The sequence below is a fragment of the Lepidochelys kempii genome, chromosome 4, assembly GCF_965140285.1.
Source record: "Lepidochelys kempii isolate rLepKem1 chromosome 4, rLepKem1.hap1, whole genome shotgun sequence".
Lineage (NCBI taxonomy): Eukaryota > Metazoa > Chordata > Testudines > Cheloniidae > Lepidochelys > Lepidochelys kempii.
In genome coordinates, this window is record NC_136383.1 from 28,782,845 (window position 1) to 28,927,023 (window position 144,179).

Genomic DNA, 144,179 nt, shown 5'->3' on the forward strand with positions numbered 1-144,179 from the left:
TAACAAATCAAATAGCTGTAAAAGAAAACAGGCATGGGTGCTAAAATTTGTGAAAATGCTGCTTGAGAAACAGATTTAAGCAGAGACTGAGTGCAGGTCTTCAGATATACATGCTTTGCAATCACATGCATAGCTGGAGATGCGCGTGTGGCAATAAACACAGCCCAGCACATTCAGACAGCACACTCTGCATCTTGAAAGCCAGGGCTCCTACCTAACTGTTTAAAAAAATATATATTGGGACCTCAGCCAAAGACCATTGAAGTCCAGGGGACTCTGGATCTGGCACTTAACGGCCAAATTAGCCCAGAGAGGTGTGTCAGCCTCCTTACATAATGAGCTCTGCCCTCCCCCAGAGCATTCAGTTAGAGCACCTTATCCTCTTACAACTTTCCATGTTGAAGCTGACAATTAAGATAATGAAATCAAACCAAGGAGAAGAATCCTGCCTTAGTAGAACTGTCACATGTCTTTCATTTGAAAAAAAGACTAATTCAATAAAAGAATGGAAACATGTCTCAGGGCTCGGGTGAGATGGCTGCACAGTAGTTATTTCAATAGAAGGAATATGGAAATTGCTAAAATAATCTAGATGATACTTTAGAGAGAAGAAATTTATTTCAAATTAAAATGACTAATTTAACAAGTGTACTCCACCAGAATATTAATATCCATTCTCCTAAACTCTGTCATTTCTGGACTTCCAACATTTGCTGAAATTCCAATTACTTTGAGAGAAATTCAATGAAACCTGTATTTTTAGCATTGCATGCCTGGCATAAGATTGAGGTTGGGAAAATTATTATATTCTTTATCCCCATTTACTGGGTCCACATTTCTATAACCATCAAGTAAGGGATTTTGTTGATTCTTCTGGATAATAGGAGGAGATCTGATCATAATAGGATAATAGGAGGAGATTCTAATTCTGGATAATAGGAGGAGATCTAGATCATCTCTCTGCCAATATATAATTGCTTCTTATTGGTATGTATGATTTCTATTGGTTTGCATTTCCTCTTTCAACCATCTCCCTCTCTTAATTACTTATGCTTTTTATCACTATTTTACTTTCTTTGTTTCCATTTGACCTCATTGAGTTTGTGTGCTATTCTTCTCAGTGGTGGATTAGCCACTGGGCCAATGGGGCCTGTGCCCAGGGGCCCCGGCCAATTGGGGGGCCCCCGGAAAAATGGGTGCCCCTGCACCCTGATCCGTTCTGCCTGACTGGTGCTCCTGCTGGGAAGCAGGGCCGGGGCATGGGGGCTTGCCCTGCTCCATCTGCCCTCCCTGCACTCCTTCTGGGGAGTGGGCTCAGGGGCTTGCCCTGTTCTGACCCCCCTGCCCAGCACTCCTGCCGGGAAGCAGGGGAAGCCCCGACCCCACTCTCTGGCAGGAGCGCCGGGAGGCAGGGGAGTGGAGGGGACTGGAGGTGGAATGGTGAGGAGGGGCCCCCACTTGCTCCGGCCCAGGGCCCCACAAGCTCCTAGTCGGCCTCTGATTCTCCTCATAAAAGAATGAAGAGCTATAAAGCAAGCTTGATCAAATCTATTGACCAGCACACTGGAGATTTCTGGAGACAAGGAAAAGGCATCTCAGCATCGTGTCACATGTGATAGCCCAAATACATTCACTTCCACTGAATTAAATATAATACAAATAAATAATTCTGCCAATGCCTCTCAGCCACTTTCATGACAAAATTCATGATTTAATAGCCAAAGCTCAAGCATGATCATAAAAAGAGTTAAAATCAACAGGAAAGAAAAGAGAAAGTATGTTCGGAACAATCATTTCTACTAAATTATGCCTCACACAAAGTACTCTAGCCATTTGCTCTGTTTATCCATGCTGGTATTATCAGACAGCTGTTCTTGGTGTGGTGGGAATAAAGATTGGCAAAAGACTGCTCTTTATTCTACGTTATAAACATTTCTTGTGATATCAGTTGGTTTATCAATACTGTCAATATGTTTGGACAGTATCCTCTTCCTTTTCTGATGGGTCATATACTTCCATTAGACCAGGGCTAAGAAATTCTTCAACACTGGGAAAGCCAATATGAATTGTTTCTTTACTGGATTTGTGAAATAGAAAGGTTACAAATTTAAAATGTCTATTCTATTTTTTGTGGATTAGTCAACATTTAATCTTTTTTTTTTTAGATTTTTAGGGTGAAATAGAGTAGTGATTTTCTGCTAGATAAATGACACAAATGCAGATTGTTCCCATTTAAAAACTGTGAATGATGAAGTACATTTTGGATTTGTTTAGACAATTTAAAAATAGCTAGGGTGAATTTTGCTCAGCTTTCCTTCAAACTACATATTAAAGAGCTTCTCATCATCATTATACTTTGCAAAAGGATATATTCTCTTGAAAATTTGCACTCAATTTAGCTGAGTATATAATAGGGGCTACAGAGTTTGAGTCTTTTCCTTAAAAGATGAAAATCTGTATAATTTAAACTGCATTTTTGCAATAACTAGACAGATGTATTATTTGACCTTGGAACATTGCTGTCTATTTTTATGCACAAACAGAATAGCATTTCTATGGGACTGATCCGAATCTCTGGAAATAAATAGAAAACATTGACTCTGGCTTTGGACCAGGACTTGAGAGGTGGATACAAAATTAAATAGACACCATATTTTTCTACTAGATGAAATAGTATCTGATCTGAGTTAGTAATAATTAGATTTTGCTTCATATAAACTGTGGGTCTTAGCTGACATTCTGTAGCCTTTATATATATTGACCTTCATTTTTCACCTTCCATTTGAAAACCTCTTGTTTGTTAATAAAGCTCTGTTGGATAAATCCCTCCAGCATTTATGTAGTCTGTGAATATCTCAGAGTTTTAGACTCTCCTCTCAGGATTCACATTTGTTTTCTAATACAAATAGTTTTAATGATTTTTAAAGAGGGGTAAGATGGCAGAAAGAGAATCCCAATGGGATTTAGTGCCAGCTTTCAGAGTACAGATCACATTCAGTGTAAGCAACTGAGCACAAAACCATGAATCATTATATCCTTGAAGAGCAGATGCAGGCCAAGTTAAGAGAAGAAAGATTATTGCATTGTATAATCTTACCCTTTGGTACTGAGTCTGACTGTAGACTTCCTGGGATTCTTGGTATGGCCCAAAATGTCAACACAATGTAACAGGTCCTCAGCTGGTGTAGATCAGTATAGCTCCTTTCAGGTCATACATTTTTATACTAAATTATACTTGCTGAGGATCTGCTCTGTTGTCTTCTATAAGACTACTTACATGATTTTGGTTCAATAGTTAGACATATCAACCAGAAATTTAGTCAATACTTCTTGTTCTTTCTAGCATATACTCTCAGTGCAATCTTCTACTATATTTACTCAAAGCATTAGACATATTTTGGAAGGTATAAAACTAACTAGGCAGTCTGAAAATTTATCTCCATATTTACTACCATAGAGCCATATTCATTTTTAAGAGTATTTTTCTTGTCTCACAATTCATACCAGTCAAAGCAAAGAAAACCAGAACCATCCAGTGATAAATACAGAAAGAAGACATTATACCTCTCTTATTTTCTAATGAGGTCAGTGTACTTCCTAAATAGGCTGCTCTCTTTTAAAGTGCATGTAAGCTAGTGTGCTGACCACCTGTACCAACTCCTTGTGTCAGGGTGCAGTGCTGCAAGGGGTCCTTATCTCCAGCACCTCCCTCTGGCCATCTGCCTCTCACCATGTCTTCCATGCATGGCTCAGCCCTCTGGCCAAGCCATGACTACTTCCAGGGTAACAAAATGTCCAACTAAAAGTCCAAATCAAATGCCCAGACGAGCAGTTCTTTTGCCCTTCTCAGGCTTCACTAAAGTCCTCTACTCCTTGGCCACTTCTCCTGGCCCCTGCAGAGTTTTTCTTATTCTGCCTGTTCCTCAGCAGGATTTCCCCTACTGTCTCCCTTTGCCGCAAACTCTGGCAACTTGCCTTAGGGATCTCCCTGATCTTTGTGGGCCCCATCTCAGGACTACCCTTCCCCTGCTACACTGTCAAGCTCCCACAGGAACAAGTAACCTTCCCCTAGCTACCATCTGGGCTGGAACAAAGACTATACAAAGAGAAAGGATTGGGCCCAGACTAGAAAGGAGTCTAGTCTGTGAAAGAAGCTTATTGGAACATCTCTGAGGAGGAACTGCCCGTACTGAGGCCCAGAACAGAAAAGGAAGAGAACCTAGTGAAAAGGAAAAGTTCAAAGAAGCAATTAATTCCTGGAAGAAGCTTTCTTAATTTTCAACAAGGGAGGAAGCATGTTCTGTGCCTAAAGCATAAGAAAACTAATGCTATTCCTCACTCAGCCACAGACTCCCTAAGTGACCTTGAGGGAGTTACTCAAGGATTATGTGCCTCAGTTTCCCCATATATAAAAGCAATGATAATATATGCCTACATCTTAGGACACAAATTGGATATCAGGAATGGCAATATACAAAAACCTGTAGGAGAACACTTCAACATCCCTGGACACACAATAGCAGATTTAAAGGTAGCCATCCTGCAGGAAAAAAACTTCAGGACCCGACTTCAAAGAGAAACTGCGAACTTCAGTTCATTTGCAAATTCGACACCATCAGCTCAGGATTAAACAAAGACTGTGAATGGCTAGCCAATGACAAAAGCAGTTTCTCCTCCCTTGGTGTTCACAGCTCAGCTGATAGGAAGAGGGCCTCATCCGCCCTGATTGAACTAACCTCGTTACCCCTAGCCTGATTCTTGCTTGCATATTTATACCCGTCTCTGGACATTTCCATTACATGCATCCGACAAAGTGGGTATTCACCCATGAAAGCTTATGCTCCAACATGTCTGTTAGTCTATAAGGTGCCACAGGACTCTTTGCCATTTTTACAGACCCAGACTAACACAGCTACCCCTCTGATACTGGATTCCTTTTAAAGTGAGTTTAAGGGAATCAAAAGTGCTGGACTATCTACTTTAATGTTCTCTATTTATGTATGGGGTAGCTGGTCCTTTGCCTCCCTCACCATCAGCCTCAGAGAAAGGCTACGCCACCTCTCTATGTGGTGCCTATAAGCACATTGATTAACCAGGGAATTAGCAGTCTTTGATAAGCACTCAGCCGTTCATTGCTCTGGCCTTGGGGATGGGACAGAGCAAGAAGCAGTCTTTTGCCTGGCCTCCTGGCTCAGGCAGACAGCCTGCAAACAGTCTGTAAAGGGGCTCTGACGACTTGGGTGGGGCAGCGGAATCAATAATCTTTCACCTGGCCTCCAGCAGACAATATGCAAACACAGGTCTCTTGGACTATGGTGTGTAGGCAGCCACCCCAGTGGTGGGGTTGGTTGGAGGGGATAGGGGGACCCAGGCAGACCCTACTCCACTGTGTCCCAGCCCAGGGCCCTAACAGTGCGGGAGGGTTCTGCCACTGTGTCAGCGGGGATCCCAGTGAAACTCACTGACTCACTCTCTGGCCACACAACCAAACTAATGTCTGGTTTCCCTAGGCTACTTCCTACTACCCTTCTAAGTGTACCTCTGTCTCCTGGGGTTCCTTGGTCTTCCCAGAATACACGGCCAGCAGCACTCCCAGCAACTCCTCCGGGTACTTGTCAGTCAACAGTCCCGGCAGCTCCTTGGGGTCCTTGGTGCTGTAGAGCTGTGTCAGGTGCAAAGCTCGGCAGTGGGTGAGAGACGTTTACTCCTTTCCTCTGCTCTCCCCCAACTGAGCTGTAGGGCCTTCCATTTAAGCTTCCTCTCCTGCCCCTATGCTTCCGATGCGGGAGGGGACTGTGGCTGGTTTGGCTCCACCCACAGGGAGTGCGGTGTAGAACTTCCCTGAAACAGTTCCTAAGGCATATCTTTTAGAAAAACATCCAATTTGTATTAAAAATGGTCAGTAATAGAGAATCCACCACCACTCTTGATAAACTGTTCCAATGGTAGGGCTGTCAAGCAATTAAAAAATTAATCACGATTAATTGCATGATTAATTGCAATGTTAATAATAGAATACCATTTATGTAAATATTTTGGGTATTTTCTACATTTTCAAATATATTGATTTCAATTACAACACAGACTATGAAGTGTATAATGCTCACTTTATATTTATTTTTGATTACAAGTATTTGCACTGTAAAAAACATAAGTATTTTTCAATTCACCTCATACAAGTACTGTAGTGAAATCTCTTTATCATGAAAGTTGAACTTACGAATGTAGAATTATGTAAAAAAAAGCTGCATTCAAAAATAAAACAATGTAAAATTTTAGAGCCTGCAAGTCCAGTTAGCCCTACTTCTTGGCTGGCCAATTGCTCAGACAAACAAGTCTGTTTACATTTGCAGGAGATAATGCTGCCCGCTTCTTGCTTACAGTGTCACCTGAAAGAGAGAACACATATTCGCTGGCAGTGTTGTAGCTGGCGTCTCAAGATTTTTATGTGCCAGATGTGCTAAAGGTTCATATGTCTGTTCATGCTTCAACTACCATTCCAGGGGCCATGCATCCATGCTAATGACAGGTTCTGCTCGATAACAATCCAAAGCAGTGTGGACTGACCCATGTTTATTTTCATTATCTGAGTCAGATGCCACCAGCAGATGTTGATTTTCTTTTTTGGTGGTTAAGGTTCTGCAGTTTATGCATCGGAGTGTTGTTCTTTTAAGACTTCTGAAAGCATGCTCGACACCTCTTCCCTCTCAGATTTTGGAAGACACTTCAGATTCTTAAACCTTGGGTCAAGTGCTGTAGCTATCTTTAAAAATCTCACATTCTCACCTTCTTTGCGTTTTGTGAAATCTGCAGTGAAAGTGTTCTTAAAATGAACATAAGCTGGGTCATCATCTGAAACTGCTATAACATGAAATATATGGCAGAATGTGGGTAAAACAGAGCACAGGACATGTAATTCTCTGCCAAGGAGTTCAGTCACAAATTTAATTAACACATAATTTTTTTTTAACGAGCGTCATCAGCATGGAAGCATGTCCTCTGGAATGGTGGCCAAAGCATGAAAGGGCATACGAATGTTTAGTATATCTGGCATGTAAATACCTTGCAATGCCAGCTACAAAAGTGCCAGGCAAATGCCTGTTTTCACTTTCTGGTGACATTGTAAATAAGAAGTGGGCAGCATTATCTCCTGTAAATGTAAACAAACTTGTTTGTCTTAGCGATTTGCTGAACAAGAAGTAGGACTGAGTGGACGTGTAGATTCTGAAGTTTTACATTGTTTTGTTTTTGAGTGCAGTTATGTAACAAAAATAATCTACATTTGTAAGTTGTGCTTTCACAACAAAGAGATTGCACTACAGTACTGATATGAGGTGAACTGAAAAAAACTATTTCTTTTATCATTTTTACCGCGCAAATATTTGTAATAAAAATTATATACCCTTTGATTTCAATTACAACACAGAATACAATATATATGAAAATGTAAAAAAAATCCAAAATATTTAATAAATTTCAATTGGTATTCTATTGTTTAACAGTGCAATTAAAACTGCGATTAATCACAATTAATTTTTTAAATCACAATTAATTTTTTGAGTTAATTGCATGAGTTAACTGTGATTAATCGACAGCCCTATCCAATGGTTATTACTCTCATTGTTAAAAATTTACACCTTTATTTCTAGTTTGAATTTGTCTTACTTCAATTTCCAGCCTTTGGATTGTGTTATACCATTTTCTGCAAGATTGAAGAGCACATTATTAAATATTTCTTCCCCGTGTAGGTACTTATAGACTGTAATCAAGTCACCTCTTAACTTTCTCTTTGTTAACATAAATAGATTGAGCTCCTTGAGTCTGTCACTAGAAGACATGTTTTCTAATCCTTTAATCATTCTTGAGGATCTTGCTTTTGCACCAAAGAACAACAATACAGAGGAAAGAAAAGAACTATTCACAAAGCGCACCAGTTAGGACAAAGGCCACAACCTCAGCTGATGTAAAGCTACATTGCTCCATTAAAGTCAATGGAATTTTGCCAGTTTACACCACCCAAGAATCTGTCCCAAGAAGTGTAATGGGTGCAAGTAGAAAAAAGCATACAATTAGCCAGGATATAAGGAAAACATATGGAAGTCAAATCAAAGAGACAGCTTCGTACTTTATTCTGGGTGTTTCAAACCAGAGGGTTAGATCACTAAGCCATCCCCTGTGGTCAAACAATATGTTTTCTTTCACTTTAGCACTAAATTATTTTGTCAGAGCCATTCAAAGAAAATGTCAAAACCAGTTCTTGGTGTGAATTCTTCCTTTGGCTACTATTGTACTGTCTATAATCACAGGGTCATCAGTGTAATGTATGATTTGAAATGCTCATAACTCACAAGCATGGGCATTATTGATGTTTTCTTACAACCCACATGGTACACTGTTTCACTTCACACAATGTCCCTGATCCTAAGAGTGCATCTGCAATTACATAGATAGGGCTCAAATGATTTACGTTAAGTTTCATTATCTCATCATAATGACACATTCATACACAGACTTGTTACATGTTGGTTGTTATTTGTGCCAGTTCAAGTATCCTATAGTCTCTGTCTCCAGAGATTAGTGAGACTTTCAGTGGCTGCAAGTCATGTTAAATTGGCAGCACATGGATATTTAGAAATAAAAGTTTTCCAGAGATGGCAATCAATGAACAGCAGCAATGGTTCTGAAGTTCAATAGGATGCTGATTTTCGGATGATAATATTTTAGCAGGTTTCAGAGTAGCAGCCGTGTTAGTCTGTATTCGCAGAAAGAAAAGGAGGACTTGTGGCACCTTGGAGACTAACACATTTATTGAGCATAAGCTTTCGTGAGCTACAGCTCACTTCATCGGATGCATTCAGTGGACGAAAGCTTATGCTCATAAATATTTCTTAGTCTCTAAGGTGCCACAAGTACTCCTTTTCTTTTTGCGAATATTTTAGCAGCTGTCAATGACAGCTTGAAATATGCCGTGTTAACCATAAAACACATCCCACCAGCTAAACCACTCCCAAATGAATTAACATGTGGTTCAGCTTTTGCAAACTAAGAACTGCTTGAATACTGATCTAGTTAGTTGTGACATGAATGAGTATGAAGAATAGCCATCAGGCTCACAGATAGCCTGCTCTTCACATTCACATATGTAAAGTCCTTGACTTGCTAGAAAATAATAAATTATATGGTGTAACACACTGATAATATTCTGTAATGTCCTGAACAAACCGTATGGAATTAAGATAAACTTTATTGAATTAAATGTAACCGGATTGAATTAGTTTTAGTACCTTTGGGGTACTTTGTATTTAAAATGCAATTGTGTATGTGTGTTATTGTGTCATTGTATGCGCCTTCTTTAGGAGGAAGGTTATGTCCACACTGCTTTTGGGAGAAAGCCTCCCAGCATGGGTCCACAGAGTTGTGCTCGCAGGGCTCACTATAGCGCTCTGAAAGTGGCTGTGGAGATGATGATTTGGTGTCAGAGCCTGAGCTCCAGCCCAAGCTGCAATGTCCACACAGCTCTTTTTAGAGTATTAGAATGAATCCCGCCAGTGCAAGACTGTGAACCGGGGCTGGGAGGCTTGTTCCCAGATGCAGTGTAGACATATCCTCAACATTCAGATGTGAAGACTGTTGACAAAAATATCCCAGTTGATCTCTGCTGTTTGGGCAGATCATAAGGAGATAGCCAGGACCCATATATATTTTTAGTCCTCATTTTAAACTTGACATATTATGTGGGGCCAGATTTAGAGAGGGTATTATATCTGCTCTCCCATTTTGAACCAGTAATTTTGTAGGTGACAATGTTTCTGCTTAAAAGTAATTTTAGTAGTTTGTAAATTACATACAAGGGCCTACAGTTTTATGAGCTTACTCCACAGAGCAGACCAATGCCTCTGTATAGCTTATGGAGGAATCAGAATGACAGAGTACTTTCTGTTTAGAGAAGTCACTGAGACAAAGATTCAGTCATTGTGCAGTCTGTGACAAGAATTCCTAAGGTCTGTCTGCATGTACTCCATACCTGATCATATTGTGAGATATTGCTACGTGCCGTCCCACACATTTTCAAGAAACAGTTATGGGCACTGTGCAATGGAAGCAGATCATGTCCCAAAATGCCTTAAAGCAGCGCACAGAGTTTTTTCTGCATTCTGTTTTCTTTTCTTTCTTTCTTTTTTTTTTTAACTCCCATTGGAATTTGGTAAAATTTAACAAAATTATATAAATGGCAGCAAAAGGACCTACGGAGAATAAGAAGGACTTCTACAAATATATCAGGAGAAAAGGTAAACCAGAGAAAAATTTACAGGCTCATTAATAAATGGGAAGGGGATTGAAATTAATAATGACTCAAAAATGGTGGAGATACTGAATTTCTTTTTTAAAGTCCATCGGTAACAAGAAAAATAAAGAAAATAAGGCCCTGATCCTGTAAAACACTGCACATGTTGATAGAATCTATATAGACAGGAGTTTGCAAAGTAATATGGCAGCAAATAATGCCACTGAAGTTTTGTGCTGCATACAGAGATATAATATCACAGAAAAAGGAGACAACAATCCTTGTTTACACAGCTCCTGTGAAGCAGTACCTGGAATACGGTGTTGCATTCAACTCTGGCCAGCTTATTGCTAGAATGATAGAGATATAGTCTAGGGAGCTCAGAGAAAAATAAAAAAAAATGTTGGTTGGCATGGCGGGACTGTTTTATTAAGGAAGATTAAAACAGCTAAATACATACAGGTTAAACTATGATTAAGGGGAAATGACAGTATACACTTATACAAAGGCTGCAAACACCAAGGACTGAGAGGGTTTATTTAAGTGGAGCAAAGGGGTATAACTAAGATTAATTGGATGAAATTAGAAAAGGGAAATTTAGGTTCACTAACAGGAAAAGTCCTTATAACAGTGAGATCTGTTGTGCATTGTGGAAAGTCTCTCAAGGGAAGTGATGGAAATACTATTGGCTGGGACTTTTAAAGTGATTCTAGAGAAAGTACTGGACATATGACCAGGGAAGAGTATAAAAATATTTATAAAATATTAATAAATAAAAATAAAATAATAATAAAATAAAAATATTGCTCGGGCATGTAGGAATGATATCAGGAGGGCCAAATCGCACCTGGAGCTGCAGCTAGCCAGAGATGTCAAGAGTAACAAGAAGGGTTTCTTCAGGTATGTTGGCAACAAGAAGAAAGCCAAGGAATGTGTGGGCCCCTTACTGAATGAGGGAGGCAACCTAGTGACAGAGGATGTGGAAAAAGCTAATGTACTCAATGCTTTTTTTGCCTCTGTTTTCACTAACAAGGTCAGCTCCCAGACTGCTGCGCTGGGCATCACAAAATGGGGAAGAGATGGCCAGCCCTCTGTGGAGATAGAGGTGGTTAGGGACTATTTAGAAAAGCTGGACGTGCACAAGTCCATGGGGCCGGACGAGTTGCATCCGAGAGTGCTGAAGGAATTGGCGGCTGTGATTGCAGAGCCATTGGCCATTATCTTGGAAAACTCGTGGCGAACCGGGGAAGTCCCGGATGACTGGAAAAAGGCTAATGTAGTGCCAATCTTTAAAAAAGGGAAGAAGGAGGATCCTGGGAACTACAGGCCAGTCAGCCTCACCTCAGTCCCTGGAAAAATCATGGAGCAGGTCCTCAAAGAATCAATCCTGAAGCACTTGCATGAGAGGAAAGTGATCAGGAACAGTCAGCATGGATTCACCAAGGGAAGGTCATGCCTGACTAATCTAATCGCCTTTTATGATGAGATTACTGGTTCTGTGGATGAAGGGAAAGCAGTGGATGTATTGTTTCTTGACTTTAGCAAAGCTTTTGACACGGTCTCCCACAGTCAGCAAGTTAAAGAAGTATGGGCTGGATGAATGCACTATAAGGTGGGTAGAAAGTTGGCTAGATTGTCGGGCTCAACGGGTAGTGATCAATGGCTCCATGTCTAGTTGGCAGCCGGTATCAAGTGGAGTGCCCCAAGGGTCGGTCCTTGGGCCGGTTTTGTTCAATATCTTCATAAATGATCTGGAGGATGGTGTGGATTGCACTCTCAGCAAATTTGCGGATGATACTAAACTGGGAGGAGTGGTAGATAACGCTGGAGGGGAAGGATAGGATACAGAAGGACCTAGACAAATTGGAGGATTGGGCCAAAAGAAATCTGATGAGGTTCAATAAGGATAAGTGCAGGGTCCTGCACTTAGGACGGAAGAACCCAATGCACAGCTACAGACTAGGGACCGAAAGGCTAGGCAGCAGTTCTGCGGAAAAGGACCTAGGGGTGACAGTGGACGAGAAGCTGGATATGAGTCAGCAGTGTGCCCTTGTTGCCAAGAAGGCCAATGGCATTTTGGGATGTATAAGTAGGGGCATAGCGAGCAGATCGAGGGACGTGATCGTTCCCCTCTATTCGACATTGGTGAGGCCTCATCTGGAGTACTGTGTCCAGTTTTGGGCCCCACACTTCAAGAAGGATGTGGATAAATTGGAGAGAGTCCAGCGAAGGGCAACAAAAATGATTAGGGGACTGGAACACATGAGTTATGAGGAGAGGCTGAGGGAGCTGGGATTGTTTAGCCTGCAGAAGAGAAGAATGAGGGGGGATTTGATAGCTGCTTTCAACTACCTGAAAGGGCGTTCCAAAGAGGATGGCTCTAGACTGTTCTCAATGGTAGCAGATGACAGAACGAGGAGTAATGGTCTCAAGTTGCAGTGGGGGAGGTTTAGATTGGATATTAGGAAAAACTTTTTCACTAAGAGGGTGGTGAAACACTGGAATGCGTTACCTAGGGAGGTGGTAGAATCTCCTTCCTTAGAGGTTTTTAAGGTCAGGCTTGACAAAGCCCTGGCTGGGATGATTTAACTGGGAATTGGTCCTGCTTTGAGCAGGGAGTTGGACTAGATGACCTACTGGGGTCCCTTCCAACCCTGATATTCTATGATTCTATGATTCTATACTGCAAAATATACTGTAAGGAATATTTTTGTATTAGCAGAGAGATGGATGGAAGGCCTAACTGGTCTTTTCCATTTCTAATTCCTGTAAACCTATGGATTTTTACTCAGCTTCTCTTCATTAATTATAGCTGCTGCTGTTTTGTCTGGTTTCAATAAGATGTTTGAAAAACACACTGTCTGTTTATCCTGTTTTGTAGCTCACGGGTCAAATAAAATGTCAAGTAGTCAAGCAGAGTTGGAATAGAAGTGGGTATAGAGAGAATATTAAGGATTTATTTATTTTTCTGGTCATCTATCATCTGATACAGAAATGTTTGTATGCTAGAAATTCAACAGTTGTAATGTAATGCAGATGAAGATACAGTGGTCACTGTTAATATATTTACTAAAAAAGAAAAGTAGTACTTGTGGCACCTTAGAGACTAACCAATTTATTTGAGCATAAGCTTTCGTGAGCTACAGCTCACTTCATCGGATGCATACTGTGGAAACTGCAGCAGACTTTATATATACACAGAGAATATGAAACAATACCTCCTCCCACCCCACTGTCCTGCTGGTAATAGCTTATCTAAAGTGATCATCAGGTGGGCCATTTCCAGCACAAATCCAGGTTTTCTCACCCTCCACCCCCCCACACAAATTCACTCTCCTGCTGGTGATAGCCCATCCAAAGTGACAACTCTTTACACAATGTGCATGACAATCAAGTTGGGCTATTTCCTGCACAAATCCAGGTTTTCTCACATCCCCCCCACCCCCATACACACACAAACTCACTCTCCTGCTGGTAATAGCTCATCCAAACTGACCACTCTCCAAGTTTAAATCCAAGTTAAACCAGAACATCTGGGGGGGGGGGGGGTAGGTGTCCTCTTGTTTTTTCCTACCCCCCCCCCCAGATGTTCTGGTTTAACTTGGATTAAAAAGGGCCTAACTTTTTATAATGGCACCTGATTTTATATCCGCAATTAACTGAGGGCTCAGAATTGTGGTTATAACGAAAAGTAGGTACAAGTGCTTGCAGTTAAATCAACCTATGTACCTGCATTTATATGCACCTACAAAATGGGTTATGGTGTGGTGATGAATTTCTTTGCTTCTGGTGTTCTTGCAACAAATGTCACTGGCACACAGGCACTCATTATGAGTCAATGTGGTGGTCAGGTTTGAGCGTTCTGGAGAATATCTGCCCAGGAATAATCTTCTATGCTACCTTAAAACTTGGTTTCCCATTTTTCTCTTGTGTGCTGTGGCTTATGTATTCAAGTGCCTTTCCAAGCTGCATAGAGAATGCTAATTGTGCTTTAATATCTACCTGCTTTTCTGAGCTTGTGCAATTTGTGTCAAGCTTGGACCTGAGTTTCTGTACATCTGTCTGGTTTGCTCGGGTGTGGAAGTGTGACAGATATTGCAATCCCACACAGTATCTTTGGGATCCATTGTATTAAAGGAATGGTTTATGTATAATTGTTTATACTCTACAGAGGAGGGCTATCACACCTCCTCCAGGAACTGAAAACAGTGGGTGGTGTCTGAGGCAAATCAGCCAGGTTGATTGGATAAATCCACTTGGGTACTGACACCTCCAGAGAGATACCACCACCTGCAGAGGGTATCATATGCTAGTTGAAACTGAATTCTCCTGACACCATCAGACAATGAAAGGACTTTTGGATAAATAGCCCGAGTTTAAACTGACAAGGGTCCTTCTTTCTGACCCAGCAAATGGACAGGATCTTCTGTCTAAGGGGGAGGGGGCCGCAGTCCTTGTGGAAGTATTGGAAGGTCCTGGCCTACTAGGGCCCCATAAGGCTGATGGATGAACTCTGGTAAGCTTTAGCATATGTATAGGAACTTATGTTGTTTTTTTATACGTGTTCTCTGTAATGCTTTCACCTTCAGAATAAATGTGTTTGCTTAGAAAGAGCTGTGCGGCAGCTTATACTGCAGGCAATACACGGCTTATAGTCTTCAGCGAGAAAGCTAGAGGCAGGCCTGGCCTGTGTAGGAAGTTAGGCTTGCTGGGGCTATCACAGTGTAATCCAGGGAGCTGTGCAGCCTTCTAATCCCCAGTTAGGAGTGAGTGAGAGATGCAGGCCTGTGTCTAGGAGAGCTAACGACTGGGAGCCAAGAACCTAAAGTGGGTTGCCTTGCTGGAGGGGGAAGACTGGTGCAGTTGCCCTGAAACTGGCAGGAGGCAGTGCTGTAATTAGAGATATTTATAAAAAACCTGATCTTTGAACATTGTGTGATTTGGTGAGCTGTTCAAATGTTTTCAGGTGCAAAGATCTGAAATGGGACAGTTTATTTTGCTTTTGTCTAACTATGCTGTCATGGGAGAAGCTTGGAGTGAATTCTTAATTTAAATGGGACAGAAATCTGAGATGGGACAGCTTATTTTGCTTTTGTCTAACTATGCTGTCATGGGAGAAGCTTGGAGTGAATTCTTAACTTAAAAAACATAAAGGCAACAAGTTTAGGACTGTTCCCACAAATAGTTGCCCATGTGAGTAATTAGAATTCACGTGAATAGCTCTATAGTGAAGTATGTGTTCAATGGGACTGCTCGTGTGTACAGTTACACATGTGTATTTGTGGGACTGCGATCCTAATCATCCTAAGGGGTAGAACTCCACCTGAAGTGTGCTGACATGAACTGAACATAATTTGGACTACTGGGTATATATTTTATCTAATAAAAATATTGGGAGAAGCAGAGGAGATAGATTTTAACATCCCACTGGAACAATTTACCCTGGGCCATGGTAAATTCACCATAACTAGCAATTTTTAAATAAAAATTGGATGTTTTTCTAAAAGATCTGCTCTAGGAATTATTCTGGGGAAGTTCTATGGCCTGTGTTGTGAAGGAGGTCAGAATAGATTATCACAATTGTACCTTCTGGCCTAGGAATCTATGAATCAATGAAATACATGCAGGCATTTCATTCAAATGTCTGTGTGTGTGAGAGAGAAGTGTTTCCCATTGATAAAAACAAAATAAGCATATTTCAGACTTTCTTTTCTGCTCAAATAATTCAATTGGGTTTCTTTAAAGGTTTCCTGCAAATAAGTTTCGAAAAATGAGGTTTGTGTAATGGTATGTGCTGAATGCATCTCCTCCCCTTTAAGAGGGAACTGGCATGTATTAGAGAAACTGGCCTGCTTACGGGGGGCTTTTGGAGCTCTCTGGTGGGCAGAGGCAACTAGCCTAGTGCACCACTCTTCAGGCAGGTGAAGCACATGCTTTCTCCCTGTCCCCTTTGAAGGGGCTACTGCCTCAAGGGAGTACAAGGACAGCAAATGTGACTCACTCTAGTGTGTGTTAAAAAAGGACCTCAAAGGCTCTTTGCACATTCCTCATCTCCATGCATCCAGAGAGAGATCATTCACAATCTGGACCTCATCTTTGATCTCCTGTATTTTGTGTGGGCCATCAGGGTTAATCCAATAAATTTCAGAGTGGTAGCCGTGTTAGTCTGTATCAGAAAAAAGAATGAGGAGTACTTGTGGCACCTTAGAGACTAACAAATTTATTTGGGCATAAGCTTTCATGGGCTAAAACCCACTTCATCAGATGCATGGAGTGGACAATAGGAATATATATATATTGAATAGGAATATATATATGTTCTCTGTGTGTATCTGTGTGTGTGTGTATATATATATATATATATATATATTTACACACACTCACAGAGAACATGAGAAAATGGGTGTTGCCATACCAACTCTAATGAAACAAATCAATTAAAGTGGGCTATTATCAGCAGGAGGAAAAAAAACCTTTTGTAGTGATAATCAGGATGGCCCATTTCAAACAGTTGACAAGAAGGTGTGAGTAACAGTAGGGGGAAAATTAGCATGGGGAAATAGTTTTTACTTTGTGTAATGACCCATCCACTCCCAGTTCTTATTCAAGCCTAATTTAATGGTGTCCAGTTTACAAATTTATTCAAGCCTAATTTAATGGTGTAGTTTATGCCCAAATAAATTTGTTAATTCAACAAGTAAAGAAGAATTGTAAGTGTACATTTTTGCATATTATTCTGAGTCTTGAGTTTTGCTCTTCGACCTAAAGAGAATGGATCTGACAAAAAGAACTGGAGGAGCCAAAGGAGGTTTCAAAGAAGTTAGCTCCTTTTCTTTTTGAAAATTATTTTGTTAGCTATTAATTTTTTAATCATTTTAACATGTACAATGACATACATAATACATGGGCAGTGGGAAGCAATGGAACACACAAACCATAGATACACAGATTCAGCTTGGAAGGAAATTTTGAGACAAAATTGTTTCAAACCCAAATAGCAAAATGTTTCATTTAAAAATGGTCAAAGTAAAACAAAAAGAAAAGGAGTACTTGTGGCACCTTAGAGACTAACCAATTTATTTGAGCATGAGCTTTCGTGAGCTACAGCTCAAAGAAGCTCATGCTCAAATAAATTGGTTAGTCTCTAAGGTGCCACAAGTACTCCTTTTCTTTTTGCGAATACAGACTAACACGGCTGTTACTCTGAAACCTGTCAAAGTAAAACAGTTTGCCTTTTTTATTTGGGTTTTTTAGGCACTCACAATTCCGTGAAAAGAGCATAAGCTCACAAAATGTTTTGGTATTCCCAAATCTGCATTTTTTTCCTGAAAAAAAGTTCTGGATGAATAATTTTGCCCAGCTGTATTAGGCCCACCTTCGCCTTTCACTCATATAACCTCAAAGGGACACTATTAACCTACTGAAGAAATAAAAAATATTGGACTTAGCATAGGTGCCGACTCCATTGGTGCACTGGGTCTGCAGCACCCACAGGAAAAAATGGTTGGTGGTGAACACCCACTGGCGGCCCCCCATTAGCTCCCCGCCACCCCCCAGTGCCTCCCGCCCACCAGTGGGCCCCGCAGATCAGCGCCTCCCCGCGCCTCCGACCTGCAGTGATCAGCTGTTTCGTGGAGTGCAGGGAGGAAGGGGGGAGGAGCAAGGATGCGGCGTGCTGGGGAGGGGGCGGAACTGGGCAGAAAGAGGCAAGGTGGGGGTGGAGCAGGAGTGGGGCCTTGGGGGAAGCGGTGGAGTGGGGGGTGGGGCCTGGCATAGAGCTGGGGGTTGAGCACCCCTTGGCAATTTGAAAAGTTGGCACCTGTGGGACTTAGGGTTTTTCTGCACTTGAAATGCTACAGTGGCTCAGCTGCAGAGCTGCACCTTCCCCTCTGTAATGCTTCAGTGTAGACACTTTGTACAGTGATGGGAGGGGTTCTTCCGTGACTGTAGTTAATCCACCTCCCCGAGCTCGGTAGTGAGGTTGACAGAAGAATTATTCCAGATCCCTGAGAGACATAGCTGTGCCAATGTAACTTTTCAGTGTTAACCAGCCCTTAAAGAAGGCAGATTGTATGCTACATCCTTGGAGGATGCTATACAGTACAGGGTACATAATTTTAAATATAAAATGTAATAGCTAAAATATGTTTTCAGGGCTCAGTATTGCAAATGTAACCGCTCTGTGGACACAAACATTTTATTTTGTAAAATATTATATTCTTTAAGCAGGAATTTTAATAGAAGGCATCCTTCACCCAGGAGGCATAAATTTATCAGCTGACACTGCCTTTAAACACAACTTCTTCAGCACTAGTGTTTGAAACGCTGTTACCTTGAACTGGAGAAGGAATCAGGTCATCTGTGTTTACGTACCGTATGGGACATCAGGCGCCTTGCCTTCTATTAAAAAGAGATTCAAAGTTGTCAGCGAGTCAATGACCCGTTAGCATGGAACTAATAAATGCCACTTCTAACAGCTGTGTGAAAGAGCCCAAAACAGGGAAGCAAGTGTGGGTGATTTTCCCCTGGGGTTACAATAGACATATATATCCGTCATGAGAGGAAATTGGTGAATTGAACACACAGTGTTGGTGGAGGTCTGAAAAGGTGGTTAAAATGAGAGGAAATGCAGTTATAGAATGCAGCAGAGGAGATTTAAACCAAAGAAAATAAGACATAAAAACAGCTCTTGGTGACCAGATCTGCTTCAAGGAGCTAAAGACAGAAATATTCTTCAGTTTTGCTTGATTCCTCAATCACAGTGAGAAAAAGAGAAACTGATTGTGTTGCTCTTGGCTTCTTCTTGGTGGACTTGGAAGTCATCCTAAATGTGGGCAACCATTTCTGTGAAATAAGATAAAAAATTCTTTTCAATAGATGGAGCTGTGTTCTTGAGGTGAGTGGAGGCAAAACCAATTTCTAGGCCAGAAGTTCTGCCAGGTATAACTTTGCTGTCTCTGTGGCAGAGGAGATGGAGGCTTTCTTTGCCTCCTTTTCAGCAGTTGAATAGAAATTCCTTATATCAGAACCTATTGTCAGTCACAGGTATCTATAGCAGGAGTCAAGGAGTGGATATAATGCCTCATTAATTCTTCTACTCTTTGGCTTCTTAGTTTGGTAGAGTTTTCTATAAGTAAATTATGAAGTTTGTCAGGGTGCAAGAGTTTTCAGGGGCAGAACATGATGGTGGTTTCTGTTCTTGCAGTAGTGAGAGCAGAGGTGAAAGTAAGCCGGTACGTCCCGGTATGGCGTACTGGCAAGAGCCGGTGCACCGTACTGTGGCAGCCCGGCTTCCCCAGGGGGCAATCTAAAGGGACTAGGGCTCCCAGCAGTGGCTGGAGCCCCAGGCCCTTTAAATTGCCTCCAGAGCCCGGCTGCAGGGCTCCGGCGGCTATTTAAAGGACCGGGGCAGCAGAAGCAGGGGAGCTGCAGGCCCTTTAAATAGCCCCCAGAGCCCTGGGGTAGCGGGGGCTCCGGGGGCTATTTAAAGGGCTGGGGCTCCAGCGGCCTCTGCTGCCCTGGTCCTTTAAATAGCTGCTGGAGCCCCGTCACTTCCCCAGGGCTCTGGCGGCTAATTAAAGGACCGGGGCAGTAGAAGCAGGTCCTTTAAATAGCCCCTGGAGCCCCGGGCTGCTACTGCTACCCCAGTGGGGGAGGGAAGGGGAGGGGCACTTACCTTACAGGGTGGACTGGGGCTGGCTCTGACCCCCTCAGTCCCCCCTTCTGCCCTAGGCCCTGCCCCTTCCAGGGGCTGGAACTGGCCTCAGTGTACCGGTAAATCACTCTATTTACTTTCACCCCTGAGAGAGTTATTTCCAGAGGAAAAGGGTTTTTCTTCTGTCCACATTCAGCCAGAGGATCCAGTCCATGGACAGGGTAGTAGAATATGTGAGTCTGGAGATTACTTGTGAGAAACACAAGGATAGGAGGTTTTGGACTATCATATTAAAGGCATCACAGGAGTGGATTTCGGAGTCGCCTAAAACAATGAGTTTTCTGAACTTCAAAACCATGTCTCTATCAGCTCCTCTAGGAGGTCTTTGGTGTCAAAAGGTTCACAAGATGCTCAAGTTAGCCTTGTCTTTGGATTCACAGAATAAGTGGATTCACTCAAAGGATTTTGATTTGAATGCAATTCTCTTATGTTTGCGGCTGAAAGGCAATAGAATGGCTACTCTACTTCCAGATTTTTCCTCTCTACGTTTGTGTTTGTGGTGAACTGAGTTTGGGGAGTAGTAGGAACAGGAGTGCTGGAACAATTTATATAGTGGGGGTGCTGAGAGCCATTGAACCAAACAGTAAACCTTGCATATCATGGAAACCACTTCAAGCCAGGAGGTGTTGCAGCACCCCTAGTTCCAGCACCTATGCGTAGGGGTGTGTGTGAGGTGAGCTAACGCCAACTTTGTAGTCGGGTGTCTGTGATGCTGACCAGTTCAATTAACTGATCAGTGATAAAGTCTCATGAGGCTGAAGCCCCGGTGTTTGTAGGGCTTATGAGGTAGGTGTTTGCACAAAATTAGATATAACTGTTTATAGGAATCTATTTTCCAGACACTGTTATGATGGTAATGAAGAGGGAACAGGTGAATGGCCACTTTAATTGGCAGTGGTAGTGACCTGTTGGTGTGCCAAATATATAGAGAGTTGAAAGACTGTTCAACTCCCCAGTGGACTGACGTAGGTGAGAGGCTGGGGAAGATCTGAGGTCTTACATAAACACTGACAGCATGGAGGTTAGACTTTTATTCAACTTCTGTACAAGCCCATCTGATTGTGAGTGATATGGGGAAGTTGGTTTATTTATTTTGATCTAGGCACAAATGTCTTTGAAGTTATGGCCTTGGTACGATACTACTGGCAAAAACAAACCAAAAAACCCAACCTCAAACAGGACATTCACCACAGTACCAGCTGCTTGGTCAGAGATAGAGAAAATTCCTGCTCAACAAGTAAAATAAACAGCCAGTACTTGTTCTCTTCTGGGGATGTAAGGCAGCATTTCTGGCATATTGAGTGCTATTCTCTCTCAGGCATGCTGTAACCTTTCCCTGCCTTCTAACTGCACAGCTGCAGCATCTGTTCACTTTCCAAGAATTTTCCAAATCTGTCCGACTAGCTTGAAGGGAAAGTTCTACTGATATTTACCTTAAAGAAAACCCTTTCCTCTAAAAGAGATACATATTCCGTTTCCTGTTTCCTAGTGAACTATGAGTTAACAGAATAATTTATTACATCTCTATTACTATTAAAAATGCTTTAATGTAACAATTGCACATGAATAACAATTATGTTTGTTTAATTTTGGGTGCCTCAGTTTTTGGGTGCCCAGTTTTAAAAATCAGGCTGCTTTAAATTGCTCTAAGTTGAATATCCAAACATTAAGGCCTGGTCTACACCAGAAAATTAGATTGGTTCAACTATGTTAATTGGGGTGTGAAAAATCCACACCTCCTGAGCAGCAGAGTTAAACTGACCTAAATCCTGGCATAGATAGTGCTAGGTCAATGGAAGAATTCTTCTGAAGAAAACCTAGCTACAGCCTCTTGGGGAGGTGGATTAACTACCATCCATCAACCTAGGTAACATCTACACTGAAGTGCTACAGCAGCACAGCTGTGCCACTGTAGTAGTTTAAGTGTAGACAAGCCCTAAAGCATGCAAAATTAGTGAGCACTTTTGATGCTCTGGGATTTAATTGCTGCTTCAGACCCACTCTAGTTCTTAGACTGAAAAGCAGGTCCAACTCTGATTTAGCAGATAAATACCCTGCTTCAGCTTCCTCCCCCACCATGCCCCCATGACTGGAAAGGTGTTAACTAACCACTTCACTTTGAATGGTCCCTTGAGGCTATCAGCAGTTACCCTTTTCCTGAGCTGATTGTTTTCTTACAGCTTCCACGTAAGATAAATGGTTAATAACCTGTCTTTTGTAACAATTTTTGTTTTCTGCATCTCTTTAGCTTGCCTTAGTACACCCTCTATATGATGGACTATGATTGCCAACACAGTTACTAACGTTTGACCTCTGTCCCTTCTGCACAATTTTCATAGGAATGCTCTCCCCCATATTTACTGTATTCCCCCCACTTTACAAACAGCTGCTTCATGCCCTTATAACACCTTAAGGAAGGGAGATGTATGTCTTGGTCCTGAATATCTGACTCTCTCAGGTAGACTCCCTCTCTTAAATGCAATCAGTACAACTGTTGTTGGCTTGTTTTCTCTTCCTCATTTATTAATTAATCACTCACTTTATCTTCTCCTGTGCTTTTAATAATCTGGTCATTGGTCAGTTCTAATGGCACACCATATATTACCTCCTTTAGTTCAGTCAAATACTTTGGCTATTGGCAACTTATATTAACTTCCCCAAGCATTTTAGTTTTTAGGACTTCATCAGCTTTTTCCTTGTTTTTACATTCACTAAAAGATCAGTATCTTGCAGCCTCCTGCCTCTTATAGTATTCCCTATGGGTTTATTAATCTACTCAACTACTTGAACAGGGTTAAGATTACCTAATCTTATTTCTTTAGCTAGGGATTTTACAATTACAACATTTTGGTTTATTTCCTTTCCTCAGCTTTGCTTTTTTGCTGATAACATCATTACCTGATTCTGTTTCTACTCTTTTCTTTTTTCCCTACTTTATATCCACTCTCCCTTTCTAATAGACTCTTCTTCAGTTTCTAGAGTGACTTCATTTGGGATAAAAAAAAATCCTCCATCTTGCACCAGCTTGGCCAGTCGCATGGCATGGTATGGAGTGTCTTTCTGCTCCAAACTTCCTCTGATTAAACTAATGGTTCAGCTCATTCCCAGCTGAGTTTCATCATTAATTAAGCCAGGCCTACCCTTCAGGAGCAGCCTTAATTGAGCTCTCCTGCTCCAGTTTACCCTTTTGTCACTGTTTGGGGAATACACCCAATCACAGGAACATAAATCCCACCAAAGAAGAACTGAAGGAGTGAAAAAACAGTTAAGAAGAGAACCAGGAGAAGACAGAGCCACAAAAGCCTAGGGGTGATAGGATTTCAAGAAGAGTATGTCTGACAGTGTCAAAAGCAGCCAATAGGCCAAGAAAGATGGATTTGGTTGCACTAGACCTTGGGTTAACCTAGAGTTTTGAAAAAGTAAAATTCAGTTAATCAGGACTGATTTGTATTCATTATACTTGAACTCAAGTAGTTTGTACTTACAAGCTCCAAGCTTCCATGGTTCTTAAATTCTGAATCAGTGCCTTTAATAACCCCCCATCCCCCCCAAACAGAATAAAACAAACCAGATTCAGATTCTTTAGCTGGAGCATTTATACTTGTATCCAGTGTTTAATTTGAAATGAAAGAGGTGCTAGGCTCAAACAATTTTTTTAATTTCATAACTGATGCAGCAGAGGTGCCAGGGCTATGAATTGCCAAGCCCAGAGGTGCCAGGGCTCAGTCCTGGCAAGCCCTGGCACAAATTAAGCACTGATTGTATCACAAACTTGTATTCAGTATAGAGGTATTGTCAACAGTTCACATTTGACTATAGTTCAACTCCTACAGGTGTAGTATCCCTACACTGGATATTATAGTCCTGTTGGGTGCTGGGAAGTGGAGCTGTATTCAGAAGACCATCAAAGGCTGTGTTTCTCAGAAGAAGGGATATTTAGAATTCACTGTGATGCTTTGTGGTCTTTAATTCCCCCAAAGGTTTCAAAGGTTAATGGATTGAATTTAGCAGATATTCAGGAGGCCATGTGCTCAGTTTTTCTGGATGGGATTGTTTTGGTGAGGAATATCCAAGAGGATTAAAGTTGTTTGGAGTTTGTGTTTAGCTTGCTGCAGCAAGCTGGTTTGAATTTTAAATCATCCAAATGTAACTTGAAGTCCCAGGTGCAGTATTCAGACCATGTAATTTCTGCAGAGGTTGGGTCCACAAAGCCGAGATAGATGCCCCAACACAGATGGCCTAATCTCTGAAAATGGTAACAACAGGGAGAAACTTTTTGGTTTCTTGTCCCTTATCACAGGAGATTTATTTCTGGTTTTGCTTCAATAGCAGAGCCTATATGAGCCAGAAAGAAAAGGGAACATGGTATGAATTAATAGCAACTTGCCAGAAAGTTTTCAAATTATTTAAGACAAGGCTGTAATTTCACTTTTACTATCATAACCAGAGCTACAAAGTTTATGCAGAAATGTATTAGAAAAGAGATCCAAGGGTAGGTACAGAAGCACCTTTGGATGTTATGGGCCAGTTCACTGATAAACAGTTAGGTGTAATAGCCCAGGTATAGCTAACCTGCTATAAAGTTAATAAGAACATAATTATATAGTACCAAGTCTTAAGATCTGGAAGCTAGAAGGCAGAATTTGCCCCCTTCTCCAAGAGGAGTTAAAACCATAGCCTAATACAGATTCTATGGGGACGTAAGTTCAGGGAAAGCAGCCTGATCCAAGGTTCCCCCCATGCAAATTAGTATCTGCTGCTTTACTGGGTGTAGATAATGTCCAACCACTGAGGAAAGTTAATCCTGTCCTTACACTCCCTCATTATTGCAGGCCATTGCTGTAGCCCTGTGACACAGTCACCTTACCCTTCTTAGCACCTGGTGTTCCATGCCTTATTTTCCTCTTGCTTGGTGCCAGCCCTTTCATCTGCTGCTCTCGGATGGGCAGATTCCTGTATGTTCAAATCATAAAGTCCAAACAAAACAAAAAGTTCCACAAAAATAAGTTTTTCCAGCAGCTTCAGGCTGGTCCTTGAGCCCAATTCCAAGATCAACAGTCCTCCTGCCTTTTGTGCTGGGGGTGTGTGTGGGTTTCATACCACCTTCCTCAGCACAGCAAGCTTGAAGGGGAACTCAGGCTCTCCATCTACTCTGGGTTCCAGTCTAGGGACCCTATCACAGCCTATTTCTCCAACAGTCCTTTCCTGACTGGTCTCCTTCCTGCTCCCTAAAGGTCTCTCTCTCCTCAGATTCAGCAGGCTACATCTTACAGTAAACCTGCCCCTCGAGCTTCTATCATGTAATCCTGGTACATGAGCCAACCATCACCCCAAACTCAAATCCATTGCCATGATAAGGCATTGGTGGGACTGAACCCAACTCCTTTAAAGAGTCATATAAAAAGCGCCTTTGTCTCCACTTTAGAAAATTGTATAGGAATGGAAAATTTGGGGATTGGAAAATCTAACTTGTTTGAAACAAAATAAAAATGATCAGTATTTTGCAGCTTGGCTGCTTTTTATCAGCCAGGCTGATTTGGATACCGAGACAGCTAAATCACCTAATAAAATGTTCCTTGTACCTTATTGTGAAAAATCAAATCTAACTTTGTTTTCCCTGGCTCTGCAACTTGCCTGTAACATTATTTCCATGGTTATATGATTGAAACAATACCTGGCTTATGTTCAGTGATTGTTTCTGTGCAGCTATACAATTTATTGCTTTACTTGTCTTTTTTTAAAGCTCTAAAATTTTTCTAAAGGATAATAATCTGACCTTTAGATTTCACTAAAATATACAGTATTCATTGCAAATTATGTGTAGGATCCAAAAGCTACAAGCCAAAATTCTGAGGCTAATTCGACCACCTGGAGAAACCTGTGCTGGTTCGAGGAGAGAATGTGAAAACGATTTTGGTTTCTCATTACCTTCTAAGGGAAGGAATTCACAACAGTAGATTGGTTTCAGAGTAGTAGCCGTGTTAGTCTATATCTGCAAAAAGAAAAGGAGTACTTGTGGCACCTTAGAGACTAACAAATTTATTATAGCATAAACTTTCGTGAGCTACAGCTCACTTCATCGGTATGCATCTGATGAAGTGAGCTGTAGCTCACGAAAGCTTATGCTATAATAAATTTGTTAGTCTCTAAGGTGCCACAAGTACTCCTTTTCTTTCAACAGTAGATTGTTTCCTATTCATGGAGAACAAGCATCACCCTCCTATCCTGTCAGTTCATGTTGTGAACTCAGCCTTTCCTCATATTTATACCTGCTACTTCTACTTCTCTTTGTTAGGGCTACCAGAATCCCAGGTCAGCCTCTCAAGATGCTGGATGATGAGCTGGAAATGAGATGGCTGATAAAGCAGCTAAACAGGCTCTAAGAAATGAGAAGGTGGATATTAAGATACTTGTAAGTATATAAGAATTTAAAAGTGTGGTCATGAAGGAGCTTGCAAGGTATGGCAAGAACTGTGTCCTAAGGAAACAAAAGGCAAAGGTTCTATGATGTATACCAGGGGTCGGCAACATTTCAGAAGTGGCGTGCCGAGTCTTCATTTATTCACTCTAACTTAAGGTTTTGCGTGCCAGTAATACATTTTAATGTTTTTAAAAGGTCTCTTTCTAGAAGTCTATACTATATAACTAAACTATTGTTGTATGTAAAGTAAATAAGGTTTTTTAAATGTTTAAAATTAAATTAAAATGCAGATCTTATCAGTTTAGTGTGATCTTTGCCCTTGCTTTTCCTTGCTGAGTTTTCCAACGTCTGGCATGTATTTGGATATTTTAAGCTGCACACAAGCTTCTGAGTGATCAGTTGTTAACTGGCTCCAAGGGGGACAGAGGACAGATTTCATGTGTGAAAATACCTGTTCACACAGGTTTGTGGATCTAAATGCTGAAAGCATTGCAAGCGCAATTTTCTTCAGACAGTTAAATTTCACTTGCAGGGACGTCCAGCAGGTCAGAATAGAGGCCCCATGATCTCTCTCGGTAGCTTCAAGTGCACTCCACAGATCTCCAAACTTTGATGCCCACAATTCTGAGCTTTTTAACTGAATGAGCTGTATTTCGAAATCTTCAACACCCATCCACTGAAATACAGACAAATTCAAGTCGGTTTCATTGAACTTTTCAGGTTTAATTAGAAAAGAAAGCATTGGGCCAAATCTCTGGAAATCTCGAAATCTGTCAGAAAATTCTGATTCCAGTTCTTGTATGTACAGTCTTTTCTCAACGTCAAATGCAGCGCGCTGTTCCACGTGGCGTGATAGTGATGTACGTAGCAAATCAGGACTTTAAAATATCCCAGTACAGTGGCGCTGGAACCATTTTTAAGGTGGGGGTGCTGAGCTGCACCCCCTCTTGCCCCTGTCTGCACCCCTCATTGCCCCAGGCAGGGGCCAGTGAGCCACAGCTTGGGGCAGCTGCAGAGCCCCGGGCCAGCAGCCAGGACCCCAGGCGAGGAGCAGAGCCCCCCCGACCAGTGGCCAGGACCTGGGCTGGCAGCGGGCTGAGTGGGGCTGGTGGACGGAACCCCAGCTGGCAGGGGGACGGTGGCCGGTACCCCAGACCAGCAGTGGAGCCCCTGGGACTGGTGGTCAGGACCCAGGCAGTGTGAGTATCACTGAAAATCCGCTTGCGTGCCGCCTTTGGCACGCGTGCCATCGGTTGCCTACCCCTGATGTATACTCACAGACTGAAGATAATACTGTATTATACTCCTTAGTCAGGATAGAAAAGTGAAGTAGTCATTGTTAGAGTGTTAACAGGTAATTGTGCCTTAAATTAAATTATTAAAAAGACATAAAGACAGGCTGTGTACAAAACCAGAGAAACCGCTGATCATGGTCAATGGCACTGTGGGCAATGTTCTATGGAAAGAAAGTTTCTTTGTGAAAAAACTGAGTCGACTTGGAATCAAAGATTTTTCCCTAAAGGGACTCATGAGAATGTCAAGAAAATGGAATAATGCAAAAAAAGCCTTGCTGTGTTTCCTAAAGGACAGTAGGCTGAGTGAAAGGATATATTTAAAAAATGTAACTGAAAATGAATGAAGAAAGTGGCGGTCATAGCCTCATATGTTGAGGCTGCTGTGCCCAAAGACAAACGAGGGTAGTATATGCAGTCAGTGAAGGACTCTGTAGGCACTATCTGGCACTAGGGAGTGGAGACACCAGTAGGGTCAAGGAGGAAGCCCAGGGGAAGAGTTTGTCTTGGGATTCTCTTCTGAACAGAGAAGTCTGGGAGGAGGCCAAGAGAGAGGCAGCTACTGGAGTGGAGCAGGCTCTGGTGAGAATCTCTAACAAAAGGGCAGTAACTGAAACTCCAGGTAGAGACCCCTGAGCAGCATTCATTCAGGGAATAGAGTAGGGGAAAGTTGAGAGGGACGTAAAGTCAAGCCCAGGAAGGGTGGAAGTGGGTTTTTGTTTATATTTTATGGCTTGGGATACTGTCTGGAGACTCCACGGGAGCATCTGGAGAGTCCTGGCCCTGAAAGAAGGGTGAACCTAGAGAGGATGTTGGGGAGAAGGCCTGAGACAGGCTGGGTAGAAAGAAGTCCAGAGAGGTAGCAGCAAGGAGTCTGGTGTACGGAACCTTGACTGCCTGTCTTAGGGTACCTGAACTGCAACTCAGGGGAGTAGGATGGCCAAGGTTTCCCTATTAGTCACTGGTAAGGTGTATAAGGCCCTGAGAAGCCCCTTAATATAACAGGGATAATGGCAATTTAGAGCCTCGAGAGAGGCATGGGAAGACCCCTGGGCCCAAAGTTGGGGCTAAAGAGTTTTGTGAGGACATTAGACTGTTGGACTTTGTCTCTCTGGAAGGGGAGAGACTTTAAAGTGACCTGCCCTGGGGGGCTGAGTCATGAGAGGAGACAGACCACTGTCGGACTGGAGTGTTGTCATCAGGAGAGGAGAGAGAAGAGCCTGTTATATAACACCCAGCCATGAGAATACACTCTAGTGGTGAGTCCTCACCTCCCCTTCCCTCTTTCAGTGGGGGTCCCTCAAGGTGCCCTCTGGGGCAGAGGTGAGGGAACTCCTTTTCTGCCTCTACAGCCTGTCTCTGGGTGATGTCATCAGCATACATGGCTTTGACTACTATCTTAGCTGATATCTTGCAAATCTACTTCTCCTCCCAGGGCAGGTCCCATGCTGCCCATCACAAGCAGGAGCCGCCCCTCCCCACAGTCAGAATCAATGTAGCCATCACTTTATCCTCCTAGACCCACCCCAAAGTCTCACCTATCCAATGGTTCATACAGGAAACCCCCACAACAGCTAGGCAGGTGGCAAGCTGAGATCAGTGCTACTAACTGGCTAAGAATTGTGCACAACTCACTATATCTTTGGCCCTGTCTCTTCATCCCACAGCCAGACCCACTTGTTTGTCTCATTCATCATGTCTTATCTTTTAGTCTGTTAGCTCTTTGGAGCAGGGACTTTGCATGTTGCAGTACAAATATTAAATAACTGTGTAATGTCTCCAACAGTGGCTCTGTAGTTCAGATTCAGGGAAAGTTGCTGGAAAGGAAGGGATCACAATGTGTATGTGGCTCAAGGGGTTACAGCAGTGTCTGGTCACAGGTTGAAATCTCGTGTGTTCCGTGGTAGCTGTCTCAGATTCCGAATGTCCTCACTGGTGGCTGTTCTATCTTCCTCAGTGGCTCATCTCTCCTCAGTGTTAACCTACATCCTCCCTCTGCCAAGTAGACCTAGGCCCCACCTCCGTAGCTCAGGGTGTTAGAGCAGTGGTGTATGGGTGGGGATAGACTGGGGCTCCTCCCACTTCTCGCCCTTATCTGCCCACAGGAAGAGAGCTGGTGAGTAATTGCTGCTTTCCTCATCACAGCCTGAATCACAAGCTGAGCAGGGGGAAATCCCCCTTACTCCCCTGTGTGGCTGAGAAAGAGCTGTGACAATCTAGTCCTTGGATAACATTGCCATGAATTAGTGCAAGTAGCACCTGGATGCTGGTTGGGTCTAGGGTAGGAACATAAAACAGAGTGATTGGAAGGTAATGGGTTCCGTCACATAGCTGCAGAAGTTCTTTCCCTAGCAGCAAAGACACATTTAAACAAGAAAACTAAAAACTTCAACATTTCTTGAAGAGTTTCAAGTCATAAGCTTTACAAAGTCACTACCTAAGGCCCTGAAACTTCCTTTGACTGCTGAAGGATATGATAGCTTTGCTGAGGCATATCACCTGCGTTTTTAAACTCAATGGCTGTTTCTGCTTTAGCTTATTTATCCCTAAAATATCCTACTGTTGCGAACACCAGTCCAGCAGTGGTAGCAGCCGTGGGAGTGTTAGGTCTAGATGACATAGTGGCTAGGGACATAGGAATTACCATACTGGATCAGACCAGTGGTCCATCTACTCTAGCATCTTTTATCTGACCACAGCCAACACCAGATGTTTCAGAGGAAAAGATTCTGCAATACGAAGGTTTCTATTGAAACCTCCCCCTGCCTCCTGGTGGTTAGAAGTTGGCTTATGACCCAAATCTTGGGGGTTTATATCTCTTCCAGAGTTCTTGGTTTTTTGTTTTATATTTACTATGATAAAGTGGATTTCCTTATCTATATAAATGTCCAATCCTTTCTGACTCCTGCTAAGCCCTTGTCAGTAGCTGCTGGCACTGCATCTGCACTGCTATGATAGCAACACTGCAAAATCTTAGGAAAATGAATCTAGTGTAGACAAGGCCAGAGAACTTGCTGCATTGCTCACTGCACCTCAGAGATCGGATTGGTCTAGTTTGTGGTGGCTCAGTGAGCCAGTTCTTTTGTGTGGTGACTCCAGAATCGGAACTGTCATTTAAAGAAAAAAAAAAAGTTCTAGCTAGGACCAGATCCCTGGATCTGAATGAGCTGTGATCCATGCAGGGTAGGGAGAAAGGTGACTCTCAGATTAGGGACCTTTCTGGTAGCTGCAGATTGTTGGGACACTGAATTCCAGGTCTATCTCCTCCTGCCTTCAGTCCATTCAGAAATGTCAACTACACCTGGAGGGGGAAGCAGGACATGCCGAGGGCCTGTGTTAGCTTTATGCTACCTAAGATTTCCCTTTGTCAGAACAGCCCTCCAACCCTGAAAGTTTCTGTGATTAGAAATTTATTAGAATCGTAAAGTGAATGTCCTTTGGCTGCATTTGCATCATTTCTGCATTCACTTTCTGCACGAGTTCACTGCCAGCAATGTCACCCAAAATCAGCATGTCTGAAATGAATATAATTGAAGGATGTTTATGCAGAGTGAATTCTGAGCTCATAATCATGAGTGTTTATAGTGGAAGTTTGTTTCTATGAATTCTGTTAATCTACGCAGGGAACAGAAGCATACCACATGAGCTGTGTGTCCAAGCAAAACAGCTCGGATTTAGAATAAAGAACCCGGGCACCAAATTGCTTGCAAAAGATCTGATGGAAAGCCCAATGAAGTCAGAGAGTGTCTGTTTCAAAGACCACTGAGGTCAATGGAAAGATACAGGCAAGCTAAAAAGCAAAAACTACTCACAAACTATTTTTGCAAATAATTGTGATTAATGAATACATTTGAGGAAATTACAATAATCATTGTTTTATTATGGAGCCTAGAGACCCCAACATAGATTGGGTTCCCATTTTGCTAGGTGCTATACAAATACATGGCAAGAGACTCTCCCTGCCTTAACGATCTTAAAATCTAACTTTTCAGGACAAACAAAAGGTGGCAAGTGTTACGGAGTGTTAACTGCTCTTTGGAAGCACTAGACCTGAGAGCACTAAAAAATACATTTGCAGTACATGTTGGTGGGTGGACAACTTAATGAGCATTCACGTTTGGGCCTGGGAACTGGACATCTGCTTCTGACACCTTTATTTATGCCTATTCCCATCTATCTGGCTTCAATAAAAGCTGTTTGGCAGGTGTATATGTGAGTGTGGTGTGTGTGTGTGAGAGAGAGAGTGAACTTTTGACATGGATTATTTATTTATATAGCTCATCAAAGACTTAGTGCTTTTATTCAGAATGAGAGAGACTCATAATTAATCTTCTTTGAGACAGCCAGTGATTATCTTCTTCTTAACTTTTCCTTTTTTTTAATGGTCTTTTAGATAAAACTGAATGCTCAGATATTTCTAAAGTTTCCAATGAAAAGAAATTAAATGGAAAGCCCTAGTGCATTCTGGAAGGAATACCTACATTAGGATGCATAACTAAGATCCTTGTCAACTGTTTGCAACATTGCTATTCAACACTGAAATTCTTTGTTTGTCAAGTACTACAGTATTTTTTGCACTGCAAGGGCTTGGTCCTCCTCTTCAAGACCATTAACAGGCCAGGACACAGCTACATCAGTGAACCTATGTCCATCCTCCTTTGGAACAAGGTCTCACCAAGCTTTGGACCAGAGCTGGAAAATAAATGTTCCTCGTTCCAGGGACTTGGCTGTGGAACAAAGGGAAATAAGAGTAATCCAGTCTGCCCACTTTCAGGGTGCAGGTAACCCTCCTTTTTAGCAGTCTTCATATAATAACCAGGTCAATGAAGTAGTATAAAAGGAAGGGGATTATATGTACAGACACACAAACAATTCATAGTCTTACCAGAGAAGGGAAGGAGCCTCAGGAAGTATACTAGGGACCTCACAATTCAGATCTAATTTACATGGGAAAATGCTTGCACAGCATGGTGACCGGATTTTCTATCACACCCAACATACCCAAGGGATTTTCAAAAGTAAAGCATACATTTGATTATTCACATTGGGCTGAAGCATGGGTCTGACCCAGTGCATCTTTTTCAGATAAGAGTGAGTTAATCACATATGCCAGTTCCATGTCTGCATCCAACCCTGTGTTCAACTGGTGGGAATGTTGGCTGCTTTGAGAATGTTTGTGCCTGCTCCTGGGTTGGTTGCTTCATTAGAGATGGTCCAGAAGGAGATGGCATATGGGAGCATACTGCCTTCCTCTGAAAGGCCCTTACAGCATGGTTTTACCAGATTTAAGTGCCAGCGGTCTTGGTCCCAGCCAAGCCTAGTTACTAGGGAGGCACACTATAGCAGGGATCAGCTGATTCCCTATAAAGAGCAGCAGGAAGAAGAAAAAGGGTACAAGAGGATACCTATTTGTTGGTCAGAATTCTTCCTCTATCCCAATGCTGAGTGCTCTTAGTGCCTCGTTAGTAGAACTGGTCGAGAATTGGAACTTCAATTCCATGGGAAATTCTGACATTTCCAATAAAAACCCCAAACAAAATAAAAATAAAAACCTAGTCCAAATCTGGAAAACCCCCCAAATTTTCCATGAAAAGAAAATTCTGTAAAATTTTGCTTTGGAACTGTTGAAATATTTTGTTTAGACTTTAATTCTTAATATTTAAATCAAATATGAAATATATACACAATTTAAAAATATAATATAAATGTTTAAATGAATCAACACAATAAAGTCAAAATGAAATGTTTCAACTTTTTCCCATAAGAAAGTTTTGCTGAAATTCACAAGCTTCCACAAAGTGTTTCTAGTTTGACAAAATTGCATTTTTTTGGACAGAAAACTGTTTTGTCAGTTTTTTTTGACAAGCTCTACTCAGTCAGCAAGAGACAGCGCTCTAGCATGCTCTTCTGCAAATACACCAAACGAACTTGTAATGCTATCCACGCTGACACATTTCCATAGACTACAGAATGCAGTATTATCATTGAGATAAGATTATGTCCCCCCTGTAGGATGGAACAAAACATTTCACTCCATGTGCTTTGAACAAGAAGGTAACACTTGCAAATGGAATAAAGAGAGATTAATATCCTTAAACACACAATGGCTGATCCTCAGCTTGCAAAACTGTCAGAGCTCCAAAACAGTAATGAAAGATAAGATAGTTGTACGAATGCATACTATATATAGGCATTCATCTTTGAAAATCTTGGCATAAGTAAAATTCAGAAGTGACAACATGATAAAATACCACAGACATCACTTTTGAAATTTTCTTAGTCCTAGATTTTAAAAAATGAGTGCCTAAAGTGAGGTTCCTAAATAACTGACCTGGCATTCAATAGCACAGAGCATCCAAGTCCTCATTGACTTTTGAAAAAGAAAGAAAGAAATGGGGGTGGGGGGAAGAGACACACCTTTCAGTAGATTAGTAACATGAATTCTTTGAAAACCTTTTCTCGTCAGGGACACCTGTTGGGGTTGTTTGCTAATAAAGCTGGTTGCATTATTCTTTTTCCCTGTTCCTGAATTGCTCACAGATAATTTTTGATTTTTTTAAAAAAGTATTTATTTATAAATATTTGCTGAATGCTTTATGCAAACACATTTCAGGCTAGTTTTTTGTGTGTGAACTGTTCACTTCAACAATTCATTATTTGCTATTCATAATAGGTGATGACTGGTCACCTAAGTAACATGGTATTGTTTCTGTTTCCCGATTAGACGATTGAAATTTTTTAAATAGAAGAATAGTAATGATGATAGCAAAGAACTAAGAAGCCATTTTTATTGTGAATTTTCAGACAATAACTTCTGCTAAAAATCCAGATGCTCCTGCAGTTAATGAATACTTTCACGAGTAAACTGATGATCATTTGAATGCTTCTGAACAAGTAAATAGTAAGGCCCTATGATGAAGCAGAGAAACTGCCAGCCAGCACAGGAAGAGTTAAAGAGAGCCGTTGGACCCAGTTAACCCCATCTCTTTATATGTGCATCCAATGCCAGGCCTGGAGGGGGCAGACAAAGGAGGGAGCCTGGCTCCGGTCAGGGCTGAATGTTAGGGAGACAGCTAGCTCCTGTCTCTTCATCTGGTAGGAAGGGTCACTAGCCTGCCAGCTAAGGCAGCCACCAAGGAGTAAGTATTGTCTCCTCGGCCAAGAGAGACTAGGGAAGAGACTGGCAACAGGTAACTGGATGACTGAAGCACAGAGACATTGTGGGGTTCAGCCTCACCAAACTTACAGCTGTCCTGTCCGAAGGAGCCTGGGACTGTGGCAGGGTGCCACCCAAGTTCCAAGAGGGGGTGCTACTGGAGGCAAGCCATCCCAGTGAATTGGATTATGGGGCCATGTCCAAAACTGAAGAGAGAGTGGTAGGAAGTAGCACTGGGAAGTGGATTTAGATTCCCCGCTTGGAGGGCCCCCTGTTCAGGGGTTGACTCACACGGGTCCCTAGGCTGGGACTTAGTGGAGAGGGAAGCCCTGGGTTCCCATACTCCACCACCTAAAAGACTGAGGCACCTCAATCAGGGACGCAAAGGGCTGGAGATCGGGTGAGCCTACCACTGGCTGCCTGGCCCTACAAGCATTCTGTTAGACCGTCTAAATAGTGGTGCAATTAATTTGCCACATTTGCAAACTATTAGTGGATCACTTTTGGAATTATTTGGGAAACTATTTGTCAATCTAACGCATTCCCTTTTGTGCTTGTATCTGTGCTAGAACAGAGCTCTGAAGCTGGACAATTGTGTTAAATGATTGCCATGTTCAAATGAGATTTTTCTCCCAAGGGAAATTAACTTCTGTTCATTTGCTTTCTATTCATAGCTTTTTCCAAATGTGAAATATAATTCAACTAAAATGTTGCTTTGATACACAGTGCTTCATTTTTATGCTGTTTGTTCAAAGGGAAATGAACAATAGGTGTCGATTGTTCTCCTTTTGTAATTAAAAAGAGTGCTGCTGATCACAAATTAGTGTACTGCATTGTAATTCAGCTTTCGTGACCTTGAATATCAATGACTCAGTTTTCCACAGACGCACACAAAAAAAAGTGTAAATCTTGTTTAGTCTTTTAGGGCTAGACATTCAAAAGGCAGTGCCACTTTTATGTAACTTTTGCCCCATATTTGCATACCTATATGTATTTGTAAGTTGTTGCACAAGGATGCTATTGAATGCTAATCAATTGCACAACATGGTCAAGATACTTCAAAACTGGACAGGGAGCTATAAATCTAAGCTTGCAAATAACATCTTTAAAGAGTGCATAGCTTCCTCTCAATCTTTCCATATGTACCCTACCTAACAGGTCTCTTTCTCTCTTCTGTCCTATCTGATTTTATGAGGAGAGTCAAAAAGAAGTCATGGAAAATCATATAAGTTATTTTTGCAGAAAGTGTGACTGACAGTTAAGTAGACCAGTAAAACAAATAAAATAAATAAATTCAATATTTAAAAGTGTGTATCAGTAAGACACAAGCACAAAAGTAACCATTTTATTACTCTTAAAAAAAAGTTTTTCAATTCCTATTTCGTGTGTCATCATGTCCTTTCTTTGTGCACACTGCACACCCAAACGCAATGGAAGCGAATTCGGGCCTGGAACATGCAGACCTTGCATGGCATAGATCCTAAAGATGTCAACATGATCTTTTCCCTGTGCAAGGACTAAAGTAATGAAATTTAAAGCTGGTGAATTCTTTTGGTGAAACCATTTTGCAGATTTGGTATCACCAGGGCTGGCTCTAGGATTTTTGCCCCCACTTTTTTTTGTGGCCCCCAACTCTGCTCCTTCCCAACCCCTTCCCCAAATCCCCGGCCCCACGTCCTCCCCAGGCATGCCGCATTTCCCCCCCACATTGCTTTCTGCAACAGCTCACCTCCGCTCCGCCTGCTCCCCTGAACACACTGCTGCTTCGCTTCTCCCCCCTCCCTCTCAGGCGAGGGAGAGGCAGCGCGTTCAGGGGAGCAGGCGAAGGCGGAGCGGAGGCGAGCTGGGGCGGCGGGGGCACATTTCTAGAGGCACCATGGCCGGCGCCAGAATGCCACCCGTAGAAATGTGCTGCCCCGAGCACCTGCTTGTTTTGCTGGTGCCTAGAGCCGGCCCTGGGTATCACCAAAATGTTTCACAAATTTGTTTTGGTTTTGCCAGATTATTTGTGCGTGTGTGTTTTTGGGGGGAGGTCCAGAATCCAGAAAAGTCAATGTTTTGTTTTGATGTTTTCAGAATGAACCATTTTGATTTTTCAGTTTAAAATTACTTTTCAATTTGAAACGTCCTTAAATTTTATTTTTAAATATTCGTAAACATTAAGTGCTCCATCTAAACAAAACACTTTGTTCAACCCAAAACTACTCTTTTAAAATACATTTTGATACACAAAAAATTTGGAAAAAACCTGTTTTTGGTTCAACCCAAAACATTTTTTTAGAATTACCAGAGGAACAAAAAAGCTATTTGCACAACTCTAAAGGTGATGCATTGAGCAGTATAAGCAATCTTTCCCCAGATTTTTAAATCTTATTTCAAATTATTTTTTTTTTAAAATATGGGCATTGATTATTTCTCAACAAGCTTATCCTCTCTTCTGTTTGTTTATTATTCTATCAAATAATTGCACTTAATTAGAGTACTTTAGTTTTTGTTGTATGCCTATTAGCCCCTCAGAAAACAAGCGTAATAATAATATCTATAAATAGGACAAATGTTCTTCAGTTACATGTCATATATTTATCAGGCAGCTAAACTGCAGTCTATGGCTTTTAAGTAGAGGTGAAAGTAAGCCGGTCCAGTCCGGGCTGGCATACCGGCAAGAGCCAGGACTCCGTGCCAGACTGGACCGGCTTCCCTGGCTGTGATTTAAATGGCCCAGTGCTCCTGCCACTGCACGGAGCCCCAGGCCCTTTAAATCACCTCCGGAGCTCTGGCAGCGCATCTTGGGCAGTGCTTTAAAGGGCCCGGGGCTCCCCGCAGTGGCAGGACCCCCGGGCCTACTAAAGCACCACCGGAGCCCGGCTGCTGGAGCCGGGCTCAGGCTGGGATTTAAAGGTCCAGAGCCCCGGGGCCTTTAAATCGCCTCTTCTGGTTGAGGCCATGCTCCCACTCAGGACTCCGGCGTACCAGTAAATCCTTTAAGTTACTTTCACCCCTGCTTTTAAGCCGTGTAACACTTTAAGGAAAAAGTAAACCAATGAGGTTAAAGCTACTAATGGCTTAGCTGAGAGAGCAGCACTTTATCATCCATAGAATCCTTGAAGGGGGAAAAAAGCAGAAGTTAATCATCTTAAAAGTGTAAAATTATATCCATGGAAACTAATTACTTTTATTATCCCAGGAAGGGGAATTAATGATGAGGTGGAAATCAGATTTCTATAGCTTAAAGGGCAAAACAGAGACAAAAATGACCTTTATAGTTTTGAAAACTGAAGGTGAACAGTAATTTGCAGGTGAATGGTATTGCTGAGTCATACTGGGAACTTCTGCTCCAAATACTTGTTTGAATTTGAAATGCAATGGTGTCAGTGGGAGTTTTGCCTGAGTAAAGACTGAAGAAAGGTGGCAGGATTTTGCTGTAACTGAATGTGTGCCTTTACGATTATTTATATCTGATGCTAGAGAGCTTTTTAATCTAGCAGACAAAGGCATAACAAGATCCAATGGCTGGATGTTGAATTTAGGCTATGTCTACACTATAACCTTAAATTGACCTATGTTAGGTCGACTTACAGCCACCACATTAATTACTGTGGTGGCTGATGTCCACACTACCCTCCGTCTATTGGTGGTGCGGGTCCTCACCAGGAGCACTTCCACTGACTGAAGACGGGCAGTGTGGGGGACTGAGAGCCATAGCTCTCAGCTCTGCACACTCCTCACTGGGAGCCCAGCTGCTCCACAGGGCTTCTTGCCTTCATGCTCCCAGCTGAGACCAGGGGAGGGAAGCTGTCGCGGGCTTCTCGCCTCTGGCAGGGAGATCCATGCCCCGGAGTCCAATTGGCTGCTGTGCTCCCAGCAGGGAGCTGGGACCCCAGGCAGCAGCCCAAGCCAGGAGCCTGGGTGCCAGCCTGGCTTGGAGCAGAGACCTGGCAACAGCCTGGCTGGGGAGCCTGTAACTGGCTTTCTTGTTGGCAAGAATGACCACCAATAGCCAATGTAAGAAACACAGTGTCTACACAGACATAAGTCCTAGCACCTCTCATCGAGGTGGTTTTATTATGTCGGCGGGAGGAGCATTGCAGTGTGAATACCTCCACTGTTTTGTCAACAAAAGCTGCCTTTTGTTGACAAAACTGTGCAGTGTAGGCAAGGCCTTAGAAAAATTCAAAGTAGAAATAAGAGATGTATTTTCAAAAGTGACTATAGTTAACCATTAAACAGCATATGAAGAGATGTGCTAAATTCTCTGTGCCTTGGAGTTTTTAAAGCAAGATTGGGTATCTTTCTAAAAGATGTAGTCTAGTTCAAAGCAAGATATTGGGCTCAGTGTTGAAATCAGTTGGGTGAAATTCTATGGCCTGTGTTATACAGGAGGTCAGGCTAGATTATCAGCATGGTCCCTTTGGCTTTAAAGACCGATAAATGTATAAATATTACTGTGATGGGGTGTCTGCCCCACACTGGCCCATACAGAGAGTCAACAGTGTGCCCTTGTTGCCAAGAAGACCAATGGCATTTTGGGATGTATAAGTAGGGGCATTGCCAGCAGATCGAGGGACGTGATCGTTTCCCTCTATTCGACACTGGTGAGGCCTCATCTGGAGTACTGTGTCCAGTTTTGGGCCCCACACTACAAGAAGGATGTGGAAAAATTGGAAAACGTCCAGCGGAGGGCAACAAAAATGATGAGGGGACTGGAACACATGACTTATGAGGAGAGGCTGAGGGAACTGGGGATGTTTAGTCTTCAGAAGAGAAGAATGAGGGGGGATTTGATAGCTGCTTTCAACTACCTGAAAGGGGGTTCCAAAGAGGATGGCTCTAGACTGTTCTCAGTGGTAGCAGATGACAGAATGAGGAGTAATGGTCTCAAGTAAGTGGGGGAGATTTTGGTTGGATATTAGGAAAAACTTTTTCACTATGCGGGTGGTGAAACACTGGAATGCGTTACCTAGGGAGGTGGTGAAATCTCCTTCCCTAGAAGTTTTTAAGGTCAGGCTTGACAAAGCCCTGGCTGGGATGATTTAGTCGGGGATCGGCCCTGCTTTGAGCAGGGGGTTGGACTAGATGACCTCCTGAGGTCCCTTCCAACCCTGATATTCTGTGATTCTATACAGGGTAATAGAGCCCTACGGAGGCTGCACAGGAGGCAGCCAATTAGAGAGGGGCTGTCAGGAGCAGCCACTCAGGTCCGGGGAGACCCATATAAGAAGGACTGTAGGGCAGAGCAACTTCAGTTGCTCCCTGGAGCTTGAGGATGGAGGACTGGCTGCCTTGCAGGAGGAAGAAAGCTAGCACCTTGGACACAGCAGTGCTGGGCAGGATCAGGGGAGTGAGGGTGTGCTCCTGGCTGGCTGCTAAGACCGGCATGCTGAGGCCCAGAGATAAGGGTGGAGAAGGAGCTGGTGCTGTGGGGAAGTGGCCGAGGGAAGTAGACTGAGAGGTTGGAGGGGATGAAGCATGTGGATGCCATCTGCAGGGTCCCTGGGCTGGGACCCGGAGTAGTGAGTGGGTCTGGGTTCCCCCCCTTCCCCCCACTCACTACTGAGGAAGTGGCTGGACCATCAGACCGCAGTACTGTGCTAGTGATGGCAGGTGAGACACCACCGGGAGTTGGTGTACTGACCTGTGGAGCTGATTCGCAAGAGGACCAGCAGGAGGTGCTAGCATGGTGAGTTGCACCCTGTCACAATTACAAATGCATATATTTTAAAAAACAAACTGAAGTTTCTTTTTTTACCTGCCAAAACCTGAGGTCAGAGTTCTTTTTTTCAGTCCTTGGACTCAGGCCCTGGCAGCTAAGAATGAAGAAACAAATCTCTAGTATTTAGTGTGCAAATGTATGTGTTGCATCCTAGATCCTCAGCCATGGCTCTGTCCTCCCTCTCCCCTCCATTTGCTTATGGGTAGAGAGGGGAGCATCAGGCATAGAAGTCCTGTTCTCTCCAGCATGCTCAGAGGTGATGTCTGGAAGCCTGAATGCTGCCATTGATTGCGATGGGGCTGGCCCTTACTCCTTTCTACTCCATTTGGGCAAGGGACAAGCTATCCTAGTTACTTTATCAGAGGGATACTGGGACAGATTGTGACTATTAGGCACTGGCCTGTGCTGGGGTTGGTGCAGGGCAGCGCCTCCCCATGGTGTACCAAGGGATTACACCCACAGTTACACCCCTTAGGACTGAACATCATGCTACTTCCCTTGCATTCAGCCAATTATGTTGCCTGGTGCAGAGTGGGGAAAGGACATGGCCCCTACCTCCTTGCCCCATTTGGGGTGGCTAGTGCCTATGAGGATGTTGTCAGGGAGCAGTCTCTATCTTCAGTACCTGCAGCTGGATGCAACCCCTATGCCTAGAGGATGTGCAGGAGGCGGGATAATGATACTTCATTTCCCATGCACATTTGTGATGGCTGGTCTCTTGATTGACACACAAGGGACCTCCAGACATAAAATCACAAATTGTTACAGCTTAAGCTAAAGAGTCAAGGTGTGATGGGGCACCTGCCCCACTCTGTGCTCTAAAGGGTTATTAGAGCCCTAGGGAGGCTGCAGGAGGCAGCCAATCAGAGAAGGGCTGAAGGGAGCAGCCAATCAGGGCCAAGCAGGCCCATATTAAAAAAGGAGCTGCAAGGCAGAAGAAGACAGTTTTCTGCTGGAAGCCCAGGGAGGAAGGACTGTGTATCTGGAGGGCTGAGAGAACTGCCAGAACCCTGAGACGGAGCAGTGCTTCTAGCAGGGATGGGGGGAGCAATAGAAAGTTCCTGGCTGGCTGCTGGGGTTTGCAGGCTGAAGCCCTTAGGCAAGGGTAAAGAGGATGCTGGGGCCACGAGAAAGTGGCCAGACAATTTGCTGCAGTAACCACTAAAGGAAGTGACTGAACAGCGGATTGCAGGTCCCCCAGAAGGGAGGAGCACAGTGTGTGTCACGGCCAGTGGGCTGTGTCGCTGAAGAGGACGCCACGGTCCTTGGAGAGTTGTGGGTCCTAGAGCAGTAGTGACGGTGGCGAGGCACCACCCAAAGAGTGCACACTAACATGCAGAGCTAATTCCCATGACAACCGGCAGGAGGTGCCAGAGTGGTGAGTGAACCCCTTACACAAGGCTTTGTAGCTAGGGTCCGTAACAACTCATATCCTCTGTGGATCATCAGACATTCACCAGCGGGTTACACGTTCACTTGGGGCCTGGTCTGACCCAGAGTTAATAGATTTGAGCATTATTAGCAACTAATTAAGTCAGGGTAACTCCAAAAAGACACAGTGTAGGCAGATGCAACACAGCTCTGAGGGTGTGGCCTTAATCTTGACAATAGCACAAAGTGGAGTGGGAAAGTAGCCATCAAGGGATTACCTGTCAGCAGGTTGCAATTTACTAAATATATCCTATAACAATTCAGTTTCTTGTTAGTGTAACCATCCCTTCATCTTAACAAGGAATTCTGGTTAGTTAGTTCTGAGTTAAAATGATTTTTTTCTTCTTAAAGCTGTTACTTCCTTTACTCCATTAATTAGCTTTTAATATGCAGAAACCCCAGCTTCTCACACTTGTTCAATTTATTACAGAGAAGATAGAGATCTTTATTAACTCAGGGTTGAGCATCAGTTAGGCTTATCTTCTTGTTATACTGGTTCCTTTGCCGTCAAAGACTGCCACCAGCATGGCTTGGGAAGCTGATGTTCAGGAAGTTTGGTTGTCCCAATGGATATGAAAGCTAAAGTCACCTTAACTACACTGAAATAATCTGTCCACAGAAAGATTGGTGCCTAAATTCAACTAAGGGTTTCAACAAAGACTCTTCACTAATGGTTAGGTTGAGCTTTTAGATTCAGCCCTGAATACAGGGCGATCTGTAGCTACACTACCCCAGTCGGAGCTCTGAGAAGGAAATATGCCCCTGAGAACCAGGATTCCTCCCCTCTTTCCTTTGTGCTGTAGGGGAAGGTAAGAGATTACACCACTTTTCATTATGTGGCTACTTTGTCTTCCAGTGCAGGCCAGCTCTGCCTTTCCCTGTCCCCTCTCCACCCACTCGGTTATGGGGGAAAGAGAGTATTTGGAACACAGGCTGAAAACAGAATCTGAGATGGTCCTACATGGCTGCACAAGTGGTGGGAGGCAGGGGCCTTATGTGTGTATTTGTACTGGGAAAAGCTGTGTATAAACGTCCAGGGAGAGGAGTTGGGTAACAGTTGGCATATAACTTAGTGGAGATGTTATTTCATTGTTGTCGAAAATATTTGTTCAAAAACTGCTAATGAAAACTCAGGCCAGTGCCAACCAGAGCTTTTGTTTTGCTACAAGTGTAGCTGTGTAATCTGTCACTTCCTCTGGAGTTTGACAGAGTCAAGGGACTTCATTTCAAAGCATGTGTCACACAACTATTATTGTGACATTTCACCTAATCAATGATTGCTTCTAGTTACTGCGTGGGCTGACTTACATCAACCCCCAAAAAATAGCCTTGAAAATGTGCTAAATTAAAGAAACATCAGTTGTAACAGGAACCTCGGGGGGTGGGGAGACGGGGGAACCTTCAGGAATGATGCAACACTCCTCCCTGACCCCCTCTTCTTAATATACCCTCTCACTATTCTGATTAAAGTACAGGTTACTTTCCATCAGATCATGTCCAAAAATACTTTACTACGTACTTTCCTTTGAGTTATTGGTTTTAACTCTCTTTCCTTGTAAAACATCATCTTAGAAGAAAGAGACACTTTACCGCATTACTAAAAAACCACTTGCTAGGATTTTAATGTTTCAGCCAGTCAGACAAGACAATCTATGGAGGTGATAGCTTTTTATGACTCCATTGAGACAATGAGGCAAATGCTTCAGCTGAATTACACCGGCGATTTTTGTCACACAGTGTTACACATATCAAGCAAGTCAACACAATCAGTTCCAGGTGCTGGTTCTCTCCTTCACTCTCTGAAGGGAGATGTAATGGGTAGGGTAAATGGCTCATTGTCCGGATCCTTGAGACGCGGGCCCCACCTTTGGTTCAGACTCAGTAGTGAGGCAGAGCATCAAGCAGATATTTGATCCCTGCCAGTTCTGTTTGAGGGTTGGCTGGGTGATAACATGCAGCCAAATCTTGAGTCCAGCACCCTTGCAAAGTAGCCAGGTCAAGTGCTAGGTATATGTGTACTGGGGACATAGAGAGGAATCCTCCATGTTATGTGACAATGGCAAAGCATCACAGATATTCTTGTTTGTTTGTTGAAAAAGGGGTCTTGTGAAAAATTTTCAAATACATTTAAAAAAAATATCAAAACCTTTTGAGGAGAAACACAGCAATGTTTGGTATTTTTGAAATTTTTAATTTTGAAATTGTGGCAAAATGCTCACCCCAGGGCCAGATTAAGACCTTCAGAGGCCCTAAGCACTGAAAAGATTATGGTGGTTCCCCCCCCATATGTAATTCAAAATAAAAACAATACTATATTGTAAAATTTTTATTTTTTGAAATGACACAAAACTTACATGTATGCTGAAATTAAAATAGCTTCTTTCTAGATTTTCTGATTGCAAAATCTTATCGCAAAATTCGGGATAAGTTCATCGAAGGTGACTCGACGAAGCACGTCCGCTTCCATACACAATAGGGAATGTGAATCAAGTCTGTCCTGACACACTGTTGTTCTCTGAGGGTTTTTTATTCTTTTCAGCTGAGAAAAAGAGTGTTCTGCGGAGCAGTTAGTAATCATCAATGTTAGAAAAATACGTAGGGCCTTGTGAATATTGTTCGTCAGATAAGTCCATATCGTTTAGAAAAGAAAATCTACTTGATACTTCCTTGTACACTTCCTCTCCTTTTCATATGAGCTTCAAGTGTATAAATTATAGTGTAGTAAGTAGATACATGAAATTTGTCTCTAGGATTCAATGCTGTTTCTGTTGCACTGCTATCATTTGCTTGTTTTTTCCTGATTCGCTTGCAGGACTGGGCTGCTTTGTAGTTAGTATCAGGCAAGATATCTTTTGATATGTCTTCAGATCTTTCAAAATCATTCCTCAAAGTGTGTAAGTGGTCTGCCAATGACTGACATTGGTCTGCACATGTTTTCAAATCCAATCCTTTTTCTTGGAGAGCTTGACTTGTGTGGTAAAAGTGTTGTAAAATTTCGTTCCACATCGTCAACATGAATACAAACTCTAGTTCTTGCATCTTGTTTGCAGTGTTTCTGCCTCTTGTATAGTTTCTCCCTTTTCTGATTGGTCTTCAGCTATACTTTCTAATGCATCCACAATCTTTGAGTAGGACTCCAGAATTGCACTTGTTGCCACTGCATGTGCCTCCCAGTGAGTATTAGAAAGAGATTTCAACACATGATCATTGCCCAAATATGTTTTAAGAACTGCCCATCAGTGTGTTGAGGCAGAGAAAAAGGTATAAAGTAACTGGACTCTTGAGAAAAAAACTTACTGCCACCAGACAACAAACAGCACTGCGGCCAACAAGATTAAGAGTGTGCAGCACATGATATGAATATGGCATATTTGTTCTGTTCTAAAAGCTTCTTCTGAATTCCTTAATAATGCCCTGACATGATGGCAGCATTGTCATAAGATTGACCTCTGCACTTTGAGAAATCTATTTTGCAAACTTGGCACAGATAACACAGTACTTGATTTGCCATTTCTTCACTAATGTGGCTTTTCAAATTGAGGAATGTTATAAATTGCTCAACTGGTTTTCCATCTGTGGGAGACACATATCTTAGTACAATACTCAACTGATCAATATGTGAAAGATCAGGTTTAGAGTCGACAGATAAACTGAAGTCCCCAGCAGTATTTATTTCATCCACAATAGCTTAACGAACTTTGTCACTCTTTAGACCAATGAGTTCATCACATATTGTCTTGGATAAGTATGATGGGTTACCTTTGCCAGCATTCCCATATTTTGAGATATGGCCTGCTAAAAATGGGTCAAACTGAGCCACAAGCTCTAACAATCCCAAGAAATTTCCATTCTGCAATGATCCAAATGTGTCATTTGGTCCTTGGAAAGGCAGATCACATTCAGCTAATGTTTGAATAACAGCTATAACACACTGCAAGACATGTTGCCAGTATTCACGCTCCCCTTTAATTTGTTCTTCCAATTTTTGTGTCAATCCAAAGCCCTGTCTTTGATTTAAATATGTCAACATTGAATCTCTGTGAGTAGTGCTATTTTCATGTTGTTCAATTAAAACAGTATTCCACCAGTCATTAAATCCATCTGCAGCAAACTGGGAGGTTGAAGGTTTATATGCAAAAAGTTTGCAAACTAAACAGTACACAGACCCTGTTGATGGTGAATACAGTAGCCATTCTCGAGTGTATTTCTCACCATTCGCTTTCATGCCGAAAAATATTTTGTGGACAATATCTTGTTTGTTTTTTGTCATTGGTAAAAGTCTGACATGATTTCTCAAATGGCCCAGTGTGGTGTTGACCGTCATTTGGTCCACGATCTATCCAGTAAGCTACATCATTGGTACTGAAATCAACCCACATACCAGGATCTTTTCTTCTATTATTTACAGCGTGAGCAGGTTCACTCTCTGACACATCCACACCTTCTAGAACAATGTCTGTTTTACTACCAGGAGTAGGATGATCAGTTACAGTCTCTGACACATCCACATGTTCTGGAATGGTGTTTGACCCTTCTTCTATTGGGGAAACAGTCTCTGAAACACCTACAGGTTTTGGAACTATGTCTGTGCTACTGAGAGAAGATGTTTCTGATGGATTCGCTTTGAAAAATTATGCCAGCTTTGGAAGATTTTGGAGAATTTCACTAGTTTTTTTGTTTCTTTTCTTCTGCCAGTTTACATTTCTGTGCTCCACTCAGTTGGTTACGTTTCATCCTGCCCCTTATCTCAGTTATCTGAACTTAAAAAAAAAAATAAAAAATTACACAACGTATACTATTTTGTGTGTGTGTGTATATATATATGTCTGTGTGTGTGTGTGTATATATATATATATGAAAGGGGGAAAAAAACCGAATCAAGTATGTATAACTCAGAAGAATATATCAATAATAAAACAAATTTATTGCAATACATGACAGGATCTTATTTCCTTGCATTACTTCAATCTACGTTAGTAGGACGCCCCCCTGGTTTAGGTGGGGATAAGTAATAAAAAGAGAACAGAAAAACGGGGGAAGAGTGTGTCGTGGAGTGTAAGGAAGTCTAACAAAGTTCTGATTCATCCCATCCCTACTTTGATGCTTTTTTTTTTAAATATCAAATTTTTTCCAACCTCTCCCCCCCCCTCTTTTTTTTTGTGTGCCCCCTGCTTTGCTGGTGCCCTAAGCAGGTGCTTAGTCTGCCTATTGGGTAATCCAGCCCTGCTCACCCCAGAAATGGATGGGAGCAACAATGTAGCAGCAGATCCTCCTACCACACCTGCATCCTGCTGCTGTGCAGGGTGTTCCCTATGGAACAGGGCATTGAATCCCCCCCCCCTTAAATCCTGCTCTGCCCCCCATGCTTCTGTGTTTCTTTCTTCATTTCTTTCATGGTTCTTTCTCACTTGCTTCTTTCCCTGGACTCCCTTTTCCCCTTTTGATTTCTCCTTCTAGTCTCTCAGCCCCAGGCTCATTCTCCTTTACACTCATCCAAGATTACCTTGTTCTGTAGGATTTGGAATGCTCCTGTGCTCTTATTAATGCTACCTAGCTGGAGGGATCAGTCAGCAGCTCTTAGCACTTATACAGTGATGAATATTTTTCTATGAAAATTTTCATTTCCAAAAATGTAGTTTAGCCTCTCTTCCCTCCCCACCCCGCACTTTCTCTCACTTTTAATCCTTAATAATAACCCTCAATCTAGGGCTGGCAAGCCAGGGAGGAAGACATACCTTGGAAGCTCTCCGGGAGGACCAGAGCTAAACTTGCAGTGAGTTGGTGAGCCACAACACCAGTGGTTGGGACAAGGGCTTGAAGCCCAGAAGGTGACGTTCCCCAGAGATGCGCAGCGGCTGAACGGGATATGGACTGGAGTAGGAAGTGGCCCAGGGAAGCTGACTGGAGGCTGACACCATATGAAGACAGATGAACAGCTGAACCATCCTTACGAGGTCCTGAGTCAGAAGCTGGTGGAGTAGGGTGGGCCTAGGTTTCCCTACCCCAGCCAAACCGTAGCCACTGGGCAGGACAGGTGCCATATTGGACTGTGTCCACTAGACAGGAACCCCTGCACCGTCCTGATCACAAAGCTGTATTGTATGTTGGAGTTCTCAGAGGATGCAGGATGCATCCGCATATGAAATTTTCTGACTCTTGTAGTGTCACATCTACTGTGAATTCAGGATGGCTTGGCAAACCAACAGGGCAAGTTGTTCGTCTTGGATCAGGAGTGGTCTGTCAACACAACAATACTAAGGTCAATATTTCAATTAGGAGGAATCCCTTTTGTGGAATTATTTGCAACCTGTCAGAACAGGAAATGCTGCCTGCTCTGGGGCAGGCCACAGCCCCGAAAACATCTCACATGCATTTCTCTGTCCCAGGGACAAGGGCCTACTCTATGCTTCTCCTCTGGTTCTGCTGATTCCCAAGGTCATTTCCAAGCTGAAGCAAGAGCAAGGCAAAATGATATTCATTGTGTCAGCCTGAGCAAGGCAGCCAGACTTGCACAGATTGTCCATCAGGGAACTCTTACCTTGTCTTTAGGCAAGGGCTTGATATCCTAGAATCATGGGGCAGATGTTGCACCTGAATGTTCAGTTGTTACACCTCATGGTCTGGTTCTTCAGTGGCTAAACCTAGTGGAGGGACACTGTTTGTCCAGAAAGGCCTACTTAATAATAGGGAACTAATCCGCAAGGGCTACTTACCTTAGTGGAAGTATTTCTCTATCTGAGCAGCTAGCTATGGTATATTTCCTATGCAATCTATGATTCAAAAGATTTTGGACTATTACACTTAAGAGTCAGGTTTGGTGATCAGTTCTATCAAAGTGCACCTGGCTGCAATTTGTTTTGTTCTCATGTAATGGGTAGGATGGTATTCTCTAACCCTGTGTTCACCAGGTTTCTTAAAGGCCTAGAAAGACTGTTCACATCTATCAGAGGTCCTACTCCACAGTGGGATTTGAACTTCGTTTTGTCAGCCTTTATGGATCCCCCTTTCAAACCATTAGCCACCTGTTGGTTGCTTCACCTTTCAGGAAAGGTGGCCTTTCTAATAGCCATCTCTTCAGCAAGAGGAGTAGGGGAACTACATGCTCTAGTTACAGACCCTCCATACACTTTATATATATATAAAATTTTTTTTACAAGGACAAGGTGCAGCTTAGGCAGCATCCTAAGTTTCTCTTCAAAGTAGTATCTGACTTCCACCTCAGCCAATCTATCTGTATACTGGTCTTCTTTCCAAAATCACATGATCATAAAGATATCCAATAGCTCCATGCTTTGGATGTTCACTAAGCATTAGTTTTGTTTTTGTTTTTAATCTGGAAAGAACAAAGCCTTGTTGGATCTCTTCCCAGCTGTTGGTCTCCTGAATGGAACAAATGAGAGGACATTCTGTAACCACATACTTTCCAAGTAGATCACCAGCTGTATTGTCATGTACTACAAAATCACGGGTATTCAACAAGAGCACACTCAGCCTCTGTAGCATATGTGGGTCATGTCCCTATCATGGACATCCGAGGAGCAGCAACATGGTCTTCAGTCCACACCTATCATAGACATGAATGAGGATACTACAGTCTGTCCCTATATTAACTATTTACCTAACATTGTCTCCATTCATAGAATCACAAAAATGTAGGACTGGAAGGGACCTCAGTTGGTCATCTAGTCCAGTCCCCTGCACTGATGCAGGACTAAGTATTATCTAGACTAACCCTGACAGGTGTTTGTCTAATCTGCTCTTTAAAACCTCCAATGACAAAGATTCCATAACCTCCCTAGGTAATTTGTTCCAGTGTTTAACTACCCTGATAGTTAGGAAGTTTTCCTTAATGTCTAACCTCAAACTCCCTTGCTTCAATTTAAGCCTATTACTTCTTGTCCTGTCCTCAGGGGCTAGGGAGACAAATTTATTGCCCTACTCTTTATAACAAATGTTTATGTACTTAAAAGACTGTTATGTCCCCTCTCAGTGTTCTCTTCTCCAGACCAAAAAAAATGGGTTTGTTTACAACTTTTCCTGTAGGCCATGTTTTCTAGACCTATACTAATTTTTTGTTGCTCTCCTCTGGACTTTGTCCAATATGTCCACTTCTTTCCCAAAGTGTGGCGACCTGAACTGTACACAGTGCTCCAGTTGAGGCTTTATCAGTGCCGAGTAGAGTGGAAGAATTACTATTTGTATCTTGCTAATACATACCATAAAAGGAAAAATGCCAACATCATTTTGGGAACAGTTTTACATTGTTGACTCATTGAGTTTGTGATCCACTGTCACTCCCAAATTATTTTTCTGAAGTATTCCTTCCAAGGCAGTCATTTCCCATTTTGCACTTGTGCAACTGATTATTCCTTCCTAAGGGAGAACTTTGCATTTGTCCTTTATTGAATTTTATCCTGTTTATTTCAGACCATTTCTCTGGTTTGTCATGATCATTTTAAATTCTAATCCTGTCCTCCTAAGCACTTGCAACCCCTCCCAGCTTGGTATCACCCACAAAATTTATAAGTGTACACTCTATGCCATTATCCAACCCATTTATGAAAATATTGAATAGAACTAGACCCAGGACAGGTCCCTGTGGGACCCCACTTAATATGCTCTTCCAGCTTGATTGTGAACCATTGATAACTACTCGGAGTACGGTTTTCCAACTAGTTGTGCACCCCCCTTCTAGTTGGTTCATCTTGGCTATATTTCCCTAGTTTGTTTATGAGAAGATCATGTGAGACTGTATCAAAAACTTTACTAAAGTCAAGATATACCACATCTACTGCTTGTCCCAACCACAAGGCTTATTTACCACATTCTCTGTCTTCAGGATCATTTACATTGTTCTTGCTATCATCAGCATTTGAAAAGTGTATATAGAGTAGGAGGAAACCTGGCACATTTCTGACGTTGGATTGTCACAAGCCACTTCTAAAATTCTACATCTGTCTTTTTTAAGCTTAAAATAAGAGAGGGAAAAACAAAATAAGCTCACCCCAGTCACACAGTTTAAAGTATACAACATATATTCATATACTGATTTTTATTAATACAATGCCTATTTTTGTAAGAGCCACACTTTAAAAAAGACAGTTTATTCAACAACCATACATTTTCTATACATAACTTCCTTATAGACAGAAATTGTACATGAACAACGAGAGAGACTTTACAATACACACATATAATATACAAGCACAAAGTTACTATGCTCAGCTTTTTGTAGCCAGTCTGAACTCCCCCAGCTGAGTTGTGTTAGTATATCTTCATACTTGTGTGGATTTAGAACCTTAAATCAGGACATTTGAGGCAAAAAATGAAAATGGACATTTTGTGTGCATCACATTACATATACTGAACTAGGAGAAGGGTGGGGTTTTTTTTGTTTGTTTGTTTTTAAATTTTGCTGAAAAACAGGGCCTGTTCATAAATACAGGGACTTGGCATGTATGAGCAGTGACTTAAGGTCTGGTCCAGAAATCAGTGGGACTTTTTCCTTTGATGTCAATGGGCTTTGGATCCTGCCCTTGCTGAGAAGGGCATATGTGACACTGGAATTGCAAGTTACTATATTTTTATAATTTTCTAATATAAAAGAGTAATGGTTTCTTTAAATGACTTCTGCATTCACCTTTGGAGTGAAGTTCTTGAGGTTAATGCAAAAGATGTCTTAATAGGCGGTCACAATAATGCAAAATGTCTCCATCTTGTACACATTTCTGCCCCGCACACTACAGCTCTGAGTTGGCTTGTTTTGTGTGACCGAGTCAAGGCTCATTGTTGACTCATTTAGTCTGTGATCCACTATAACTCCCAAATTCTTTTTTCTGCAGTAGTCCTTCCAAGGCCATCATTTCCCATTTTGTATTCACGTTACCTAGTTTCTCGTCTGTCACAAAAGACTCTGGCTGGTGATGTGACAAAATGGGTCACAAATTCATGAAAGCAAACCTATATTGCAGTATGCACATTTTTATGCATCTTGAAATATGATTTCACTCAAACATTGTTGCCGCTCTGCCAAACAAAGCCATTTAAACATATTGAGATTTTTATAAAGTCAGCTCTCATATCCTAGACATTTTACAAAATTTTAATATTCATTGCACAAATTCTAACCATTGCCCTAAAATACCCCAAATCAATCTCCCATGTCCAGCTTTACCCACCCATAAGATCACCCTTTCCCCTAATGCCTGCAGAAAGAGAGAGGCATTGCAGTGTGCCTGGAAAGTTAATAAATGTCCAGAGCTGTGGCAATTCTAGGATTTGGTAAAAGATCTGTTTATAGAGCAACAGGAACTCTATCAGCAGGAATTGTTCATTTAAAGAGAGATTGTGAGAGAATTAGATGCATTTTAGAAATGAATTTTACTTTTTAAATCCTGAATTTCTAGTGTATATGAATACCTGGCAGAAGCTGAGCACATATCAAACATCTGTAGCATGTTTTGCTCCTAAAGAACCTCTGAGCCAGATTCTTATCTCAATTATTCCGGTTTAAATCCTGAATAACACCACGGCAATCAGTGTAGTTATCCTAGACCTCAGTGGAGTAACTGAGATCAGAATTTGGCCTTCTATTCTTAAGGGATAGTTTGGTGATGGGTTTTCTTCCGTTGGGGAAATTGTCACCTTTTTATCCTAGGAAAAATGGCACAAATATTTTTTTCATTGTTTTGTTTATCTGTTTTAGGTAACAGAAAACATTACAGCATGGCATACTGACCTTTCTGCTTTGAATTTTTTCTTCTTTATTTGTGTATATTAGTTAAAAATCTCTAGGAGAAATCTTGACCCCACTGAAATCAATGCCAAAGCTTCCATTGACTTCCGTGGAGACAGGACTTCTCCCTTAGCTACCAGAACAGTGAGCTATAGTACATTCACCTAAGCTAATCCAAAAAATACACCTCAGAAAGATATTTGTTGTTACTGCCACATCTGAGATGACGATTCTGGTTAAACTCAGTAGCAATATTCTCATTTTAATGAAATATCATATAATGTATTCTATTAAGAAGCTGATGGTTCCATTATAATCTTTTTTAAAGACGTTTTCAGCTGTAGACTTTTCCTGACATTTACAATTTATCTTGTACAATTACACAATTGAAAACAAATAGTATTTTTTTAAAGTTACCAAACATACTTGTACAAATAAAAAATATATAAAGTACACCTATTCATGTTTATAAACAAACTCCAAAGTTTCCTGACGTGTAATATCCATTGCGTCCTTTCTCTGAATTATTGTATTCTGCTTCAGCATAAGATTTTATTTATTCTTAATCATACTTCTGTGTCACAAAACCCTTTAGTCTTTTATTAAAAAAACTTTTGGTCTTGCGTGATAGAAGTGCTGTATGATTAAAAATAGATACTATGTATATTATAGAAAAGATTCTGTATATTATAGAAAAGAACTGTATTTGTTCCAGTTCACCCCAGATGTGTATTAGGTGGATATGGATCTAAACTCTGTCACACACTAATACTTCTGGACTATACAACCATTCTGGTTAAAGAAAAATGGGAAAATTCTGATATTAAAACCATTAAGGGGTTATGTTGGTGGTTAAGTGTGTTGATAATGTGGCAGTTAGCCTGAACAGTGATAATACTGGATTCTCTAATGATTTCCTAACATGCTGTTGTCTCATCCACCTTGTCTAAGTATCAGAAGTTTTAGAAATTTCCCTTGCTGCCCAGCGACAATAGGAGTGCCACGTTAAAGATTCAGGATTGGCAAATTTATGGTCTGATCTCCAAGGTTCAGAGTGTCTCTTAAATGGTGCTGAGTGCCCTCAACCCCTGTTGGGCAAAATCCTGAAACTTTTACTCAGTTCTTATTCAAGCAATTAGACTTTGCAGTCTTCAGTGGCAGTTTGCCTGACTAAGGACAGGGTAAAAACTGGATACAGATTTCAAAATTTGGCCCAGTGACTTCAGTGGAAAATGAGGGTGAACAGAAGCTCTCAAGAGGTGCTCAGCTCCTTGGGCTTCTACCACAGTAGGTAATTATTAAAAAGAATACTTTTTAATCTAATATAAAATATAGGATGCTTAGATTTTTGTTTCATATTCACAAACAAGCTTCCAAAAATGTGATCACAAGATTTCTACATGCACCCATAAGAATGCACATTATTGAAGGAAATGTATATTTGGAAAACTATGGTCTATGAGGACAAATTTCAAAACACTGGGATCTTGTTTTTTGCCTCTACAATTTGCAGGTGCAAGTGGCTGCAGGCTCCCTGTACAAAATTTGTTAGTACAATCTAACTGGAGCTATCAGGTATTTAGACATTGAAATGATTTATTCTATTTTTTGGGTGCAGAAAGAGAGCCCCAATAAAGGCTGGATTCCAAAGTAAGCCCTTAGAGTTCAATGAACAGCACTGCAATTCTCTGAAGCACCATGGAGATCTTGATGATGGATATTTTTTTCATATGCCATAAACCTCACACACTCATCTCAAATGACTGTTGGAATCACGTTCCCAGTGTAAAGAGACCTACCCAAATGGATTAGGATTAAGCTACCATTCATCTGTGACTCAGGCTTTAATCTAGAGTTCAAGTTTTGAGTTTGGAGTCAATTATGTCAAAATCCTGTGAACTGTTTTTAGGACAAAATGATGGAAAAAACTGGCAAGATGACATGATCTCAAAGGAGTTCTCTTTTATCTTGAATCAAAATATAATACGCTGGGTTAAAATCTTGCAAGAAAAAGCTGCTTGTGTGAGAGAATGGCCATATCTGAACCTGCACTGAAATACATCCTTTATAGTTTGGGATTCAACCCAAACCAAAACTGAGTTTGTATCTGGGGACAGAGCAAGCAAACTATTTATTACAATCACTGTTTTGCTTTTGCAGGAAAACAGATATCTGACCATAAGCTTCAGTTGTCTGAATTTAATTATGTATACTAGTTGGCCGACAGTCAAAATGAATACAAATGCAGTTATGTATTTTTATGTCTGTCTAGTAAGGCATTATTTTAGCAGTGCCTTACTGAGGAAGTGGCTCTTCCTACTTCAGCAGGTGAGCACTGATCCATGTTTAACAAAGATCTCTTGATACAGACTATGTTTTGTGACCTTCACTTTGAGGTTGCAGTCTGGTGTGGCTACTGAAAGACACTGCAACTGTGGGTCAAGTAAGTCCTACTTGCAGCACACAGGGTGGTTGGTATTCCTGCATGTGCAGGGGCCAGAACAAAGCCTATGAACCACTTAAGCCCTATTTGGGGTTTGAGTTAGTCTTAAGTGTATTTAAGTGGTGCACAGAGCTGAATCCCATCCACCTTGACTTTAATAGGATCACCCACATGAGTTTGTGTAACAGCAGACTGGATTTGGAACTTATCAGGACTTGATACAAAAGGAATTTTTAACCCAATCTCATGTAACTTTCCTCCTGTAGAATTCACAAATAATATAAAAATTCAGTACAGTTTGAACTATAGTTATTTTGAAGCTGCCTGGTTACATTTCAGTCAGTAAAACTTAAATATCAGCAAGTCAGCTATAGGTCTGCATTTGATCCTAATACAGGAGCAAGAGTTTTATGTTGTATTGTTTTAAATAATTCTTACAAACATTTCTATGTACAAGATGCCACTGTGTTTTTCCTACTCATGTAAACAGATGTCTTATAGTTCCTCTTTTTTTCCAAAGTACAAACGTAAGAAGGGCCAGTAAGTCGTATGGTATTTACAACCAGGTTCATCGACTGAATCTTGACTGCCATCCTGTAGCTTGGATATGGTTCTAAGATAGAATAGCATTGTCTCTTTCATGTACAATACTGCTCTTTTCACACTCATCACAAATTTACCCAGCGCCTTAAGAATACTCATCCACTGATGTATAGGGTGAGCTGATAAAACTTGAGGTTGTAGAGGTGGTTTTGGAATTCCTGCGTGAACAGCCATTAAAGCTTGTGTCCCGCGAAGCAGCTCTTTTCTTACGGGTGGACTTGGAATGATCTCCATCATTGGGGTCAAACACTACTGTTGTGCTAGACTCCATTCTGGATACCGTGTACAAGCTACTTTGTCTGGTGGGATGAAACCTGGCTGCCTTGAGCTCCAGCTCATCATAGCTGGACACCTCAATAAATGGGCACCAACGGAATGCTCTCTTGAAACCGGCTCGGAATCTGAAAGGAAAGATACTTCTTTGAAAGCATTCATAGGCAATGCGTAGGGGGTCATGCAGGGTGAAGTGCTCCTCCCCCACATATTTCTGCTCAGCCTTCCAGTGGAGAGGGAGAGGGGTTCTGTACTTCTACTGCACCTGCCCCCTGGCACCTGTTCCTGGCAGCCAGGTCTGGGCAGGGCGCAGAAGGGAAGGGACAGAGTCATGTCTCATGCTGGCTGAGTGTGGCCACTCCAGGTCACTGCCTCTGTGCAGCGCAGCAGCTGCCTGAGAGACAGCCTGGCTGGAAGGTGGCAGCTGCCTGCCTCCTCTGCTACCCACCCGGGTTTCTGGCTTGCTCAGCTCCTGTCCCTGGTAGCCTGACCTGGGCGGGAGTGGAGGGGGTAGGCTGCTGCCTCCCTAGCCAGGTTCTCTCTCAAGCTCTTGATGGCTTTAATTCAGTAATACTAATGGAATCACTGAAAAATTAGCAGGTATCAGCTGTGAAGAGGTGTAATGGCACATATTCTGAATAGTATTTATTTAGACCCTGATCCTGCAATCTGATCCAGGCAAGGTGACTCATGCCCATAAAGAGTCCCTTAAACAGTCGTGGCCTGATTTTTCAAAAGGGTAAGCACCCACAAATCCCAGGGAAGTCAACTGCAAATGCAGCCCCCTTGAAAATAATATCCTAGGAGTGTATGTGACTTTTTTCCCCCCAGTATCTCCAACTACATATGCTTCAGTACTGAGTAATAAGGCTATGAACATTCATTTTATCATCCGATTCAGACTGCAATGTATAATAAAAATATTGTGATGTGATCAATAATACTACAATAAAAGCTTTATTTTACATTGCATTCTGACCCCCACCTCGTAAAGTCATGCTATACATATCTTTGGAGTAATGATTAGTTAGTGGTGTATGCCGCAATCTATATGTTTGCTAACAGCAAAGCAACCTTAATTTACATTTGGTGTATTTTAAACAATTAGGGCCTGGTTCTGCAAGCCCTGACAAGTGCAACTTCCATTGATGTTCTTACGTGTTCTGCATGTGGAACGTGGCAGGCGGACTAAGCCCCCCTCCACCTCAAGGCTAAATTTTGCTCTTACATTTGTCAATGCCACAAGTGTTTATTGGAAGAATAGTATTAGCATGGAACAGAAACCTGAAGGAGGCTTTTACCTCACATGAGATATATATATATTTTTTCTCTCATTGGGAATCTTTACTAATGAAGTGAAAATTACTCTGTCTCTTTCACATTCAAATCATTTATATTCTGGCTAAGCTCTCACACACCCAATAGTTTCATAATTCTCTCTTACCTCTTATTAAGGCAGCAGTAGATAATGGGATTGTACATTGTGGAGCTCATGGCTAGCCAAAAGCTGGCTAGGTAGATTTGCTGAATATATTTCCACCGATTTAAGTGTTGGTAGATCCCAGTAACTATGAAATAAATGTGGTAGGGCAACCAGCAGATTGCAAATGTCAACACAACGACAATCATCATTTTTACCACCTGAAAGAAGGAAGCAATAAGGCCATTTTATAATATATGTTATCTTGCGTCGCACCTAGTACAAAGGTGTCCACATCACAAGCACCACTGTGGCTAGCACCAATTGGACCTCTTCTTGATCATCTCCCTATTAAAGTTAGTGAAGTTGTAGCAGGGATGAACATTTTTTAACACCATTTTTGTTTTTAATCTGAATTTCCTGTGTCTCCATTTTTCTCTGGAGAACAGCATCCTCCTCAATAATTGAACTTGGTACCAAAAATTGAAAAAAAATTAGTGACTGAAGCTTGGACTTGTTCAATATTATCATTTCCCTAGGTCATTAGCCATAGACTACGGTTATCCTATTTTCCATTTAGCTGCCCCTGCATGGCCTTTATTGCCCCAAAGTCCGTTGTAGAGAAGAGACTCCTTTCTAACTGCTAAACAACTATATCCCTAGGTCCTTGATGGGAGTTGAGTGATCAGTGACCCTCAGGGAATGCCCACCAGAAGCAATCTCCATTCTTAATTTAGTTTCAGATGGCGTACATCCAGAAGTATGACAGGCTGGTGATCTTCATCATCTTCCCTGGTTTTGTGTGGCATCACAGTCCCCAAATCACAATAAAAGACAAATGAAGAGAAGCTTTGGCCAGTGTGAAAGGCAAGGAGAGAAAGTCTTGCAAGACAGAGGAAGTAAGCATTAAACAAAAGTGTTTCTAGCTGCCATCTTGCCCGCTTCAGCTACAGATATTGCTAGACCAGTCATTCTCAACACACAATGTCAGAAATAAGCATGGTAGATTTTATTTTGTGTGTATAAAATGAAAACTAGCCTGATTAGACTTATACTGTACATCTGTTGGCCATGTATATGTATGCATGTTACAAGCAGAACTGGTATTACCACCTATATTTAGGGTTGCCTGTCACTTCCCATTATAAAAACCCTGTTTCCAGTTGCTTTCAACTTTTTGCCAAACTTTAAGCACAAGAGCTGAAATTTTCCATGTCAAGTATCTCTCTCATGCTGTTTTTTTTTTTTTTAAAGCTTTAGCTAAACCTGTTCAACCTTAATCTGGCCCTGTGGTACATATGGATGATGGTACAGATTGTAATTACATGAATACATGCTCATGTTTTTCACACACAAATTACTTTTCATTAAATTTCTGCTACCAGATTCAGTGGGCTAATAGAAATACTGTGTTTGAAACAATCATAGTTCAGACTGGGTTATATTTCACTCTTTTTTTTTTTTGTGGACATACTTTCCAGCTGTTCATCGGTGATGAAACTACTCCTGCAACTATAAATTGTACTGCTAGAAGACTTGGTGCATACTTGCACCATATGTTAGCATTGAATCCCCTGATTTTCAGAAGGGCCTCCAGTTTTGCATCCACATTTTTGTGCAGGTTAGGAACGGTTATCATTTTGAACTTGCAGGCATATTTCATAGCACTTAAATGTTTAATTACTTGTAACCAAAATTAGTCAGCTGAAAACCGGATACAACAAATATTTTAATAAAATTACCCCGGAAAATACTTACCAGTGGAACAAAATAGGTGGAAAATAGGAGGCTGCTAATGAAAATCAGACCCCAATTCTTTATAGTCTAAAAAGTCAGTTTAGCATGTTATGCAAACAATCCATCTATACAGTGCTTGAGAAACTGAAGCAGCAGAGCCTTTCAGTAATGTATTTGGTTTAAACTGGCTGCACACTGATTCTCATACCCTGGAGCTGCAGGAATTGCTACAACAGTAACATTACAGGTTACCAATTCTGGCATCACTAAAATGTGTTAGCCCCACAATTTCCAGAGAAAGTAGCCTTTCTCTTTCTAACACCTAAGCTGTTACAAAAGCAGGTTAATGTGTAGACACTTAAAGGGCAAGTCAAGCCACTCTAGAGGAGTTGCTGATTTAAAAGATCGTCTGAAGGTCTCCCGAAGAAACACAAATAAGCCAGTGAATGCAGGGTCAGCTTAACCTGTTGCTGTCTCTGCCTTGAGTTTGGTATATGAAAATTTTGCACAAGCACTGTGGCAGGGGAGAAATTATTGAAGTGAATTGCTTAGATGGCTGTACTGGACTTGTACAAAATTGACTTGTTTAGATGGCTAACATTCTTTCTGTTTAGTCTGCTACAGTGAAGTTGCGCACCACAGGAAAGTCAGGCAATGAAGCACATCACAATGTGATTGTATGGAGCTTTCTTGGTGTAATGATTTCAGATGCACAAATTTGTTCTTAATGAAAAACAAAACTACTATGATAGAGGTCTATAAAATCATAACTGATGTGGAGAAAGTAAATAAGGAAGTGTTCTTTACTCCTTCTCATAACACAAGAACAAGGGGCCACCAAATGAAATTAATAGCAAGTTTAAAACAAACAAAAAAGGAAGTATTTTTTTTCGCACAGTCAACCTGTAGAACTCCTTGCCAGCGGATGTTGTGAAGGTCAAGACAATAACAGGATTAAAAAAAGAACTAGATAAATTCATGGAGGATAGGTCCATCAATAGCTATTAGCCAGGATGGGCAGGGATGGTGTTCTTAGCTTCTGTTTTCCAGAAGCTGGGAATGGGTGACAGGGGATGGATCACTTGATGATTACCTGTTCTGTTCATTCCCTCTGGGGCACCTGGCATTGGCCACTGTCAAAAGACAGGGTACTGGTCTAGATGGACCTTTGGTCTGACCCAGTAGGGCCATTCTTATGTTCTACTTGAATGTGATAAGGCATAGCTCAGTGGTTTGAAGCATTGGCCTGCTAAACCCAGGGTTGTGAGTTCAATCCTTGAGGGGGCCATTTAGGGATCTGGGGCAAAAATTGGGGATTGGTCCGGCTTTGGGCAAGGGGTGGGTTGGACTAGATGACCTTCTGAGGTCCCTTCCAACCCTGATATTCTATGATAAAAAAACAAATGTAATCCACTGTAACTCATTATGTGAATCCATTCAGTCCTCTTGCTCTATCCAAATACTATTAGATGTAAGTGTTTCTCTCCTTAACAGTAACTGGTAGCTAACAAATAGGATCTACATTCATTGTTTATAAATACAAAATTTTGTATCACTTTGACTCAGTTTAATGAAAAGTCCTGAAAAGAAGAAACTCTGGCACAAGCTCCAGCAAAGAGTTAAGCTACAGCACAAGAAGGAGATGAAACGGTACTTGTACCAAATTTCTCCCAATCTCCAGATTATACCTACACTAGAAATTTTAGCAAAAAAACCCCTTCTGGTGTTATTGCTCATTCAGCTCCGGAGAAGAAAGCATCTTAATAATTTTGTTATTTGAATTGTATAGAGTGCATCTAGCAATACAGAAATCAGTTTATTTTCTTTTTTTAATATGTATGTTTTGCTCTTTTTTCATATACTGCCATTTTCAGCTGCTTTTTTCCTTTGTTCCATGTTGTGTTACATTCATTAATGAACGATTGCCATTTGTGCAGATGGAAAAGATTTTTATGAAGCAAGCAAGCCAGGGAAGTACATGACTTTTCATTTCTACATAATCTCTTGACCAGACCCTCAACCCTATTCTAGCTGCTATGTGCTGTCCTGCCACCATAAATCACTAAGAAACCAGTGGGTCCAGCTACTGGTGGCTTCCACCACTGTAGACTCCTAGCTGTTGAAACAGTCCCTGGGCTGGAGGGCAGTCGGGTATGCTTTGAGCAATCATGAGGTTGTGAGTAGAGCTGGTAGGAAAATGTTTTTTGTTTTTTTTTTTCCTCATGAAAAATGTTGATTTTTCCCCCCCATTTTTCTCAAAAATTTCTGCTGAAAAATTTCCACATTTTGGTGAAACATCAAAACCTGAAAACCTTTCAATTTTGGGGTGTTTGGTTGTTTTTTTTTTGGATGAAGTTTCCAATTTGTCTGCAGAAAGCAGACACTCTCAGTGAAAAATTCTCTTTAGTTGAAAACCCAGTTTTACATTGAAAAACAGTTCAACCAGCCTTAGCTGCAAGCCATGTTTACTTTACCTCCCTCAGCTGCTCTGACTGTATCTCCACCACACCTGAGTATCTAACTCTTTAACTCTTGTGAGACATCTGCATAAAGACAATGTGAATAATGCAGGATTTCCTATAAAGAAATTTTCCACATTTGTTATATTATTTAGGGCTGATCTTGCAGATCCTCATGTAGGAACAGGATTTTATAATTGTACTATAAGAATAGAGGTACTACTGTATGTCTTGATTTCATTTTACCAGCCACCCCATTTGAATAGCAGAAAGGAATTACTCTCTGGGACATTGGTAGAAATGCATCTGACAGACTGCCAGTGTCTGTACTGATGTTAAGGCAGGGACAGACCAGAACAATCCTTATGACTGATTCTGGTCACCCTTTTGTTTTAGGATAAGTTATAATGTCTACTATGGTTTCCTATATGTATTATAAATTAAGCACTCTAATTAAATATACATTTCTTTGTTTTAAGGTTTAGTAAGTAAGAGACAGGATCTTGTATTGTGTCTATGTTAAGGAGATTCAAAATAAACTGACACTGTTTGTATTCTCAAAGGTCTCTGTAAAAGACTGTTTGTGTGAATGAGGAATATATGCATCAGGAAAAGATAAGGTGTGAAGGCCATTGTTATAGCCAGATGGTCAAGGAAGAAGGAGTGAAGAGACTTAAGGACACCAGAGAATCATCAACGCGCATCCATAATGAAGGAAGGGCAGATTGACAACCCTGAGGTGAAAGCTGGTACCCCTAAAGACAGGACAATTGATTAAATCAGAACCAGGACAGGATAACCCTCTTGGAGGTGTATTGGAATGCTTACGTCAAAAGATACACCAATTAAGAAGTAACTGGTCACAGACTGACACAGCAAAATCCATAGACTTCAACAGAGAAAAGACTATGAGAACAGGGTGCTTGGCTGTGGGACTTTGGGTTTGTCTTGCCACACTCCAGGAGTATCAGATCACAACCGACAGAGCCCTGCTCCCCTCTGCAACCAATCTGGCTGGCCACTAGATTGATCCAGACTCTGGACTGGTAACTATAAACATCAACTGGCAGGTGTGTGTGTGTGTGTGAGACTGAAAAGCATATGCTAACTGTTGTATTCTCAATAAATGCGGCGTGCTGCCTTCTCCTCTATAAAGATCCCGTGTGCTTCTTATAAGTATAACACTCAGTCAGGAGAGTAATCCTTACTCATGCAAGGAGTCCCGTTGGATTACTCTCATGAGTGCAGCCTTACAGGACCGTCCCTGTCTGATGAATCAAATAAAGATTTTATTTAAGGGCAATCCTCGACTATTTATACAGATTTCTCACTCAACATGGAGATTATATAAAAATGAGTTAGATTGTGTACTTTGCAGCCTTGCTTACTTCTTAAATCCTTTCCTCACACAAGTTGCAATTTCTCATTAATCAGCGGTGTGCAACACAGCAAAGGAAAGAGTCAGCTGAAATGTAGTATATCAAAAAGAACAAAATATGCTTATCTAGTGTGGGCAAGGGTACTTATGGGAGTGAGACTTTGCAGGATCCCCTGCCTTGTGAAATATTTGATGCTATTTTAAAAATGAATGGGAACTAAAGGATTCTGCTAAATTCACAAAGAACAGCAGCGATGTTTGGTTTGTTGTATTATTATTATTTATTATTTTTATTTTGCACACATGGGAAGGGTTAGCCCAGGATGGCTAGACAAATTAGTCTGGCTGATTCAGATGTAACATACGGCATGGCTACACTATAAACTTAAGTCGACCATGTGTTAGGTCGACTTATAGCCAGTGCAGGAATTATGTGGTGGTTCATGTTCACACTGCCCTTCTGTCTGTGGTGCGCATCCTCACCAGGGAGAGCTTCCACCTATTTAAGAGAGACATTGTGAGGGGCTGAGAGCCAGGGCTGCTCTCAGTTCTTTTTTCAGCTCCCTGCTGGGAGCCCGGCTGGCCCCTGGCCTCCTCAGTTCTCCGTTGTGAATGGGGCAGCCACGTTTGGGCTTCTTGGTTCCCTGCTTCCCACCCAGAAAGGGACAGGTGCCTGGACACTGGGTGCGGATCTCCCTGCTGGGAACCCGGCTGCTACCCCAGGCTCTCGGCTCCCCATTCCCCACTGGGAGCTTGGCTACCACCCTGGGCTTCTCAGCTCTCTGCACTTTGCTGAGCTATTCAGTATACTTCGAACAAGATTCTTAGGCACGTCAAAATCCTCCTCTCCAAACTGCACTGCATCATTTTATTGCCTTTTTGTTGCAAACCTGATCCTATTGTTTCTACGAGGTGAATGGGATGGGATTCTGATCTCATTTGCACCATACTGTGAAACTTCATCAGCTTCAGTGGAGTTACAAAGATGGAAGTAAGAATCAGGCCCAGTTATTAAAGACCATATCTCTGTAAGTATATCTTCATTTATCCATTCATGGATTGTTTAGCTAGAATAAAGTGATAAAATTGCAACATGCATCTTAAGGTTTGTAAGTAAGTGGATACTTTAAAGTAAAACTAAATCAAGTGTGGCTTTGCTTTTGATTTTTGCCTTGTTATAGCTATATATTAGAACCTTCTCATTGTTACTGATATTTTTCCCATGATGATTTTCTGAAAGATGAAACCTGTACCATTTAAGATATTAAGAGACTATAAATTTTGATGTCCTATCTCCCTATATAATAGACAGTTTTCGCTCTTGAAGTACTATAGTATACTTAGCAATCAACCTTTCTTTTGTTTCATCTTTACACTTAACAACCCAGAAGGAAAATTCTTTTGTAATCTGATAAAGTGTATTATTAATGAGATTTCTCATACCCAGAGAAGGTTAAAAAGAACCTCTGTTACAAAGTGATGAGACTTTTGTCTTTGGTTATGAAAACCAAAAGGTATGTGTCCTGCATGTTCCCTAAATCAAAGAATCATAGCACTTAGATGGAAAACACCTACTAGATCATCAAATCAATTCTCCTTGAAGGGAAGAAATTAATCCACTCTAGAAATGTTGCCACATTTTTAATTATGCTTGATTTTGCCATTTTAGTTTCTTTTACCATTGCAAACCCTACCCAAAGACAAATTGCTAACTGTACACAATAGCCTGCATTCTTTAATATTTCTCTCTCTCTCTCTCTCTCTCTCTCTTACACACACACACACACACACACACACAGAGAGAGAGAGAGAGAGAGAGACAGGAGTACTTTTAGTGACAGCTGGTTGGTACCGATGACTATATTAAGTTCTTGGAGTATTATTAAGGCACCAGTAAGTATGTGTTTCTTCCCTTAACTATGTCTCGTTCCATCTTGCTGCCTATCTCTTTTTAGGGATAAGGAGAAGGGAAAATACAGCAGCAAATGCAGATTCTTTTCTCTGTCCTCCTACTGTTGTTCTCATTTCCTTTTTTCACTATCCCTTCCTCTCCTTCCACTTCCTTCCCCTGATTCCCAAGTCATTACCATCAGTGACTTACTCCCAGTGGTTGGTGCCTCTTCTCCCATTTCCCCATTGCTTGCTAACACTTGACTCTTCATACTCCGAACCCTTGGCTTGAACCTTCCATTCTCCTCACTAAGGCTAGATTGTGGCTTTGCCACAGCCCTCAGAAAGGGGCAGCAGTTAGTTGCATTGCTCCAGGGCAGACTGGAAGCCAGACGGTTACTCAGAGAGTCACAGTCTGGTTCCTGGTTCCTTCCTCCCTTCCCCCTCTTTAGGGGGAAATAATCTATCCGCCCTATACCAGGTTACTTCCACTCACATGCTGGCTGAGCTGCCTTGGCAGGCATGTTTGGGGAGTGAAGCCTAGGCTCTGCCCATTCCCCACCTGTGGCTACCATATGCTATGCTCTGGGTAGCAAGCCAAAGAAAAAAGGGGGTGTCATTACACCCCTTTCTGCCATGCACTTTGCAGGTAGGATGGACCACAATCTGACCCGTTTTAGATAATTAGCATTTGAGGCCATAATCATTACTGGTGTAACTCTACTGATGTCAATAGACTTATGCCACAGATGAGATGGTGCTTGAGAAGTCAAACACTGTTGGACATAATAAGGTTTACCATGACTTACTTTCAACACAATCATTCCTTTATTAGTCCACAGGCCACTTAGTGTCGGTTACATCCAAAATATCAATACAAGCCTATACATCCTTATATTCTGTACCCTAGCAACAATACAGTTATAAGTATTGGCTAAAATACCTACAACAGGTTCAGGCCTAGGTGACACCTTCCTATCATGGCGTACTCCAGAGTGGTAAGGAAAAGCTCTGCCGAAGAACCCCTAGAAAACTTTTCTTTTTATACTCTGTAACAAACAAGTGATAGCATTGCTGGTTATTGGGCCTACGCTAAAGTTAGCTGAAGCAGTTTAGGGCTGCATTCTGTTTTTCACCTTATTGAGCGTAGCCTATTTTTACCCAGCTACTGGACTAAGCATTTCTTTTCAAAACAAACTTATATACCTAATTATTTTACTGACCCTGGTACCTAATATACCATGTTTTCTGTATTTCTATTGCTCAGCGCAAACTTTAAATAACACTGGTATTTCCAGGACCACTACAAGTTTAACACAAACAATCCCTCTGTCTCATGATCGCATTCTTTTGGTCACATGGTTTGGGCTAATCAGTCATGCCAAAGTCCAAACTCAGTTAAAAATGTATAATTCACTCAGTTAGTGTGGGCCTATATTCCTATAAACACTGAGACTTTTCACATAATTTTCACAAACCTAGTGATTTTGTTAACTTTTTAGTCTATATCAACAATGCTTTCAGGATAATAGTAATGTACTCAGGATGGGAACAGTAAAGAATCACAAGGTTTGAAAGCACAGATAGTCTTTCAATCAGATAAGACAGGTGCCAATTTCCGCACTTCATAAGTTGTTTTGTTCTTCTGATTTATAAGCCACTTTCTGCCAGTTTTTTAAATAGCTATCTCTACATTTTATTTGAATAACCCAAAAATAAAAGTTCGTGATCAATTTTTTTGTTATTTAAATAGGAAACTTAAAAAAGCTAGGATCTTCTTGTAGACTGGTTTCACCATCAGCTATGCAACACTTCTGTTACTTAGTTTCATAAATTTGCAATAATCTCTTACAAACTGTGGTCTTTTTTACAAAATCAAAGCCATTTTGACATTTTTAGAAACAGATTTGGCTCCTGGCATTGTTATACTGCACTTCACTGATGTTGCTGGTCCTCTGGAATTAAAGCTGGTGATGTCTGAGTTTTGCCAAAAGAAAATTATCCAGTCTGACTCTTTATGAAATTCTGTTAAATAGAAAATGGACATAGAATTTCCTCCAGTCTTGATAATTTTCTGTTGGATTTAGCTTAAATGTCACAAACTTGGATTAATCCACAATATAAAGAGGGGGATGGGGGAACTCCAAATGGGCCTCCTGGAGTGGCATTGAGTAAGAAAAAAGCAGAAGGAATCATAGAATCATAGAATATCAGGGTTGGAAGGGACCTCAGGAGGTCATCTAGTTCACCCCCTGCTCAAAGCAGGACCAATCCCCAACTAAATCATCCCAGCCAGGGCTTTGTCAAGCAGGACCTTAAAAACTTCTAAGGAAGGAGATTCCACCACCTCCCTAGGTAACACATTCTAGTGTTTCACCACCCTCCTAGTGAAAGTTTTTCCTAATATCCAACCTAAATCTCCCCCACTGAAACTTGAGACCATTACTCCTTGTTCTGTCATCTGCTACCACTGAGAACAGTCTAGATCCATCCTCTTTCGAAGCCCCTTTCAGGTAGTTGAAAGCAGCTATCAAATCCTACCCCCAGCATTCTTCCCTTCCGCACACTAAACAATCCCAGTTCCCTCAGCCTCTCCTCATAAGTCATGTGTTCCAGTCCCCTAATCATTTTTGTTGCCCTCCGCTGGACGTTTTCCAATTTTTCCACATCCTTCTTATAGTGTGGGGCCCAAAACTGGATACAGTACTCCAGATGAGGCCTCACCAATGTCGAATAGAGGGGAATGATCACGTCCCTCGATCTGCTGGCAATGCCCCTACTTATACATCCCAAAATGCCATTGGCCTTCTTGGCAACAAGGGCACACTGTGGACTCATATCCAGCTTCTCATTCACTGTAACCCCTAAGTCCTTTTCTGCAGAACTGCTGCCGAGCCATTCGGTCCCTAGTCTGTAACGGTACATGGGATTCTTCCGTCCTAAGTGCAGGACTCTGCACTTGTCCTTGTTGAACCTCATCAGAATTCTTTTGGCCCAATCCTCTAATTTGTCTAGGCCCCTCTGTATCCTAACCCTATCCTCCAGTGTATCTGCCTCTCCTCCCAGTTTAGTGTCATCTGCAAACTTGCTGAGGGTGCAATCCACACCATCCTCCAGATCATTTATGAAGATATTGAACAAAACCGGCCCAAGGACCGACCCTTGGGGCACTCCACTTGATACCGGCTGCCAATCAGATATGGAGCCATTGATCACTACCCATTGAGCCCAACAATCTAGCCAACTTTCTATGCACCTTATAGTCCATTCATCCAGCCCATACTTCTTTAACTTGCTGGCAAGAATACTGTGGGAGACCGTGTCAAAAGCTTTGCTAAAGTCAAGGAACAACATGTCCACTGCTTTCCCCTCATCCACAAAGCCAGTTATCTCATCATAGAAGGCAATTAGATTAGTCAGGCATGACTTGCCCTTGGTGAATCCATGCTGACTGTTCCTGATCACTTTCCCCTCCTCTAAGTGTTTCAGAATTGATTCCTTGAGGACCTGCTCCATGATTTTTGCAGGGACTGAGGTGAGGCTGACTGGCCTGTAGTTCCCAGGATCCTCCTCCTTCCCTTTTTTAAAGATGGGCACTACATTAGCCTTTTTCCAGTCGCCCAGGGCTTTCCCCGATCACCATGAGTTTTCAGAGATAATGGCCAATGGCTCTGCAATCACATCCACCAACTTCTTTAGCACTCTCGGATGCAGCGCATCTGGCCCCATGGACTTGTGCTCATCCAGCTTTTCTGAATAGTCCCGAACCACTTCTTTCTCCACAGAGGGCTGGTCACCTCCTCCCCATGCTATGCTGCTCAGTGCAGTAGTCTGGGAGCTGACCTTGTTCGTGAAGACAGAGGCAAAAAAAGCATTGAGTACATTAGCTTTTTCCACATTCTCTGTCACTAGGTTGCCTCCCTCATTCAGTAAGGGGCCCACTCTTTCCTTGACTTTCTTCTTGTTGCTAACATACCTGAAGAAACCCTTCTTGTTACTCTTAACATCTCTTGCTAGCTGCAACTCCAGGTGTGATTTGGCCTTCCTGATTTTACTCCTGCATGCCTAAGCAATATATTTATACTCTTCCCTGGTCATTTGTCCAATCTTCCACTTCTTGTAAGCTTGTAAGCTTCTTTTTTGTGTTTAAAATCAGCAAGGATTTCTCTGTTAAGCCAAGCTGGTCGCCTGCCATATTTACTATTCTTTCTACACATCGGAATCAGAAGCTAGAGATGTGAAATATCTATTAGGAAATCTAGTCCATCCCCTGCCGATGCAGGATTGTAGTGTATTGAGGGCTTTTCCTGTTTTTAAATGACTTAAGTGGGAACTGTGCGATGCTCCGCTAAGGTGGCTGCTTCATGATTTAGATCCATTAGACTTGCCTGCCTTTTTACATTAAAAATTAAATAGTAATCTTCTACCACTAAACTTCATATTTAACCCCCGATTATGTGCCAAATGTGTGTCTCTGAGTCAATGAGGGTGCATGGTGTGAAAGTGAATGTAGGATTTGGCTTTGGATTATTATGTCCACCTTCAAGTACTTGAAATAGAAAGTTCAACAGATAAGTTAACTGGATGCAAGAGGCCAAAGCATTCTTCTGCATCACCAAAGAGGAAATCACTTTTACCCAGTTCACAGAATTTATACTTGCTATTTCACAGATGGCAAAAGGTTACTGTTCCTGAGGGGAAAAAGTTACACTTGAATAGGTGTTTCACTCCTTGGCTGAAATTAAATCAGAAATCATTAGAGCAGTGGAAGAAATGCAGAGGCTTTCAGTATAGCCATTTTGGAGGAAAGTGCAGGGTTCATGACCTGGAAGATGGACTTAATTCAACAAAATTGCTCAGATTAAGGAGACCAAGGAGCTCAAAGAGGAGGAATCAGCCTCCAGTTTTATGAGTTACCAGAGCAAATAGTGGGAGAAGACCTTATAGCATTTATCTAATCATACCTAAGTACTAAGTTTTGAATGGCTCAGCAGAGGTGTGCGGGGAGGGAAGAAGACACAAGTTAAGTCCATTTTTTCCCAGTGCACCCATCAAAGCATCATCCATAATTTTGCTACTAGGACAAGGGAGAACTGGAGAGTGAACTCTAGCATTGCTGATAGTGCTAATCAGGTCAGAGGGGTCATGTCTAAGAGTATGTCTACACTGCGATCACAGGCTGTGATCACAGTTTCTGTAGACATTCCCAAGCTAGATTTAATCTAGATCACTGAAGCTGTGACAGCACGGGCTTCAGCACAAGCTAGCCACTCAAGAGACTTGTACAGGCCACGCATAATTCTGTTCTGCCACAGCTTCACTACTTCAGTACCTGAGCCAGCTAGATTAAAGCTAGCTCGGGTGTGTCTAAGGTGTGTCTACACTACGAAATTAGGTCAATTTTATAGAAGTCGATTTTTAGAAACCAATTTTATACAGCTGATTGCGTATGTCCACACTAAGTGCATTAAGTTGGCGGAGTGCTTCCTCACAACCGTGGCTAGCCTCAACTTACAGAGTGGTGCACTGTGGGTAGCTATCCCACAGTTCCCACAGTCTCCACTGCCCATTGGAATTCTGGGTTAAGCTCCCAATGCCTGATGGGGCAAAAACATTGTCGCGGGTGGTTTTGAGTACATGTCATCAGGCCCGTTGCCTCCCACCCTCCGTGAAAGCAATGGCAGACAATGGTTTCATGCCTTCTTTCCCATGCAGACACCATACCACGGCAAGCATGGAGCCTGCTCAGCTCACCGTCACCGTACGTCTCCTGGGTGCTGCTGGGAGATACGGTACTGCATTGCTACACAGCAGCAGCTCCTTGCCTTCGCAGCAGACAGTGCAGTTTCTTGGGTGCTCCTGGCAGACCTCGGTGAGGTTGATCAGGGGCGCCTGGATAGACATGGCTATCCTCCTCTTAGAGCACCAAATGGGAGCCAGAGACTCCAGGTCATTCATAGAATATCAGGGTTGGAAGGGACCTCAGGAGGTCATCTAGTCCAACCCCCTGCTCAAAGCAGGACCAATCTCCAATTTTTCCCCCAGATCCCTAAATGGCCCTTCAGGGATTGAACTCACAACCCTGGGTTTAGCAGGCCAATGCTCAAACCACTGAGCTATCCCTCCCCCATTCTCTTCTTTAAGTTTTGTCTCATGGAGATTCAATCCTGCCTGGAATATCATGCGATCTGGAGGCTTCTGCCTCAGGCTGCTCTCCCAGCCAGCAGCACCATGCGGTCGCACCTACCTCAGCCTACCCCTTGCTCCCATGGCTCAAGAAGCCTGTACAGTAGTAAGGAGCAGTTCAACTATAGGCTGAGCAAATGCAGAATGGTGGTAGAATGTGCCTTTGGATGTTTAAAAGCTCGCTGGCGCTGTTTGCTGACTACATCAGACCTCAGCACAACCAACATTCTCATTGTTGCTGCTTGCTGTGTGCTCCATAATATCTGTGAGAGAAAGGGGGAGATGTTTATGGCAGGGTGGGAAGTTGAGGCAAATCACCTGGCATCTGATTTTGAGCAGCCAGATAGCAGGGTGATTAGAAGAGCACAGAAAGGCATGCTGCGCATCAGAGAGGCTTTGAAAACCAGTTTAATGACTGGCCTGGCTTCGGTGTGACTGTGTGTTTCTCCTTGATGCAAACCCACCCGCTTTGTTGATTTTAATTCCCTGTAAGCCAACCACCCTCCCCCCTTCGAAATAAAGTAACTATTGTTTTGAAACCATGCATTATTTCTTTATTAATTAAAAAAAAAAGAGATAATGGACAAGGTAGCCCGGGTCGGGTGAGGGAGGAGGGAAGGACAAGGCCACATTGCTTATTATAGCCACACTAAAAATCAAACTCTTTGAATGACTGCCTTCTATTGCTTGGGCCATCCTCTGGAGTGGAGTGGCTGGGTGCCTGGAGCCTCCCACCCCCGCGTTCTTGGGTGTTTGGGTGAGAAGGCTATGGAATATGGGGAGGAGGGTAGGCAGTTATATAGTGGATGCAGCGGGGGTCTGTGCTCTTGTTGGTTATCCTGCAGCTCCAATAGATGTTTCATCATGTCCTTTTGCTCCCCTAACAGATGCTTCATCATGTCCATTTGCTCCCCCATTAGCCTCGGCATCGTGTCCTGCCTCCGCTCTTCGTGCTCACTTTATTTTTTCCTGGCCTCTGCCACTGAATGCCTCCATGCATTAAGCTGTGCCCTATCAGTGCGGGAGGACTGCATGAGCTTGGAAAACATGTCATCATGAGAGTGGTTTTTTTCACCTTCTAATCTGCAATAACTTCAGGGACGGAGTTGATAGGGGGAGCATAGAAGCATTTTATGCTCTACGATTCTGGGGGGACTGCATGGTCACCTGTGCTGCTGAGTTCACCACGCTGTCCAAACAGGAAATGAAATTAAAAAGTTCCCAGGGCTTTTCCTGTGTACCTGGCTAGTGCATCGGAGTTCAAAGCGCTGTCCAGAGCGGTCACAGCGGAGCACTCTGGGATAGCTCCCGGAGGCCAATACCATTGATTTGCATCTGCACTAGCCCAAATTCGACCCAGCAAGGTCAATTTTAGCACTACTTCCCTCACCAGGGAGGAGTACAGAAGTCGATTTTAAGAGCCCTTTACATCAACGGAATGGGGTTGGTTGTGTGGACGCATTCATTTTAAAATTGACCTAATGCAGCTAAATTCGACCTAATCCTGAAATGGAGATCAGGGCTAAGTGACCTGCAATCCCATTGCCAAGCCCGGGCAAGAAAGCACAGCAAGAGGGGGAGAACAGCTTATTCACAGTTCAGTCAACTCCCAGTGTCCATTGTAGGCTCATAATAGCTCCTCCTATCATCCCGAGGGTGCATGAGGTGCTTTACTTCCTGCAATGATCCACCGCTATAAAAGCCATAATTTTGGTCTATACTGTTAAAATGACCTTGATCACACTGTTCTTTTCTTTTCTTTTTTTTACGTTTTTGATTTGTTGTTGTGATTCTAAATTTTGTACTCTACCTAGGTTGAAATTCATCCCTGTACAATGGGCTACCACAAGGCCTGTTCTCCACTTAAGCTCTCAGCATTGGACTTCAGTGGGACTTAAAAATGGTGCATGAGCCTTGGGCTGGCCCTTGGCACAGGCAGGCATTTTACCTCTAGAGAACTCTAATGGGCACAAATGGAAATTAAATATGAACGGATAGGTAAATCAATCAATCTAGGACATGCAGGTAAGCAGAAAGCACATTTCAGCTCTAGAAACAGGGCTCTCATCATGCGACCTCTAACAATGGGAAGTATTCCCTTAGAATGAAAAGTAGCCTGCATAGCTTGGTACTCCTGGAAACCTGCAGGCACCATGACTGGGGAGTGGTCATAAAGGCCTTCTTCATTTATTCACTAAATTGAATTAAGTGGCTGCTTTTATAAGAAAGCCCTTTTCCCAGTAAAGTTATACAGTAAGACACCACTTTAGATAATTACTGTGTTTCTTTATCATTTATTATATGAAAATGTCCAGGGGAAAAAAGTGCTAAACATTTAATAGAAGAGCTACTCTTTTTCTGTCCTGATGTGAACAAAACTGTGTTGCCTAGGATAAAGGCAGCACTTGTCTCTAACAGCACTTTTTCAGAATCCATGGCTTAATGCAGCTTGCAAAGTAGTTAGACCTCATCTTTTATTTCTCTCATAATTGTGCATTTGCAAAGGTAGTAACATCTTTTCTTCAAAAAGTTGAAGCAAAGGGGTTCATTACTGCAGAAACAAAACAAAAACACACCCATAAAGCATGTGTTCGGCGTTTCATTTAAATTGAGTTTGAAGTAAATTAATGTCAATGATGTTGGAGTTTTACTTATTGTATTTGAAGTGCTCGGCTTCTTATTCTGATTCAGTAAGGCAGTTGTCTTTTTGGCTCGCGCATCCCCAGGGTGAAGACCGGAAGACCTGCCGCAGGCGTGCTGCAGACAGAAGAAGACCGGAAGACTTACCACAGGTGGGCCCCCGGAGAGGAACACCAGCCGTGGATGTGCAGAGCTGCCGCCGAAGGAAAAAAATGGTGGAGTGCCATCTGACGGCACTCCTGGTGCCATGCACCGCCTGGGGTGTGCGCACCCCAGTTTGGAGACCAGCCAGGTGTCCCTATCTTAGTGGTAAGTAGAGTACTGCATCACACTGGTGCAAGAATCCCCAATAGAGCTGGCCCATCCACTAATGGCCAGATTTTGCCAACTTGCCAACATTAGTTTGAGTGATTAGTATTCCCATATGGTGACTTGTGGAGTATGGTACAACCCAACTTGAGGAAGGGTGGTAGGATCTAGCTCCAAGAGGGCCTGATCCAAAGCCTATAGAAGTCAGTGAGTCCTTTCATTGATTTCAGTGGGTATTGGATCTGTCCCAGAAAGCAAATACAACAGCATCTTGGATGGGTACAGAAAGTGCAACAAACTCAGTTGAGGGATCAGTCAAGGATTATGCCAGGACTGGAATTGTACTGGCTTCTGTGCCTGGCACATAGGAGAAAGTCTGCTTGTAATCTCTCCCCGCCTGTGCAGGGCCATGTTTGAGCACAATCTAGCTCAGAGATCGGCAACCTTTGGCATGCGGCATGCCAGGGTAAGCCCCCTAGTGGGCCAGGCTGGTTTGTTTACTGGCTGCGTCCGCAGGTTCAGCTGATCTCGGCTCCCACTGGCCGCGGTTCACTGCTCCAGGCCAATGGCGGCTGCAGGGAGCGGCGCGGGCTGAGGGATGTGCTGGCCGCAGCTTCCTGCAGCCCTGATTGGCCTGGAGCTGTGAACCGCGGTCAGTGGGAGCCGCGATCGACTGAACCTGTGGATGCAGCAGGTAAACAAACTGGCCCAGCCCGCCAGGGGGCTTACCCTGGTGGGCCACGTGCCAAAGGTTGTCGATCCCTGATCTAGCCCATACTGAGTTTCACTTCATATGGGATATGGGTTCCGTCTATAGCCCCACCACAGTTAGGGAATCCCATTGCAGCAAAGCCATCCACTATGACCTGCACATTTCCCAGGGTCACTACCCTTGATATCAGCAGATCTTTGATTGCGTGGGCTACTTGCATCACAGCAGCCCCCACAGTAGATTTGCCCACTCCAAATTGATTCCCAACTGACCAGTAGCTGTCTGGCGTTGCAAGCTTCCACAGGGCTATCGCCACTCGCTTCTCAACTGTGAGGGCTGCTCTCATCTTGGTATTCATGCGCTTCAGGGCAGGGGAAAGCAAGTCACAAAGTTCCATGAAAGTGCCCTTACACATGCGAAAGTTTCGCAGCCACTGGGAATCGTCCCAGACCTGCAACACTATGCGGTCCCACCAGTCTGTGCTTGTTTCCCGAGCCCAGAATCGGCGTTCCACAGCATGAACCTGCCCCATTAGCACCATGATGCATGCATTGGCAGGGCCCATGCTTTCAGAGAAATCTGTGTCCATGTCCTGATCACTCACGGGACCGCGCTGACGTCGCCTCCTCGCCCGGTATCGCTTTGCCAGGTTCTGGTGCTGCATATACTGCTGGATAATGCGTGTGGTGGTTAATGTGCTCCTAATTGCCAAAATGAGCTCAGCGGCCTCCATGCTTGCCTTGGTATGGCGTCCGCACAGAAAAAAGGCGCGGAACGATTGTCTGCCGTTGCTCTGACGGAGGGAGGGGCGACTGACAACACGGCTTACAGGGTTGGCTTCAGGGAGCTAAAATCAACAAAGGGTGTGCCTGTACATCAAGGAGTATTTCAGGCAGGACTGCACGGAGGGTTCCAATAAGAAATGGTGCACCTAAGTTATCGTTGTTATTGGAACAAGGAGGTTAGCCTGGCCTCTGATTGATGCATGGCTAGATTTACCTCGCTGCACCTTCTCTGTGAGTGACTGCAGTGTGATCTAGACAGGGGAGGAGGCAAATGAGTACAAAACAAATCTGGTCTATTTCTTGTTCTGACCCACTCCATCTATCTTTTAGATATTTGGCTGGCAGCAGACGGTGCAGAAGGACTGCATGCCATCCACATCTCATGGCTGCTTGGCAGAAGATGGTACAGTACGACTGCTAGCCATCTTCATCTCTTGCCTGCCTGGCATAAGATGGTACAATACGACTGCTAGCAATCCTCATCTCTTGCCTGCCTGGCAGAAGATGGTACAGTACGACTGCTAGCAGTCCGTATCGCCTGCCCGCTCACCATAAGACGGTTCAATAGGACTGCAGGACTAAAGAGAATGACCTGGTCAAGTCACTCCAAATTTAGTCCCTGCGCCCATGTCTGCCCAGGCGCTCCCAGCCGACGTGGCCAGGAGCACCTCGGACACGACGAGGACGACTACCAATCGTATTGCACCGTCTGCTGCCAGAAGGCAATGGGTTGCTGCTACTGTGCAGCAAAGCCATACCGCGTCTGCCAGCACCCAGGAGACATAGGGTGACGGTTACCTGAGCTGGCTCCATGCTTGCTGTGGTATGGTGTCTGCACAGGTAACTCATGAAAAAAGGCGCGAAACGATTGTCTGCCCTTGCTTTCACGGAGGGAGGGAGGGAACGGGGGCCTGACGACACGTACCCAGAACCACCCGCGACAATGTTTTAGCCCCATCAGAGTGCTCCATTGTGAGTGCTCTGGACAGCACTCTCAGATGCCCGATTGTTTGCCATTGCTCTGACGCTGGGAGGGGCGCTTACAGGGTTGGCTTCAGGGAGCTAAAATCAACAAAGGGGGTGGCTTTACATCAAGGAGTATTTCAGGCAGGACTTCACGGAGGGTTGCAATAAGAAATGGTGCACCTAAGTTATTGTCCTTATTGGAACAAGGAGGTTAGCCTGGCCTCTGATTGATACATGGCTAGATTTACCTCGCTGCACCTTCTCTGTAAGTGACTGCAGTGTGATCTAGAAGAATGAGTCCCCTAGACAGGGGAGGGGGGGAAGCAAATGAGTACAAAACAAATCTGGTCTATTTCTTGTTTTGATCCACTCCATCTATCTTTTACATCTTTGGCTGGCAGCAGACGGTGCAGAAGGACTGCATGCCATCCACATCTCATGGCTGCTCGGCAGAAGATGGTACAGTACAACTGCTAGCAGTCCGTATCGCCTGCCCGCTCACCATAAGACGGTTCAATAGGACTGACTGCAGGACTAAAGAGAATGACCTGCTCAAGTCACTCCAAATTTAGTCCCTGCGCCCATGTCTGCCCAGGCGCTCCTGATCGACCTCACAGAGGCGACCAGGAGCACCTCAGACATGACGATGACGGCTACCAGTCGTACTGTACCGTCTGCTGCCACAAGGCAAGGGGTTGCTGCTACTGTGTAGCAATGCCGTACCGCGTCTGCCAGCACCCAGGAGACATAGGGTGACGGTTACCTGAGCGGGCTCCATGCTTGCCGTGGTATGGCGTCTGCACAGGTAACTCAGGAAAAAAGGCGCGAAATGATTGTCTGCCCTTGCTTTCACGGGGGGAGGGAGGGAACGGGGGCCTGACGATATGTACCCAGAACCACCCGCGACAATGTTTTAGCCCCATCAGGCATTGGGATCTCAACCCAGAATTCCAATGGGCAGCGGAGACTGCGGGAACTGTGGGATAGCTACCCACAGTGCAACGCTCCGGAAGTCGACGCTTGCCTCGGTACTGTGGAAGCGCTCCGCTGAGTTAATGCACTTAATGCACTTAGAGCATTTTCTGTGGGGACACACACACTCGAATATATAAAACCGATTTCTAAAAAACCGACTTCTATAAATTCGACCTAATTTTGTAGTGTAGACATACCCTTGGACTCTCTCTCTCTCTTTGTCCTACATCCAGGCTATGTTAAAATCTTACAGATTCTTTCTGTATTAACATATCTAAGATATCCTATCCATCCAAACAGTTAAACCTTGTCCAAGATCTCAGTTACTGCAGCATTCTTTTCTCTGGCCAGGTCACATGCAGTCTTGCCCTGCTTGTATCCATTCAGAATGCTGCTTGCAAATTTTCTTAGCCCATTGTTTTGATCATGTTGTCCCTCTCTTAGCATCCTCCTTCTTCTCTATTCATCAAACATAGGCTACTTGTCTTTACTTACAAGGCCCTTCAGGACCTATCACCATTCAATTTGTCATCTCTGATTCAGTAACAAGTGAGACTCCTGTCTCTAATAAGACCATGATGCCAGTCGCCATTGCTCACTTATTAAATCAAACAAGCACGTCTGTTTTTTCTCCCATGCTGCCCCTCAACATCTCCACAAGCTCCACCTAAACATCTACAAAACTAATACATTATCCTCCTTAAAACTCTCCAGTGCCATGATGTGTACAAAAAACTTGACAGTGGTTAGGCTGCTGCTGTGCTGAGACCCTTACTTGTCATGCTAATCAGTTTTGTTTCATAGGGTTTCCTTGTACTCCCCCATTTGTATGTGTCCATCTGTGTTGTCCCTCGTCTTGGACTGTAAGTGCTTTGGAGCAGGGACTACCACTTTGTTCTGTGTTTTTACAGCATCTAGCATGGTGGGATACTGGTCCATGGCAAGGGATCCTAAGTGCTACCATACTGGTGCTACTGCTAATTTAGCAGTCTCGACGGATAGGCTAAAGGCCCTGAAGAAAACCTGCAGCAGAGTTCTGTGTGGCTTGAAAGCATCTCTCTCTCTCACCAACAGAAATTGATCCAGTGAAAGAGATGACCTCACCCACCTTGTCTCTCTAATATCCTGAGGCCAGTATGGCTACAACAACACTGCACAGGCTAAAGGTGACAGTCACATCCTGCAGAGTTTGCTCAAAACTTCTGCAGCACAGGAGCACGTAGCTCCCCTCTTACTCATGGTGGTCCTTTCTGCTTAGGAAAACATAGAGGGCTATGTGGGGAAGCGTGTACTGCTGCTTACTATGCTGCACCTGTTCTGTGGATAAACAGCAGACTCCAGGTTTCCAGAAGTGTCAAGTGGTACATTTTAGGAGCAGAACATTCACACTGATATAGAAAGGATCAGCCAAGCCTGAGTTCATTTACTTCCTCTGCAGGAAGGCAATAGTTATGGATAAATTCTAAAATTCATTGCCAAAAAGGTCTGTCAGGTGCAAGGGACAGATATATTAGGAGAAGAAAATGATGCCTGATAGCCTATGAAAACGAGAAAGGATTAATCCCATCCTTTGAAAAATCTAAACCTGTACAATTATCCTAAAATATTTTGGTATGAGTATATTAATTTTGGTTTCTTTTAACAAATTCTAAGGAAATAATTTCCCATTCTCTCGTGTCTCATTTTTTTTCCTGGGCAATTACTGAGTACATGAAGAATGAAACAATAAAACCAACAGTATGATGCATAACAGTGAGCTGCCTTTACAGTGGGTATTAGGTCCATTTAAACTTTATATACAATATGATGGAAAGGATTTAATAAGTTATTTTAAACACTTTAAAAGAACTTTCTCAGAGTAGGAACCATACAGCCTCATGTCATTTTAGGCTTGGGCCATTTTATCATTATGAGTAGTAAGGTTATTCATGGAACCTCAATAAAGTTCAAGTTAATGGTATTCAGGAACACCTGAATAGAGTTGTATATCTTGATACTGTATTTGTGTTTACAGTTCTCATGTTTTTAATGCCTTAAGGGAGCCAATTGTTGGGCAAAAATAACAGGATATCTGTTTTTATCATATCTTCACCATCTGGGAATTGTGCTCATGGTATTTTGGCCCTTAGTCATTAAAAAAGCTTGTGATGAACATAAAAAAAAATAAACACAAAGTTCCCTGGGCTGCAGTGTATACCACACACTGGTGCTGAAATGGTTAATTGGAGCTGGACCATTCAGTGAGGCCACCAGGTTGTACCTGGAGATTGGGCTCTGCTCAATGAAATATAAGTGCCAGCTGGTTGCTATAAAGAAAAGAAGCCCAGAGTAGAAGGAGGTGAAGTCAAGTGGGAGTTGCGGGGAGAGAGAGAGAGAGAGCACGGTGGAGGGAAAAAACTCTGAAGTCCCTCTCTTGGCAGTAGAGTCCTGCAGGGTTGAAAAGGAAGCCCAGGGGAAGAGTTAGCCTCGGGATCCTCTCCTGAGTGGAGATCTCTGGCAAGAGGCCAGGAGACAAACAGAGAAGGCATTGGGAGTCCCTGCCTTGAAAGGAGGGTAAACCCTGATTGGCTCTGGAGCATGAGGAGAATACAAGTACATAGTGGGCCTAGGATGGGGCTCTGTGAAAAGCCAATATACTGACTAAGGTAGGAAGAAGCCCAACGAAGAAGCAGGATTGGTCTGAATAGATGACATTGCTTGCTTATTATAGATTCCCTGGGCTGGAACCCAGTGGAGAGAGAGGGCCTGGGTTCTCCTACAGGCCCACTCAGAATGGTGGTGTGAAGACACCAGGGGCAAAAGGACTAGTAAGTTTGGAATTGGACTTGGTGTGAGGCTGTTGAACTCTATTACCTGGGGGAGTGACTATAAGTGACCTGGCTGGAAGGATGAGTCACAGAATCATAGAAATATAGGGCTGGAAGGGACCTCAAGAAGTCATTGAGACCAACCTTCTGTGCTGAGGCAGGACTAAGTAAACTTAGACCATCCCTGCCAGGTATTTGTCTAACCCATTCTTAAAGATCCTGCAATGATGGGGATTTCACAACCCCGCCTTTGGAAGCCTATTTCAGAACTTAAATACCCTTATAGTTTATATATTAGGAAAAAGTTTCTAACTTAAATCTCCCTCTCTGTAGATGAAGCCCATTACTTCTGCTCCTTTCGATGGACATGGAAAACAATTGATCACCATCCTCTTTATAACAGCCATTACAATATTTGATGACTGATGAGGTCCCCCCTCAGTCATCTTTGCTCAAGATTAAACATGCCTCATTGTTTAACCTTTCCTTATGCCAAGTTCTCTAAACTTTTTTTATAATTTTTGTTCTCTCTCTCCAACGTGTCCACATCTGTCCTAAAGTCTGGATCCTAAAATTGGATACAGTTCTCCAGCTGAGGCCTCACCAGTGGTGAGCAGAACAGGACAATTACCTCCCTGGTCCTACATATAACTGTCATTAATACATGCCAGACCTTTTTCACAAGGGCATCGTATTCACTCAAATTCAATTTGTCATCTGCTTTAAACCCCAACAGCTTTCCAGCAGTACTCCCACCTAGCCAGTTATTACCTATTTTGTAGTTGTGCATTTGACTTTTTCCTTCCTAAGTGAAATACTTTCACTTATCTTTGAATTTCATCTTGTAGAATTCAGACCAGTTCTCCAGATTGTAGAGGTTATTTTGAATTCTAAATCTGTCCTCCAAAGTGCTCACAAGCACTCCCAGCGTGGTGTCACCTGCAAATTTTATAAGCATACTCTCCGTTCCATAATCCAAGTCACTAATGAAGATATTGAATAGTACTGGACCCATCACTGACCCCTGTGGAACCCCACTAGACATGCCCTCCCAGTTTGACAGTGAACCATTTACAATGCTCTTTGAGTATGGTCTTTCACTTAGTTATGCATCCACCTTACAGTAATTTCTTCTAGACCACATTTCTCTGGTTTGCTTATGAGACTGTCATGTGGGACTGTGTTAAAAGCCTTACCAAAATCCAGTTATATCACATCTATTTCTTCCCCCTTATCCACAGGCCAGTAACCCTTTGGCTCTGCACTAATTGTCTTCTTCTCTTTCAAAGTGTTTGTTGGCAGGGAGACCAAAATGCGGAGAGCCTGCTATGCCACAATGAGGCAAGCCAGCAGTGAGTATGCTCTTCAAAAATCCCTGTCCTGTAAACTTTTATTCATGTGAGCTTGCTAACCTGCATGAGAAATCCCATGGAAATTAATGGAGTGTTTGTAAGTCTGGACTGAACACTGGAAACACAGATGAGAAATACTTTATATTGGAAAGATTTTTTTGTTTTGTTTTAAATTTTGATAGAGTAGAACAGACTTACATGAAAGCCTGGGAAATAAGAGATTTGTGACAGGATTCCGAAGCATTCCCCTGTGCCTGAAAAATAAGGAGTTAATAATTCCCCATGTGCTCCTGGGAGGGGCTGTAAAAGTAGCTGCTTTTCCAGACTCAACCCTCCTCACATCCCATTTGATACTTATAGATTCAGGATGTTTGTGGAAGCACTTTCATTGCTAGTCTAATCCCTATAAAGGATTTATGGATGTTGCACTGAACAGTAGAATTTTTATAGGCCTACAATAATCTAAAACATTTTTTCTACTTAAACTTCATGTGTTCATCCAAGTAACATTTTCTAATGTTAGACCAGAAATTGACAAAATGTTTGTAATTATTAATTATGGATCCAATAGAAGAAAATGTACAGTAGTTTGGCTGGGCTCTTTCATAGATCATGTACTGCAGTTAGTGAGGTGTAAATTATTTGAACCCATGGATTATAAAATTGCTTTAATCTAAAAAAGGCTGAAATTCATCCTTGGATGAAAAGAGTTTACTTACTAAATTGGTCCTGGAAGGAATATCCAGTTAGCATTGCCACTGCAGTGACATACCGAGACAGGGCAAAACTGAAACTAATCTGCACTTGAAAGAGCTTGGTTACTGTGAATATGTTATGTTATTGCCACCTACCATGGTGCTATCTCACCAATTTTATTACCTATGCCTCTCTAGTGTAGACAATGCTTTAAAAGGACAGTTCAAGAAGACTGAATTTGTTGACTTACTTCATGGCTTCTGTGTTCATCCATCCTTGGTACTAATTTCACATACCATAAGTCTGAAATTAATTTTCGTTAAGTCCAAAGTTCATTCATCTAGCTTCATTACCCAAGCCACCTGTTCTGCTTGTTCACATTTAGCAAACAAGGCATTGAAGTTTAATGGTCCAATTAATCCCATAATTAATTTTGATGGATGTAATAGGTGGCAGCATGAACTGCCATATAGCCTCAGATTTTGAGGTATGGTCTCTGTCAACCCATCGGAACAAATTCTGTTGTCCACTTTATGCTATGTAGTAAAAATGTCCTTTTTGTAGTTTCTTGTCTTGTAGCTAGGTCTTCTGTTCTTACCAACTCTATTCTTAACAAGTTTTAATATATAGTCACTGACCCTGCTTTCCAGCATGTTGCCCATCTACCATTTAATACTCTTGCTTTATTTGACTGAGATGGTGAGAAGGTTTGAGAATAAGTCTGGCAAATCTTGATAAGGATAATAATACCATCTCATTAATTGCAGCTTTAACCCTTTGACTTTTTCCTTTTCACACCCTATAGGAAGCTGTTCACATAATGAATACTATTATCTTTCCCTGACACATTTTAATAGCAGGCACATCTATTTATCTTCTTTTCTACAGATGGGAAGATTATCTTTTCATGTAAAGATTAGGTGTTACCTTACAGATGATGAAGCTTTTATTTAGAGAAAACATTTTTAATATATTTTTCAGAATAACAAAGGGCTTGTGTCAATGACATCTGTCTGAGATGCAGCATAGGAGGACAAAGCACCAAAAGTGATTTGACTTGAAGCATTGCTTTCCCAAGCAGTATGTTACTTTAGGATTAAAGAGATAGTGGAAAATGCATAAGATCGTGGCATGTGTATGGCTTTGAAGCTTGTCTCTCTCACCAACAGGAGTTGGTCCAGTGAAAGATATAATCTCACCCACCTTCTGTCTCTAATATTCTGGGACCAACATGGCTACAACAACACTGCATACAACTTTTGAGGCTGAGAGTTCCGGAAATAACTTCTGGGTATGGTAGTAGCAGATAAAACAGGAATAGCACAGGTCAAGGCAGGTGACAATCACTTGGCTATAAAACTTTGTAATGATGTGCTAGAAATGCACAATTTAATGTACTTCCAAGAAGGAAATAATTTCTCTCCCCAGTCTACTTAGACAAACTTGAATGGCATATGGACTGGCTCTTAACTGGAGGCAGGATCTAAAGCTTTCAGAGGAAAAAAAATACTAAGAATGCCTGCCACCTAGTTTAAATAGTATGTAAATTATTCTGAAAACAGAAACAGTAGCTGAATGAAGGGAAAGGGTCCTCCTCTGATCAAAAATTGTGAGAGCATGAAAGAAAATGTTGTTTAAGGTTCCAATGATGAGAATTCTAACCCTGAAGTAAAAAGTATGAGAATTCAAGCATGTGAAAACTCTTTAGACTGCTATCTAATGTCCGATAGTAGCACCCCTACTTCTCTTTACTATTTTGTGCAATTCATATAGGATAGAGTGAATGTGTATTACCAATGGATTCTCTGCAGTACTATACAATAGCATTGTATAATGTATATACACAAGCCTTGACACTGTGTCTGGACATGGCAACATGTCATTAGTCTGTGTGTGCTGATAACTTGGACAATCTGCTCTTCCTGTATGGGTTGTGTGGAATGCCAGAGAAAAGCCAAGAATATTTCCTGAGGATTCATTTGTTGAGCTACACTCATAAATACCTTCTCGTTTGTGAATTTGTTAAGGATCACTATCTTAATATTCTTGTTGTGATGGAGAGAGGGCTCAATTCTATACATAAGGTGAGGCTAACAGAATGCTGTCTGGTTACATGTGGAGAAGTGGCTATTTCTTGGTGTGCTTTATTGTCATTTTTAAAATTTATACTCAATATTGTTTTCAGCACATTACTGTAAAGTGTTTGCTTAGGGGTGTCTTAATCTGAGCTTCTAGAGGTTCACTTGAAAAAATATATATTTAAAATTTCTTGAACTTGTCACTCTTTTTTATTCTGGGTGAGTTTTCCAATTTTCACCTCAGTTATTTAACTCTGCCTCAGAAACAAGTAATTCTGTCTTCTTTTTATATTTGGCTTCCCCACAGCGTATGGCTTCTCAAATTCATGTCAAAGATAAGAATCTTGACTTTATTAAATCCAAACAATCAACAAACTATTTGGAGTATCTTTTTCTCTCTAGACAGCAATCTTAGATATCTATGTTCTTGTATTCTGGGCTTCCGTATCACACACACAGTATGTTAATTAATCAAATAGAGGGTTCTCATCTTAGTGGTTATGGCATCTTTCCTCTTGTAACCACTATTTCAATATCTACTTTCCAAATTTGTTCATGTAATTGACACTATTGCACCTGTGTGCTTACCGATTTACTTCCTGGGATACTATGACACAGTGGGAAATGTTATGTATACTTCCAGGTTCATAGGACCACAAACACTTAAACATTTTGGCACAGGCCAAGTCTGGCTTTTATTTATACTGCAATGAAGAAAGAAGTTGAGTTGAGGCTGCGTGTTGACAGCGTCAGGAGAAGAGAGAATGTGGATAGAGTCAAGTGTTGGGGTCATTAAAATTGTCAAAAAACACACGCACAGTGGCGTATCATTATCTTTACCTATTAATTTTATGCTAAAGTTAGAGAAAAGATGAAAAATGCAGAGGTTTGAAGAATAGAATTTCCTATTCTTGGTCTAATCATTGGCCCAAGACTCTTCATCTTATCAAAACAATTTTTGTCACAAAAATGTTGTACCAGAATTGTATTACTATCCTCTCTCACAGAATAGATAGAAGCAAGTTATTACTTTGACCTTTACAGTATATGTTGGCTATTCCCTTTTTATAGTCTCTGTAAAGTTAGAAGAGGAATTGGAATTGATGAACAAATAAAATAAAGAACACTGTAGTAGTTGAAAAGCTAGGGATGAATGTGCATTTTAATGCTCAGGTGATTTTGACACTAAACACTTAATAGTTCCCCATATTTATACACTTATTAAAAGTTTCTTATCTACAGATAATTGGGCCTGGAAATTATTTTCTCATGAAAATGATTATAGAATGAGAGCACAGCTGAGAAACATGAGTCATTCTCATGGCAAAGATTTTAATAAGAAGGAAAAATATCTCCCAAGTCTTGTTCTAAAGTTCAGATTGGGGTTGGGTAAACCTCAAAGGTTGGCCACTGAATTAGATTCAGGGAAGCATCCAAAAGTTCAAATGTGTATGTAGTGGTATCTTGTAGCCCTGTATGTGTTATTTAAAAAAAAAAACATCTCACCCCATTTCCAGTAATTTCTGGTCTTGGCTTGGCCAGAAATAATGCGACAAAAGCCTCTGTTGAAATGTTTCTGTCCTTTCCTCCTAGCTCTGGCTGAAAGAGGAAGCTGAAAGATTCACAAATGGCGAGTGTGGGGAATCCAAGACAAAAGTCAATTCCTAATATCAGGGCAGGGCTTAGTTCAAGTTTTGAGCATAGACAGGACACGTGCTGCTGCAGCTGGTTGGGGGGGTGACGGTGGGGGCCAAGTCCACTGGTCTATAGGTTAATTTGGCCCTGGGATGGAGCATCATGTGGGTGGTGGGTCCTCTTCTGTCTCAGAAATGGATACTCTCTAAAATTCACCCATATTGTCCTGAACTTTTGAAATGCCGTAAAGCTGAGGCTCTCCAAAATACCAGGAATGGTTTTACTCATCTCTAGCTGTAAAGTGATCTTCCTTGATTTCCATGTAATTTGGAAGTTACTTTGAGAAGAATGTGGGTATGTGGTAGTGCTGCATAGAGTCAGACAATGGGAACATCTCCAAAGCTGTTGATAACACCTAAACAACGTATCAAGTTAACCATTTTCTTAGCAAACTTGTAATGACTTCTAAAGAAGTCTTGCAAGTGCTATTCATTAACTGCTAGCATTTTATATGCTTTGCCCACCATTCCCAATAATCAGTACCTCATTGCTTAATGTCAAACTCCCCTAGTGTTGTTGTAGATTTACTCTTCAAAATAAATTGCAATCAGCGCAAGCCCTCCATGTGTTTAGGTAACTAGCCAAGTTTCTCTTCATTTGAATAAAGGCAGAGCTGTAGCTTTTTTTTTTAAATTGAGTTTTGCAGGAAGAACAAAAAAGAACCTACTTTGGAGCCTGATCTATTAATTTGCCTTTGAGTGACAATTACAAATTCATCTTTCCAAATACCAGTTGCCTCAGAAATCATACCTGACAACAGTGTAACTGAAGAGCTGTCTAAGGGCTCCACTGATAACACTGCCGATGCAGTTACTTTACGTCCCATACACTATTAATCCTCTCATTGTACATTTGCAAAGCATGAATTCCGGTACATGCCCATTGTAGGCAGAGAGATAATATGGAGAGGCATAATGAAAAGATGGGCTTGCCATCATGTTAAAAAGCCTTTAATTAATGAAAAGAGAAAAAGGAGTACTTGTGGCCCCTTAGAGACTAACAAATTTATTTAAGCATAAGCTTTTGTGAGCTACAGCTCACTTCATCGGATGCATTCAGTGGAAAATACAGTGGGGAGATTTATATACATAGAGAACATGAAACAATGGGTGTTACCATACACACTGTAACCAGAGTGATCACTTAAGGTGAGCTATTTCCAGCAGGAGAGTGGAAACCTTTTGTAGTGATAATCAAGGTGGGCCACATCCAGCAGTTGACAAGAACGTCTGAGGAACAGTGGGGGGTGGGGGGATAAACATGGGGAAATAGTTTTACTTTGTGTAATGACCCATCCACTCCCAGTCTCTATTCAAGACTAAGTTAATTGTATCCAGTTTGCAATTAATTCCAATTCAGCAGTCTCTCGTTGGAGTCTGTTTCTGAAGTTTTTTTGTTGAAGTATTGCCACTTTTAGGTCTGTAATCGAGTGACCAGAGAGATTGAAGTGTTCTCCAACTGGTTTTTGGATGTTATAATTCTTGACGTCTGATTTGTGTCCATTTATTCTTTCATGTAGAGACTGTCCAGTTTGACCAATGTACATGGCAGAGGGGCATTGCTGGCACATGATGGCATATATCACATTGGTAGATGTGCAGGTGAACGAGCCTCTGATGGTGTGGCTGATGTGATTAGGCCGTATGATGGTGTCCCCTGAATAGATATGTGGACACAGTTGGCCACGGGCTTTGTTGCAAGGATAGGTTCCTGGATTAGTGTTTTTGTTGTGTGGTGTGTGGCTGCTGGAGAGTATTTGCTTCAGGTTGGGGGGCTGTCTGTAAGCAAGGACTGGCCCATCTCCCAAGATCTGTGAGAGTGAGGGATAGTTCTTCAGGATAAGTTGTAGATCCTTGATCATGCACTGGAGAGGTTTTAGTTGGGTGAAGGTGATGGCTAGTGGCGTTCTGTTACTTTCTTTGTTGGGCCTGTCCTGTAGTAGGTGACTTCTGGGAACTCTTCTGGCTCTGTCAATCTGTTTCTTCACTTCAGCAGGTGGGTATTGTAGTTGTAAGAATGCTTGATAGAGATCTTGTAGGTGTTTGTCTCTGTCTGAGGGGTCGGAGCAAATGCGGTTGTATCATAGAGCTTGGCTGTAGACAATGGATCGTGTGGTGTGGTCAGGGTGAAAGCTGGAGGCATGTAGGTAGGAATAGCGGTCAGTAGGTTTCCGGTACAGGGTGGTGTTTGTGTGACCATTGCTTATTAGCACCGTAGTGTCCAGGAAGTGGATCTCTTGTGTGGACTGGTCCAGGCTGAGATTGATGGTGGGATGGAAATTGTTGAAATCATGGTGGAATTCCTCAAGGTCTTCTTTTCCATGGCTCCAGATGATGAAGATGTCATCAATATAGCCCACGTAGAGTAGGGGCATAAGGGGACGAGAGCTAGGAAGCGTTGTTCTAAGTCAGCCATAAAAATGTTGGCATACTGTGGGACCATGTGGGTACCCATAGCAGTGCCACTGATTTGAAGGTATACATTGTCCCCAAATGTGAAATAGTTATGAGTGAAGACAAAGTCACAAAGTTCAGCCACCAGGTTTGCCGTGACATTATTGGGGATACAGTTCCTGACTGCTTGTAATCCATCTTTGTGTAGAATGTTGGTGTAGAGGGCTTCTCCATCCATAGTGGCCAGGATGGTGTTTTTAGGAAGATCACCGATGGATTGTAGTTTCCTCAGAAAGTCAGTGGTGTCTCAAAGATAGCTGGGAGTGCTGGTAGCGTAGGGCCTGAGGAGGGAGTCTACATGCCAATGCCTCAGATGATGGGGCGTCCAGGATTACCAGGTTTATGGATCTTGGATAGCAGATAGAATACCTCAGGTCGGGGTTCCAGAGGTGTGTCTGTGCGGATTTGTTCTTGTGCTTTTTCAGGGAGTTTCTTGAGCAAATGCTGTAGTTTCTTTTGGTAACCCTCAGTGGGATCAGAGGGTAATGGCTTGTAGAAAGTGGTGTTGGAGAGCTGCCTAGCAGCCTCTTGTTCATATTCCGACCTATTCATGACGACGACAGCACCTCCTTTGTCAGCCTTTTAGATTATGATGTCCGAGTTGTTTCTGAGGCTGTGGATGGCATTGTGTTCTGCACGGCTGAGGTTGAGAGACCACACTACATGATCCATTGTCTACAAGTACTCCTTTTCTTTTTGCAAATACAGACTAGCACGGCTGCTACTCTGAAATCTTTAATTAATGAGGCATTTCATGTCTCTTGCATACTTTTAAAGTCCTAAATAGCCATAGTTTTAAAGGATCGAAGGGATGTAATTGGACTATTAGCAACACAAAGTAAATACCAGCTACTCTTTGTGATGAAAGCTAGAAGCTTTGAAAATTGTTCATTTCATTTAGCCACTACTATCAAATGTGCTGAATTTCTTTGATAAAGTGGGAAGGCTTGGCTCCCCGAGTTCAGGAGCTTGCCTTTAATATTTCCTTCCAAACTCCCTTTGGGAAACTGCATTTGTCACACACAGTCATCTCTCAGTTTATCTTCACTGTCAAACCCTTGGCACCGTTCATGGTTTCTTTTTATGACCTAATGAGGAGGTATAGGGAATAAGCCAGCTAATTGCCCAGTAGAGTTTCCACTGCTAGGGTTTTGTAATAAAGTTCATTTTGTAAACATACGAAACTTGTTTTTGGATGGGTGATATTGTGAATGGCAGATTCATTCCTGCTGCCATGGGAGATAAGGACCCTGTTAAAGATCTAAACAGAGCACTATGGAAATGCTTTTTATATTCCTTGAACTGAATCTAAAGCATTTAGCTTCAGGGGGATACAATTAAGTACATTTTCCAGATTTCCTTAATAATTATATTTCACTTAGTTTAAAATTACCATGCCCCCCCTACCCTCCTCCGTTCCCACAAGAATAGAGTTAAGGCAATAACTGGTAAGAGTCTGTTAAAAGATGGTTGCTTGAGCAGGGCCTAACAGTTGCTTCTTTAAGAGATGCTGGCACTTTGCCCTCCAAAAAGGAGCTGTTCAAAGTTCTTTTCAATATTTTCCACAGGGTGTTACTAGTTATTAAGGACATGGGTCCAACTTGCAGGTGGTAGCCTAAACTTCCTTAAGCATCCAGGACTTGGGTGAGTGAAACTGTTTGCAACCTATACACAGAAGACATTGCATTCATCCCACTGTAGGGGGACCATATTTCCCAAAGGGAAAACAGGACACCACAGAGTTAGCCTGAGCCTTCCCCCATTCTCCCAGGTGGGACTAGCCCAAGCCACTTACCTGGGCCCTTCCCACTCCCAACCCTGAGTTGCATTGCTGCTTGTTCCCCCCTCACACCCCACTTTTTCACAAAAGTGGAAATTTGTTCTGTTTGCTCTTGCCATCTGATCAAGACTATATGATGTATTCTGGGCTCAGAAACACTCTTGGTAGCCCTGACATCTCCCTTTCTAGGCCCTCTATTCTAAGGGTGTGATCACTTGTACTGTCTGGGAGCACTTCCTTCTATGTTCCTTTGTATGTTTTTGAAAAAACTGAAGCACCCAAGAATCCATCCTATGGTTTAATGCATACTGCATCAGGACTTTGAGGGTCCCCCCCGCATTATTGTGGAGTGGTAGCAAGCCAGAGTTTTATATGTAGATAGCCAGAAAGCCTGGATGGGTTTAATTAAGGCTAATAGTTATTTACATTAACATAATTTTTGTATTCCAAGGTCACAACTGTCTAAGACACAACACTAACACTAGTAGTGAGCAGAATTTGGTGGTGTCCTCCTATGTGAATTTTAATTGTGATGGAGAGCTTGTGGCAGAGTTGGAATAACTGATTCACGAGTATTTCACAAAGTGTTTTTTGTTCAGTTTGTTATGACTCATGGGATTATGTTCATTATTCACAAATGTTTGGATAACTTTGGGATGACCAGTCAGACTAATTGAGTATGTGCTCACCAAAGCAAGTTAGAGTTCCATCATTGGGCCCAATGTTTGCAAATCCATTTTAAAGAATTTTAGCACAAAAAATGAATAACAGAAGGGCTTATTTATTTGGTTACTATCCTACTTAGAATGTTCTGTCGTCCGCCTAAGAAGCGGAAACAATACAATCTGATCCATGTGACCAATTGCACAACTGAGTGAATTGTCAAAGTAAATGGTTCACTAACAACGTATAAACTGAAATATTGATTATACAAATAATTAAAACTAATGAAATACATTGAAAAAAATAATTGAAAGGATCAGTTGATTTTCACTGTAAAAGGTGCTAATTTCTAATGCATAGCATTCGTTACATGAATAGGTAAAGCAGCTCTTATCTGTGTACTGAAATAGGCCAGATCCAAAACCTATTAAGTCACAGAAAGATTCCCATTGACTTCTGCTGGATTTGGATCAGGTCAATAAACAGCTACTGTTCAGAGAATAAACAAAGCTGATCCCAAGAAGTTCCAGGATCATCACTTTAGTTCTGTTAATAAGGCAGGCCTTCTGTTTCTACATCTCAAGGACACAATTGTATGCTTGACTAAATGTTACTCAGAGCCTCCTAGAATTGGAGTAAAGAGTTAAAATCCAAACATTTACATCATTTGTTTGAACAGCCACCACATGGTGGTGGTGGTGGGGGGAACCCTGTCAAAATCAATTGCAATTTAAACAGAGTTCTTTTATAACAGTCTCAAATGCCATTCTGTTTGAAATAAAACACTTCCAATACTTTACAACGTAATTGCTAGTGATTTCAGCAGGAAAAAAAAAAATCAATATAAATTTACTTAGCAAGGTTTAATGGAACAGTACCTTTCTCTTAGCTTTGAGCTGCTCGTGGTATTTGTCAGATGTGTCACCTGGAATCTCGCCTCCCCAAAGGGTAATTCCAACTATGGTATAAGTGATACCCATGACAAGCAGTGGAAAGCAATACACTAATACAATCACAATGACATGATACCTGCAATAAAAGAGCATTGAACTGATAAATGCTTTGAAAGGAACTATTCAGATAAAATTTTCTGAATGTTTGAGAAATAAGACATTTTCTCTACTACCTAAGGGGTCAGTCTCAGATGGAGTAAATGGTGACTGTTTACACCAGCTGGGGATTTGGCCCAGTATTTTGTTTTTTACTGTCCATCATGAAAGTCTTAAGTAAACTGCATTAAAAGCAGACGGAAAACTGTTTAAGATCTGAAGTCATTATTAAAACCTATAGTTCTGATTCTGAACGCATACTGGCTGCTATTTATCAGGAGTAACACAGTTACAACACTGTAAAATAGTGTCACTGAGACCAGTTTTCTGGGTAGACAAATATTGCACAATAAAGTACCCATAAACAACTTTTAAAATCCAAATATTTGAAAAACTGGCATCTTCAACTACTGAGATCAGTGTACAGACTTCCTCGTTTACCCTGCAATGCATGGGGTTGCCTCAAAAACCTATATAACATAAGTCCTAGTTTTGGTGGCAGTGTGGTGAACTGCTATTGAAGAGCAAACACAGAATTTTAACTTTGGTCCTGACAGGTAAATGAAAGAAGATCTCCTTCCATATAAATTTGTCACTCATAAGTAATGTACCATCCCAAACTCCTGCAGATTAAGGGCTAGATCCTTAGCTGGTGTAAATTGGTGTAGCTCCATTGTCTTCTGTAGAGCTACGTCAATTTACACCAGATGAGGATATGGCTGAAAATCTCTGTAACCCAGATTGTGAGCATGGGATAGGTATAGGGCTTGGTTTCTTGGCCTGCATGTTATTCTTGCGATTCCTCTGCAAAATTAAAATAAGCCTGCAGTTTAGATATAGCCATGCCTGAGTATAAAAGCCGAAAAGCTTACGTAAAGTGCTGTTTTGGACCACCTGGCCACGCTACATAGCAAAGAGTTCTTCCAGGCATCACTTTGGTTATGGAGTAGAGGCACTGGGGAAATGCAAGCAGGAAAGCCAAAATCCATATACTCCCAATGACCACCTTCGTTACAGTTGCAGACAGTCTGGGCTTCAGGGGATCGATAATGGCCATGTATCTGTACAAAAAACAAACAAAAATCCTTCATGTGAGAAATCGTCAGTGATTACTGTGTACCTATATCAAACCAGCTTGTCCAAAGGAGTGACAAGATGATAGTTATTTTCTTGTCTTGGGAAGGCCCAATGGTATTATATTCTTCAAATGATCAGTGAGGTGACCCAGCTCCCATTAAAGTCAGTGGGAGGTGGGTTTTTTTTTCTCCTCTTTTCTTTTTTCATTTGCTTCAATGGAAGTTGATTCAGACTCTTACTGTACGTCTATACTGCAATTAAAAAATGCTGGCTGGTCTGTGCCAGCTGACTCAGGCTCACAGGGCTTGGGCTAAGGGGTTATTTAATTGCAGTGTAGACATTTGGGCTAGGGCTGGAGCCTGGGCTCTAGGACCCTGTGAGTTGGGAAGGTCCCAGATCTTGGGCTGTAGCCCAAGCCCCAAAGTCAACACAATTAAATAGCCCTGTAGCCCGAATCAGCAGGCATGGGCCAGTCATGTGTGTCTGATTGTGGTGTAGACATACTCTACAACACCACATGTTCTGTAACTAAGAATGAGGTTGGGGGAGAACCACAAACCTAAAACCATGGCAAAGAAGGTGTTTTTTTTAATTTCCAGCTAAAGGGAATAAGGAATGTTTTTAAAATGAACATTTTATGTTCCAAGTACTTTAGCAGTTTCCCCTACTTTTCTGTGTCTAGTAAAAGGTTAAAAGAAGTTTTAACAGTGTGCCTGCCATGGTAATAAGGCTGAGGACTCTTGATGCCAAACCCTAAACCTTATTTTACACTGTTTAATGTTGGACAGTGATTGGGTTATGTTAAAACTTTGGCCTGTATATTCCATCTACGTTAATACAACAGTTGTCTCACAGAAATACCTGTAGTAATATAGCAAACCACATTTGGCTCGTGATCAAGATAGGATGCTTCAGTAATCTTTTGCTGCAGACAACAGATTTGTTGTTAAATTTAAAATTAACGACCAAATTCTAAAAGTCACAGTGGTGTCCAAGACAAGCATATGGCTAGAGTCTACTTTAAGAGCTGCGTTGTATCTAGAAAAACTGATACATACCCATGCATTTTATTAAGTAGGCATAAGTTTCCTTCAGTTTCACGCAATCAGCAATACAAACAAGGCCAGATTGTGACTGGCCCTGCAAGGTGGGAGGATGGTGAGAGAAACTTTATCTCCTTGTTGCACCCCTGCTGAAACACCACAAAAGATGAAGGCACGAGTAGAAATGTGGGTCTAAGATAGGGAAATTATTGCAACCTCTTGCAATTTTGTTAGTGATGTTTGAGACAGAATAGCATCTATCTGGCTCTCCTGTAACTGTGTTGGCTATACATTTAAGGTGGTACCTCATAGAAAACTATCAAATAGGAAAATACAGCCTTTCAGTCACTACAGTCTCTTCAGGAGGACACAGGATAAAGAACATGATGGAAGGAGCAGGGGGTCTGGGGAGAGGTGTACATTAAAAAGTGAAAATTAACGTAATCGTTCTGCCTTTTGATCTCTGAGTTGATGGAAAAAGCAAATCAGAACGAGACCACCAGTCCACACTTGTATATTTAATGTGCTTTTTACATATCTCTGCATAGCTCTGCTTTGATTTCTAAACTGAGTTCCAAATTAACACTTTCTCCACTAAATTCTCTGATCACCCTCCCCCCATTTCATTTACCAACACCTGATTAGAAGACTGATTCATGAAGGGTTGTCTTTCGTTACTAATTAGCATGTTGCAAGGCATGGGCCAACACCGTCTTTTAAAGAAGTATTTATTTTTTGTGAAAGGCAAAATAGCTCCCAGACTTACCGAGTACATTTATTTGATCTGATGCCCTAAAGTTTTCAAAGCCATGAAATGGGAAGCCTGGAACCATGGCGGCTCTCAGAGCTTCTGAACTCCCTGCCATGGAGCTGGGAGCCTGGAAGTCCTGGTGTGAGCATCGAGGTCTGTGGCTGTAGGGCAACCCTGCCCTGGTCCTGGAGACCCCAGGGCTATTAGGCTCCTGGGCCAGCTGGTTCCCTATGTTGTCTGACTCTTAAGCAGGCAGCCCTGGGATTTTGGAAGTCCTGGAGTCCCTGGCACAGGGCAGTCTGCATAGTAGGGCTGCCCCAGAGCTGGAGACCCTCAGAACCCCAGCAGCTGCTGCCTAAAATTGACATTCTTATCTATTTGAGTCAGCAGCTCCTATGATCCCAGGGAGCATATTTTGTTTTAGAAATACCATGTGTCAGTGTTCATGAAATGAAACTTTTTTGGGTTCATGGGAAATTTAAAATTTTTTTTGTTTCAGTCCAAATCAGAACAAAACCAAGTTTCCAAATTTCCCTGGAACTGAAAATCTGTAGTTTTGGCCAGCTCTGATCCCTAATTACTGATGATTTCTATTGGGTTTTGTAAACTATTGCTTTTTCCCCCACCAGCAACTGCAGTTGTTGTGTAAATTTCAAATCACAAGTAGACTAACAACATTAAAGGTGAAACTGTTACTCTCACTTCCACGTAGTATTGATCGGTTATGAAAATATTAACCATAGCCTCTAAAGGGGAAAAGAAAACCCAGGGGAATATGGCTCATTTATCATTAGCTGTTTTTGAACTCTTAAAAAGAAGATATGTCTTTTCAGGTTTCACTGGCTTATCAGTTGCAAAGTTAAATACTAAGTCAGCAGCAAATTTATGACTAGGGATTATTATGGTGTTCTCTTCTCTCTCCCCTCCAGTGAGCACACCTAGCATCTGCCAACTCATCAGTTTGTTCTTTCTTTCTCTTTCTACCCTCTGTATTATCCCAACCTAATTTTCAGATGTACTGATGTCAAGGTTCCTTCCCCACTCTGAACTCTAGAGTACAGATGTGGGGACCTGCATGAAAGACCCCCTAAGCTTATTCTTACCAGCTTAGGTTAAAACTTCCCCAAGGCACAAACTTTTACCTTTTGTCCTTGAACCTTTATGCTGCCCCCACCAAAGTGGGTAACAAAAATAACAGGGAAAGTGCCCACTTGAAAACATCTCCTCCCCAAAATATCCCCCCCAAGCACTACACCCCCTTTCCTGGGGAAGGCTTGATAAAAAGTCCTCACCAATTTGCATAGGTGAATACAGACCCAAACCCTTGGATCTTAAGAACAATGAAAAGCAATCAGGTTCTTAAAAGAAGAGTTTTAATTAAAGAAAAAGTAAAATAATCACCTCCTGTAAAATCAGGATGGTAAATACCTTACAGGGTAATCTGATTCAAAACATAGAGAATCCCTCTAGGCAAAACCTTAAGTTACAAAAAAACAGGAATATACATTCCATTCAGCACAACTTATTTTGTCAGCCATTTAAACAAAACAGAATCTAATACATATCTAACTAGATTGCTTACTAACTCTTTATAGGAGTTCTGACCTGCATTCCTGCTCTGGTCCCGGCAAAAACATCACACAGACAGAGAGGATCCTTTGTCCCTCCCCTCCCCAGTTTTGAAAGTATCTTGTCTCCTCATTGGTCATTTTGGTCAGGTGCCAGCAAGGTTATCTTAGCTTCTTAACGCTTTACAGGTGAAAGGGTTTTTCCTCTGGCCAGGAGGGATTTAAAGGTGTTTACCCTTCCCTTTATATTATGACAACTGAGTACTAGCAAATCCCACTGAAGTCAGTGAGAGTAGCAGGTGCTCAGTACGTCACAGAATGAGGTCACTAATAATTTTGCAGTAGTTTCTAGCACTACAAAATACATGAATTACACACCTGCAGAGCTGTAAAGAGCTCTGACATTTTGATTTAATGGAAAAGGTATGTTAGCTATCAGCAACAGAAGGATTCTTAGTGTATATCTAAGCTGCAGCCAGCCAACAGAGTGCATGTAGGCACGTAAGTAGTATAAGCCTTGATTCTTCAATTGGCTGTGCATGGATGGACTGCTGTGCCCATGCAGAGGTCAATTTACTTCAGCAGGGCTCCAAGCAACAGGCCTGTTGATATGCAGTGAATCGAGGATTAGAGCCAGAGAATGTCCAATCTTGCTCCTGCTAAAGTCAAGGGCAAAAAATTCTCACTGACGTCATTTGGTTCCAGATTGGACCTCAAAAGACTTTTGGCATCAGTGGGAACAAGCAGATATGCTGTGCTTCTGAAAAGTCATGCTGCAAATGACAAATTAAACAAAAATAAATGGGTGTGTGTGTGTGTGTTTGTGAATCAAAAATGCAAATCAACAGAAAAGATTTAGTGCAAAAAAATTAACTCGATGCTTGTTCATCATAACAGCCAGTTGAAAACTGTTGCTATCCCATCCAGCATAAACACCAAATCAACACTTGGAAAGTAATTACAAGATAAGATATACATATCTAGAAATGGATATATGTAAATACAGCTAAGAACTCATGACAAATAACCTAAAAAAAAAATTCAGTTAAGTCACCACCTGCAAGAATGACTTGTGAATTATTCATCCTCTGCAGTGAGTTCTGAATTTAGATTTCTGATTTTAAGAATCTTTCGGTGGCAGTTAATTCTTAACTTTCATCATTAAACTTTGCTATTTGGGTTGTTGTGACCATATTAGAGCAATCATATGCCTACTGAAAATTTTTCTAGGTATCAGTTTGGACTGACCGTACTCCTATTAAAGTTAATGGTAGTCTTTCCACTGATTTAATCAGAGTTGGAGCAGGCCCCAGAATACCAAAGCTGATGTGTAGTGGTTTTCAGAGACACTGGACTCCTCCTTCAGGACTGGTCTTATCTGCTGTGCTCAAAAGAGAGACAAATCTTGTTTCCTTCAGGTCCGCTCAGTTTGTCTGGCCAACCTCCAGGATTTACTGTATGGTACTTGCTTCTTAGTCTCCTAAATCAGGAAAATCTGTCTCACTCTCCAGGAATTATTAAAGGTCCAGTCCTCACTCAAATAACATTAATGAGAGGTTTTAGTCATTGAGTTCAGTGGGAGCAAAATCAGATATACTCTATATTTGTGAGAGAGTGTTGCACTCTGTTGGCTTGTTACTGCTCATCTATAACATAAAATCTTTCTATAGATGATCCATAATGTAAATTTTCTGTTGGTTCATGTGTTTAAAGGCCTGTATAGTATGTTTGAAACTATAGGACCAACAATTCAGTCCCAGCTCTGCAGGCATTATGTTCAGATAATAGGCTCTCACTAGCTCAGCCTTATTTAGATTTCATTTGGGTGAAAAGGAAAAACCAGTTTGCTTTCAAATGGTTAGTGCTAAGTCTCCTTAGCACATGTTTTTAAAATTGTGAAACAACTGAGTAAATACTTTTTTTCTCATATCCCACAACGTCAGGGAACCAGGAAATGTGTATGTCTAAAACAAGCTAAATGCCATCCCCCAATACAGAAGAAGCATCATTCAGTCCAGTGAAGAGTAATAGAACCTTCAGAGGATGGGGGGCAGGAAAAGGCAGCTAAGATGGATAGGGGACTGCAAACTGTGTGTTAGTAAATAGAGATCAATTTTCCTGCATTTAACGCATTATTTGGACAATTGCAGTAAAAATACATAGTCGTTTTAAAAACAATGCCAAGTTCCAAATTGAATTTTACAAACACCCATCTGCAGACACAGTTGGAATCCATTAAAAGTCCTAAATGATTTTTCTAGCTTATTTACAGTTTGCTTGTGAACTCATGCGGGAGCGAGGGGGAGAATTAACCTACTCGGCAGAAGTTGGAACAGGTGACTGGACGCTGATAGAGGAAAGCGATTAGAAGAAAATTATAAAGTTTGCATGAAAAGAGGTTCATCTGCAGCAGAGACCACTCCAGTTCTTCACAGTGCACAGACCCTTTCCCTCAAAGGTGTGATTGGTTACACAATATTGTCCCCTGCATTGGTATTTGGATTGACTGGTAATCAAGAAACTCAAGGATAGAGGGGCAAGAATCCTAACGGTGGATGGATCTAGTTAAAAACACTGCAGTAAAGAATCCTCCAGGAGATGCCTGGGAACAGCAATACAAGCTCGCAACCTGGAGGTATCTAAGACATTTTCTAAATGACCAAAATAACTCCTTAACCTTTGCATTGTTTTATGTCCACCTACAACAGACACATGCAACCCTCGCCCTACAAACCCTTGCTCATGAGAATAATCCATACTCAAGCAATGTAGTGTGTTTGATTTCATGGGACTACTCTAGTGAGCAAGGGCTACCCACATGAGTAACAGTTTCCAGGACTGTGCCCTTGGATGTTGAACTAGTGTTGCTGCCTGGTTTTTATGGCCAAAATTATCAAAAGCATCTGATGATTTTGGGAGCCCAACTTGAAAGACTCTAAAATGGCTTCGAAATACACTTCAAAATCTTTCATCATATGAATGAGCTAGTATAAAAAGGGTCACACTTTATGTTAAGTGATCATTTATAAAGGGTTAATACATGATTAAAACATCATTGAATCATTTAACTGATAAATTACGTCAAGTCAATCAAAAGTATTTTATCTGGTTTTTAGCTATTTAGTGACTGGTTAGATTATAACTACAGAACAAACATCTATGAATTGCGATTAACCTTTCAAAATTATTTATAGATGTACCATTAGTATAAAGTGAGACCATAAAATGTAAACAAAAAACGAGCCTCCCTCCATGACAGTGGAATTCTCAGGATGATTCAAATTATTGTTAGTGTGTATAAGTGTACACATTTATGCAGTTGAGCTTGATGCCCTAGAGTAGGGTTAATGTATCAGACAAGTAACAAAGTACAAATTATAAGCAGCCTGGCTTTCAAAGATGATGAGCACCTGTAGTGGGAGGCCATAAACACAAAGAGTCAGCAACTAGAGGATGCCCTAGACTGGAATTTCTACATTTATTAAGCTCCCTGCCGCAACACATCCTGATCCTCTCTGGTAACTCTGGAGGACCAGAAACTTTATTAACACTCATGTCCCTTTATTTATAATAAATTCAAATATAATTATAAAGCCATGTATATACCCACAACAGTTCAAAATAAACTACAAATTCCTTAAAACTATTTCCACGATTATGTCCTCTTATCAATTGCATTTAAATAGTACTGAGCAGTATTCTAAAGATCAAGCCTTTGAGGAGGTTTGATCAGTCTTCCAGAGTGTGTTCTCACTTCTATTGAGTTTGTGCATGGTGTTCTCTGTGGCGGGGGCTCACTTCCTGACAAAATACTCACAAGACCCAGATCCTCTCTTTGTTGCATTGAAAAATGTTAAAGATGAACCTGATTTCACCAGAGAAGGCCTCTTTGGAGTCTCCACTAGGAAAGAATTATAACATTCAAAAACCAGTCAGAGAACACTTCAATCTCTTTGGTCACTCGATTACAGACCTAAAAGTGGCAATTCTTCAACAAAAAGACTTCAAAAACAGACTCCAATGAGAGACTGCTGAATTGGAATTAATTTGCAAACTGGATACAATTAACTTAGGCTTGAATAAAGACTGGGAGTGGATGTGTCATTACACAAAGTAAAAAAAAAAAACTATTTCCCTGTGTTTATTTCCCCCCCTACTGTTCCTCAGACATTTTTGTCAACTGCTGGAAATAGCCCACCTTGATTATCCCCACAAAAAGTTTTTCCCCCTTCCCTCCCTGCTCTCCTGCTGGTAATAGCTCACCTTACCTGATCACTCTTGTTACAGTGTGTATGGTAACACCCATTGTTTCATGTTCTCTATGTACATAAATCTCCCCACTGTATTTTCCACTGCATGCATCTGATGAAGCGAGCTGTAGCTCATGAAAGCTTATGTTCAAATAAATTTGTTAGTCTCTAAGGTGCCACGAGTCCTCCTTTTCTTTTTATTCAATATAATGTTACTAGCTGGTGACAGTTAGCAAGTGAGATTGCGCTCTGACACCAATTAGTTCTTCTGGAGAAGGCTGACTGGGGTAGTTGAAGTTAATTACCTAATTAATTGAGGAGGCTGGGTGAGTTAAAGAGCCAATTAGCCCATCAGCTCAAGACTGATAAAAAGGGCACGGAAGGAAGTGAGGGAGAAAAGACCTAGGCTTGCTGAGCCCAGTCTCACTGACATCTCGGGAAAGGGAGATCTCTGGTTCTCTCAGGCCCTGGGGCAAGGGCTGGAAACACAGGGGACGCTACACAGCATTACTGCACAGGACCATAAAGGTGTTAGTGGAGGAAACATAAATGAACAGCGTGGTGTGGGTACGCAGTCACCGGAGTTAGTCATTTATGTTGCTAGAAGACAAGAGCAGAGTGCACCTTACTACATAGCCCCACATAGAATCTTACTGGGCCTTTGCAGATATCCGTCCTGGAATCAATTATCTTTTTTGGAAATCCAGTTACTGCTGCCCCTGTATCAATTTTAAATTTACGGTTTCAACCATTTTTATTCATGCTTGTGCACCCAGGTGTTCTCTGTTCTATTAAGAATATAGTCCCTAGGAGTAAGCATTCACGGTTATCTGATAACACTCCCTCTTCTATCGTTTCCACTACTCTTGGTGATCTGCATGCTATTGCACAGTGTTCGATTTTGTGGCATCTCCTACCTTCTGCCTTGCTAGCTGGACGTAGTTGCAAGCTGTGTCTTGTCACATATTCTATAGCTTTTCTAAGCTTCCCTCCTATTAAGGTTCTTCGGTCTCCCACTCTCCAGTCGTGCATTGTTCTTATGGTGTACATTTGGGTCTTTCTCTCATTACTGTGTCAGTTTTGTCTGAAGCAGTTTCCCATATACTGTTAGTATGCAAGTCACAAAGCTGTTTCTTTACGGCTTCTTGGATTCTTACTTTTGCTAGTGTGAGATCTGAGTCTAACTGAAGCTGTACTGATCAACTGGTGTCTCTTATTAGTTCTGCTAGTTTATATTCGAATGTTCAGCAAGACTATGAACTGCAGTAATAAAAGTCTGAGACTTTTCCTTTGAGGCTGGCACCTCCTACTAAATTTGCCCTTTCATATGTAATATTCTGTCTGCCTATGAAATGGGTATCAAAAGCCTCTTTCACTTTGGAGTATTTTATCTTTTCCTCATAAAAAGATAACATCAGAATGGCCATACTGGGTCAGACCAATTGCCCATCTAGTCCAGAATCCTGTCTTCCGACAATGGCTGGTGCCAGATGCTTCTGAGGAAATGAACAGAACAGGGCAATTTATTGAGTGTCCAGTCCCAGTTTCTGGCAGTCAGAGGCTTAGGGACACCTAGAGCATGGGTTCATGAAGGATGGACCTATCCCCTGTCAACCCACTTATATTTTGACCTTTACAATGTGCCGTGGCAATGAGTTCCACAGGTTGATTGTGTATTGCCTGAAGAAATACTTTCTTATGTTTGTGTTAAAACCTGTTAATTTTATTGGATGACCAGTAGTTCTTGGGTTATGTGAATAGGGAAATAACACTTCCTATTTTATTTTCTCCAGGCCATTCATGATTTTATGGACATCTCTCATATCCCCCCCTTAGTTGTCTCTTTTCTAAGCTGAACAGTCCCAGTCTTTTTAAGCTCACCTCAGATGGAAGTTGTTCCCTATTCCTAATGATTTTTGTTGCCCTTCTCTGTACCAGTTCCAACTCTAATATACCTTTTTTGAGATTGGGCAACCAGAACTGCATGCAGTTTTCTAGGTGTGGGCAAGCCATGGCTTTATATAGTGGCATTATGATCCTCCAATAGGGAGCAGCATGCACAGTATATCAGCAGCAGCATCACCCATGGCAAATATTACGGCATTACATGGAATTCTTGTGCTTTCTCTGTTAAAACAGAAGTCATCTAGAATTGCTCAAATCTATGGATCTCAGCTGTCTGAGTTGCCAAAATCAGACTTCTCTCACAGACCCATTTGTACTATGGGCTCCATTGCTGTGCTGAGACAAGGCTCTGCCTCCGTCCTGCTGTAGCTTTCACAAGTCTCTTCCCTGATTTTCCATTTTCACTGCTTTGGCAATGGAGTGGGGGGGGGGTCTCATCTTTCCTTTACTCTGTCTTTAGAAAGAGGGATTCATTCACTTCTGACACCATGTAGTATAAGGACATAGACACAAAGATCCATGCTTTAAGCAGCACCTAGAGAACTCCCTAACCAGGAAGTTCCTATGTTTAAACTCCCTGATGCACCACATCTTGGTCCTCTCTGGTAACTGTGTAAGACCAGCAACTCTATTGCTACCCATAAATCCCACAGAGGTCCATGCCGGCTGTAGATGGTCAGCGCCTTTGAAATATAGGCTACTTCTCTTCTGGTGCTTAAATGTGGATTTAGGACCCACACTTTTGACACCAATTGGCTCAATCTCTGTCCAAAAGCAGAAGCGAGTTTAATACAAAACATCTACCATAAACTAGGAGATAAACACAGAGTGTTTGGCAGGTGAGTTACTTTACTTTTTCAGGAGGAGGACTGGAAACGTTCACATTTGAAATCATATTATTTTCTTTAGGCAAAAATATTACACACATGTGCATTGTCAGTAGAAAATGGTATAGTGTCAGCTTCTAGCTGGCAGATCCTTGAGAAGCACATGGACCCCCCAAAATCATGAGCTTTTTTACAACAACAAAAATACATGTGATCTTTTGTGTTTTTTGCCTTTTGATATTTGGACTCACATTTGTTTTTCTCTGCAACTATTAGGGCTAGAAATTTTATTTTTAAATGAAACCTGAGATACTCATATAATCACAAGATGGGGCTATAAGAAAAGCACCAAATATCATGAGACTCATAATAAAATTGCTACACAGACAGGGAGAAGCTGTTTTTCATCTGAGCTCTCTGATCTAATTGGCAAATCAGGGAAAAAAGCCCACAAAGCCCCACAACATTTTATACCAGTGTCTGTCTCTGGCACGCAGTGACCTTGGCTAGCACAATATTATTAGTATTAATGCCATCAGTTAGTGCAAAGCAACAGTGTTTGTTTCATCAATGTAGAGATCAAGGCAATTATATATTTTTGTACAATTGTGTTACACTAGGGGAAAATAAAGTTAATTACCCATAAACTGCATCTTGAAAATAGCATGTTTTGGAAACAGCCGCTTCCCCCCATCCATCTCTTTGGAATGTCACTTTAGAGGACTCTAAAAGAAAATGTCTTCTTGCAAAATCCCAGAAGAGATAAATCCACTATCATATTTCTTACAGTTTAACAACAAAATATCTCTGACTACAATGTCCCAGCCCCATAATGCCTCTACATACAACATATTTGAATAAAAGATATAATGGAAGTCACAGTACTGCTTCTATGTACTCATATATGAATGCAATTATGATGAAAGGTAACTAAAATTTGATTCCTAGCCCCTATCCACATTTATTGTTGCAAAAGATTTGTATATGGCTATTCTTTCTATACATAAACTTTGACTTCCCGTGGGCAGATGGGAGAAAGAGCATATGACATTTAGCTTAAAATAAACAAAAAGTGTGTTTTTACAATTTTTTGAACAGTGACAACATTTGCTACTTCCAAAACCTAGAGGGGACCTAGGCTCCCAATTTAATTTCTCTTCTCTGCTTTAGACATACATTTTGCATTGTTTAAAGCAGGGGTTCTCAAACTTCATTGCACTGTGCCCTCCTTCGGACAACAAAAATTACTACAGAAACCCAGGAGGAGGGACCGAAGCCTGAGCCCGCCCGAGCTCTGCCACCCCAGGCAGGCGGCGCAAAGCCTGAGCCCCACTGCTGCGGGTGGGAGGGCCAAAGCCCAAGGGCTTCAGGCCCAGGCTTCAGCCCCTTGGGCTTCAGCTTCAGCCCCGGGTGTTGGAGCGTGGGCTTGGGCCCCAGCAAGTCTAACGGCAGCCCTGGTGACTCCATTAAAACAGGGTCGCACTTTGGGGGTCCCAACTCACAGTATGAGAACTGCTGGTCTAAAGCAATAATAGGCAGTGCTATTTTGGCAGTGGGACGGGAACAGGTCCCAAGGATATATCTCTGTCCTCCTGAAAGAATGCTACAATAGGGTCAAATCCTATTTCCACATACCAAATCCAAATAAGTGGCACAGAGCACTAATGCCAGGGTGGACAGGAAAGAATCCTTCCTTCTCTTGTTGGTAGGCTGTGGAGCATCGGAACTGTTGCAACCTCCACGTTCACCGTACACAGGGATCTTGGCCAACAGATTTGTACAGTTGTAGACCTACTAGCCACATCTTGCTTTTTTCCCCTTGCTGCTCCTCAAACCTCCCTAGTTGCTATATAAAATGTTCTGTCCCTGATGCACACTGGTGCAAGTGGTGTGTTCTCTGTGCAATGGAACCATGATGGTTCTGCAACTTTGGAAGCCATCTGTGCTTGTGCAGAAAAAGCAACTCTGCCTCACATCTTTTATGGCCCTGACTTGCTACTCCACAGCCATCGCCTATTTCTTAAGCTCCCCCTACCAATGGCAGCAATGCTTAGACGATGTCATCATGTCCTGCACCAGCCTGACCCAATATCTTTCAGATCCAGCAGATGCAGTGGGTACATAGGTGACAAATACAAATGCATATCTTCACGGCACCTGCATACCACATCACTTCTGCAACCATGCAGGTGCCATGCAACCTTTGGCAACTCTACATGTCTGAGGATTTTTCGGTACATGCACATAGCTGTGATCCATAGACACTTCCATGGACCTCAGTTCACCGTATTGTGAAATAAAAGGACAAAGTGTCCATATGAAATAGGTGATGCTTTAGAATGTAGCTTCCAATTTCATGCAAAGTTATACTACTTGAAAGGTGCTGGAGGTGAGTTTGGCAGGAAGCAGCGATGGCTGGCAAGGGTTCATTGCACATACATGCCTCAAGTGGTTTGTCAGGAGTAGAATTCAAGCAGAGATAGATATCAACAGGGAGTCTATTAAAAATAAAAAGCTCTGTTCTATATGCAAAACTGCTTGTTTCAGAATTTCTAATGACTAATACCTTTTAAGGGGATTAAATGATAGTCTGTTATAACAACCGAAGTTTCAACACCATATGTTTAATAGCTTGATGGGTCGGATTTCAACCCATAAAATCAAGGTATAACTTAAGAGTTCAGGGACTGAGATTTAAAATGACAGCATCATAACTAGTACCACATGTCTGACATTTGCTTTGGTACTAAATCAACATGTAAGACGCGCCATATGTTCAGTACTTGGATGCAATGGGAGAAGTACAGGCTAATGTAAAACAGATCTTTAAGTGAAAATGGGTATTTGTGAGGTTTTGAAATGAGTGACTTTTTCTGTGAGCGGGACAAAGAAATCAGTAAGGGTGGGATTTTTGTGGATGGGATTTTCAAAAACACTTGCTAGGTTAGAGCTGGTCAAAATTTTTCAGTTGAAACTTTTTTTTTTGGAAAATGGCTTTTTGACAAAATCAGAAATTTGTGAATACATTTGTTTTGGTTTAAAAATTTGGGGTTTTGGGGTGGGAGGGTTTATCATAAACTAAAAACTGAATATTTTACACTTCTTGGCAACTGAAAAGTGAATATGTTCTGGATTATTTAATTTTATTTTATATAATTAGAAAAAATAGATTTTTTTTTCCTGGTGCAGGTAGGAAGAATCTTTTCCCAACCAGCTCTAAATTAAATCCCCAACTCCCATTGAAAGCCAGTGGGATTTGGGAATCCCTTTGATGCCTTTGAAAATCCCATCCTAAATGAACAATAACTTGTAAGTGAAGTGAAAACATTCCTAATTATATGGATGCAAACTTATAATTTGTCAGTTCGTATGGGCCATATGCCTTCTAGATTAGTGTGTGAATTCCCCTCTATGCACCGAACGCCTGGACACATGATAGGGATGTTTGTCACCTCTGTGAACAGCAAAGGAAGAGGCCAGAAGCTGGGCAGGACAGGGCCATCTTTCTTTATCACCAATGGTAAATTAGAAGAAAGGATAATGCTGTTTCAAACTGTGTGAACATTTCCATTGAGCCCCCACCACACTAGAGGCCACCCAATGCAAGAGAAGTTACAGTTGCAGCTTTGGGCAGACCCTGGTAACATGGATTCTGAATTTTCCAGCCCCAGGCCAAAGACTCTGGGCTGAATTCTCTGCGTATCTCCACTGACTTCAGTGGAGTTACACAAGGGATGAATTTTGTCCATGATTTCCCTTTTTAGAGAAACTCATCACTGGCTCCTTTAATTTCTCAATTGCATATTCTCTCCAGAAGTAGTTGGCTGGACAGTACAATAACCAGTTACATTCACAAGGCAACCTGGTTCTTTGACTGTGAAAATGCGTGTCACAGTGTCAGTTTTTTATAGCAGCCCTTGTTTAGAGTTGTATTTGGGCACATGTGAGTGGCATTAATGAGCTCTCTAATACAAACATTTAATCTACTTAATATAACTCATAACTGTTACAAGGTATTTCATTGTAGGTCTGTAACATATGAAATTGATGTGTGAAAAACACTTTAAAGGAGAGTTTTTTCAATATTTCAGCTAAAAAGAGTGGGTCAGATCGTTAGCTGATGTACATGGGCACATGTCAACAGAGCTCTTCCATTTAAATCAGCTGAAAATCTGGCCCAATATTGTGAGGCTACTGCCCACTGGAGTCAACAGGAGTTCTTCCACTGCTTCAGTGGGATTTGGATCAGGCCCTTGGTCTCTTTGTCCAATTTAAAAATACAATCAAAAGTAAAGCCAGCAGCTACTCTCCATCCCCAAATCAAAAATAAACAAGCAAAATAAAAAGCCCAATAATATTCTCCTTCCTTACACACACACACCAGCCCCTATCATGTCTCTCCTTCCCCAAATGCCTGAGTAAATAGATGGGCCTGCCCTGAAGATCACTAAATCCTGGATATTCTGGACCAAGTGGGATAGCTAATGTTTAAGTTGAGGGCCCCTCATGGAACATTCTATTGGCAGCTCTTTCTTTTGTACTGAGGGGGCTCCCTCTGGAGTACCTCTGTGGGTTACAACAAATGTAATGCGGCATGGAGGGTAAGCCAGTTTCTAAAAGAGGCGGATCTTAAGCCTGGTTTAGACACATCACTTAATAAACAGGCTGCTGCAGTTCACCCCACCCACTCCTGGCTTCAGTTTCTGGGTTGTGTCTGTAAAGTTTCTAGAAATTTCCACAGTCCCCACCATGAAGGAAGGTTGGAATAATCAGACTATTCACTTCTTCAGACAAATCCATTGATCGAGACTTTGTGGATGTTATGGTGGAAGCAAAGAACGCTGTTGTTGCTTCTCAGACAAGCACTGCAGAGAAGTTCAAAAAAGTCTTTATAATGCAATCTTAGGCAAAATTGAAATTGGATTGAAAATCTGATCTTTCAGGGACCTTGGCAGATAAAGCAGATTTCCTTTCTGATACTAAAGGTGATCTTTCTCTCACCCTCAGTTCTCAAAGATGAGGGAAAACTGAAGCTAGTTATGAAAAAGTGTCAATTTTCCTCACAAAAGAGCTGCAGTTTCCTTTGTGGTCTTATCTTTCATCCCAGGCTATTCTAATTTGCAATATGCCCTTGGTAATGTATTTACTTAGCCTTAATTTAATTCCTCAGATTAAACAGCTTCTTTTAAAATAGGAACACTACCCAGCAGGGTGCTGTTGAAAGAGTCTGGTAGAATCAGCCTTCCCAGCTCTGGAAGGGCTGAGGAGAGCTCTTTCTTCTCCTTATCCTCCTGATTCCACTATGCTTTATATGTTGTTTGTGCTTCATTATGTATGTATGCTAGAGATGGGCATAAAAGTATCATTCCCTAAACTTTGGGAGCAGTCAAAATCTGAACCTGGACTCAATACTGCGGCACATTTCTAGTATAAATAGCTTATTTCAGCAACATTATTACATCCTATCTTTTATTTCCAGCCCCATCAGATAAATGCAAATCTCACGCAATTGTGAACAATTTTATTTGGAGCAGAATACCAATGTTGTGTAATTTACATCCCAACCTGTAGGAAAATTATGAAATTAAAGATTTAGGGTTATCTTAACTTTGGTTAAGGAAATATATGTGTTGTGAAGAAAGGCACTCATTAGCAAATAGAAGAAAGGTCTTGAAAATAATAACTTATAAGGCCAGAAGAAATGAAGTAGGGAGGATGTCTAGTTCAAAGAATAACAAATGAGATAAGAGGAAGTTTCTAAAAGGAAGGCCTCTGCCTGAGAGGAAGAACTGCAGATGGTTTTAAATAAAACAAAGAGTATCTGTCTTAAAATGAGCCATCATAGCCCTTCCCAACACACACACGAGTGTTAAATCCTATGTGAACCCGGGTGCAATGGAAAAACTGTTGGCAATAAAAAGGAGGGGAAAAAAGGCCTTGGGAAGAAATGAGGTTTTAAATCTTGTCTGGATCAAGACTGGAAATAAGGGTGAACTATCTCAAGTTGGTTTTTAGTGAAAGTCAGTAATTGGCAATGACATCACTTGTTTTTTAAAGGGTATAAAAAGGAAACTCTTAAAGGGTTCATTGCTAATACCTTTCTGATCACACCGGAGCGGACCAATATGGGTCTAAGCACTCCTGGGTTTAGCCTGTTGGTAAGTATCTTGGTCAAATGCTTATAAATGTTTTGTTACTGTATGGATGTAGTCAATTGCTTATTATTTAGGCTTTTTAGGCATGTTAGAGCAATTGTATAAGTACCATTTGGCCTTTGGATTTAATAAATAATTTGTTTAAATTAGTGTTTGGTTTCCATGTTAATATTAATAATTTTGAATATTATTAATAATTCCAAGGCAACCCAATTCCTGTTAAAGTTGATTGAATTCCCGTTGGCATAATTGGAAGTTGGACCAGAACCTTAAATATTGAATCCACATAAATCTTATTTAAATTATATAAAATTGTGAAAAATTTGATAGCTATAGGTGTTCATCAGCACCTCAGCCCTGCGGGGTCAAGGCTAGAACGTACAAAAATTATTTTGTGCGTATGTGAGAGAGACACAGAGCTAGAGTGTGTGTGTGTGTATGTATGTGTGAGAGACAGAGTGTGTGTGTGAAAGAGAGAGAGACAGACACAGAAACAGTGAGTGTGTGTGTTTGTGTGATACAGAGACAGTGTGTATGTGTGTGAGACAGAGACAGGGTGTGTGCGTGAGAAACTGTGTGTGTGTGTGTGAGAAAGAGACACAGAGACAGAATGTGTGTGTATGTGTGTGAGAGAGACAGTGTGTATGTGTGTTATGAGACAGAGTGGTGTGTGTATGTGTGAGAGAGAGTAACAGAGTGAGTGAGCGTGTGTGTGAGAGAGCTTGTGTGTGCTCTGGCTGCTATGTTGGCAGGAGAGCGTCTCCCGCCGACATAGTGCTGTCCACACTTCTGCTGGTGTCACCTATGTATTTTTTTCAAACCTCTTGTTGACAGAAGTTTTACCGACAAAAGTGCTAGTGTAGACATACTGTAAGACAACAATATGCCATGAAGTCAATTGGTGATGTAGAAGTACTGAAAATCAAACCCTGTGTGTCTCAGATTGGGCTCTCAAAAACTGACACAGTCAAAAGTAGAGGACATGTTTGAAAAAGAAGTCCTTGACTTCTCTATGCTTTACTGTCCCCATCTGGGAAATGGGGGAAAATGCTAATTGATCTCACTGGACGCTGGGAGGCCTAATCCATAAACTATTAATATTTGCAAAGTGGCTAGAGATATTCAGGTGGAATGGCACTATACAAGTAAATTTTTACAATGTGAATATTTTTGTTGCTGTGATAAAATCCGAGGAGGATAATATATTAAAATGATATTCAAAGCAAGAAACCTATCTTTGACCTAGCTGAAAGAATTAACTGTCTGGATACTCAGATATTCTCTGAATACAGACGTCAAAGTGCAGAGTATTTTAGCTCCTCAAAGGAATAAGTCCAACAGGCAGACATGACAGAAAGGGTAATTCACATGCACATGTAATGAGAGGAATGGGGCAAGGTATTGCTAACAGTCACAAAGAGAATTTGCATTCCAGATTTGTTAGCAGATCGCCTTCCTGAAAAAACCCCTCTGTACTGCAAATTTTGTTTTGGAGGATTGGTATGTTTCAGAATATATAACTATGTTGAGTAGATTCCATTTTGGGTCTGAACTTTTTGAAGCAGATGAAATGAAAAATAAAGATGGTTAGTAAAACATGGAAATATATGTGTGTGTAATATGCTATGATTAGACTTAAGATCAAACAAAGGTGAATCATGAACTGAATGCTTTGAAAATGCCAAAGTGGCAATGGGCTGGCCGTGTTACATATTGGGTCTATGGTATGAATCCAATGTTATCAATAAGGAAAAGGAAAATAAGGAATTGAGAGACCTTGAGAGACCCCCTTTACACATTACTGCTGTCTGTGCAGAGCGCACCTCACCACATACAAAACAGTCCTGATATGAAGAATTCCAATTTCAGTCGGGTAACTTGCTGAGGTAGGGATGTAGCTACCCCTTCATTTAAGTCTGGAGCCTGAGATGACTTTAGCATCTGCGGCTCCAGGATTAGGCGACTGATTTTTTTGATGCTGTTAGAGAGTCAATGACTCGGTTCAGCATGTGATGTGTTGGCCATGCTATGAGGATTATGATATCAGTATTTTTTAGCAAAAGAAATGAGGGTCCAAGTTATTGCACATAGGAAGAAGCATATTGAACCAAACTTCCATATAAAATCAATCATGTATTCACTTCCATCAAGACGATTAATCTTAAAGTATAAAAAACTATGAAATCAAGGATTTTTTGTGTGTGTTTTCCCCCAGAGCAACCAGTACTCTTGAATGCACTGTTTAGGAGGAAGATTTTTCAGCAACCAGGCCTGTTGGGATACCATCACACCACCAGGAAGAGCTCTGCATGGCTCGAAAACTAGTCTCTCTCAGCAACAGAAGCTGGTCCAATAGAAGTTATTACCTCACTCACCTTGTCTCTGTAACGAAGGCAATACTGGTTTTGCCTAAAAGAAGGCTGTGGGATGGGCCTGATTATGAAAGGAGTAGGGATTTATTGGAAAGAAACAAGCTTTCCAGTTTCCAAGAGAAACATCAAGCATAGACTATTTACATGGAGCAAACAAAGAGCTCGAACACTATGTAATTAGTTCACAAGCAAAGGCAGTGATGTATGGAACATTAATATGTTCAAATAGAGCGTTAGATAAATTTGCTCAGCAGGGGAAGGGTGACGCAATAGAGGAAAAAGAAAATATTGAGTAGAATACAAGAACACAAGACATGGGCACAGAGCTGCACTTTTAAGAGTTTCTTTTCTTAAAGTGAATGGAGTAGCTCACTGGTAGAACAAATTAGTCACTTTCTGTTTAAAACAGTAATTTTACATTGTAGAAAATGTATTGGATTAATTGTTTCCTCTTTGTTGAAGAAAGGAGTGGTAATTAGGGCAATGGGATCTTTACATATTTTGCTTTGCAAAGAGGTTCCTGGCATCTACTGAACCCTGCAGTTTGGTTCTTGTGGGTTGGAGACAAATCACTCTTGGAGGCTCATTTGAAGCTCTGACAAAATGCCCCTTCCTATTCTAGATTGAACCCTTGTGCCAAAAGGACCCCTTACTACTCCCCAACAAGCCCTATAATGCCTCATGAATGGCCTGAGCTAAACCTTTTGAAATCAGCCAAAAGATTCCCACTGTTTCTTTTTTTATTAAGCCCTAAGCCATCTAAAGGTCTAATGAAATACCTTATGGGAGTTGTAGGAGGGAGTGGTAGCTATGGAGCATAATTCAGGGAGGGAGGGTCACTGGCTTCTAACTTTTGTAGTTACAGGCTCTGGCTAGTTTGCGGCTCAGTACAAGTATTTCACAGAGCTCAAGTCATAATTGCCTGCTTTCACATGAAATAGTATAGCCTTAGAGTGAGGGGATGTGCACCCCACACCAGCCCTGAGAGGCCAGTTAGGTTATCCTGCCTCACCTGAGAGGAGGGCCAGAGTTAACTGAGAATGAAGCCCAGCTGGAAAAAGGGGTGGACAATAGTATAAAAACAGGAAGCTGAAAAACAGAGGGGGCTGCAGTGGAGGGAGGCTCTAGTCACTTCCTGGGATGGGGGTGGCTCAGTGACAAGAAGGAAGTCTAGAGGGAGCGTAAGGCCTGAGTGCCTATCCTCGAGTAAGCAGTCTGGTAAGAAGCTAGGAGGGGGTGAAATAGCCACTGGGAGCAGAGTAAGCTCCTGGGGCAAAATGAGGTAGGGAGGCTTGGCAGGAAGGAGCCTAGGGATGAGTACTGAGGACCTTGATTGCTAGTTATAGGTTCTCTAGGTTAGAACCCAGAGTAGCGGATGGGATGGGCTCCTTTGCTAGCTACTGATAGAGGCATTAACCCCTAAGCTAGGATTGAACACTATCCGGAGATGGCCAGACTCTTGTCCTATGGGATTTTGTAACTTGAAAAGGGGTGTATTAAATCATGTCTGGTCTGGAGGGCTGAATTTTGGGGAGAGAGACCACTGCGGTAATGGAACAACTGTCAGCAGGGGATGCCATATGGGGAGAGAGCTGCTATGCCACACCTGCCCATGAGGAAGTGCTCTTGTGGTGAGTGAACCTCTTCATATGTAGGCACGATGGTATGAGTTAAATACAAAATAGAAACCTGAATCTCCAGATGAGGAAATTCAGAATGTAAGTTAAGATACTTATGTCAAATTTTGTGCATTCATTTCTCTGGAGGTCTTGTTTTGCTTTATCAGAAATATGAATAAGGTAGGAAAAAAGTTTATATATATATATACACATATATACACACACACACATACACCCTCTCTTTCCAATACCAGTGTCCTGCTTCTGATGCCAGTGTTGGCCCTCTGCTGAGTAGTAGCAAATTCTGGGACCTTGCATGTTGGTTTTCAAGTGAAGGAGAAATGAGTGATACAGAGTAAGTCTATATCCTAAATGTAACTTGCGGTGTGTGTGTGTGTGTGTGTGTATAGACACACACACACATATATATCCTGGAACAGAGGCATCACAAATAGCACACAAGCAAATCACTCTTCAGAAATCTTAGCCTATACTCCAGCACTTGGTTCCTGGAAAGCTACTCCAAATCCAGTGAGCACTCTCTATCTGCCACAGCTTCCTCCAAGGACTACTGCATATAAAAAGCTAATAACAATATGGCATTTCTTCAAAGAGCAAAAACTTCTTTGCAGACTAGGAAAAAGGACTTCTAATATGTGTAACATTGCTATCTGGTGACTCCTTACATACTAATGTGTTTATGAATCTTGGAAAAAGTGAGAGAATTATTATGGAAATGCTAACAGTATGTTAGTTGTGATTTTTTTTTTAGGGTGTGTTAATAGTATAAATACACACGAAAAGAAAGAAATTAAAACCGAGATGCTACCTTTCATTATGCACATAAAATACCCAAAGCTTTTTATCCTGGGAGTCTTCAACATCCATGCTGACAATGTCTGTGGTGCTATGTTCCAAAACCTACCCATTTTCACTAGTATTGTCACAGTTAATTTCAAGGCCTAAACACATAGTAGTTCATAGGGTAAGCCTGATTTTTCTAGACTGGAAATGAGTATAGGGAACACACGTATTAAACTACCCAACCCTTCCAGCATGACCACACCACCATCTCCTCCTCTATGCTGAGATCAGTGTAGCTGGTGGAATGGGGCCATTGGTCATTAGACCCAAAGATTAGAATTATTATGATCATTCACTAGGCCTGGTACCAGAGCATCCCCTTACTGCTTTACTCTTGGAACCTCAGAGTTTTTCCTCCCCAACCGGAAAGAGGGCAAGTAGAAATGAAAACTGGTAGTAGGAAACAGCAAATAAAGTCAGATTTCAACACACAGCCTCCTTACAAGCCTACATGATGGCTGTGGGAGAAAACTAGATGTTTTACGTCTTCTCTGTTAGAGGCTGCTAAATTTACACTTTGGACTGTGAATAACTTCATTAACCCAAAATGTCTTCCTCCTCAACTTCTGAACTCGGCACCTCCTTGCTGCAATGAACTATCAGCTTCACTGAGGAGATCACCTTAGTCTGGGATGGCCTATGTGGGTTCCAGTGACTTCATACTGAACACAGTATTGATAAAGCACATCCATCCAAGAACTTGACTTAGTCACTCAACAGAGTCCTAGAAATACTGAAGGAAATCCACATCACTTGAGACTTTGATCAATGCCCTTCTTGGTAGTTAATGACACCTGGGACAGTGAAGAATATCCTGTGGATACTAATGCATACAATCAATAAAACTTAGTTACAGGTATGCATTTTTGAGTCTCAGAACCTTGATTTTAATAGCTTCTAGTCATATGGGACATATACACTTCTGCAAAAGAAGCTGTTGGTTTAATGTCAGTCCTTGGGTAGCATTTCCCCCCAGTGTTTTAAATTTGATGCATTGGCATATGGTTCTTAAATATTTTTTTAACATTGTTTTCTTGACATGCTAATTATATTGTATTTTATTTCAGTGCTGTTTCTTAAGTGCCCTGGCACACTACATGGAAGTGATTTATAAATAAAATAGCCATAAAGTAACATTTGCATTTCTATAGTGCCTTTCATGTGGCAAAATCAAGTATATAACATTCAGTAATGAACTAGCACAGCACCTCTGTGAGGTAGGCATGAGAAACAGATCACTTCACCCACTGCTGAAATGCATACGTGTCCAATGTGGAATGTGACACCTGTTTAACAGCACTTACACATCAATTTAAGACAGGAAGTGAAGAATATAACATATCCAATTGATGATGTTGGTGGTATTTAGATTGGCAGAATTTAATTGCTGGAGTTAAAACTTGACCAAGATACCAGAAGCAACATCCTGGCTCTGACAGTAAGTGTGAGATCTTTCATGAAAGCAAGCAGGAATCCAGCATTATATCTCTTCTCTAGGAAGTGACCTCTTTGAGAACAGTGTCCTGTGAAGGACATGCTACCTATCTGGGTTCTGTGAGGGGTTGGGTCTTGGATCCTCCTTGGGATTCCCAGCTAAACTGTTTCCTTATGAGTCTGCAGGGATGTGCTGTAGAAGCAGGTGGGGAAGGGTTAAAAGATATGAAGCATGTGCATTTGGGTGTCTGGCCCAGCTGTTTAGGTATAAAAGAAGGCAGCAGTGGCTGCGGCTCTCCTGCTTGAGCCTCAGAAGGAGGAGATTTTTGTCTTAAAAGACTTTTTTGATAAACCCTGCAGAGAGCTGAATATTTGTTTTTTACTGGGCAACAAAAGGACTCATTGAACAGTTGATTGCACGCCTCCTTCCACCAAGGGAAGACTGTGTGTTTTTTCTGGGTGCAGGTTCCTGTGGAGGAGGGAGATGTCTTCTGTTGACAGCCCCCATTCTGATCTCTGAGCCCAGTCACTTGTTCTCAGAAATAAGTTGGAGGAAAGAATGGCACCTAACGAATTTCTAACACTGTGTGCCTTTCAACCTGTTAAAACCAAGCCAAACATTTCAGATACGTTTTAGGTCCATCATGTATGCTTTAGGCAGTGTGGAGCAGGGAGCAGGACAGGTGTTTTTTTTCACTCATTCTAGAAATACACCTATCTCTCTTCCTTGGGGGCTTTGTAACACAGGACAACTTCATCTTTGATTCCAATCTCCTAGAATAATCAGCAATATTTGGTGTAATGCAATATCTCAATTTTTTTCTCACAAAAAATGCAGACAAGGCATCTGGATCAATATGAATAAAATCTTAGGGCCAGATCCTCAGTACCCACTAAAGACTCTTTGGAGTACTGAGGACATTAAATTAGCCCTAAATGGGCAGCTGGGGAATCCTCAGCCTTCATAAGGATGGCACACCTGGCTTTATTCCATCTGTTCTATGTCCCCTTCAGCAGAGGGGTGTGTGTTGGAGGTGAGGTAAAGTGAGTTGGTAGCAGGAGTGAAGTCAGAGCACAGTGTACTCTTACAATTTGGGGCTGGTAGAATGGCCCTCACTAGCCCCAGGAGCAGAGGAAGTGGAAAGGTGGCTTAGAATCACACTTCTGTCAGCCGTACCTAGCATGAGTTCTTGCAGCTGAGAATTCAGCCTTCAGACTTACAATTTAGTAGAACTCACAAAGAAGTATTATGATCTTCTGCTCTGTAGGAATGCTGCTGCTGTCTTTGCACTTGTTTTTAAAGCTTCATATGATTGAACCTTTTTAAAAATTCTCACCCCAAAGTTTCAGATTTTCTAGCAAGTTAAGTGAGCAAAACTACAGAACATGGTTTTAATAGCTTATGTACTCTCTTGCATTTAAAAAGTTATAAATGCACTGCAATAACAAACACGTAGTAAAGAGTCTTAGAAATAACTACACTACCTATTGCTGCAGATCTGCATCTTAAAGCTACCAATTTTTCTGAATGTAAACTAAATTGCTTAGGCTCATGAAGGAAGTGCTGAGTCTCCCTTTCAATATAGTGTATGTGAAAGTGATCAGGAAGAAGGGAGCACTTCCTAAGGGAGAGCCACAGACTGATCTTGCAAGAGTCAGGGAACAATCTAGTGAAACATTTTTGTGAGATTTGATGGTGTCGTCAATAGGAACCTCTGTATCATTCCTATCCCACTAGCATCAAGAACACCAGGATGAAGTTTTGTCCCTATTCTATTTTCTCTCATGATCACAGCCTTCCTTGCTCTGATTATTGAAAAGGAAATCATATACTTTATTAAAAACATAATACCTCCTGTAGCCACACGTACTGGCATACACAAATGACAATGTAAATATTTTCATTAGCTAAGATCAGGAGGGGCAAAGCTGAAAAAAGCTTCCTACTAGGGGAGTTACTGACAACAGTGTGAGGTTGCGGTCCCTCTGCTGAGGAAGTAAACTACAATTCATAGAATATCAGGGTTGGAAGGGACCTCAGAGGTAGATGCTTCTCTCAGATGTGTCCTCCTCAGTGGCTGCCAGCTGCAGAAATAAAGAGGGAAATTTGAAATGCTTCCTCTAATCACACCATTAGTATAGACTCTCCAGCAGCGGGGTGTAGCACAATGGCATGGACTGTATGGACGGAGCATCTTCCTTGGTCAAGAGCACACCCAGAGCAGGTGCTGGCATAGCACAATCATTATTGAAAGGATGGGAGCAAAGACAGCTGCTGAAGTCATCACACAGGAAAAGAATGTGAAAGAGACTAAGGGAGCAGAAATAAAAGATGACAAGGAGAGAGAGACTGAGAGGTAAATCAGACAGAGGGGAAAAAAAAGTTAAAATGAGCATTAGGGAAGGATCTTGAAAAGGCACAGTGGAGTGTCAGTGCTGATCTGTCTAACAGACACAAGGACTGCAGCAGGATTTCCACACAGAGCACTTTGGGTACAGTGTTCATCACTCAACCCCCTCACCTATTTGGCTTTCTCTCTCAGGGATTTTTCAGCAGAGAGATTCTGTCTCCACCCCATCTTCACCTGTCCCCACCCTTCTCTCACCTGTCCACGGCAATCGCCGTCATGGAGTAGATGCTGGCGAAGACCGCAGTGATGGGGAAGAAGTTGTGGAAGCGGCAGTAAGCCTCCCCAAAGTACCACTCGCTGTGCAGGGCATAGATAAAGTTGATGACGGTGTTGAAAGCAGCCATGGAGGCATCCGAGAAGGCCAGGTTCACCAGGAAATAGTTAGTCACTGTCCTCATACGCTTGTGAGCCAAGATGATCCAGATGACAATCAAGTTGCCAAAGACGGCCACGGCCACCACCCCACCATAAGCCAGAGACCACAGGGCAATGCGCCAGGAGGGCTGCACAAATTGATTGGAGAAGTTAGCTGTTGCAGGTGCTAACGGGGAGGAGATGTTACCAGCCTGAGCTCCCAGAGGCTGCCCCCAGTTGCCTCCTGATCCAGAGAAGCTTGTGTTCCAGCCGCTGCTCTCATTTGCACTCCAGCTGGATGCAGGTATAGAAGTCATCTTGAATGTCTCCCCTTGTCCCAGCAATATGAAAGTCTTCCCCCCACTTCCCCTCCCACCCCACCCAAAAATAAGACAGTTGATCAACAAAATGAGACTCACTCAGTGGAAGTGAGAGAGGGATCAGAGCAGGCTTGAGCAACACCACATGTGGTTATGCTGCTTGAACTATAGAAGGATGCTACACTCGCTGGACCAGGAGAGCTGCTGCTTGTGAGTAGTACACGCCGTCCCCTTCCCTCTCTGTGCAGCCAGCTCTCTCTCTCTGCTTTGCTGAAGGGGATCAGGAGCTGAGGCACCTTTTATAGGATTGTGTGTTCCCCGGCGTCCTAAAGGGAGTGGGGTGATGACACTTTTTTTTCTCTCTTCTCCCTCCTCCCCTCCCCAGCTTTCATTCACTCTGAGCAGCATCCACTTTCAGTAGCTGTGAAGGAAGGCACAAGGAGAATAAATCCTCTCTCTCCCCCGCCCCATTCCTTCCCTCTTCACTTCCCTCTTTACCTTTTCATGGTCATGCCTGGGTTTTTTTTTTGTAATACTCCTTTCCCCAGCTTTGTAGGGATCTGTGTTATTGGAATCAGTTGAACATTCCAAGTCTCGGATGCTAATAAAAACCCACTGTATTGTCATTTCCACTCTGTGTTCTGTCAGAACATTCTCTGAGAAATGCTGGGCATTCTGCTAAGGGCAGCAGCTAGTCTGGCTGACAGTATTGGTGGACATCAGATACATCCCTGATTTGTATTAACACATTGTTTAGAACAATTTATTAGGATCCTCTTTTTATGCTCTTATCTCTTTCCCCTCCTCCCCCCTTCACCAAGTTTTCCTTTGATTGCATGCTACTTGTTCCTGCTGTTACAGATCTAAAGCAGGATTCAGAGTAGCAGCCGTGTTAGTCTGTATCCGCAAAAAGAAAAGGAGTACTTGTGGCCCCTTAGAGACTAACAAATTTATTTGAGCATAAGCTTTTGTGAGCTACAGCTCACTTCATTGGATGCATTCAGTGGAAAATACAGTGGAGAGATTTTATATACACAGAGAACATGAAACAATGGGTGTTACAAGAGTGATCAGGTAAGGTGACCTATTACCAGTGGGGGGGGGGACTTTTGTGGTGATTTTCAAGGTGGGCCATTTCCAGCAGTTGACAAGAACGTGTGAGGAACAGAGCGTGGGTGGGGGGGGGGGTGGGAGGGGGAGGGGAAATAAACATGGGGAAATAGTTTTACTTTGTGTACTGACCCATCCACTCCCAGTCTTTATTCAAGCCTAATGTAATGCTGTCCAGTTTGTAAATTAATTCCAATTCAGCAGTCTCTCATTCAGACTCCAACTGCTGGAAATGGCCCATCTTGATTATCACTACAAAAGGTTTTTTTCTCTCCTGCTGGTAATAGCTCACCTTACCTGATCACTCTTGTTACAGTGTGTATGGTAATACCCATTGTTTCATGTTCTCTGTGTAGATAAAATCTCCCCACTATGTTTTCCATGGCATGCATCCGATGAAGTGAGCAGTAGCTCATGAAAGCTTATGCTCAAATAAATTGGTTAGTCTCTAAGGTGCCACAAGTACTCGTTTTCTTTTTGCAGATCTAAAGCAATGACATTTTTCATGAGATGAAATGAATGATAAATCTTGCTGCTTTCTACTGTCCTTTTTTACATGTAATAGCAATTCTGTCAGGAAACATTTATAAAGTTTAAACTAATAAATCTTTCCTCATAGAATAATCTTTGGATCTTATAAAGCTACCAGGTTATTCAGCAACTATTGACTTCAATTGATGACATGATATAGCCTTTTGTGTAGAATTGACATTCAGGTAAGATTTTCCTAAACATGGGGAAATCAGCAGGATTTATTTTCTTTGTACTGAAAAAAGATCCAGTAGTCCAAGTTTATTATTGTTTATATTGTAGAAACCCTACCTGCTCTGAATTCAGTGGGCAATTGTAAACATTTTTCATTTATCTGAACTTCTTGCACCTTTTATTATTTTGAGCAATCAGTATAGCTATCTTCATTGATTGACGTCAATTTCTAAACTGGATGAGGTGAAGCGGCTGGGTTTGTAACCTGGTGTAATGCCTAAACCCACGTATTTCTTAGCTCTTTAACTGCCGTTGGCATAGCGATTATGCTTCGTGCAGATGTTGATTAGAAGGCACTGTCAAATTGGTCAAACACCGACTATCTGAGGCATTGCACTCTGCAGGCAGTGAGTGCATTTCAGTGCCATTCTACTTAGGGTGACCAGATGTTCCAATTTTGTAGGGACAGAGCTGATATTTGGGACTTTATTTTATATAGGTGCCTATTACCCGCCACCCCCTGTCCCAAATTTTCACACTTGCTGTCTGGTCACTCTAATTCTACTCCATACTTCAACAATTTAGAACTAATACTTGGCATCAGAATATATTTTCTTTGGGATGTCAGAGATGAAGTATTACTTTGTGCTGTCTCTTGGCTGATGTATTTACTCAATGAATGAGGTATGTGTACTTGACTGTGGCCATGCCTTCACTGCAGAGTTAATCTGGGGGACTGGCATTTAGGTGCGAGCAGCCACACTTTAAAGCCATACTGGAGTTGTAGCATCCACACTGATACAGAACTCACTTGTGGGGTCATATCCAGTGGTTCTTAGCACTGCAGTTATTTGAGCAGTTCTGATTCATTGCCAGTGAATTAGGGGAGAACTTGTTTGATCTTCTGGGCACATGATGGGAATTGTGGGAAGGCATTGGAGGACAATCGACACTGGAGCAATTCAGCCTGAGTCCTCATTATAAGTGTGTGGGTTGCCTGTGTGTGACTATTAGTCAGGCTTAAGTCTCTACCCCAAGATGGATGGGCTACCTCAGGTTGCACTGATGGGTGAGAGTTATGTTTGTGGATGGGAGCCAGGCTAGTCCAAGTTAATGTTGCAGTGAAGACAAGCCCTATGAGAGTCTGAGTCTGTTGCAGGAGTGTTGAAATGCTGAGTTCAGTGAGTAAGGAGTGCAGGATTGGCCAGCCGTAACAATTATTGCAGTCTTCGCTGTATTGACAGATAATGGTGCAAATCCTTGGTAGAAAGACCTAATTCAAGTGCGCTGACTTTATTTTTTTAAGTCTGTTTTTGTGATTCTGTAGTATATCTGTAATTTGGACACCCTCATATTCTCTCCTTTTCAAGGCCTCTTGCACGCCACTTATTTATAACCGAATGATGTCACTCTTACACATGTTAATAATACTCTATAATGGACTCAGTGCTGGCTTTGCCACAAGCCCCAAATAAGGGGCAGTGGCACTGTTCCAGAAGCAAATCCAGAACCAGATTATGACTCAATCTGGTTCCTGATTCCCTCTTTGCTCTCATAGGGAAGTAATCAACTCCATCCCTATACTGAGCAGATTACTTCCCCCCTCCACACTGGGTCAACTCTAAAAGCTGGTGGTTGGGGAGGGGCGGAGCCAGACTCCATTAATTCCTGCCTGCTTGCTGCCTGGCCACCAGTGTGGAAGGGAGTGTAGTGGCCCTATGGATATTACTCTCCTCAACATGCTGCTACCCACAGACTTTCCTCTTACCCCACATCCCAGAACTGATATATTTGCTGTGTGTCAGCAGATGCCTGAAAGGGGAGATGAGTGTGCGAATGCCTGTCCAGTGAGGGAATTGGACCACTCTAAATCTGGACAACAGGGGTATGAGATTGGGGAGCCAGATCAAGTGTGCATGGATATGGGATTTAGGATCCCTTTGGGGATTTACTGAGAGAGTCTGGTTGAGATATTAGGGTACTATTTTGCATCTTTCTCTGCTTGGAGTTTCCCACACCCAGAGATTTAGAACCCTATGGGACTAGCAATGGAGTGGAGCAGAACCTAATGCTGTTACTTTCAATGGACTGAAGCAGACAGGTGAGTAAAGCTGTCTCCTAATAGCCACTTGGCCACCACGAGATCTAATCAGATTAATGAATAAGGACTGGGTTCTTGGCCCTTGACTAAGAGTTTGGGGTTAGCTGTATTCCTCATACACTCTTTATTTGTTACTTTTATTTTATGCAAACATTTGGTTATTGTGTCTTCCCCAAATTAAAAGCATTTGTGCTTTCATATTCCCAAGGATTCCTATGTATTTGTGAATGGTAAAGAAACACCAAGTGAATCAAGATTAAATTCTCTGCATATGCTGCTGGAACATCCTTCAGGGCTTCATTATAGCTGCCCTACACCCCTTGTAGCTACTTTTTAAAAGCTCCAGCCAGAAACCTTTCATAATGAGCATGCAGTGGAAACTTAAGTATTCATCCTGACTTCCATTTTGTGATAAAGTCTTATAAGTTATGCTGGTTCTTTGGGAGTTTGATTTCATCTTCCACAATTCCCTAGGCACCAAACGTCTTCAAATCTCTCACAAGTCACTGCTTCAGGGAGCTGCACCAGGAAAAGTGGGTTTATATACCTAGACTGCAACAGTATGGATGTATAGCGAAACTGCACCCAACACAGCATCGCTACATACTGTGGATAAACTGCACCATTGGTATTTACATTGGTGCTGTCCCACCTGATCAGTTGTCTGTGATTCCATTCTCTAATCTAGACACAGCCTTACAATCTCACTCCCTTCTTTCATCTAACTCCCTGGGTGGGGTGGAGTGGAGGGGGGTGGGGCTTCAAGGAATTAACCTTTCAGAAGATACTTTGATACTTCAAAAGTCTTCCTCAGTTGGGTTGCTTCTTGACTGTTTTGAAATTCACTGTCTTTCATTCAGATTTTTACAGTGGAAGAATTGCCATCACTCAGAAATGCTTAGCGCTGTCCTACTTGTCATGGCAGCTTGTTTGCACTACACTATTATCATGAGCCTGTCAGCCTACCTGGGTTATGAACAAATAGTTTTATTGCTTTTATTTATGGAGCTGTTCTTATCAAACAGCTGGAAATCTGTTGGGATGCCGATTCTTGGATGTTGTTCACGTATGTGAAAATCCTGTTCTCTGTGCCAAGCCTGAGTAAGTCCGCAGGATGCGGGGGGATCTCCACAAGGGAGTGTGTGGCAATGTGTACATGTGGGGATGCGGGGAGGGGAAGGTTCCAGGAATCATTCTGTCTAAGCCACAGAGCAACAGCGGAGCTTCTCTGCAGATGATACTTTACCTAATGGCTAGAATAGCCTCACCAGCCCCAGTACCCACGTTCCACAGTAGAGAGTGGACTAGGGGACTATGTAGTGACCAATCATCTGGTTCCTGCCCTGCCTTATCCCTAGCACCACTTCTTTGTCTCTCAGGGGTACAAGTTCCCTGTGTGCTCCCTCTCTCCCCCTCCCCTACTATTTCGCTCCTAGGTTATGCAGCAGCCCCCTAACTTCTCTGGAAGGGTTCCCACACACCGGTACAGGAGGAGGCAGGATTTGTGCCTCACTGCAGAATCAGAGAAACTACTGACTGTCAGACACCAGTTATGTTTGCTCAGTGCCCAGTAAGGAAGGGTATAGTGCTGTAAAGATGATTAGAAACCACACCCATTTCTGTTGGTTTTATAATATTTCTAAACAAATGAGATCAAAACTGTTAATTTTTGGATATGGCTAAAGTGGACAGTCTTAATATGATGCAGGAAATCCTAACATAGTGGGGTTTTCATATGAAAATATGATAAGATACTTTTGTATACTCTATAAATTTTTGTACTTGCCTTGTCTACAGCATTCTTCTGCCCTAACTCTTCATCATATATATATATATATATATATATATATATATATATATATATATATATATATATATATATATATATATATATATATATTTAGACTGGTTCCGGATAAAGGAACAAATCCAACAAATAGTTTGAGAGAGCCGTTCCTTCTGTACGTCACAGTGCTATGTTTTGCTAAATCCACAGTGATAAAGGTGGACTTGAACAATGCTTTTGTTTTCTAGCTTAAGTATTTATTGAATGTAATACATTTCAAATGACTAGGATGTTCATTCAGAGTTCTCAAAAATAGATCAGCATGATGAGCTTAATCCAAAGCCAGTTGAAGTCTTTCCCTGTGGGAATCTTTCCCCTGACTTCAATGGACTTTGGATCAGGCCTTAAAAAAAGAGGGTATGTCTACACAGCAAATGGCAGCCCAGGGCTGTGAGTTTTGATGTTTCTAAACACTTTTTCCCCCCTATATTTTTTTGGCTGAAACTATTAACCAAATTTGACCTGAATTTGCAGAAAAAAATTATCCCAGTCTCCCCAGGAGCATTTGGCATTACAAGGAGTTTCTCAAAAGAAGCTTTCCCTGAAGACATTTCACTTCCCTTGCAAGGGTTTTGTCTGGAGAGAAACATTTACCAAAACCTTTCCTCCTTTCCGTGTCTAGAGAGAGAGGTTTCCCCAGGCTTTGTTCCCTAGTACAGAGACTTATTTATGGGATAATATTTTTAATGGGTGACTTTTTTTTTTTTTTTGCATGAAATAATCTTCAGCACAGAATAGTCACAGCCTCGGGATTGTCTAATTTAACACGTGCCACAAGTTCATTGATTTCAATGTGATTTCCCAGAGTGTAATTGAGAGCAGCGATTGTCCCAGCATTTTTAATCTGCTCCAGTGTTTTTGATTTGACAAATAAAACCACAATAGCAAGAAGCTGCCACTGTCTGCTCCCCAAAACACAGAATATTAATACTTTTGATAAAAATAATGCAGAGAAATAAGACTTAATCTGGCAGTTGGCTGTATCTGCTTCAGAAGCTTAAGTTTTCTGCATGTCCTTATCAATGTAAAATATGTTATTTAATTCTGGGACCCTTGGTGTGGAGAGTTCAGGGGGATACCAGAAGAGGCTCTGTACAGAAAGATTCCTTTGTTCTTGGCACAATGAGGTCATTTTGGGGGCTTGATATCAGCTTTAATATATAATCTCATTTCAACAAATTCACCACTGTTCAGTTTTCTGCTGCAGAGCTGTTTATTTTCAAAGCCTTTTCTCTATTTCAAAAGGTTCCCTTTTGGAAGCAGCATAAGGTGGAATGTATTTGAAGTGATTTCCTCACCACCATTTCCTTTGAGGGAGGTCTGGGTAAATGCCATTGTTGGAACTAGTTTCTTTAATATTGTGCAAAGAAATCATTTACCTACTGTTATGACCTTATCCTTCTTAATTGCTCTTTTAACTATATGGTCATCCAGCAGATCTCATGACTCTTTTGCAGGTTAAAGGGGCTCCACAAACTGATTGATCTCTGCTTCAAATCCTAGGATGTATAAGAACATGATTGTGATGGCTAAAAACCAAATAGCATGAAGTCTGCAAGCATTCACCTGGGAAGTGCTTGTCCCAACACAGGTGGAGTTGTGCCCTAAGTTCATTCTTAAGGTGTGTGCATAAGCAGAGTTGCAACAGGTTGACAGAATTCAGAATCAACCTAGGTAGCTATTGTACGATTAAATAATTGTTATTATCTGTATAGCATCAATCACAGCCACTGGCTGGTCAGCACTGATTTAGAATAACTCCATTCCTCCTTTAACATGTGATTGCACCAGTGTGTGTAAGCTTCCTACAAGACAATTGGATTTACAAAACTGAAGAGTTGGCACAAATGCCAGATTTTAAAAAGGCATTTTGGCAGCTAAAGACACAGATGAGTGCTTAGTGAGGTGCCTGAAGCCAATGGGAGATACGCACATAGCTGCCTAGAGTGATTTTTAAAAAGCACCTATCTGCTTGTTGAGGTACATAAATACCTTTGAAAATCTTGCCTTAGGGCCTAATCCAATCCCTGCTGAAATCAGAAACCTTTTAAATTGACTTTCATTGGTCAACATATTCACTGACTACAGCTCTCGTTGACTTCCTTATACCTGTTGCTGACTGCAGGATTGGTTATCTAATGCAAGAGTAATTACATGACTAAGACATGAGAGGAAGGAGGAATATGAACTCAGACACACTGTCCCAGAGAGGACATACTGTAAGGCTGAATATTTGCAATTAGAGCTGACCAGGAAATATCAAGTGCATTTTATGTCAATTTTTGGTCTTGTTCCAATGCAGAACAAAAACAACACTTTGAACACTTTTGTGAAAACCTAATGGTGTTTAAATCTGCACTAATGCATTTTAGTTCCTGCACACAGGACATAACTAAAGCAGCTTTCTTCCACTGTGCTAGTGGAATGCAGACCTAAAGCTGGTTTAAGCAGCTCCTTGAGGATTTCTCCTCCCTAGGTGGCCTTGGGGCTTTTCATGGAACTTTATACCATCCATACTGAGAAGCCCATCTGATGCAGATAATCTCAGTGAAGAAAGATACTAGTTCCTCACAGAGCATGATGCTGGACTCTGCTGCAGAGTGCAAGCATGTGGTGTAGTTAGTCATCCTAAATACCTCCTGGTGGGCATGATTTGGATTGTTCCTATGAAGGTGGAAAGGAATGATCCTTTGGCCTTTGTATAGGCCTATTGATATTTTTTGTGTGTTTCAGCCTTAGTTTCTGCCATCACCACTTGATTTTCTGTTCTGTTCTCTTCATCTGGTGTAGAGTTTCTAAGAACCAGTGGAATCTGTGTGAGAGATGAAGCAGAAGGGAATATTTTGGGTGCGGGTCAAAATGCTGATTGTCCAGTCTTGTGTATGATGATAATGCCTCACTAAGTCCAGAGCTTCTCATTCTGTTGGTGGGCCAGAGTTGTCCCTCATTGCTTGGAGTTGTGCTCTGTGTCAAAATATAGCCCTAAGACCTGGACTGAATAGCGGCTAGCTACATACATGGGTTGGTCCAGAAATTGCCTGCAAGAGTTCTAAGAAGGAGAGAAAGGAAATGAGGTTTTGTGGTTTTGTAGAACTTTTGTGAACATGGACGCTGACGTTCTCTTTGCCATTTCATAAAAGTGTTGATTACCCACCAGCTTACTACCTTACCTTCTCTAATGTAAATACAGAGCCATGTGTATGTTTATGTGCACATATTACAGAGAACCTGGTCCCAAATACTTAAATAATTTATTTATTGAAAATTAAAAGGGGATTTGCATGTTATGAAATATGGTATTATGTGCATATAGTAGTGATCTAATCCTGTCAGTTATAAGTCAATATAGTTTAGTAACCATTAAGAAAATAGTGCTTCCTCCTTAATGTTCCAGTACTTTTATGTTAAATAAAATACTGAGCCTGATTCTCTGCTACCTTGCACCTGGTGTAGTTATTTACATCTGGTTGTAGTGAGAGCAAAATGAGTGTAAATATGACCATTCTGTCTTGGGTAAAAAGAAGGCAGTGGAGAATCTGGCCTAATAGCTTTGAGTATTGCATTTTGTTTTGTTGCAAAATTGGTATAAATCATGGCCAAAAAGGACCATTGTGATCTGACTTTCTGTACAACACAGGCCATGGAACTTCTTCAAAAGTCTACCCGTAAAAGATGCTTGTCATTGTTTCTGCGTGCACTGATTGCTGTTACGATTCCTGCTAAGGAGCCTCATTTTACTGCCTCTTCATTTATATAACCACTGATTCCTGTTGGAAGCCCCTGTGTGGAGCACTACAAACAGGTTCTTGGTAAAATTACTGGTCTTGCTCCAGCATTTTTAAGGACATTTCCCCACAAACATTGGTTTAAGTGAGGCCCCTCACTGTCCTTCTGTCTGTGGTGACAGCATTATCCACTGAATACATCCGATGAAGTGAGCTGTAGCTCACGAAAGCTTATGCTCAAATAAATTTGTTAGTCTCTAAGGTGCCACAAGTACTCCTTTTCCATTTGTAACTGATGTCCTTCCCTTCCCTTGTTTCTCATTTTGTGCTGTGTTTATATTTCTTGGTGCACTCTGCATTCATTTTTCTCTGATACAAAATAGTCTTCTGTTACTCAAGCTCAGATGTTTTCCTGCTCCCTCCAGAGCTCTCTTTACAGTCTAAAGAGGAGTCATCTGAAGCCATGTCTTTGTGGCTTATTTCCAGGCATCTTTTGCTTTTCCTTTTTCTCTGTTTGCATATCTATCTCCCTCTCTCTCCCCCCCCACATAATAAATAAGAGGAATTTTCTGTCCCATCCTCACCCCTTTTCTGTCAACTGCTTGTGCTAAGTCATCATTCTCGTAACATGCTTACAAAAATCCTGGAATTATAGAAGCCTAGAAATTAGAGATGAAAAAAAATAGGGCCTGGTCCTGCAGCACTGAAATCAATGGGAATTTTGCCACTGACTTAAGTAGGAGCATTCTTGCTCCCATAGGCCCTGATTCAAAGTCCAGTGAAGTCAATGGATAAGGCCCATAGTCAGTGCAGATTGTTTGCTGTGGAACTTTATCTTATTTTAAATCCCCTCTGATGGGGATTTCAATGGCAGTATATAATAAACAATGAGTCATCCAGTTGTATTGCACAATGGGATGAGAGAGTATTGTGGAGGTACCATGCCCTATTGAGGGAGATGGTTACATCACACACTGGTGATCTTATCCACTGGTCAGTGTACATAATACCATTGGCAGGATCTCGAGGGATTTGTCCAACATCTCCGATTCACCAGCGCTTGGTTGCCAGTGAGTGTTGTGAATCTGAACTTTGATCCTTGCTGTTAGAGTAATAGGTTCTAGGATTTTATTGTTATTTTTAAATGCCCATGGCACTTTGTTGTAGAACCTGATCCTGTAAATAGTCTCAAACCCTTGCTATTTGCCTTAGAGCTATATACAATTCCATATTATATTTTGGGCCCCCTTTCTCTCCAGTGGGCTTGGTTGCCTGGAAAAATACATCTTCTATAATACAATTCTGATTCCCCCTAACCAAGTTCTTTGTGGTGCTTCATGGGAGATGTAGTTTGGCCTGGAAGCTCAGCACATATGAGAGAATGGGATATCAGGTTCCTGAACTAGAACTCCCATGAGGCAATATGCCACTGTAGGAAAAATTCAAAATTAACTGACTTGAAACAGGTCAGTTCCACAAACTGAAATGAAACATTTTGACTTAGGAGGGTTAAATGACTGACAGTAATTGAAAGTGTCAAAATGAAATGTGACATTTTAAATGAGATTTTTTTCAGAATTTCCAATCTGATTATTTTATTTTAATTTCAGCTTCTTGCCCCGATTTGGAATGAAAACACTGAAATGTCAGAATTTATTATGGGATGGAAATTCTAAATTTCATTTGGCTCTGCTGTTTTCCTTCTAGGAGTATAGGAGCCAATGGTTCTTACCTCTGAGCATTCATCTCCAACTGCTACATGTGCTGATTTGCACAAAATCTGTATCGGAAAAGTGTTCTTTTATTAAGCCTTGAACACCAGTGAATAAAAATGGCAGCCAGCCACTTTCCTCATCCTGAATACAGCTGGCACTTCATTAAAATTGAATGTAGCACACTTTCAAGCAGTTGTAACATGCATCTTGGAGAAAGTGCATAAATGTTTTGACATTCTAAAAACTCCAAATCCATAGATTTTATTGAGAAGAAACTGGAATGGAATTCCCCAAGAATGAAAAGTGAATGGCAGAATATCAGATTGGAAAGTGCAGTGTCTGGGGTCTAATCCTAGAGATGAAAAGGAAAAATGAAATAAAATAGAGGCTTGTAGTTTTGACTCAGTATCGGAAGGTGCTCCAATATTATGGTTATGGAGCCATATAATTATTCAGATTGACAGAGAAACTCACTTGGAAAACATGCTACTAGAATAAGAAATTTAAGTATCATTAGTGAACCTGAGCAGTAGAGCTTGGTAAGCTGGCTAAATTATCCCTTAACTGGCTTTCAGATAACCTTCTTCTGATTAATTCTACCATAAGGATCCCTCTTATAAAGATACTTGTACCTTGAATCCCAGGACTGTCTTAGTCATGGGTAAACCAGGGACTGTGTTAAATGATAAAGAGAAACTGGAATTTAATAGACTGTGTATTGGCAGTTTTCCATAATACACTTCCAGCCCGACCACAAGACGTTTGTTCTGTTCAAAAAACAACTTGATGAACTTTATCTATCCGTCTCCCTTCAGGTCTTCTTTAAGGGCTAGGGCTAAGAATGGATACAAGTTACAGGTACATATTTTGAACACCTGAAGATGCAAAGGATTTTATTTTAGCAAAATAGGAGGAAGGGTCCTTCCAATAAGGAAGATTGTGGGGAAACCTGAAATGGAATGTAAGTGGCAGATGTTACTTTAATAGAGGCTTTCTAGCTATCTGTAGAGACCCTTGTGCTATGGGGCACTTGAGCTTGGCTCATTTGATTTGGTTGTTCTGAATACGTTTTATGAAAAAATAACTCACCAACATTTTGTTGTGTAATAACAATATTAAGCATTGAATGAGTTTGTCTTGAATGAGTTTGTCTTGATTTAGGGGTTGTTTCTTGCTCTTAGCATTACAAAGCGTATAAGGAATAGCCAGATGATATCACATCTAGACGTAATGTTCCCATTATTGTCTTAATTCAACACTGGCAGCTGTTTCCTTTATTTAAAACATTTTCTATAATTTTTTTTCTTCAGGTGGTTCCTGAAGTATCACGACAGATTAAATGTTTGCAGCAAAACAGGCATTTCATATAAAGTATTTCTTAGAACATCCCATCTATAATCAAAATCATTTAGAGGCTAATACTGCTTATATTATGATACCTTGGCATTATAGCCATAGCCTGTCTTTGTCTACTTTATGTAAGAGTAAGTTTTCTGAAAAAACCACATTATTTTATATCCTGTTGTGAACTGAATTATTCCTGTATTCCTTATTATGCCTGCCTTCCTGACTTATGGGCATAATAAATCTGATACTATAATTAAACTTTTTTAAATATTTGGATGCTTACATAAAACTGATATAATTTGAAAATGAAAAAATTTGTTTTGGTACCAACTGTCTGACTGTAAGTGAGATTTCTACTCTACTCTCCTGGTTTCTGTCCATAGCATGAAGACGAAGCAATAGTACTAATTTTCCTACGAACTTCCAACAAACCCATAGTCCCTTTGATATAATTTAAAGTGGGGGATGAGCAAACTTTTCCTAGCGTGGACCTCTTCTTAATAGGAAACTTCCAACCTAGACTATGTGCCCTCCCATTCACACTTGCACAACATCATTGTATCAACTATAGTAGAGCAGACCAGAGGGTGACTATTCAATTTCAGAACAACTTACAGAATTATTTATTTTCATTTCATTACAAAACCACATATTTCAGCTTTGAAACAGTATATTTTGTTGAAATTTCATATTGTCAAAAATGGTCCTACCACTTCTAAACTGTAGCAATTTCTTAGAGGTATGCTAAGAGATTTTATGTAGTTATTTTAACTATCTTCAGAATAATGTGACTTGTTAGTTTTGAAATAGACTGACAGATTAAACTAATCTACATATGTAGGTTCTTTTCTGCAAACAATTGGAAAACTGGGTTCTGTTTCCATGAATGTTGTTCATTTGATTTCCTATATTGATTGCCTAGACTGCATTTTAGGTACTTTCTCTCCAGAATGATGAGAATGTTAATATTGCTGCTCAGTTCAATGCCACTTTGGGGGAAGATTTCCCTATGTAATTGAGTGTGTAATTGCGCTACTTCCAGTTTGATATAACATCTGACACCATATCATATTTGCATTCAGAGGGCAAGTTGGTTGAAGAGAAGTTCAATGCTTGAAATGCATGAGCCCCCAGCTGTGACTGAGGCTGGGCCTTAACTAGAAATTTTCTTGTATCGCGGTGTCAGAGGTTACTTTTTTTTTTTTTTTTTTTTTTTGGCCACTATAAACTGTCTACTATAGGAAGCTTTTGGCAGTATAGGTATACTGACAAAACTTAAATGTAGACTAGGCCTGAGAATGCTTAGACTTCTGGAGACATAGTTTACATCAGGCATTCTCAGAGGCTTAGCAGAAGCTTCAGAATGCAAACAATACATGATCTAATTAGCATAATCACTTGGATTCTAGTAACGTTGCCTATTCTTACACTACTGTCTTTCTTTAATACAGAAGTATATAAAACAAAATGAAGCCAGGTATAAAGAGGCTATATCTATAACACACACACACACACACACACACACACACACACACACACACACCTCAGCAACTAGTATTAATTTTTCCAAACAGTATCATTTAAAGTTCAATCAGACACACTAAGGATCTACAAAGAGACCACGGGATACTTCCAAAATCAGATATCCCTGGGGAAAAACAGAAAATGAATCTCCTAGTGCCTCAAATCATCCTACCCCAGTGAGTCATGTCATAAAAAATGATGAAGCCAGAAATGGAAATATTACCAATATGGTGGACACCAAGCAATGGACAAATGAGGTAGAAGAACATTAATCAGTATTTGATTATCTTAACAATAACCTTTTTGAAAATGAGACTATAATTGTTGCTAATGAAAAGCTCGATACTATCATTAGTTGCAGCACATCTTGTTTTAGATCTGTGGGTGAAGGAGGGGAAGAGCTGGCATAAGCCAAATAAGAGATCAGGAAGGCCGCAGATGTTCATAATGTGTTTTACATGAGTATTGTGTTTTGTGAAGGGAAATTTCAGTAAATAACTGAATTCATTTTTCCTTAAGGTAACTGCTCAGGATTTCTCAATGCGATGATAAATTTAACAAAATTGACAAAAGTGATACCATTATTGCTAATTCTTGCGCTATTAGTAGTTTGAAATACTATTTTCCTACAGTTTGTATTTGCTGGAGTTATGGTCCTGAGAAAAAGAGAATGAGAGAGGGATTTCAGTCAGGCATGCTGGGAGCTATAGAAGTAGGGAACAAAAAATATGTTGCCTTTATTTCCTTTGTGTAATGGCTGCCTGTTGTGGCCTAACAGTGCTTTCCCAGAGACAATGTATATTTTATTGGAAAATGCTGCAGTGGTACTCTCAGAAGAAATGCTTTCATGTGATCCAGAGTGATTTGAATTTGGGGCTCTTGGTGTGAAATTCTGGTCTCTTGATCACAGCCAAGTTTCCCCATAGGAAGCTGAAGAAGGAATAAAGTCAAACCGAATACATCCCATGGCATGGTGTAGGGCAACTGCACAGACTGGTGGAAGCTGCAAGTACCTTCCATACATCAGAGTAATGGCCATGATCCTTCTCCCCCAATACACACATTCACATAATTATGGCCAATGGTTCTGTCCATCATGCCCTATGGTAGGGAGAAGACCAGAAGCAAGTGGCAGAGTTGGGTAGGCTGGATTTAAATCACACAGGGATTCCCCTATGAAAAGGTATCCCCAGGTAACCAAAGCCTTTCAAAGATTAGGGGGTGAGATTTTGGGCCACACTCCATCTGCTTTGTGCTGCTCTAGAGGCAGAAGGGTATGGAAAGCTGCCTTAAGAGGTCAGTTCCTGAAATTTTAATGTTACAAAAACCAGTTACAGTTCTGGGTACAATCTTGCCCTGGTATGCTAAGAAATTGATAAGTTTCTCAATTGTCTAAGGGCATAATTATGCAGATACTCTGTGGACCTGATCCAAAGACTGTGAAAAGATTCCCAGGGATCTGAATGGACATGAGATCAGGACCCACCTGTCTAACACTCACTGAACATGGAGTATTATGGAGTGTACTCTATTTGTGTAAACAATTAGGAAAATATCCATGCATTCTTCTTTTCTAAACTGTACTTGAATGAATAATTCCTGTCAATTCTGTTTGTATAAGAGATTATTACTTGGATTGGTTTAAAAAAATCCCTCTAAACTGTTTTTAATGAACAACTAGATTTTTGAGTAAATACAACTTTGTTTAAAAAAAAATCTGGAACATGTAGATTGACTGTCAAATCTCAAATCAAGAAGTTTCCAGTTTTTAAGCTAAAAATATTCTTGGCTTGTGGCTACCAACATTCAATTTTCAGTTTTTTCAATAAGAAATCAACTTTCCACAGAAGATATTAATGATTTTTTTCCCCTTGACTCTTTCCATGGTAAAACAAATTCTGATCAGTCTAACTGTTACTGCAAAAGTATTTTAAACAGGGTAAAACTACTGGAACTTGTTTGACCAAGTTATGCTCTCACCTATGCCACCGTCTTAAGTGAACATTTATCAGGCAAAATTTAGGAAAAAAGGGCCTTCTGTGTTGTAATTCATGATGGCCCCATCATTGTGCATGTTAGGGAGCTATTGGAGAATTTAATGGTGATTCAGTAAAATGATGATTACTGCTGTCCGTCTCAAATGAAAAGATGTTTCTCCATTCAGGAACACTTTAAAGGGGAAGCAATTTTATCACTAACTCGTGTCATGATTATTTTTTATCCATCGTTTTGAAGGTAGTAGAACATTAGTCATCATATTCAAAAAACCTCTATTTCCTGTGTCGTCAAAGCAGTCTTTGTGAGCCTAAATTATTTTGAACTGAAATGCGATGAAGGAACATTTGTGGATTAATATTAAGAATAATTTTTTCCTACAGAACGCCTTCCATGTAGCTCCAAAATAATTTTCCAGATGTAGTTTCTTCTATATTAAGTGTCCTATATTTCTTTTCAAGCACAAGTACGGAAATATTCTTTCTTTGGCTCTGCTTTACTCTTTTCCCCCCACTTATTTGAAACAACAATCCACTGGCAAAATGGGTTGCCGGTGTTTCCTCTTGTCCCCACACTGCCTCTATATCAAGCTGAATTATTTGAGGGAAGTCAGATCACTAGCAGCAGATGCCTTTTCTGCCAAACAAGTCTCTCTGATATTTGGAAGGGGAGAAAAGAACATAGCTTTGCAATTAGGGATGCACATTCATAGAGAGAATGTGGTCTGAATTTTCAGTGTGTGTTACAAGGTGTGGCATAGATAGCATAGCTCATGCATGTATGTTACCTTATTGAAGCTGCTTAGATCCCACGATAATATCTCTCTCACAGGAAAATAACTTACAGAGGCGGAGAATATATGTGTCACTGTACCCCATATTCTTCTTAGTTGTATGACTATGATATAATTATGATGCATTTTGTACAAGATGTGGTACGTAAGATGTCATTGGAAAAGTTATGATTTGCTTGGGAATCATAGCTCCAGGGGCAGGGGCTGTTGCATTTCCTGTCCACATTGAGGGAGGGGTAAATTCTATGAGCTTACGCTGTACAGTTCCCTGTGCAGTGCAAGCTGGTATAATTTTGGGTTTATACTCAAGTGGTGGTGGGGGGTTCTGGGGGTTATCTGGCTGTGGGCTCTCTATTGTTGGTTCATACATGCAGGCTCTCTGACCAGCTGGGTGTGTCCCTGCCTGTGTGAATGCTGGAAGTGTAGGACCTGGAGTGGGTCCGAGGCTTGTCACTGTTGTACGGTGTGAGAGGGAGTCCAGGCTGGTGGTTCAGAGGACTCAGTGGTACTCCAGTTCCAGGTGGCACCCCGGGGGAACCTGTCACATATGTGATTGACCATTTTCTCTTTCTTGTCTGAGAAAAATGCTCTAATTTCTTAGAAAAGTTTCTCATGCAGCTGGAAACTTCTAGATTTTTGAGAAATCCCATGAACAAATATTTATTCTTGAGCGGAGAACATTTCAATATTTCCCATCTTTTGATCATATTGAAAATGTTTGCCCCAGTTTATTATCCAGATGAACAGCTAATATTGGGATCATCAGTGAAGACATTGGGTTGCAGCCTGTTGATTTCATAAAATAATCCAGTCTTGATTTACTTTTACACAATTATTTAATTCATTCAATAGTTAAGATACAAAATATCTGACAATCAGTAGCTGAAGTTTGTCGAAGGCAAATTGTGCTTCAAGGCTGAGATACCTCAGGCTCTCCTATTGGGGCAGATGTGTGCTAAGCAAACTGGAAGTCTGGCTAGTTCCCCTTGTTTGGGATGCTGAAACTACTAAGGGATGTCCCACAGCTGCTCCATTACTGTGAAGAGAGGGGACATGGGCGTAGGTAGGTAGAAGAGGTTGCAGGTGCCATTGGGTATTCATCTCTAGTGAGAAAGTGGGCTTAAAAGTTGGGCCAATAAAAGATACTACTTCACCCACCTTGTGTCTCTAGTATCCTGAGACCAACACAGCTACAACACTCCATACATTCCTCTCTACTAATAGATTGAACACCACAAACCTGGGTAATTTTCTTCAGCTGCTTTTATGCAGATTACTAGCCAATTCTTCCATTCTCAGAGTTTGCCCAATTCTTCCTTTGCTCCTTTCTGGGAAGGCATCTTAGGTCTTGGCTCCACTTACCAGGGGATTGACGTGCAGCAATCGATCCACCAGGGGTCAATTTAGTGCAGGGGTCCCCAATGCGGTGCCCAGGGGCACAATGGCGCCCGCTGGGGCAGTTGTGTGCGCCCGCAGGAATGCCGCCACCGAGCACAGCTGCCGGAGAACCGCCCTCCAAAATGCCACCGAGTCATGTTGCCATTTCTCAGTGGCATTTCAGCGGTGGGGTGCCTGGCACCCGCCAGTCTTCTGGGAATAGGAATATGCTATTTCCACAGAGAGGTTGGGGACCACTGATTTAGTGGGGTCTAGTGAAGACCTGCAAAATCGACTGCCGATCGCTCTCCCGTCAACTCCGGTACTCCACCTGAACAAGAAGCATACGGTAAGTCCACCCACCGTGATGTAGACACTGCAGTAGGTCGACCTACTATGTTATCATTTTCTAACATAGACACAAGGTACATCGACTCCAGCTACATTATTCATGTAGTTGGAGTTGCGTAACTTAGGTCGACTTAGCCCCATCATGTAGACCTGCCCTTAAATCACCACCGCTCCTTGGGATGCCTTCCTCTGGTTACCCACAGCTATACTGACTGCAAATCCCTTTGTCCTGCTTCTCTTGTCATTAATTAGTCTGGTGCCAAATATTTCCTCTGTGTGATCTTTTCCCAGGCACCCATTTTGTCTCTCTGCCTATCAGCAGTGCCCAGCTTAGAACCTCTTTTCTTCTCCTTCACAGTACTGCAAGCTTCCCTTACTCACACCCATCCCCTCTCTACTCCAGCACCTCCTGTTATCTTTTCCTCCTAGTCCTCCTACCAAGCAGATACCTGCAGAACTCCCAGGCAGAAATGGTGCTGGGGTGGGGTGGTGGGGTAGGGGAAGCATGCAGAAAAACTTGCCATCACCTGTCTGTGGCTCTCCAAACTAGGTCAGCATGTGGAAACTGGGCTAAGAGCAGTTCTCTCTCTCAATCCTGGGTGTCTTAAAGAAGAAAGAGCCATGATGCCAACCTGCCCAGAGAGCAGCGCATGTCACAGGGTGATTGGGCCCTTTAAGAGGTAGTGAGTAGAGCCCCACCTGTGCTTCACTCAGCTTCCCTTCCTAGGTGGGGAAAGTTAGCACAATCCTATGACAGGTTGATCATCTGGCTAAAAGTCCCAAACATAGGGATAAAAGAGATGCTTCCAGAGATGCACAGGGAGAGAGACTGGTCAGCTAGAGAGGGGCTGGCTCCAAGAAGCTGACCAAGGGGCACAGCCTTACTGAGTTGCTGACAGAGGCTCCAGAAGGAAGGTTGTGAGTCTCCCCGACACAAGGAGGGGAAAGTGATGCAAGTTACTGACAAAGGCCCCAAGAAGAAGGGCGGTGGGATTCCTGAACCAAGGAAGGGAGGACCTCTTCCTTATTCAGAGCACATCCCTCAAGAAAGGGGGTTATCAGACTCCTGGCTTAAAGGAGAACAAGGTCTGGAACTAAGGGGCTGCATTTTCATAGGACTTAATAAATAAGAACCCTCCCCCCCCAGGGAGGATCTTACTTAAGTGTTCTAATCTGTGAGCAAATCATTTCAAGAACCCTGCTGGAGCTGAGGGTGGGATACATGCAGAACCATGCCATGCTGCCAGGAGGTGTGATCTGGGATGGCTTCCAATCACAGGGGAATATGGGCCTTCAGTTAAAAAGTAGAAAGAACCAGAGGGGAGCACCTGTGCTACTTCTAGGATGTCAGGAGATGATCCTGTGGAAAGGGATCCCTTAGGGACTTTTATATACACTCCCATTTCCTATACTGTTACCATGCTGCTCTTCCAGTGGCTCCCTTTGTCTCCCTCATTCACCTTGTAACTTCATGTATTTCCTCATTCTTTACCTTGTGCTTGAAACAGCCAGTTAGATGCCAACCTCCCTTCTCTTCTTTCAGGAAAAAAATATCTGTAGATGCACCTCTAGCACAGAGCATTCCAGCTAGCAAGGCCATACACGACTTCATGCTTGTTTCCTATGACTTTGTCTTCATAGCAAAAGGAGTTTTTATATCAAGTAACTATGCTGATGTAAAATCCTGCTGGAGTCATGTCACAGGCAATTTCTACCTCCATGTAGCTAGTCAAGGTACCCCCAGGTGAGGAAATGAGTGTAATTTAACCTCAGCTACTAATTGACATAAACCCTACTTGTGCCTTGTGTCCACTAGGATTTTACATTGAGCTAAGTTAGCTATCTGGAGGTAAAACTCACCTCTCCCTTCAGTAAGGACATATCCTAAATGCAATGTCTATGTTAGGCTTTTAGCCTCAAGTTAATTGATTGCCAGTTAACTTGAGACTATGTCTTGGTTTGCTTTTACACTGAGATAGATAACTTGACTATACTGGCAAAACTTTTCCGTGCAAACTAGGCCTTTGTACTTCAAGTATTTATATATGAATCCCATTCATCCTGTTCCTAATGGACACATAATTAAGAGACAGGAACCTGAATCTTTACTAATAAGAATAGTGTTTTTATTTTTCAGTAAAATATTCATCTCTTTACTTTTAAAAATCAGTACATGCATATAAAGCATAACAATAACACTATATCACTATGACCTATTACTGATAAGAATGCAAACTGTAATTACCAATATCCTTTCAATGGCCTTTTCTGTTCCAATCTGTTTTTTTTCTTTTTTACCTTGAACTTGTAACTGTTCCTGAATCCCAATCATGACACAATACAGCACTGTTTAAGGGAAGTTTCTAAAGGAAGAACTATGGTTATTATATCAATAGGCACAGTCTCGATCAGACTCTTTCTAGAGGGCAGAGGCCACTATATGTCATCATGCATTCCTATCTGAAAGCGTATCCCTCTCCCTGTCCCTTTATTTAGTTTTATCTAACAAGCTATTGCAAAACCTTTTCAGAAATAAATTCTACCAGGAGCCCAACTGTGGAGAAATGTATTTACCTTTGCAGCATTTCACTCGTTGACATACAAATTAGGAAATATATTTTATGCTTGCCCTTATTTTGCTATTATGACAGGCTTTCGGATTCAGTTAGATTTCCTGAAGCAGAAGTTAAATAATTTAAAAACAGCACAGGTAGAGCTAGGGTTGGGACCCAACAAATGATGCCCAAATGACCCACTGAAGTGGCTTGGCTTTGATGTGCTCCCCCATTTTTGGGAACGGGGGGGGGGGGGGAGGACAGAAGCCTATTAACAGGCTCCTGACCCTGTGGTACCACCACTAGGGGTTGGAAAGCAGGAAGTCAGGACTGGGAGTTAGCACAACAATGTAGCTCTGGCCCAGTATGCTCCACTCTCACCCCAGGGTGAGCTACAGGGGTGAACACATTTAAAAGGAGCCCCACACCACTGATAGCCAGTAAAGGCAGGGCCAGCAACAGGATCAATCCCCAGTGAACGTATTAAAAGGAGTCTGCTGCTGGCAGCAACAGTAATTGGATCAGTACTGATGTGAGAGGAGAATGCTTATTTAAAATACGTTGGGTAACAATAAACTGGTTTCTCTCCAAATTGAATCTCTTCTTTTCCCGGCTGTTTGTTTTCTTTCCTCTGCAGAACACCCCCTTTCCCACAGGACGTTGCTCCCTTGCGGGGAGATGATAGCTATCATTCAAATCTAGACTCTTGTGGGAATAAAATCTTTTTTCTAACATAGACACAAGCACTCCTGGCTCACTAGGGGATACCACACTAATGGTTATGTATGTCCAAAGTTGACTAAACACAAATGCCTTATCTCCACTCCCATTTTAGTCACTGGAGTAGCTGCACATGTGCAAATTATTCTCCACTAATGTGAACCGTCTACACTAGGCGTTTGCATTGTTAGCTAAGGCCTTTTCTATATGGGTTTGAAGTCTTTAAATCATGATTTGAGGACTTCAGTAACTCAGCCAGAGTTTAGGGGTCTACTGCAGGAGTGTCTGGGCTAGGTTCTGTGCCCTGCATTGTGCAGCAGGTCAGACTAGATGATCTGGATGTCTCTTCTGGCCTTAAAGTCTATGAGGATTGGGTCTCAGCCCTTTCTTTATGTAAGCAGGGGAATAGTCCCGCTATTGTGGGGAACTTTCCTGGCTTCTGCACTACCCCAGTGAAGTGGGCTAGCGAAAGGATCTGAGTCCTTGCTTCCACTTCCTTTAACCCAGTGGCCTCTCTGCCCTTGAGGATGCCCCTTCCACTCTCCTGTCTGGCAGAGTCCTCATAACCCCACCAAGGCTGGGCCCAGGATTTCTGGGAGGCTCGACCCCCAACCCTGCTGTGGTCACCTAGGACAGGGGCTAGAGTGTCCCCACTCTGGGGTACTCTGTCTGCACTGGGCACTTCTATGATCCACTGATTATTACATACAATTTGAAGCAAATGCAAGTTATTTAATCAACAATTAATTTTAAAATGAATAAGGGGAAATGGGAAAGGTTAAAGGAAACACATCAACCCGCTCTGTGGCAGGGAACATCACAAAAAGTGTCTCTGGAACATCAGGGCAGTTCACAGTCTGTTCCTTGTAAGTCCCAGGCCTCCTGCTCAGGCCCTGTTGCAGGGATGCTGTGGGTTGGACACTTGCTCTGGTGGTGGCCACAGGCTCTAGGTGGCAGGGCCCTTCTTCCCAGCGTTGCCCCCGCCCTGTTGGGGTTACCAATCCCCCTTTGAGTCTGGCCTGCAGAGCCTCCTGGCTGAGGCGTCCCCCTGTGCTGGGCCCACTGCCCAGGGTCCCCCCTCGCTCTCCCCAGCTGCTCATGACACCCAGCTCCGGACTGCTCCAGCCCCAGCTCCACTCTGCCTCAGCGCTGCTGCTGCCCTGCCTCCAGCTCCCTGGGCTGCTTCTCTGGCCCCTCTGGCTCTGGATGCTGCAGCTCTGCTCCCAGGACAGGTCTGCTCTGCAGGCTGCTTCTGTGAGTCTGCTCCCAGCACTGACCTGCTTCCTGGGCTGCTTTTCTGGCCCCTCTGGCTCTGGTTGCTGCAGCTCTGTTCCCAGGGCAAGTCTGCTCTCTCTGGGCTGTGCCTCTGGCTTTGGGGCTGCAGCTCTGCTCCAAGGACAGGGTCTGCTCTCTCTGGGCTGCTTTTCTGGTCCCTCGGGATCTGGCACAGCTCTGCTCCCCAGCTTAGCTTGGGCCCCTGCTTTCTCCTTAGCTCAGCCCCACTCCGTCTGACCCAGGCAATTCCAGCTCACACGGAGGACGGGAGCTCCCTGGCCTCCTGACTCCCTGATTAGCTTGCCCGCCCTGTCATTCAGGCTGACCTTGAGCATTGGCCTCTCCCCATTGTTCCTGGGGGCTGTCAGTCTCAGGGTCCTGATTCCCCATCGACCCTTCCCCTTTGAGTACTGGGAGCCAGCAGCTAAACCGCCCCCACTGAATGTTAATAAGAGAACAACAGTCCCCCTACATTTACTTCGTCAGTAGTGGATATTCCCCATTTGAGGGAATCCACTTTGTGGGAGAGTTCTAATCCCCACCTTGGAGGAAGCCAGCAATATTTCCTCTCCTCCACGGTAGGCCAGTAAGTCCTTCCTGCCCTTATTGGGAGTCTGGGTATATGCACCCCATCACAGTACCAATTAGTGGACAAGTTACTTCTCTCTCCCTTCCTGGGTGCATTATTAACGGTAGTAAATATCTTTTATTATTGTTAGTGCCCAAAATCTGTATAGGGGTTGGGGCTCCTTTATGCTTGGTGCTGTAAGAACATAGAATAGGCAATCTCTGCTCCAGAGGGCTACACTTTGATATATTTTCACAACACAATGGTAGTTCTTATTCAACTGCCTATGGTCTATTCTCCCTTTTGGTTTTGAAACAGGTGAAAAAGGACAATCTCAAATCCATACTTATAGGTCTCCCTTACTGCTCTTAAAAGATCATTCTACCAACCAAATCTTAGAGTATTTGGTATTTCCTGAACAGACATGCAAGAGTCCCGTGGCATTCAGCAGTGCTGTACGAATGCAGATTTCTCTTTAGTCTCCACAAAACCAAGTCGAACAGTTCCAATATAGTAGCATATTTGGCAAAGGACACTTTAAAAGCAAAAGGGATTCTCAATAATGCTTGTAACATACATTCTTAAATATGAGTTGTAACATTCATTCTGATAGTAAACCAATCAGTAAACCTCGGTTTCAAGAACTATTGAGTCATCACTTTTACTGCCCTTTTTTTTTAAAGTGTCAGGGGTGACATTGCTGATAGTTTTAGCATATCATGCCAAACTGTCATCTATTTCTCTTTTAATTATCTCCTTTAACCAAAGAAGATAACCATCTTCTACTATGTACTGTCAAGTCTGATCACTTTCAAATGACCAGAGTAAATGAATAGAAATCAACCTGCTAGGAATATTTTGACACTTGTGTATAATTAACCACCTAAATTATGCCCCCTGGCAATTTTCCAAGAGTAGGAATAGCCGTAATATCTTAATGTGTTAGGCAGATTTGTTCAGTTAGAACACCCAACGGAATGTTAGCGACAGTGGGACTGCTTCTGGAGACGAATTTCAAAATGATACAGTTGATTATCAGTACTTCCCAGAAAGGAGGTTGTACAGTTTTTTAAACCTATGTCTACAAATGCTTTACTTACTCAAAAGAGAGCAAGTGTATAAATGACTTCCTATAATATTTGGATATTAATTTTGACAGCAAAATCAGTCACACTTCCTTGGCACAGTTTGTGTCATTTTATTAATTATGTGGCATGCCCATGGTGCAGATTGTCCTTAAACTACAGATGAGGGAGTGTGTTGAGTGGTTACAAGATCACTGCTGAGTAAATACTATAGAATGTTGTAAATCAAAGTGCAGTGGCATCTATTAATTGGACAGTGTCATCCAGTGCAGAGTAAAACATCTAAGATCAGAATTTCAGAACTGGTTAAGCCCTTTTATTTGGCGTAAAGTGGCAATAGTAG

At 41.9% G+C, this 144,179-nt stretch overlaps 1 protein-coding gene across 1 annotated transcript; it reads right to left on the bottom strand.

Moving 5' to 3' along the window:
* Positions 1 to 55,876: 55,876 nt before the first annotated feature.
* On the bottom strand, positions 55,877 to 119,041 carry TACR3 (tachykinin receptor 3). Its single transcript, XM_073340040.2, has 5 exons — positions 118,566 to 119,041; positions 92,967 to 93,155; positions 91,924 to 92,074; positions 57,509 to 57,705; positions 55,877 to 56,192 (listed from the first exon to the last, which is right to left on the bottom strand). The coding sequence occupies exons 1-5, from the start codon at positions 119,039 to 119,041 to the stop codon at positions 55,877 to 55,879; spliced, it is 1,329 nt and encodes a 442-aa protein (XP_073196141.1).
* Between the last annotated feature and the right edge of the window lie 25,138 nt (positions 119,042 to 144,179).

Coding starts and splice junctions, on each gene's coding strand:
- TACR3 (XM_073340040.2), bottom strand. CDS start 119,041: ATGACTTCTATACCTGCATCCAGCTGGAGTGCAAATGAGAGCAGCGGC. Junction 93,156..118,565: donor ACGGCGATTGCCGTGGACAG/GTGAGAGAAGGG, acceptor TTTTTTGTACAG/ATACATGGCCATTATCGATC. Junction 92,075..92,966: donor GGTCCAAAACAGCACTTTAC/GTAAGCTTTTCG, acceptor CTTTTATTGCAG/GTATCATGTCATTGTGATTG.